General features: G+C 42.0%; 1 protein-coding gene, 9 long non-coding RNA genes and 1 pseudogene across 11 annotated transcripts; 3 read left to right on the top strand and 8 right to left on the bottom strand.

The window, feature by feature from the left end:
• Positions 1–39,438: 39,438 nt before the first annotated feature.
• Positions 39,439–41,590, top strand: LOC133392171 (uncharacterized). The gene is made up of 3 exons (XR_009765501.1): positions 39,439–39,849; positions 41,358–41,418; positions 41,501–41,590. It is a non-coding gene; the product is annotated as an uncharacterized LOC133392171 (long non-coding RNA).
• Positions 41,591–42,973: 1,383 nt separating this feature from the next.
• Positions 42,974–45,403, bottom strand: LOC133391026 (uncharacterized; annotated as a pseudogene).
• Positions 45,404–79,254: 33,851 nt separating this feature from the next.
• Positions 79,255–80,993, bottom strand: LOC133392187 (probable E3 ubiquitin-protein ligase bre1). Its single transcript, XM_061651449.1, has 3 exons — positions 80,091–80,993; positions 79,971–80,030; positions 79,255–79,907 (listed from the first exon to the last, which is right to left on the bottom strand). Exons 1-3 carry the CDS (start codon positions 80,488–80,490, stop codon positions 79,255–79,257), a joined length of 1,113 nt encoding a protein of 370 aa, XP_061507433.1. The 5' UTR covers positions 80,491–80,993.
• Positions 80,994–91,590: 10,597 nt separating this feature from the next.
• Positions 91,591–92,721, top strand: LOC133392170 (uncharacterized). The gene is made up of 3 exons (XR_009765500.1): positions 91,591–91,982; positions 92,077–92,142; positions 92,213–92,721. It is a non-coding gene; the product is annotated as an uncharacterized LOC133392170 (long non-coding RNA).
• Positions 92,722–106,153: 13,432 nt separating this feature from the next.
• LOC133392730 (uncharacterized) lies at positions 106,154–107,730 on the top strand. The gene is made up of 4 exons (XR_009765779.1): positions 106,154–106,599; positions 106,665–106,779; positions 106,864–106,933; positions 107,001–107,730. It is a non-coding gene; the product is annotated as an uncharacterized LOC133392730 (long non-coding RNA).
• Positions 107,731–107,815: 85 nt separating this feature from the next.
• LOC133392726 (uncharacterized) lies at positions 107,816–111,141 on the bottom strand. The gene is made up of 3 exons (XR_009765778.1): positions 110,295–111,141; positions 109,812–110,217; positions 107,816–108,924 (listed from the first exon to the last, which is right to left on the bottom strand). It is a non-coding gene; the product is annotated as an uncharacterized LOC133392726 (long non-coding RNA).
• A 3,840-nt stretch (positions 111,142–114,981) lies between these two features.
• On the bottom strand, positions 114,982–116,116 carry LOC133393764 (uncharacterized). The gene is made up of 2 exons (XR_009766370.1): positions 115,272–116,116; positions 114,982–115,194 (listed from the first exon to the last, which is right to left on the bottom strand). It is a non-coding gene; the product is annotated as an uncharacterized LOC133393764 (long non-coding RNA).
• Positions 116,117–119,331: 3,215 nt separating this feature from the next.
• LOC133393802 (uncharacterized) lies at positions 119,332–120,263 on the bottom strand. Its single transcript, XR_009766403.1, has 2 exons — positions 119,622–120,263; positions 119,332–119,544 (listed from the first exon to the last, which is right to left on the bottom strand). It is a non-coding gene; the product is annotated as an uncharacterized LOC133393802 (long non-coding RNA).
• A 4,027-nt stretch (positions 120,264–124,290) lies between these two features.
• LOC133393777 (uncharacterized) lies at positions 124,291–125,425 on the bottom strand. Its single transcript, XR_009766382.1, has 2 exons — positions 124,581–125,425; positions 124,291–124,503 (listed from the first exon to the last, which is right to left on the bottom strand). It is a non-coding gene; the product is annotated as an uncharacterized LOC133393777 (long non-coding RNA).
• A 3,212-nt stretch (positions 125,426–128,637) lies between these two features.
• On the bottom strand, positions 128,638–129,774 carry LOC133393791 (uncharacterized). Its single transcript, XR_009766397.1, has 2 exons — positions 128,928–129,774; positions 128,638–128,850 (listed from the first exon to the last, which is right to left on the bottom strand). It is a non-coding gene; the product is annotated as an uncharacterized LOC133393791 (long non-coding RNA).
• Positions 129,775–141,427: 11,653 nt separating this feature from the next.
• LOC133392916 (uncharacterized) lies at positions 141,428–142,374 on the bottom strand. 2 transcript variants are annotated; one of them, XR_009765884.1, is made up of 3 exons: positions 141,946–142,374; positions 141,782–141,885; positions 141,428–141,703 (listed from the first exon to the last, which is right to left on the bottom strand). It is a non-coding gene; the product is annotated as an uncharacterized LOC133392916 (long non-coding RNA). The 2 variants fall into 2 exon arrangements; XR_009765883.1 differs by having other exon boundaries at positions 141,782–141,879; positions 141,946–142,369.
• Positions 142,375–144,179: the final 1,805 nt, after the last annotated feature.

Here is a 144,179-nt window from a genome sequence, read left to right as displayed (position 1 = left end):
CTGAGACCTTTTACTTGGAATTTTCTTTTGTTAGCTCCCTCTACTGTTATGGGAACTATTCTACTTTCTGTCTCTTTTTGAATGCTTCCGTCCGTCCAGGAGAGAGTTAGCGGTCTTTTTGGTCCGTGAACGTTTAGTTCTTTTCGGACACTTTCCAAAATGAGGCTAGTTGAAGAGCCAGGATCCATGAATGCATAAGTTTCGAATTTTCTATCATTAAGGTGCAAAGTGATGGGCACGATCTGATAGAACAGATTATTCTTTTCCAGAGGGCAATTTATTTTGTTTGTAGGTTGCCTTTCTACCAGATTTCTTTTATGAAACATACTATGATGCCTTTTGCCGCAACCGTACACACTACATTGTGGTGGTAGGCGACAGTTTTGGGCGTTATGGTTGCTGTACTTGCAACAATTGGTGCAAACTCTATGCCGAATAAAAAAAGATAATTTTTCATCGGGCGTCTTACCGTTCAATTGTCGGCAACGAGTGGTTTCATGAGGAAATCCACAAATTAGACATATCGTTTCCTTTTCTGGCCCTTTATGACGATGCTGCATGTTTTGACGGTTCGACCTTTCTTGTTTGGCTACTCCTTCGTTCGCGGCCAGTATATAATAATAGCCAGTTCTTCAGAGGGTTTCAGCCATTCTGCTAGGTCTTCTAGCGTTCTTATTATCTTGTTTCCTACTTATTGTGTGTTTCAACCATTCGTTCCGAAGTTCGGTTGAAAATTTTGATGTCAAATCGTTTAGCAGCCTCTGGTCATTCAAAAAACCTTCTTGCTTCAACAACACCACGTTGTCAATGAGATTGCGCAAAGCGTTGGAAAATTCTAAAAATGCTGAGGGATTATCTATCGTTATGTGCTTTACTACTAGTAATTCTAACAGTAAAGACTTGTAAATGCTTTCAGCATTTCCAAACATTTTGTCGAGCCTGTTTAATACAAGCGGAACGTTTTCTGGGTTAAGCATTAACCCGCTAACCGCACGAAGTGCTTCGCCCTTCAGATGCTTTTGCAGCCTATTCATGTTTTCTAAATTTGAAAACTTACAAGCTCGGGAAGTTTCTTCGTAGGCTTGTTTAAATTGAGGCCAGCATTTATAGCTTCCATCGAAATCTGGAAGCTTTGAAAGTGTTACTTTCGAGTCCTTAGAACACAATGATTGAACCATTTTGTCTAAACTCTGAGTTAACAGTTTTACGTCTAAACTTGTCATTGGTTTTTCATTGACATCTTCTGATTTTTTGTTTTGTATCTCTTCTTGTAGCCGTTTTAGCTCTTTTTCTATTCTTACTTTTTCTTTTTCTTTTTCTTTTTCATTTGTCATTTTTTCTTTCAGCAGTTTTTGCGTTTGCATTAGTGCTGACCTATATTCCTGCCGTTCAACTTCTCTAACTTTACATTTTTTGCATAAAAAATCTTTAACAGGTGATTTTATATCTAAGCATGACAAGTGAAACCACCTGTCGCAATCAATACAAGTTATCAATTTCCCTATCTCATCTGGGTTCGTGCATAATTTGCAGTGCCCATTCGGATTCTTTTTTAAATCATATTCCATCTTGAACTCACCGTGGTTCAGATCCGCTTCAGCAGGGTCAACTCCTATTCGGCTGGTCAGGGACGGCTGGATCGGGAGTGATGTCTTCACTGCTGCTTGTTGGTCTTCTCAGGATCAAATACGACGTCTTCTGTATTACGTGCCGGTTGCCCTCAAACCGAGAACGATGGTTGCCTCAACCGGAACGATGTTTTCTTAGCAGTGGGTCGGCGGTCATACACACGACGGTCATACACACGATGGATACACTCGTCACAATTAATTTCATCAATTTGCTCTTCCTACGTTGCACTGCGTCGGATGCCTTATGCAATATTTAGCTCGCGGCGCACGTGTTTCGTTATGCAGACTTTTATAATCACGTTTCGTCGGAGTTAACGTCCGATACTTGCGACGCACGCATTTTACGATAACTGTTTTTTTATAACTGGCGCTAAACTGACGGTTTCATGTTGCGTTGCGAGAACGGATGCACCTTTCGAAGCTCGCGGCGTACACGTATTGGTCACCTTTTCACTAGTTCAGCATTTGCCTTATACGTTGGCAGTATCGAGTTCACTTTCGATTGCGTCACTTCACTAGCGGTAATGACCGCGTTCTATTCACTGTTGTGTCGTTGCACTTACAGTTCTTTTGCACTCACTCACCGCCGAGGCGCTTCTCGGGTTTTGCTTCGTCGGCAACTGGTGCGTGGCCCTTCTTCCTGGGCTGGCTGTCGTAGATCGGCTACGCCGGATCGTCGTCCGTCGCCGTTGTTTCACTATCACAACCCTGCTTGGGTTGCTGTGGGGTCTATTCACGCCTCTACGGGCTTGTTACTACTTCGGGTTTTTATTTCCCGATTTATTTGACTACTTTCCGAACCGTTGGTTGATGCGTCCTCTCTGGAGCCACCATTTGTCGCGCACACGAAAGTGTCTTTCGGAGCAGCAGCTTAAGACAGGCACAGTACACGCCGACTTAAGCACAATAATGAACGCACCAACTGGCTGTTGGCAAATAATGGCTTCATTAATTTATTCAATTGATTTTTCACTCTAAAAATGCTGACCGTCGTCGATCAGCATATTCTTCTTAGTCTATTCTTCTTAGCCTATTTTTTCATTTAATCGTTAAACCAGCGCGCATCGCTGGCGCGTTGCATAACGTAGCTAGTCAGCATTTATGGACCTAGCAACGCTTTTTTTTTTAAGCCTAAATTGTCGTCAGCGACATCCCTCCCCTCGTTAATCCTTGTAGGGGAGTTACAATTCTAGGTTTAAAGTGGGTGGCCTGCATGGAGGAGGACCAATATTTTGTTTTAGATATTTCTTGATTAACATCGCGGAAACCAAGATGACCGTAATAGAAACACTTAGTATGGTTATCGAGAAAAGTACATAGTTACTGGTTACCGATTCTACGTCGTTAGACTTATCTTCTTTTTTGATATTTGATATAACATGGGTTTAAAATATGCTCTAACTTGCTCAGATTTTATTTGCATCGTCGGTTGTATTTCGAACTTGCTCGTCAAAATGCTACAGTCTAGTGACAAGGTTATGATTCCAATTGAGCAGCTTGGGGTAGTGAGTGTTTTATTACATTTTAGTAGTATCTTATCAGGGTTGGTAGAGAAGAACAGAATACTGTTTGGATTTGTAAGTTGTATAAATTCAGTGACCTCTGACCCTATTTCCTTTGAACTACATCTGGTACCACTTTCTGTGTGTAGTAATGCTGATGCTATGCAGTCTGGTTCTCGTTGTATTATTTTCTCAGAAGATATGTAGTGCGATTCGTTAAGTTTAACAATTTCCTTCGGGTATAAGTAACTAGTTTCGTTGATGGCTATTGTATTTTCGTGTATGTCTAAAATCGTATGATTGGCAAAGTTTGGAATGGCTATGACTTTAAACATCTCGTAATTTTCTATCGATACAATTATGTTTTTGATAGAAAAGACTATTTCACCCTTTTCTATCCTCCTATTGGTTATTTCCGAGTATTCTAAAACGTTATAATGACTTGCCATCTTTCTTCGTGTAGTTTGTTTTAGCATCTCTTCGTCCTCTAAATATAATTGGTTTGAATCTATTTCGTGATACTTATTTATCATGTCTTGTACTAGAGCGGTTGTAAGCATGATCGTTTCTTGTATGTACTTTGTTAGAACTTCATTTTTGTTATGCTTAAATTCTTTGCTGAGAACATCTATACCATCATAGAGTTTGTCTATTCGGTGACGTAAATTTTCTGTTAACTCATTGTGTTTTTTATTTGTTTGGGTCAAACGTTCGGACACATGTGTAATTTTTGTATCCTTTGCTGCTCTGAAGGCTGCTAATTGCTCGTCTATGTCGTCTCCCCCGAACATGAAATCTTTTAATATACCAAATATTCCCCGGGAGCGTTTTGTCCTTTTGTGACTTATTCCTTGAATTAGTTGAATTGCATGGTTGCATTCGCGCTGGAGTGTAACTTTTAGATCTGAGAGTTCGGAGTCCGTACTATTAACGGAGTTCAATACTGTGGTTAAGTGTTTTTTCAACGTTTGTAACGTATCCGTATCATTTGCCGGACGTGTCCCCGTATGGAATGTCGTTTCCCATGCTCCTTTTTTCAATAGGAGTGTCCCAATATGATCAAAGTATATTCCTGGTTCAGGGATAGGTACGATCGATAAGCATTCGACTCTAAACACAGCGGCTATGTATATTGTTATTTTAAGGATGAGCTCCATGATACGGGCCTAATTTTGAGCTTTTTCCTTTTTGGTATTTCACTTGCTAGTTCTTCTGCTTTAGCTTTTATAACGTTAAGATTTGTTTCCTTCCTTTTTCCCCAATTTGGAAATGTTTGATCTCGTTTTACCTCAAGTACTGCTAGTTTTACAGTTGGCCTATTAACTACATTATTACCTACTTTGATTCGTGCTGAACGAGTTTGTCCGTCTACGCCAGTTACCAGCTCGCAGATTCGGCCTTTAAACCACTTTCCTTTCATTTGTTCATCGGGAAACGTGATGTAATATGTTTGATGACTGTTACGGTCGTCATGTGGTATGTTTTGAGATAGTCCCGGTATGTTCGATTTTGGGTCGATCGCAATGTAGTAACTTTGAACTCGCGTTGGTCAGGGTGGCCTTCGTCATCGTTTGCCGAATTTAGTAGAACTGAGGTGGATACCGTTCCGAAGCGGACTTTCGACACTTGATCGTCCAGGCGATCATAGAAACCTTTAGGAGGTTTCCCTTACTGGAAACGTTGGAGTTTAGAGGCCTTACCTTGGGTAGGGGGACATAACTAAACTCTTTAAATGAGAACTCGATAGATGTAGGATGGGCATAGTCCTATCCTGACAGTCCGAACGAATCTGACCTGCCATGATCGGAGTTGGTTTTATTTATACTCAAATGAAGTTAAGGGTTTCTCACATTTGGTTCCGGGTTGTATGTTGGAAAGTTATTGTTTTCACTAAGCTAGTTACGTTTGTCTTTTGTTGACAAGAACGATGGTTCTTGTCACTAAGTTCCTGTTTTGGGTTATAATGCATAAACTGTTCCTGCTTATGTTGTACGTTTCGGTTGGTTCTGTTAAGTGTGTCACAATTGTTTATGTTGTACGTTTCGGTTGGTTCTGTTAAGTGTGTCACAATTGTTTTTATATGAACGGTGTGGCCTGAGCTCTTCCGGGTGTGTATGGTATGATCTGATTTACTGAGTGTGTTATAATGAATGTGTTACAATGGTGTGATCTGGCTTTCCAATGTGTGTTACTATGTGTCTATGGCTGATAGTGTGTATTACAATATGTTCTGTATAGCAGATATGCTACACCTCCCCCCTTTAATAGAATAACGTAAATAATGAAATTGTTTGAAGTTATTCTTTTCATTTAATTAAACTGATTTTTTTTTGCTATGCTTTTTTTTTTTGGTTTAGTAATAAAATCATTTCTTATCTCTTAAGGTGGGTAATATTTTATGTAAATAGATCTATTGTTTAGAGATAAAGAATTGGGAATATTTAATTTTCCTATAAAATATTTAGATTTTCCTATAATTTGTTTGTTAGGTTCACATCTAGAGTTTTCTGATTTTATAGATATTATGACTTTTAGCATGGAGATAACATTATGAAATTTTACTAGGAGCTCTTTTAGATACTTTTCGTAAGCAATAGTTCTTCTTGGTTCTTTTACGTTTACTTCACATAATGTGGAATAATTCATTTTTTTAGCCTTTTTATCCTGGCAATATAATTCATTGTTTGATTCATTTATATAATTCTTCTTTGATTTGATGCTACGTTTTCTTCTCTTTAGATGATTTAGCTCAGTTGTATCATTTTTGTTGCAAGAAATCTCATCATTTATTTCCATTTTGTCTAGCAGTAATAAACTATCTGTCACTTGTTCTTCAACAATATTTTTCTCATTGTCATTACTTGTTGTAATCATTTGTATATGTTGTTTGTTTTCATGTTTATAATCATGTTTAGTATCATTTTCATATTCTTTTGTTAAGTTATTATTTTCTTTAATTATTCTTTCAGAGTCGTCTCTTGACTTATTCATATCATTAATTGTTTCATCATTCAATGCATTTCTTCTTGTTGATCTATCTTCAAGTTTTCTGTTTAAATAGTTCGTTTTGCTTTTAATATTTTTATAATCTTTTTGAGTTCGATCGTTCATTTGAATAGTATCTGTATAGTCTTCGTAATTTAGATTATTGAATTGTGTATGATTGTTTTGTTCTGTTCTTACATAACAGCATTGGATTTTATTGGAATTGTTCTGACTACTGTTTTTATAGTTGTATTCGCGATTATTGTATCCTTGGTTAATTTGACTCATACTACTACAATCGCTTAACTGATGGTGGCGTTTATAGAAACTGAAATTGTTATTATTTCTATAACTGAATTTGTTGGATGGTGTTTTAGTTGTTATTGATTGATTAAAATTTGGGTAAATTTGATAATTAACTTGGGTATCTTTGTGTTGAAAATCCCTATTGTTGTTTCTGTTGTTGTTCTGTGCATATCTTACGGGTGGGAACCTGGGTAGGTTTTGTGCCTGAAATCTATTATTATTTTGGAATTTGTTGAAATTATTCCTTCCTTGGTAGTTGTTTCCATACTCTCTATTGTTCCTGTTAGCGTTTGCATATAGGATCTTTATACGATCATTATTTCCCTTTTTCATTCTGTCTTCTAGCTCCAACTCTATTGCTCGCTCTATTGCTTCATGCAAGGTTTCGAATTTACTCGATCTCATTATAATTTTGGTCTCGAAATTTTTGAGTCCATAACTCAATGCACTGATTCCTGATTTAGTTGCCTTTTTTCTTGCTACTTCTGGCGCTATCTCTTCTGCAATGTATGCTTCTTCTAGTTGTTGCGTTAATTTTTCAATAACGCTTCCAAAATCTTCTATCCTTCCAATCTGTTTAGTATTGTCCATTTTCAATACTAAGATCTCTGGTGTTACCTTTATGCTGCACCTGTCTTGTAATTTGCTAATTATATCTTCGATTGAGGTTGGGTTTTCCCCTACGACAATTCGCGCTTTTCCTGTAAGACGTCCTAATACCAGTTCTATTATTGTTTCTTTATTTTCCGGATTTACTATTTTCTTTAGTACGTTTAAATTTGACACCATACTTTTCAAATCCTTCTCATTACCATCATACTTTGATATGAGAGAAGTGGTGATTTTAATTAATTCCATAATGTCAGCCATTTTGTCTGGTTTAGTTTCTATTGTTAGTCAAATTGCCTAAAGAGGCAGAGCCTACATTTGTTCAGCTGTTTCACCTGATCATAATTTATGTCTGATTCTTCTATTTTCTCTAACAATTTTTGCATCGTTCAATTTGTTATTGTTGGTATTGTCACAGTCTATAGACAATTTAAGTAAATTCCTAGCCTGTTTTTGCTACTTTATGCAGTCTGATCAGTAAAATTTCGTATTTACGGTACCTTTTTTTAAATACATAGCATGTATCTTTGTTGTTGTTGCTCATGATGATGTCTCGTTACCGGTGCTTGGTGTTTAATCGATGCTTGGTGTTTACTCGATGTCTGATAAGAATTTCTACGATGTCATCAGTCGTCACTCGACGTCTTGTCGAGGTTGGGACCCTTTGTCCATTCGCGCCTGCCAATCCATATTGGGCTGTGAGCTCGCCTTGTCTTTTCGTCTTCCACGTTGGGAACGGTTGTTCCATTCAATCACACTGGTTACATCTCGTGGACTGTATTCTCGCCATTCATTCTATCACCTTTCCGATGAACGTCACTTCTACATAGGTATTGCTTATGGTTTCACTGCACTGCTTTTCATTACTCATGACATCATTATTTCCGTTTACTTTAGTTTTGGGGTCGATGCGATGTTCCTCACTTCAAGGTAGCTCTAGTTTGCAAACTGATCGCTTAAGGGTTTATTCATAATGTTATTGCATTTTTGCACGTTGAGGAAGGTTGTCACAACACTTTTTTTTTGTATAATTGCTGTACATCACTTTTTTTTTCGCCCTTCAAACGGTTCACCACTTATATTTTCGCTGAGTTATCATTTTGTACACCACACTGTACTTGCTTTTGATCGCTCATTCATAGCTATTGTTTTTTTTATATATGGGTCACTTGTGCCAGCTGCGTTGTTCAATACAAATTTGCACATTTGACACTTTTTTCCGCCGTATACCGGTTATGGTCAAAACGCACTTTTTTTTTACACTATTTGATGCGTTAGCACGACACTGCTGTACGTTACCGTTGTACGTATCACAAATAATTTGTTTACACTTCTGCCCGTCGATTGCAGATTAAGGTCACGGTCGCCATGTAATATGTTTGATGACTGTTACGGTCGTCATGTGGTATGTTTTGAGATAGTCCCGGTATGTTCGATTTTGGGTCGATCGCAATGTAGTAACTTTGAACTCGCGTTGGTCAGGGTGGCCTTCGTCATCGTTTGCCGAATTTAGTAGAACTGAGGTGGATACCGTTCCGAAGCGGACTTTCGACACTTGATCGTCCAGGCGATCATAGAAACCTTTAGGAGGTTTCCCTTACTGGAAACGTTGGAGTTTAGAGGCCTTACCTTGGGTAGGGGGACATAACTAAACTCTTTAAATGAGAACTCGATAGATGTAGGATGGGCATAGTCCTATCCTGACAGTCCGAACGAATCTGACCTGCCATGATCGGAGTTGGTTTTATTTATACTCAAATGAAGTTAAGGGTTTCTCACATTTGGTTCCGGGTTGTATGTTGGAAAGTTATTGTTTTCACTAAGCTAGTTACGTTTGTCTTTTGTTGACAAGAACGATGGTTCTTGTCACTAAGTTCCTGTTTTGGGTTATAATGCATAAACTGTTCCTGCTTATGTTGTACGTTTCGGTTGGTTCTGTTAAGTGTGTCACAATTGTTTATGTTGTACGTTTCGGTTGGTTCTGTTAAGTGTGTCACAATTGTTTTTATATGAACGGTGTGGCCTGAGCTCTTCCGGGTGTGTATGGTATGATCTGATTTACTGAGTGTGTTATAATGAATGTGTTACAATGGTGTGATCTGGCTTTCCAATGTGTGTTACTATGTGTCTATGGCTGATAGTGTGTATTACAATATGTTCTGTATAGCAGATATGCTACAGTGACAATATCGCCTATTTGTAATGGTTTGGCCGGTTGAGTCCACTTTTCTCGTATAGAGAGCTTTGGGAGATACTCAGCTATCCACCGTCGCCAATATTGTTGTGTGATTGCCTGGGCCCTTTTCCAATCGGACTGTACCAATTCGACGGACTGTTTTGGTGATGTCTGAGAGATTCGGCTCTGCCTCGCAGGAACAACCTAGCAAGAAATGAGCTGGAGTTAGGGGCTCGTCATCTTCTTGTTCTAGTGTTAAGTGAGTCAATGGTCGATTATTTGTTAGGAACTCTATCTCAGTTAGTATTGATCTGAGAACGTGTTCTTTATAACTCTCAGCCATGGAAAGCAGACTCTTGATTTCTCCAACCATTCGCTCCCACGCACCTCCAAAATGAGGGGCGCCTGGTGGGTTAAAGATCCATTCTATGCCTTCTGAGGCACATCGATATCTTATTTGTTTCATCTCATTGTCGGCTCCGACAAAGTTGGTCCCATTATCGCTGTATAGGAAAGATACCTTTCCTCTTCTGTATTGCAAATTTTTTAAGAAAACAATAAAGGTGCTTGCCGTTAGATCAATGGCTATTTCTATATGGATTGCTCTTGTGGTTAAACACGTAAATATAACACCCCACCTTTTTTCTGACCGTCTGCCTATCGTAACGAATAGGGGGCCGAAGTAATCTACTCCACAATGCGTAAATGGTTTTTTAAACACTGCTGTTCTACATGTTGGCAGTGGTGCCATAATTGGTGGGATTGGTTTAGCTCGTGCGTTTTTGCAGTATTGACATTTGTTTATTACGTGCTTAAGACTGCTTATGAGATCTATCACCCAGAATTTTTGACGAACTGCAGCCATCACTGATTCGCTCTTCTGGTGGTAGTACCTTTCATGATAATGTTGCAAGATAAGGTTTGTAATGTGATGCCCTTTTGGTAGGACAATAGGGCTACGTGCGTTAAATTGAAGAAATTTAACGTGTTCAAGTCTTCCTCTAGAACGCATGATCCCATCTTGGTCCAACATAGGGCACAGGCACCTAACTTTACTGCTGCCATTAATCGGGTTATTCAATGAGAGCTGTATCATCTCCGTTTGAAAGCTTTCCCATTGAGCCTTTTTTATTAAGTGGCGCTCAGCTAAGTCAAGGGTAGCTTTATCGATTGCTGTCGAAAATGACAGGGATTCAGCCTTACTTTTTAACCAATCCAAGTACTTTAGTGCGTACGCTACCGATCGTTTTAGACGGTGCCAGTTGGAACACCATTAGACGGAAATGGCGTCATAATCTATTCTTTCCACTGTTCTCGAAGTGTTTACCCTTTTCCGGTCTTCAAATGTGTCCGGAATGTCTGGTGTTAGTGTTTTTATTTCTAAATTTTTGAGAAAGTCGGGACCATTTAACCATATTGACTTTTTCTTACAAGTTTTTGTAGCTTCGTCAGCAGGGTTTTCCGCAGATGCTACCCAGTTCCACTGCTTCGGAGAGTTGAACTCCAAAATTTCTCCGATTCTCAGGGCTACGAACTGATTATATGTTCTAGGCTCTGAGTTAAGCCAAGCTAGAACTGTTTTTGAATCGGTCCAAAAGAATTCTGTTTGAACCCTTAACCGCAATTCCCTCTTGATTGATTCGTTTAGGCGAGTGCCTAGCACTGCCCCTTGCAATTAAAGCCTAGGGATCGACAGTGGTTTGGTAGGAGCGACTCTTGATTTTGCGGCCACGATACTTATGTCGATGCCTAAGTCGTGGACTGTCCTAAGATACGTGACTGCGGCAAAGGCCTTTTCTGACGCGTCTACGAAAGTATGGAGCTCCCTGATCTTTACGTTATTTTCAATCGAAAAACATCTAGGTATGGATATGTTGATCGAGTTTTCGATTCGGCTTATCCAGTTTTCCCATTTTTCCTGTATGGACTGTGTGACTTCGTCATCCCAGTCTAGTTTAGTTTTCCAAAGATCTTGCATCAAAATTTTACCTTCAACAGTAATGTTGGCAAGATGGCCTAGAGGATCGTAGATTTTCATTATATTTGAGAACATCTGACGTTTCGTTATTGTTTTAATATCTGCCCTTTTAAACTTGTACGCAAAGACGTCGGACTCTTTGTCCCTAATCAATCCCAACACTTTATAGAAGTTTTGATTTTTCTCCTCTATGCCAAGTACACTTTTCTCGGATAACCTGTTGGTTGGAATGCTTTTCTCCACTTCTTTTGAGTTGGAAAGAAATTTCTCATAATGAATTTATTATCATCATGTATTTTACACACCTCCGAGATAGTATTCACGGCTGTATCAATATCTGGATAACTATCTAGGTAGTCATCTACGTAGTGATTTTCAATAATTGCTTTTACTGCCTGGGGATAAATATTTTTGTAACGCAGTGCGTTCTCGTTCTTCACAAACTGAGCACAAGTTGGTGAGCAAGTTGCCCCAAACGTCATCACTTGCATAACGTAAACTTGAGGAACGTCAGAAGGCGATTCTCGAAATAGAAATCTTTGAGCGTCTTGATCTTCCCGTCTCACCTTTACCTGGTGATACATTTCCTTGATATCTCCTGAACAGCCTATTTTGTGTTCCCTGAAGCGGACTAGCACTCCGAACAGGGACGCAGTAAGATCTGGGCCGGAAAGAAGTTGAGAATTAAGGGATATATTTTGATTTTTTGCAGCCGCGTCGAATACTAAACGTGGTTTGGGAATGGGTTTATTATGGTTTATCACGGAAAAGTGGGGAATATAGTTTATTTTCCCGTTCAATTGCAGCAGTTCCATTGGTGTCGCCTTACGTGCATATCCCTTTTCAACGTATGCGTTTATTTCTTTATGATACCATGATTTAAAGTTTGGATCCCTTTCCATTGCCTTCTCTTGACTTTTTAAGCGCGTAAGCGCTTGTCCGTAACTATCTGGCAATTTAGGATTGTCGGTTTTCCATACTAAACCAATTTCGTATCCGTCGCCAGTATTTTTAAGCGTGTCTTTCATAATCTTTAACGCTCTTTTGTCTTCTTCAGAGGCACAGGTTGGAGTAGGTTTAACTCCAAATTCCTCTGTAGAAAAGAAACCACGCAAGATTTGCATCATGTTCTTGTTTTCTTCTTCGTACGTCTCTGTCATCACAAATGAGTTCTCTGTGACATTTGGCGTATTCGTTCCCCCAAAAATGACTCAACCAAGCCTCGTTTCATGGGCAATTGGTTCGTTTGGTCTACCTTCTCGATATTTTGCACAATGGCAAAGATACGAATGAGGAAGGCCTAGTAGCACGGTAGGCCTCGCATCTGCATAGCTAGAGATACTAATGCCTTTCAAATGTTTAAAATTTCTTTGCAAGCACGGAGAATCTATGGTTTGAACGGGAAGGTTAAGTTCCCTTACACTTCTGAGACCTTTTACTTGGAATTTTCTTTTGTTAGCTCCCTCTACTGTTATGGGAACTATTCTACTTTCTGTCTCTTTTTGAATGCTTCCGTCCGTCCAGGAGAGAGTTAGCGGTCTTTTTGGTCCGTGAACGTTTAGTTCTTTTCGGACACTTTCCAAAATGAGGCTAGTTGAAGAGCCAGGATCCATGAATGCATAAGTTTCGAATTTTCTATCATTAAGGTGCAAAGTGATGGGCACGATCTGATAGAACAGATTATTCTTTTCCAGAGGGCAATTTATTTTGTTTGTAGGTTGCCTTTCTACCAGATTTCTTTTATGAAACATACTATGATGCCTTTTGCCGCAACCGTACACACTACATTGTGGTGGTAGGCGACAGTTTTGGGCGTTATGGTTGCTGTACTTGCAACAATTGGTGCAAACTCTATGCCGAATAAAAAAAGATAATTTTTCATCGGGCGTCTTACCGTTCAATTGTCGGCAACGAGTGGTTTCATGAGGAAATCCACAAATTAGACATATCGTTTCCTTTTCTGGCCCTTTATGACGATGCTGCATGTTTTGACGGTTCGACCTTTCTTGTTTGGCTACTCCTTCGTTCGCGGCCAGTATATAATAATAGCCAGTTCTTCAGAGGGTTTCAGCCATTCTGCTAGGTCTTCTAGCGTTCTTATTATCTTGTTTCCTACTTATTGTGTGTTTCAACCATTCGTTCCGAAGTTCGGTTGAAAATTTTGATGTCAAATCGTTTAGCAGCCTCTGGTCATTCAAAAAACCTTCTTGCTTCAACAACACCACGTTGTCAATGAGATTGCGCAAAGCGTTGGAAAATTCTAAAAATGCTGAGGGATTATATATCGTTATGTGCTTTACTACTAGTAATTCTAACAGTAAAGACTTGTAAATGCTTTCAGCATTTCCAAACATTTTGTCGAGCCTGTTTAATACAAGCGGAACGTTTTCTGGGTTAAGCATTAACCCGCTAACCGCACGAAGTGCTTCGCCCTTCAGATGCTTTTGCAGCCTATTCATGTTTTCTAAATTTGAAAACTTACAAGCTCGGGAAGTTTCTTCGTAGGCTTGTTTAAATTGAGGCCAGCATTTATAGCTTCCATCGAAATCTGGAAGCTTTGAAAGTGTTACTTTCGAGTCCTTAGAACACAATGATTGAACCATTTTGTCTAAACTCTGAGTTAACAGTTTTACGTCTAAACTTGTCATTGGTTTTTCATTGACATCTTCTGATTTTTTGTTTTGTATCTCTTCTTGTAGCCGTTTTAGCTCTTTTTCTATTCTTACTTTTTCTTTTTCTTTTTCTTTTTCATTTGTCATTTTTTCTTTCAGCAGTTTTTGCGTTTGCATTAGTGCTGACCTATATTCCTGCCGTTCAACTTCTCTAACTTTACATTTTTTGCATAAAAAATCTTTAACAGGTGATTTTATATCTAAGCATGACAAGTGAAACCACCTGTCGCAATCAATACAAGTTATCAATTTCCCTATCTCATCTGGGTTCGTGCATAATTTGCAGTGCCCATTCGGATTCTTTTTTAAATCATATTCCATCTTGAACTCACCGTGGTTCAGATCCGCTTCAGCAGGGTCAACTCCTATTCGGCTGGTCAGGGACGGCTGGATCGGGAGTGATGTCTTCACTGCTGCTTGTTGGTCTTCTCAGGATCAAATACGACGTCTTCTGTATTACGTGCCGGTTGCCCTCAAACCGAGAACGATGGTTGCCTCAACCGGAACGATGTTTTCTTAGCAGTGGGTCGGCGGTCATACACACGACGGTCATACACACGATGGATACACTCGTCACAATTAATTTCATCAATTTGCTCTTCCTACGTTGCACTGCGTCGGATGCCTTATGCAATATTTAGCTCGCGGCGCACGTGTTTCGTTATGCAGACTTTTATAATCACGTTTCGTCGGAGTTAACGTCCGATACTTGCGACGCACGCATTTTACGATAACTGTTTTTTTATAACTGGCGCTAAACTGACGGTTTCATGTTGCGTTGCGAGAACGGATGCACCTTTCGAAGCTCGCGGCGTACACGTATTGGTCACCTTTTCACTAGTTCAGCATTTGCCTTATACGTTGGCAGTATCGAGTTCACTTTCGATTGCGTCACTTCACTAGCGGTAATGACCGCGTTCTATTCACTGTTGTGTCGTTGCACTTACAGTTCTTTTGCACTCACTCACCGCCGAGGCGCTTCTCGGGTTTTGCTTCGTCGGCAACTGGTGCGTGGCCCTTCTTCCTGGGCTGGCTGTCGTAGATCGGCTACGCCGGATCGTCGTCCGTCGCCGTTGTTTCACTATCACAACCCTGCTTGGGTTGCTGTGGGGTCTATTCACGCCTCTACGGGCTTGTTACTACTTCGGGTTTTTATTTCCCGATTTATTTGACTACTTTCCGAACCGTTGGTTGATGCGTCCTCTCTGGAGCCACCATTTGTCGCGCACACGAAAGTGTCTTTCGGAGCAGCAGCTTAAGACAGGCACAGTACACGCCGACTTAAGCACAATAATGAACGCACCAACTGGCTGTTGGCAAATAATGGCTTCATTAATTTATTCAATTGATTTTTCACTCTAAAAATGCTGACCGTCGTCGATCAGCATATTCTTCTTAGTCTATTCTTCTTAGCCTATTTTTTCATTTAATCGTTAAACCAGCGCGCATCGCTGGCGCGTTGCATAACATAGCTAGTCAGCATTTATTGACCTAGCAACGCTTTGTTTTTTAAGCCTAAATTGTCGTCAGCGACAAACAAAAAGGATTCCAAAGCGACACAGAATTTCAGCAAAGCTGCAAATATATATTGCTACGACTAGACAAATTGCCTACACAAACCAATGAATTTCAACTACAAACTGTTAACGAAACTGAAGATGCAATAAGTGAGGATCTCATTACCGATAGTGTTTGGAAAGATTTTGATACCGAACAAAATGATTCCCAAGTTATTTTGCATACGCGAACTGAAACCCAGAAGGAACTAGACAATTACTAGGCCGAGCCATTGTCACATAGAGCGGACAACCCTCTTGAATGGTGGAAATTACACTAAAACAAGTATCCGAGATTATACCACCTAATGATTTGCACTCTTTGCATCCCAGCCTCTTCTGTGCCATGCGAAAGGGTTTTTTCAAAGGCAGGCGACATTGAATCTTGTAAACGAAATAGATTGTATTCAACTAAGATAAGCAAAATTTTGTTTATTAAACAAAACAAAATGTAAGAAAGAAGGAGAATGCGGAAGTTAGAGCCGGATATGAACTGAGATATAATTACTGTACAATGAATTATTTTCTATTACTATATTCAATTTCAATTATAATAAACATATACGCACTCATATAAACACTCATATAACACACTAAACATATTCAAAATAAATTTTATTAAAAATCCGGCCCGCAAAGGAATAGGTCAATTATATATGTATTACGTTATATAAACTTTTGTCACTCGACTCATAAGAAAATATTTTCTTTCAAACAGGTAAGTAAAAATAATTGGCGCATTCCGCTCACATTCCGCAAGAGCATTTTCGCTCCTGGCAGCGCATCGCACAATCGCTCCTGCGTGCAGCGCACAGTAAAGTGCGAAACTTCGCTCCTGGGAGCGCATCGCACAATCGCTCCCGTGTGCAGCGCTCCCTGAGGTGCGAAATTTCGCTCCTGGGAGCGCATCGAACAATCGCTCCTTGAGGTGCGAAATTTCGCTCCTGTGAGCGCATCGCACAATCGCTCCTGTGTGCAGCGCTCCTTGAGGTGCGAAATTTCGCTCCTGGGAGCGCATCGCACAATCGCTCCTGTGTGCAGCGCTCTGTGCGGAGATACTTCAAGCGCACCGCATACTTTAGAGAGCGAGAGCGGTGCGCTCCGCTCTTGCAAAAGAGCTACATGACCCAACACTAATCGTAGGTCTTCAAAATCCTTTGCAAACCACTCTGAACAATTTGGAAACGTGGTCAAGCAACCTAGGTATCGAGTTTTCCCCAGAAACAACTGAAATGCTTATTTTTGCTGTTGCGTGCGAAGTGCATGAAGAAAAAAAAATGAAAATCAAAAGACAGAAGATCGGTGCATTTCCACGAAACGCCAGCCGCACCCCCGATGAACGTCGCTACCAGCACGCGCAGCACCGGTACCGTGTACACAAAGCGTGATCGATGAGGAGTTTCTGGAATCGCCGGTGCGGACAGATGTCGCCGGGATTGACAATGGAAATCGGGAGCGCGATGGGAGTTGTGGACAAACGGGAATGGGAGTGGGAGGAAAGGCGTAGAATTTTGGGTTAGTATCGTGCAGAAAAAATGTGAATTTTTTCGTATATAAAGGCGGCTCAAGCTGGAGCCTGATCAGATTCGAACGATAAGGCAAAGCGTTAAGACCTTTATTTCAGAACATCCGAAACAATCCGAATCTCATCAAGGAACGATCCCCCTTTCTGTTGCATGGACTCCCGAGGCAGCGAGGAGCACTAGCTGAAAGGCTTGGAGAATTAATAAATCAAACGTCAAACGCACTGCTTAGACGCCTCCTATTTGCGCTCTGGATTATTGGTTATTTTTCATACGCCTTTGTGACTATTGTTATGTGAATTGGACCTGTGGACGGATAAATAACATAAGTGCATTGTTAAATTGTGTTATATGCACACTGACGGTCTCTTCTTGCGTTAATTTGGATTATCTTACTCGAGTGCTTTCCGTCTTTGCTGATTGTTGTCGCCTCGGCATAGTGCATCTGTGTTAGTACCACTTCGACGATGTCAATGTCCTGCCCAGCGTGTTTGCTACTGATCAACAACGCGGATGTGTATATGTGTGATGGACTCTGCAAGGCAACTTTTCATGTTTCCTGTATTGGGATCAATGACGGGGCGCTATCTGAACTTCTCCGCCCGAACTCCCAATCATTATGGATGTGCCGCCGCTGTACCGATTTGCGACGTAACGGGAGACTTGCAGTCAGACCGACCCGCTAGAAACCAGACTGCAAGCTGGCATTCCACACCGGCTACGAGCAGACGAAGATGTAACGCTACACCGGCCACGAGCGGACAACGGCGACATGCGCAAGTAATGCGACACGCAGACCGATCGTGAGAACGGATCAATGCAGCCAGCAACCAGCGGCCTCGTTAGAACATTAGCTCGTTAGGTTTAGTCAGTCGAAGTCGAAGTCTTGAGTCAGCCAGATATAGGTTATAGTTTAGCTTTAGTCAGGAGTAATCCAGTTTGTGTAAAATAAAAAATCTTTTTTTATGGCCAACCGGTCTAGATAAAGATTAACTTTATACTCATGGATGACATTTCTGCTGAATTGTCCAACTTAAAATCGGAATTGCTTTGCGAGTTTGATAGCCGCTTAACTCAAGCGTTAGATGCTGTTCGCAACGATGTGTTCGTGATACTTGACAGAGGCAGCGCTCTCACGCACACATCGAATCTGGATCGTCCACCTACCTCAAACATCGCGGCAGTTACACCTATTAGCTGTCGGCCATCTGATATGGATCATGCTTCGCAGAATGCACCGCAACGGAATGCGCCTAAACGTAGGCTTGACGACTTTACTCCTCCTGCTCTTGATTCTGCGGCTCCTCTACACATTAGTACAGCACCCATTTCACCTTCGTCTCGGACTGTGTTGACAATTCCTATGAATGCACCAAACTACGCCAGATTTTGGCTCTATATAACACAAATTGCTCCTTCGGTATCCGATCAGGAAGTTAAAGAGATGGTCATTGGACAACTGGGAACCGATGACGTGATTATAATAAAGCTGTTGCCAATTGGTCGTGAAGTAAGTACACTGACTTTTATATCGTTTAAAGTAGGTATGTCGCTTAACTTCAAAGAGAAAGCACTATCAGCATCCACCTGGCACCGAGGTATTGTGTTCCGCGAATTCATTGATAAACGAGCCACCAATACACAAAACTTTTGGAGGCCTGTCAATCACGATCCTCAATTTCCTACTGCTACTCTCGCACCGCAATGTTTACCACAAACACAGGCTCATCCACTGCACTACATTAGCGACCCGTTACAATGCCGATCATCAACCCAACATCTTCCATTGAACAACTCCAGCGATCCGATACACCTACACTCTCCTCACGCACCAGATTGTGTACCACTAACACAGCCACAGCACAACACCAACAACCTGTTACAACATACAATTGTTCCAGAGGAATTCCACATGGCGTAAACAACTATACTACAGTCTCAACTACACTCTCCAATAATTTGTTTATTTAGTATCAGAATGTGAGAGGACTTCGCACAAAAATCGCTGACATTCGCATGGCAATAGTTGAGTCCGAGTTCGATGTGTTTGTATTGACGGAAACCTGTTTGGACGACACGATACCTTCATCGTTAATCATCGACGAGACATACAACTTGTACCGCTGTGATCGTAATTCGTCTAATAGTTCGTGCTCTCGTGGTGGAGGAGTGCTTATTGCCTGCTCTGCAAAACTCTCTTCATCGATCATCCCGCACACCTTTACATCACTCGAGCTGTTATGGGTTCGCATTCGATTGCGTCACTCTTCTCTGTACGTCGGCGTAATCTACATACCCCCTAACCGGAGTGGCTCTGCAAGTGTATTCGAATCGCTTCATGAGAGTGTGTCGATCCTTTTGGAGAGTATGAATGCTGAGGATCTCATGCTCCTTCTCGGCGATTTTAACATTCCTTCTCTCTCGTGGAAAGCTGCACCGCCGCCCGATAAATTCTTTATCCCTTACAACGTGCTGTCTAATGGGGCTTGCCTTTTGGACGGGATGAATTGAAATGGGTTGTTTCAAATATCGGATGTAAACAATTTCCGTGGGCGTCAATTAGATCTCGCCTTCGCCAACGATGCTACGGTTCGTAGTTGCACCAGTATGCTTGAGTCTCCTTATGCGCTTCTCACAATTGATCGTTAGCACCCGGCAATGGAATTGTCCCTATCGATTCCCGATTCCCGATTCCCGAATGACGCTTCGCTTCTTCTAATTTTTCATTTCACCGTTTCAACTTTAAACGAATGGATTTCTTCAACTTCAGCCAAATCATTGAAAGCACGGACTGGGCATTTATCGAAGAAAATAGTGATATCGATGTAGTAGTAAATAAGTTTACCAATATTGTCAATTCCTCCTTCCCCCTATGTTGTCCTCTCCTTTCTCTCCCTCCCTATCCTGCGTGGTCTAATCGAACCTTAAGAGTCCTTAGAGCAGATAAAAATCGTAAACTACGTTTATATCGGCGACAACGTACTTCATATTGTTTGCGTATATACAAATATGCAGCTAGTGCGTATCGCTCTTATTACCGGTGGCGTCACAACGCTTTCTTAATTAGGCTCCAAGATCGCTTCTCGATGCATCCGAGAGCTGTTTGACGGTACTGTAATGCCAGGGTAAACCCTAATACTATTCCTTCCCTACTTTCCTTGGACGGCGAGTCTGCCAGTTCTCCCGATGACCAATGTAATTTATTTGCCAAACACTTCGCAAGCGTATTCGTTGACCCAACTACTTGTCCCTTGTCTTTGTCGGATGGCCTCACCCATACACCATCAAATATCATTCCTTCTTTTGATGTCGCAATAGATGAGGATGTTGTTGCTATGGCTATATCTAAGCTCAAGCTCTCTTTCTCTCCAGGTCCCGATGGTATTCCTTCATCTGTGATTAAAAACTGCGTATTGATTTTTGTCCCATTACTGTATCGTTTATTTAGAAAGTCGTTAAATTCCGGTTCCTTTCCAATGTTATGGAAATGTGCATGGCTAGTGCCTGTACATAAGAAAGGTAAAAGAACTAATGCCAAAAATTATCGCCGGGTGTCATTACTTTGTGCTTCGGCCATGATTTTCGAATATGTTATTCACTTCTCAGTCCTTAAGCGTGTAGTGCTTTATATTTCACCTCACCAGCATGGCTTCATGCCCAAACGATCGACCTCTTCTAATCTCATCGTACAATATCGAATATTGCAGGATATTGTTATCCACATCGTTGTCGACTTTTGGGTCTGGACTCGATAAAAACTCGCCACTCGCACTTGCAAGCTTGTTTCATTGCCAGCGTCATCCTTAATGAGCTTGATGTTCCTTATCTCTTATGTGCCATTTCCTTTTATGCCCCTTCCCGCCATCTTCGCAATAGGCCACCTCTCTATATTCCCACCCGGCTAACTCGGTATGGGCAAAATGACCCATTCCTTAAAGCTCAGATTGCATTTAATTCATACTATCATTTGTTCAATTTTAACACTCTGTTGGAATCTCGCGTTCCAACTACCTGTCATAAACGGGACGTTTTAAAACGAGCGACCAGTACACGAACAAGGCACGAAGCGTAACAGAAAAAAGCGTTAAAAAGGGCCGCAAGATAGGAACGAGCCCTTTTCATAACCAATCGCGGAAAAACGGACAAATTTTTTGGCGCGTAATATTACCATAATAAATCGTTTTGGCAAGAAATTTAATCCGCCTTGGTTTTAGTTCCCAACATTCCAAAAAATTTGGTTCGATAAATCCAAACACATTTTGGTTCGATAAATCCAAATTTATTTCTATTTGGAAATTCGTCAAACGATTTCGTGTACGGCATTCCTCGTTCGTCGTGTAGTTTCGCGAGTCGGAAAAATAAATCACGCGCGGTGTGTGTCGAAGTGCCTGTGACCAAAAAGTGCAATGGAGCAGCAGCAATTGCGTGGTATGCCAAGGGCAGAGCCGGCTACCGCAGGGACTGTCCAAGGGACAGAACGTGTCAACGTTTACACTAGCCCCCGCGGAGCATCGTCCACCCCAGGAGCATTGCGCGAGACTCTCTCCCCGTCGGAAGGTTCCACTGTGGAATATGTGTACGAGTGGGCAGCAAGTAAGGCGGAAAAATTGCAGCAGTACCAGCCAACCTCGTTCGAAGATGACGCCCGGAGGCGCGTTCCTCAAGAAGGAAGTAAGACCCCTCAACAAGGAGCGTCGAGTAAGACAGGTGAGGCAAGTGGTAACGGTCCGGCAAATCCAGATCGCGACGAGGAAGAGACGCTGTCAGCGTCTGAAAGTGCACGATGGGAAAGTGAGGAGCGGCACAGACGGCGTATTGTGCTTGAACGCGAGCTGCTAAAGCTCGATATTGCGGAAGCGCAAACTGGCGAGACCGCCATCGCGCAGCCCTCGAACACTCTGGGACGAAAAGATAAAGAATTTCAAGAGTGGGTCCGCGACATGGAGAGTTCCATGCGCCAGCCCATTCGCGACAAGGATGGCCGTTCGCGGGGTCAACATCCTGTGGTTCAACACCCCGACGCGAGAATCACACGCACACTAAATCCTCACACGATACAATATGGCCACGGCATGTACGCAACACAACAGGATGCAGAGTACGCGACACACATGCACCATGCAGGATACGCAACGCATCCGCGAGACGTTGCATCGTTTGGGTACGAGACACAACCGAACGTGACACAGTACGGGTACACTACGCATCAAGCGTACGCGAACCGCCAGGAAAATTCACAGCACTTTGGGAATACGGAGCACTTGGGACACACAACACTGCACAACACACGGCCGCAGATACACGGCACTTTCTTGAGCCAGAGCCAGATCGCAGCACGCCAACCTGTACCTCGAGATTTGCCAACCTTCTCTGGGAATGTGGATGATTGGGCGGTATTTATCACCGCGTATGAACGCACTACCGCTGCTTGTGGCTATACGGATGACGAGAACGTGACCCGGCTGCAACACGCGTTAAACGGGCCCGCGTTGGAGGCGGTTGGGCACCTCTTATCTTTCCCGGACGGGTTGAACGAAGCGATCGAGACCCTCAAGTCTCGCTATGGAAGGCCCGACTTGATAGTTGAGTCCGTTATACGGAAAATAAGGTGTATGGCCGCTCCTAAGATAAACGATTTGCCCAGCTTGGTGGAGTTTGGGTTCGCTGTGAAACGTTTGCTCGGAGCAGTTAAGGTGTCGGGGCTGCGTGCCTATATGTACGACGTCACGTTGCTGAAGGAACTTGTGAAGAAGCTGCCACCGGTCATCTGTATCGATTGGGCGAGGACCACAAGAAGGATGCGTGAGGTAACGTTGATGGAGTTTGGACGGTGGATTGGTGAGCTGGCGAGCGATTTGTGTCGTGTCATTGACATGACGCCCGTCCTTGGGGGACACGATGCGGCACCTCGACATCCTGACCCGCTCCCAAAACGACAGCAGTTCCAACCACAACCGTTCCAGAATCGTCGAACTCCGCCTGAGCGGTTCCAGTCCTCTCGACCGACCCAGATGGAATCGAACGGCACGGGGCGAGCACATCCGGCCTACTGCAACGCGACGGTCCTGCAAGAGAAGAAAGTTAGTGACCCGACGCCAGAGATCGACATACCTGTGTCGATGCCAGCCTGCGTCGTCTGCGGTGAGAGTTGCGGATCGCTGTCACAGTGCGAGAAATTCCTGGGAACTACCGTAGCCGCAAGGAGAGCATTTGTGAACGAGCGAAGGATGTGCAGGAAATGCCTCGGTTACCACGCTGGCAAATGCCGTGCTCCACCGTGTGGAATAGATGGATGCGGCGTTCAACACCATGAGCTGCTGCACGCTGAGGACACTACTTCACTCCACTCCAGCAGCTACGAGCGACAACGAAGTGGGCTGACAGGTAACGTCCAGGGGTCTAGTGCTAATATTCTAACCCACACAGGAATGGCTGACGGGGCGATCCTTAAGTACGTGCCAGTGTCCCTACATGGACCCGCTGGGCGCGTAGATACATACGCATTCCTGGGTCTACGTCCACGTTCATGGATCATGGGCTGCTGGCAGAACTAGGCGTATCCGGAACACCGCATCCGTTATGCCTTCAATGGACCGGAAACGTACAAAGAGAAGAGAAACATTCGATGAGGTTATCTGTTCGTATATCCGCCTACAACGAACCACACAAGATACACGAATTGTCGGAGGTACATACCGTCAACAATCTAGCGCTGCCTACACAATCCGTGGATGTGACCCGTCTAGCTGCAAAATATACTCACTTCAGGGGCCTTCCATTGGGCTCCTACGTAAACGCTATGCCTCGCGTTCTAATAGGAGTAAATAACTGCAGTCTGAGCAAATCATTGAAGTGCGTGGAAGGCAAATGTGACGAGCCCGTCGCGAGCAAGACCCGTTTGGGATGGGTCGTTTACGGTCCGTGTTCGAGCGTAATACCCGCTCTCGACCGTGGTTTATTCCACATTTGCGCCTGTGATGGTACACCGGATGATCAACTTTCCACTGTCGTGAAGGAGTTCTTCAACCTGGAGTCGATCGGCATTTGTAAACCCACCAACACCATGCAGTCGAAGGACAACGAGCGAGCTCTTGCTATACTGGAGCGAGAAACCAAGCTCAAGGGCGGCCGCTACGAAACTGGACTCTTATGGCGTTATGATGATCCCGACCTACCCTGTAACAAGGCTGCGGCGATGAAACGGTATGTATGCCTAAAACAAAAATTAAGTAAAGATCCCGTTCTAGCTGAAGCCGTGCAGGCCAAGATGGAGGAGTACTTAGCTAAAGGCTACATCAGAAAGCTCGCTGACACCGTTTCGATCGCGCGCCAGAAGAACGATTGGTACCTCCCCATATTTCCGGTAACCAACCCCAACAAGCCGGGAAAAATTCACATGGTCTTCGATGCAGCGGCTAAGGTAGGCGGGGTAAGCCTGAACTCTCGTCTGCTTCCCGGTCCGGATATGCTTGCCGGACTGTTAGCGGTGCTGCTGAAATTCAGAGAGAATCGTGTAGCTATTGCTGGAGATATACGAGAGATGTTCCATCAAGTGGCCATCAAAGAAACGGATCAACGGAGTCAGATGATCCTTTGGGACAGTGGACGTCCCGGCACCGGACCGGCAACTTACGTCGTGACCGTAATGACTTTCGGCGCAGCGTGCTCCCCCAGTAGCGCTCAATATGTTAAGAACTTGAACGCGGACAGGTTTTCAGATGCATTTCCAAGAGCAGCAGAATGCATTAAGCATGAACATTATGTCGACGATATGCTCGCAAGCGTCGAGACCCAGGAGGAAGCCAAGGAATTGGCCGATGCAGTCCGGTATATTCACGCCTGTGGCGGGTTTGAAATCAGGAACTGGATTTCGAACTCTCGCGAGGTAGTCCGACACCTGGAGGGAGATTTAGAAGAAGAAGAAAACGTCAATATGAGTCATAAGCTGCCAAATGAGAAGGTATTGGGAATGTGGTGGAACACATCAGCCGACACGTTCACCTTTCGGCTAACACCGAAACGTGACGAGGAGCTTCTGTCTGGGAGGAAGGTGGCGACCAAACGTGAAATGTTAAGAACGCTAATGAGCATCTACGACCCATTGGGATTGCTCGGTAACTTCCTAATGTATCTTAAGTCATTATTACAAGAAGTCTGGCGTGAGGGTATTGGTTGGGACCAAAAGCTGAGCGAGCGGACCACGGAAAAATGGGTGAGATGGTTGCGGGTGCTTCCAGAAGTCGAAAACGTGGCCGTTCCCCGTTGCTATCGACTTATAACTTCTGCAAGTGCCAATGTACAGCTTCACGTTTTCTGTGATGCAAGCGAGAACGGTATGGCCGCGCTCGGATACTTTCGGTTTGAAGAAGGAGAAAATATCGAGTGTACCCTGATAGCGTCGAAAACGCGCGTAGCGCCGCTTAAGTTTATATCTATCCCTAGGCTGGAGCTACAAGCCGCAGTCATTGGGGCAAGGCTGGCCAGTACTATCGCAAGAGATCATCGGCTGGAGATCAAACGAACTATCTTCTGGACTGACTCAAGGAATGTATTAAGCTGGCTCCAATCCGATCATAGACGATATAACCAATTTGTGGCATTTCGAGTAGGAGAACTCCTGGAGGCCACTAACGTAGAACAGTGGCGTTGGATACCGACCAAGCAGAACGTCGCCGATGAAGGCACAAAATGGTCGACGAGGCCAGATCTATCGGCGCAAGGACGGTGGTTTCGCGGACCCTCCTTTCTTTGAGGGCCGGAAAGTGCCTGGCCAGATCATGACGCCACACAGAAAGACACTACAGAGGAGCTTCGGAAAAGTATTCACCTCCATCAGGTGGTGGAGCCACTGGTACGGTTGGAACGGTTCTCTAGATGGAACCGAGTGCTCCGAGCCACGGCGTACGTGACGCGCTTTATATCAAATGCGCGTGGCTCGGTGAAAAAAGAACCGAAAGTGTTTGGCCCGCTAACACAAGATGAACTCAGGAGAGCGGAATGCATTCTCATCCGCATAATCCAACAAAACGCATTTCATCGCGAGATCAACAGTCTGCAGAAAGGAAGCATGGAGAAACATTCCTGGAAGAAAGGAATCGAGAAAAGTAGCAGCCCCTATTCTGGACCATGATGGGATCCTCAGAGTGGGGGGACGTTTGACGGAGTGTGTAGGGATCAATGTGCACTTACGCAACCCTATAATTTTGCCACGGAAGGAATACGGCACAGACCTCATCATGCAGGAGTACCATGCGAGGTACAAACACGTCCATCACGGTACAGCTCTGAGCGCGTTGAGAATGAGGTTTTACATTCCCAAGCTGCTAGGGGAATTTCGACGCATCAGGAGAAGTTGCCAAAAATGCAAGGTGGACAACGTGCTTCCGGAACCACCTCTGAAGGGTAATGTACCGTTTCAACGTGTTGCTATTGGTCAGCGTGCTTTTTCGTTCGCAGGAATTGATTACTTCGGCCCCTTTCTAGTAGCCATCGGACGGAGGGTAGAGAAGCGGTGGGGTGTTATATTTACCTGCCTTACAAGCCGAGCAGTCCAGTAGTCCTGGCAGTCCGGCGTTTCATCGCTAGACGTGGGACGCCGCTCGAGATGACCAGCGATAGAGGCACTAACTTCGTTGGTGCTGCGAGGGAGCTGGACGAAGCTATACAGAGGATTGACCACGACGCTCTTATGACAGCCTTTTGCGGACCGCAAATGAAGTGGACGTTCAACCCCCCCGGCGCTCCACACTTCGGCGGTTGCTGGGAGCGTTTAGTCCGCTCGGTGAAGACGGTGCTGAACCAGTTCGTTTTCCCTAGACGTCCGACGGATGAAATCCTGATGTCAACCTTCGCCGAGATCGAGTTTATCCTGAACTCGAGGCCTCTCACCTACGTACCCCTGGATGACGAGACGACGGAGCCGATAACGCCAAACCTCCTGCTGCTAGGGAGCCCGGATGGGAGTAAGCCCCCGGCCATACTTTGCGACAGTCATGCGGCGGTGAAATCGACCTGGAAGATGGCACAATACGCAGCAGATTTATTCTGGAAAAAGTGGGTTACAGAATATTTACCAACACTCACCCGGCGAACCAAGTGGTTTCAACCTGTACAGCCGCTAGAAGTGGGAGATTTAGTGATCATCGCAGACAATAACTTACCTAGGAACTGCTGGCCAAAGGGCCGCGTTGTATCGACGGTTTTAGCTAAAGACGGACAGGTTAGGCAAGCTACGGTGCAAACAGTTAACAGCACATACATACGACCAGCGCATAAATTGGCCAAGCTAGATGTAGGCATGAAAAATAACAACCAGAGGGAGCAAGGAATATGCACGGAAACCAATTGAAATTATATACCCAAGCACGAGGCCGCACTAGAGAGGAAACGAAATGTAAACAAATGCACGCGTTTTATGACAGGTCGAGCAAGGAAGTGAAGCCACAGCTAAAATGACGCGAGGTGATTAAAGGCAGATAAGCTGTGGTACACTTGGGGGGACAATGTTGGAACGCGTTCCAACTACCTGTCATAAACGGGACGTTTTAAAACGAGCGACCAGTACACGAACAAGGCACGAAGCGTAACAGAAAAAAAGCGTTAAAAAGGGCCGCAAGATAGGAACGAGCCCTTTTCATAACCAATCGCGGAAAAACGGACAAATTTTTTGGCGCGTAATATTACCATAATAAATCGTTTTGGCAAGAAATTTAATCCGCCTTGGTTTTAGTTCCCAACAACCTCCTTGAACACTATGAAACTAGCATAGTTCAAAAACATATTGAATTCACTGGCTTTCCAAAAACCGGTATCTTCAATACTACGCAATTTGCGGTGAAACTCTAAAGGAATTTCCACCTTGTCAAGAATGTTATTGATCCTATCAATTGTTTCTTTACTCCATTTCGGACCACTACCTAACTTGCCGGATTTCCAGCCGTTTATTGACGTTCGTGTAACTCCGAAGTCAATCAGATGCAACAGATCTGCAATAATAACATTCTTGATGATATCGAAATGGCGAAGCTTAATAAGTGGCGTTGTTTGCCTGTGATGTTGGCTGTAGTTACAGTTCCTAAAGTTTTCGTACGTTCTCGGCGGTGCGTCTATGTCGGGAAAACACATCACTCTTGCAGTTTTGTTGAATTTTCCTTCAACGGTACATTTCTGGCAACCATTTTTGTGGTTGAAGTATGCTACTTCTGAAAGTAAAAGACAAAAAGAAAGGTAATATTAGTTTTTTTTTTAATTTCTCGTAAGGACGGCCTGGTTGGCCGTATCATTATGGACTAGACTTAAATCTAACATTGTTGGTTCTATTGTATTTCTTGATATCTATGGGCTGGCCGGAGCACATTTCCTTGCTCGGCTTTGTGCACCTTATTCCGGGTGGGCTCGGATTCTGTTGTATGGCAGCCGTTCTCTTTCCATAATGTCTATGGGGAATTCCAGTATTCCCAACCAAGGGAGCAGGAATTTGGTGTATATGACGTCGACACCGTATTTTACAGGTGTTAGGTGAGCGTTGGTTTCCAGCATCCGGGTTGTCTAGTGCTCTGCGATGGCTTGGTTGTTCTAAATCACCACTCTGAGCTCGTCATGGTGGTGAGCTTCTGCCCCAACCGTCGGTTATGTGTTCAGACTGCCCGAGGATCACTAAACATAATTTAACATACAACGTAGACTATATACTACACACTAAAGTTACTACTAACAAATACGCTAATAGGTACAATCATACATAACCGGGTAAATATGTACGCGCGAGAACATTAATAAGTGGCCACATGTATATGCGTGTGTAGATGTGGATATAAAGAAAATCCACATGCACACACGCACACCCATGCAGACATCCACCCATGCACACGAACGCCCATACACCCTAAGCCATACATGATCATACCTATACATTTATTGGGTCTCTAAACATATAGGTTCGGTACGTGGTTACAAGGTGATGCCAACCTCTTTAGCATATTTGTGCAGCATTCTCGCGTATTCGTAGTCCCTTTGACCAAGGATGTCACGTATTGGGACCTCAGGGTTCCTCCCTATTGCTTGAACCGTCGATAGTAGTGCGGGTCTTGTTGTTTCAAACTCCACACATGACCATATGACGTGGTCGATGTCGTGGAATCCGTTACCACAGCTACATACATTTGTATCGACGATCCCTATGCGTTGTAGATGTGCATTCATCGCATAGTGGTTTGACATGAGTCTTGATGTCATGCGAATGAATCCACGATCTGCCTGTAGGCTTTGAAACCATGGACGTTGTGCCACCCTAGGAGAGATGGAGTAAAGAAATTTCCCGAGATCATCGGCATCCCACATGCTCTGCCAACGAGCCATGCATAATTGCTGTGGGAAGCGGAGGAATTCGTGAGGCTGAATCGATCGTTCAAAGGAATCGCCCTCAGAGGCGCCTGGTTTGGCCAAGAGATCTGCCCTCTCATTGCCAGGGATTCCGCAATGAGCAGGTAGCCAGACAAGCGATATTCGAAACGCTTTATTGAACAAAGAGCTTAGTGTTTCTAGAATTTTTTTTTAATAAAGTAATCAGAACTCTTTATCGCCTCCACGGATTTCAAAGTTTCGACAGCACTGAGACTGTCAGTGAATATATAATATTGATCCGGAGGGCTCGCGCTCTAGAAGCAACGCGTAAAATATGGCAGCCAACTCTGCGACAAATATTGAGCATGGCTGTCTCAATTTGAAGAAGGCTTGTTTGGATGTATTATATACACCAAAGCCCGTGCCCACGTCTGAAAAGGATCCGTCCGTAAAATATTGTTTTTCGTTGGGATGGCCATACTTGTTCACAAAAATGCTGGGAATTGTCCTCCAGCGAAGACCGTTTGGTATGTTCTTTGTTTCCTCTTGCAAAGAGGAATCAGTTACCAAAAGGGAATTGTAGGACTCCGGTAGATTGGCGCAGCTGATTGCTTGTGAAGCACTAGGGTTAGAATGTAAAGATACAAAATCCTGATATATCTTCATGATTTTGCAGTTAGAACCTGCCTCTTGTAGGGATTTGAAATTATCAATCACTAGTGGATTAGATACTGTGGAACGAAGTAAAAGGCGAAACGAAAATTGTTCAAAACGTAGTTTTAGCGGCATCACTCCAGACATCACTTCTAGGGACATATTATAGGTGGATTTCATACATCCCAGCGCAATTCTAAGACAACGATATTGTATGCGTTCTAGTTTTATTAAATGCGTCTTGGATGCCCAATGGAAGCATATGCAACCATATTCCAAGACGTATAAAATCGTTGTCTTATACAGTCTTAGGAGATCTAGTGGGTGTGCACCCCACCAGAATCCCGTGACTGTTCGGAGGAAGTTAATTCTTTTGGCACATTTTCTTGCCAGTTGTTCTATATATGACCTCCACACATTTTTGCTGTCAAACCAAACCCCTAGGTATCTAAAAGTTCGGGCAATCGTGATTTTTTCTCCATATAAATATATGTCAAACTTTGGTTTGTACACGTTCTCACGCCTATTTTTTGGTGTATTGTAGTGGAATGAAAATGTTGCGGCCGAGGGGCCCCGCGAGCGAAGGTTCCGGCTCCTACGGCTACAACGGGGAATTTATTTATTTATTTATTTATTTCTACAAATGTCCGCCTCGAGGGCTTAACAATGTTTTTTAATTACTAAGGAAAGGATAAGGATGAGGAAGAGTGAAGACGAGAACGGAAGAGGGATAAAGGAGTGTGTTGGGAACTAAAACCAAGGCGGATTAAATTTCTTGCCAAAACGATTTATTATGGTAATATTACGCGCCAAAAAATTTGTCCGTTTTTCCGCGATTGGTTATGAAAAGGGCTCGTTCCTATCTTGCGGCCCTTTTTAACGCTTTTTTTCTGTTACGCTTCGTGCCTTGTTCGTGTACTGGTCGCTCGTTTTAAAACGTCCCGTTTATGACAGGTAGTTGGAACGCGAGATTCCAACATTGTCCCCCCAAGTGTACCACAGCTTATCTGCCTTCAATCACCTCGCGTCATTTTAGCTGTGGCTTCACTTCCTTGCTCGACCTGTCATAAAACGCGTGCATTTGTTTACATTTCGTTTCCTCTCTAGTGCGGCCTCGTGCTTGGGTATATAATTTCAATTGGTTTCCGTGCATATTCCTTGCTCCCTCTGGTTGTTATTTTTCATGCCTACATCTAGCTTGGCCAATTTATGCGCTGGTCGTATGTATGTGCTGTTCACTGTTTGCACCGTAGCTTGCCTAACCTGTCCGTCTTTAGCTAAAACCGTCGATACAACGCGGCCCTTTGGCCAGCAGTTCCTAGGTAAGTTATTGTCTGCGATGATCACTAAATCTCCCACTTCTAGCGGCTGTACAGGTTGAAACCACTTGGTTCGCCGGGTGAGTGTTGGTAAATATTCTGTAACCCACTTTTTCCAGAATAAATCTGCTGCGTATTGTGCCATCTTCCAGGTCGATTTCACCGCCGCAGGATTGTCGCAAAGTATGGCCGGGGGCTTACTCCCATCCGGGCTCCCTAGCAGCAGGAGGTTTGGCGTTATCGGCTCCGTCGTCTCGTCATCCAGGGGTACGTAGGTGAGAGGCCTCGAGTTCAGGATAAACTCGATCTCGGCGAAGGTTGACATCAGGATTTCATCCGTCGGACGTCTAGGGAAAACGAACTGGTTCAGCACCGTCTTCACCGAGCGGACTAAACGCTCCCAGCAACCGCCGAAGTTTGGAGCGCCGGGGGGGTTGAACGTCCACTTCATTTGCGGTCCGCAAAAGGCTGTCATAAGAGCGTCGTGGTCAATCCTCTGTATAGCTTCGTCCAGCTCCCTCGCAGCACCAACGAAGTTAGTGCCTCTATCGCTGGTCATCTCGAGCGGCGTCCCACGTCTAGCGATGAAACGCCGGACTGCCAGGATGCATGACGCTGTGTTCAGCGATGCCGCTACCTCCAAATGGACTGCTTGGCTTGTAAGGCAGGTAAATATAACACCCCACCGCTTCTCTACCCTCCGTCCGATGGCTACTAGAAAGGGGCCGAAGTAATCAATTCCTGCGAACGAAAAAGCACGCTGACCAATAGCAACACGTTGAAACGGTACATTACCCTTCAGAGGTGGTTCCGGAAGCACGTTGTCCACCTTGCATTTTTGGCAACTTCTCCTGATGCGTCGAAATTCCCCTAGCAGCTTGGGAATGTAAAATCTCATTCTCAACGCGCTCAGAGCTGTACCGTGATGGACGTGTTTGTACCTCGCATGGTACTCCTGCATGATGAGGTCTGTGCCGTATTCCTTCCGTGGCAAAATTATAGGGTTGCGTAAGTGCACATTGATCCCTACACACTCCGTCAAACGTCCCCTCACTCTGAGGATCCCATCATGGTCCAGAATAGGGGATAGCTTATAAATGCTGCTACTTTTCTCGATTCCTTTCTTCCAGGAATGTTTCTCCATGCTTCCTTTCTGCAGACTGTTGATCTCGCGATGAAATGCGTTTTGTTGGATTATGCGGATGAGAATGCATTCCGCTCTCCTGAGTTCATCTTGTGTTAGCGGGCCAAACACTTTCGGTTCTTTTTTCACCGAGCCACGCGCATTTGATATAAAGCGCGTCACGTACGCCGTGGCTCGGAGCACTCGGTTCCATCTAGAGAACCGTTCCAACTGTACCAGTGGCTCCACCACCTGATGGAGGTGAATACTTTTCCGAAGCTCCTCTGTAGTGTCTTTCTGTGTGGCGTCATGATCTGGCCAGGCACTTTCCGGCCCCCAAAGAAAGGAGGGTCCGCGAAACCACCGTCCTTGCGCCGATAGATCTGGCTTCGTCGACCATTTTGTGCCTTCATCGGCGACGTTCTGCTTGGTCGGTATCCAACGCCACTGTTCTACGTTAGTGGCCTCCAGGAGTTCTCCTACTCGAAATGCCACAAATTGGTTATATCGTCTATGATCGGATTGGAGCCAGCTTAATACATTCCTTGAGTCAGTCCAGAAGATAGTTCGTTTGATCTCCAGCCGATGATCTCTTGCGATAGTACTGGCCAGCCTTGCCCCAATGACTGCGGCTTGTAGCTCCAGCCTAGGGATAGATATAAACTTAAGCGGCGCTACGCGCGTTTTCGACGCTATCAGGGTACACTCGATATTTTCTCCTTCTTCAAACCGAAAGTATCCGAGCGCGGCCATACCGTTCTCGCTTGCATCACAGAAAACGTGAAGCTGTACATTGGCACTTGCAGAAGTTATAAGTCGATAGCAACGGGGAACGGCCACGTTTTCGACTTCTGGAAGCACCCGCAACCATCTCACCCATTTTTCCGTGGTCCGCTCGCTCAGCTTTTGGTCCCAACCAATACCCTCACGCCAGACTTCTTGTAATAATGACTTAAGATACATTAGGAAGTTACCGAGCAATCCCAATGGGTCGTAGATGCTCATTAGCGTTCTTAACATTTCACGTTTGGTCGCCGCCTTCCTCCCAGACAGAAGCTCCTCGTCACGTTTCGGTGTTAGCCGAAAGGTGAACGTGTCGGCTGATGTGTTCCACCACATTCCCAATACCTTCTCATTTGGCAGCTTATGACTCATATTGACGTTTTCTTCTTCTTCTAAATCTCCCTCCAGGTGTCGGACTACCTCGCGAGAGTTCGAAATCCAGTTCCTGATTTCAAACCCGCCACAGGCGTGAATATACCGGACTGCATCGGCCAATTCCTTGGCTTCCTCCTGGGTCTCGACACTTGCGAGCATATCGTCGACATAATGTTCATGCTTAATGCATTCTGCTGCTCTTGGAAATGCATCTGAAAACCTGTCCGCGTTCAAGTTCTTAACATATTGAGCGCTACTGGGGGAGCACGCTGCGCCGAAAGTCATTACGGTCACGACGTAAGTTGCCGGTCCGGTGCCGAGACGTCCACTGTCCCAAAGGATCATCTGACTCCGTTGATCCGTTTCTTTGATGGCCACTTGATGGAACATCTCTCGTATATCTCCAGCAATAGCTACACGATTCTCTCTGAATTTCAGCAGCACCGCTAACAGTCCGGCAAGCATATCCGGACCGGGAAGCAGACGAGAGTTCAGGCTTACCCCGCCTACCTTAGCCGCTGCATCGAAGACCATGCGAATTTTTCCCGGCTTGTTGGGGTTGGTTACCGGAAATATGGGGAGGTACCAATCGTTCTTCTGGCGCGCGATCGAAACGGTGTCAGCGAGCTTTCTGATGTAGCCTTTAGCTAAGTACTCCTCCATCTTGGCCTGCACGGCTTCAGCTAGAACGGGATCTTTACTTAATTTTTGTTTTAGGCATACATACCGTTTCATCGCCGCAGCCTTGTTACAGGGTAGGTCGGGATCATCATAACGCCATAAGAGTCCAGTTTCGTAGCGGCCGCCCTTGAGCTTGGTTTCTCGCTCCAGTATAGCAAGAGCTCGCTCGTTGTCCTTCGACTGCATGGTGTTGGTGGGTTTACAAATGCCGATCGACTCCAGGTTGAAGAACTCCTTCACGACAGTGGAAAGTTGATCATCCGGTGTACCATCACAGGCGCAAATGTGGAATAAACCACGGTCGAGAGCGGGTATTACGCTCGAACACGGACCGTAAACGACCCATCCCAAACGGGTCTTGCTCGCGACGGGCTCGTCACATTTGCCTTCCACGCACTTCAATGATTTGCTCAGACTGCAGTTATTTACTCCTATTAGAACGCGAGGCATAGCGTTTACGTAGGAGCCCAATGGAAGGCCCCTGAAGTGAGTATATTTTGCAGCTAGACGGGTCACATCCACGGATTGTGTAGGCAGCGCTAGATTGTTGACGGTATGTACCTCCGACAATTCGTGTATCTTGTGTGGTTCGTTGTAGGCGGATATACGAACAGATAACCTCATCGAATGTTTCTCTTCTCTTTGTACGTTTCCGGTCCATTGAAGGCATAGCGGATGCGGTGTTCCGGATACGCCTAGTTCTGCCAGCAGCCCATGATCCATGAACGTGGACGTAGACCCATCGTCCAGGAATGCGTATGTATCTACGCGCCCAGCGGGTCCATGTAGGGACACTGGCACGTACTTAAGGATCGCCCCGTCAGCCATTCCTGTGTGGGTTAGAATATTAGCACTAGACCCCTGGACGTTACCTGTCAGCCCACTTCGTTGTCGCTCGTAGCTGCTGGAGTGGAGTGAAGTAGTGTCCTCAGCGTGCAGCAGCTCATGGTGTTGAACGCCGCATCCATCTATTCCACACGGTGGAGCACGGCATTTGCCAGCGTGGTAACCGAGGCATTTCCTGCACATCCTTCGCTCGTTCACAAATGCTCTCCTTGCGGCTACGGTAGTTCCCAGGAATTTCTCGCACTGTGACAGCGATCCGCAACTCTCACCGCAGACGACGCAGGCTGGCATCGACACAGGTATGTCGATCTCTGGCGTCGGGTCACTAACTTTCTTCTCTTGCAGGACCGTCGCGTTGCAGTAGGCCGGATGTGCTCGCCCCGTGCCGTTCGATTCCATCTGGGTCGGTCGAGAGGACTGGAACCGCTCAGGCGGAGTTCGACGATTCTGGAACGGTTGTGGTTGGAACTGCTGTCGTTTTGGGAGCGGGTCAGGATGTCGAGGTGCCGCATCGTGTCCCCCAAGGACGGGCGTCATGTCAATGACACGACACAAATCGCTCGCCAGCTCACCAATCCACCGTCCAAACTCCATCAACGTTACCTCACGCATCCTTCTTGTGGTCCTCGCCCAATCGATACAGATGACCGGTGGCAGCTTCTTCACAAGTTCCTTCAGCAACGTGACGTCGTACATATAGGCACGCAGCCCCGACACCTTAACTGCTCCGAGCAAACGTTTCACAGCGAACCCAAACTCCACCAAGCTGGGCAAATCGTTTATCTTAGGAGTGGCCATACACCTTATTTTCCGTATAACGGACTCAACTATCAAGCCGGGCCTTCCATAGCGAGACTTGAGGGTCTCGATCGCTTCGTTCAACCCGTCCGGGAAAGATAAGAGGTGCCCAACCGCCTCCAACGCGGGCCCGTTTAACGCGTGTTGCAGCCGGGTCACGTTCTCGTCATCCGTATAGCCACAAGCAGCGGTAGTGCGTTCATACGCGGTGATAAATACCGCCCAATCATCCACATTCCCAGAGAAGGTTGGCAAATCTTGAGGTACAGGTTGGCGTGCTGCGATCTGGCTCTGGCTCAAGAAAGTGCCGTGTATCTGCGGCCGTGTGTTGTGCAGTGTTGTGTGTCCCAAGTGCTCTGTATTCCCAAAGTGCTGTGAATTTTCCTGGCGGTTCGCGTACGCTTGATGCGTAGTGTACCCGTACTGTGTCACGTTCGGTTGTGTCTCGTACTCAAACGAGGCAACGTCTCGCGGATGCGTCGCGTATCCTGCATGGTGCATGTGTGTCGCGTACCCTGCATCCTGTTGTGTTGCGTACATGCCGTGGCCATATTGTATCGTGTGAGGATTTAGTGTGCGTGTGATTCTCGCGTCGGGGTGTTGAACCACAGGATGTTGACCCCGCGAACGGCCATCCTTGTCGCGAATGGGCTGGCGCATGGAACTCTCCATGTCGCGGACCCACTCTTGAAATTCTTTATCTTTTCGTCCCAGAGTGTTCGAGGGCTGCGCGATGGCGGTCTCGCCAGTTTGCGCTTCCGCAATATCGAGCTTTAGCAGCTCGCGTTCAAGCACAATACGCCGTCTGTGCCGCTCCTCACTTTCCCATCGTGCACTTTCAGACGCTGACAGCGTCTCTTCCTCGTCGCGATCTGGATTTGCCGGACCGTTACCACTTGCCTCACCTGTCTTACTCGACGCTCCTTGTTGAGGGGTCTTACTTCCTTCTTGAGGAACGCGCCTCCGGGCGTCATCTTCGAACGAGGTTGGCTGGTACTGCTGCAATTTTTCCGCCTTACTTGCTGCCCACTCGTACACATATTCCACAGTGGAACCTTCCGACGGGGAGAGAGTCTCGCGCAATGCTCCTGGGGTGGACGATGCTCCGCGGGGGCTAGTGTAAACGTTGACACGTTCTGTCCCTTGGACAGTCCCTGCGGTAGCCGGCTCTGCCCTTGGCATACCACGCAATTGCTGCTGCTCCATTGCACTTTTTGGTCACAGGCACTTCGACACACACCGCGCGTGATTTATTTTTCCGACTCGCGAAACTACACGACGAACGAGGAATGCCGTACACGAAATCGTTTGACGAATTTCCAAATAGAAATAAATTTGGATTTATCGAACCAAAATGTGTTTGGATTTATCGAACCAAATTTTTTGGAATGTTGGGAACTAAAACCAAGGCGGATTAAATTTCTTGCCAAAACGATTTATTATGGTAATATTACGCGCCAAAAAATTTGTCCGTTTTTCCGCGATTGGTTATGAAAAGGGCTCGTTCCTATCTTGCGGACCTTTTTAACGCTTTTTTTTTCTGTTACGCTTCGTGCCTTGTTCGTGTACTGGTCGCTCGTTTTAAAACGTCCCGTTTATGACAGGTAGTTGGAACGCGAGATTCCAACAGAGGTGTTAACAAAAGAACAGTATGAACATTTCATGTTATACTTTAGTGCGATAAGATTATTCTCTTCTGATTCTTACAAAGAGCATTGGCCAGCTGCACATATTATGCTTAAACAGTTTGTTGTACAGTATGGTACTTTTTTCGAGGAACATCGGATAATGTGCATAATTTATTGCATGTCTTCGAAGATGCGAACAAATTTGGACCACTTCCTAAATTTTCTTCGTATCGCTATGAAGCTAAATTACAGGATGTGGGTAAAACCCTACGAAATGGACATAAGGTTTTGGTGCAGACGGCGAACAGGATATCTGAACAGATTCCAACACGCTCGTCAAGCAGTGAACATTCGCCTTTTCCTTACATTGAATCTAAAAGTAATGGTGTAGTTGCACACGTTAATTCGATTATTACTCTTTATCCCAGTAAGCAATCCAATTGGTTTTTAACTCACGATGATTATACAGTTCAATATACCAGTGCAAAAATGAAAGAATCAGTTATGTAAATTAGCGGCAAGGCTTTTAGTGAAATAGATGAAAGTACCACATACCACTCCTCTAGGTGGATGATAGATATGTTTGAAGCGAATATGTGCCATCTTTCCACAAATGAAATGGTATTTTTACAATCAGATATAACATGTAAAATGGTAGCAATTAATATAAGTGATAATAGATTAATGTTTGTACCTATGCTCCATACTTTATTGTAAAAACATAAATAAATAACTATTTACAACTATTTATTGTTCAGCTAACCTTTGTTTTGATATTTAACTAGAAGGGAGATTTTTTCTGATCAGATGCCGCAATCTCAATGCCACTCTCATATACACCACCTAAAAAGACATAACCTTGTGGTATAGAGTAAATAGACAGAGCGTATGTGTATGTATATAAAATTAGAATTAGATTAGTTAAGTGCAGGACGAATGAGGAAGCAGCGATCGGATGCGCTGATCGCTCGGCCTCTTCTCTCGCAACTATTGGTCGGTTCGGATCAATAAAGCATAAAGCAATAATAAAGTAATAAAGTTAAGCTCGAACCCAAAAGCTTACACGCATTATGATATGAAAAATTAAACAGATTTTGGTTTGTTTGATAATTTTATTTCTATATGTTACCCGTATCCGTTGAATTCACTTATATAATAAAATAGTAATTCATTTAATCATAGCTCATAGCTTTTACAAATATCGCAGTTTCCATCATTAATATTCAGTCTTTCTACGGCTATTTAACTTTTCTTAGCCTATTGGAAAATAAATCATTATTGTTTAGAGAAATGTTAAATATACAGCCTTTTTTAAGATTTCGCTAACATAGTTCAAAGGCTAATATTTGTATATACATCACAGTTCGTTCAGTTAACTTCATCTTATTGTACTAATTCTCTATTGTCTTATATTTAGCTTAAATAGATTAAATGATAATATTTGTATATACATCACAGTTCGTTCAGTTGACTTCATCTTATTGTACTAATTCTCTATTGTCTAAAACTTAGCTTTAATGACCTAGAAGATAATATTTGTATGTACATTACCGTCCGTTAAGTCCGTTAAGTTGACTTCACCGTATTGTTAATTTCAGTAAATGGTTAATTTCGCTTGCGTTTCGTTGCAGTTGTTTTAAATTCATTTAAGTTCGTTCTTGCCTGTGCATGTTTCAATTTACCTTGAATGTAGGTCTCAACATAAGCATAATCGACCTCTTTGCCAAAGTGATTTGTTGCTATTGATTGAAAAAGCCGTAACACATTTTTAAATTCACTAAATTTGTGTTTCGGTTCTGGGTTACCTCTTTCCGACCAACTGCATGTAGCAAAACAATTTCTGTCGAAAAGTCTATCAAGAGCTTGATGTATCCTACTATTTGCATCTTCAGCATTTATATCAGCATCTATGCGCTGAGTTGTTGCATAGAAAAAATGCTTGTCATTTAATTTGCTATCCAACACAGTTAATTCATCAATACTTTTGATTTTTTCTATGTCAAGCGAAAGCGCGTTAAGCCGTGCATTTGCCATAGGTTTTAAGATATTGAACATATCACTAATCATTACAAACATTTGTGAATTTCTTGTTTCTGTTTTTTACGATTCGCACGACACAAGGAACAGCATGTGTGAACTCGTTCGCACTGCTTCTGATTTTCACCAACTGGTTCTGTTATGTTGCTGTGCTCCACTGTATCATCATATTCTATCGGTTCATCATTAGAATTTGTTCGATCAACCATATCAACGGAATCATGCTGGGTCGGCGAAACAATGGGCACTGTGGTTGTTTTTACCGTGGCTGTTTTCGACGAAGGAAACGCAGTTTTCAAGTCCGATGGCGACCCAGTAACACGAGGTAAGTTTACTGTGTTTTATTTGTGTTAATGAAATTTTTTTCACCGTAGACTCATCGGATGCAGCTCTGCTAGACGTCGCCAATGGCGGCATTAAATAATCCGGATAATTTAAAGCTGCAATGGTTTCTGGTGCCGCACCCTTCGAAGCCAATACCGGTGTTTCTTGTGTAGGCGCTGCTGGTGGTATGGTCCGAATCTCGGTTTCCGAAGAGATAATTTGTATAGAAGGTATGGCGGAAGAAAGAAATGAAACTTCTGCTGCGGGCGGCATTTGCTTGTTAGAAACTGCAGCGGTATAGTGAAAAGTGGCTGGCGTTGATGAAGTTGATCGAGGCAATAGCCCAACAGACACACTTTGCGCTGATACCGATGGTCCAATTTGCCCTATGATGGTTCCTGAAGGAAGCACACATGGTGTTTTTATATACACTGAAGGCTCAGACCCCACATAACTGGACGTGGATCGTGTTTCAGGCGCAGGCGTTACCGACGCACCATGCGTAGACACCGATTTTAAAAAGGGCTTAACCTCGGTTCAAGTAAGGAATGCATCCGTTGTAGCCACTTTCACTTGACCCCCAGCATATGATGGGACATATACTGTAGCAGCAGTTGTCGATGGCTGCATACGCCAAGCCGTTGTCGTTCCCGATTTAGCCACAGTGGATGCACTATGCGCAGACATCGACGGTGTCACGATCCGGACCATGGTTCCAGAAGGAAGCCTAGCTAAGGTCGGCATTCCTACTGTAGGCTCAGAGTATTATGTTACTGTTGTAGTAGTCGTCGATGGCTGCATATGCCATGCCGTACTTGTTCCCGACGTAGGCACTGCTGCTGAACCGAGCACAGATACCGTTGGTGCAGGGAAACGGATCATGTTTCCTGATGGAAACATAAATGCCCTAGGCATTCTAACCGAAGAGATACTTCAAGGTACAGCAGCATACGACGAAGGCTGCTAGTCATATATTCCTCCGCTATACGTGGCTGACGTTGGTGTGTTCATTCCCGTCGATGCTACTACGGATGTTACAGCACCGGCCGTGGATGGTGCAATTGTCCGGATCACGGTACTACAAGGAAGCAAAGCTGCCGTATTCAAATTAATCGAAGGAACAACGGATGAGGCAGTAGAATTCACATTGATTGCCGACGTCGATGGCTGCATTCCGTATATGTTACCGATAGAATGCGTAGTAACAGGAGACACAACTTCAGCAACACTTGTTACGGATGATTCTCGATTAGCTCGATTCACTTTGCATCTTGGTCGGCCAGTTGGTACGCTAGATAAGGGCATAACAGTTGGTCCATGCACTATAACTGGCACAGCAGGTTCCAGCGGTTCATTTTGCGATTTCACCATATTTTGGTCACAAAACAAATGCTTTGCGGGTGTCGACATCTGTAGTAAATGAATGTTTAATTAACATATTTAACTCATTTCCTTCCTTCTAATAGTAACAAATAAAATTACTCACTTTTACTTCTTCTTACTTTCCAGGACAATATCACTGTTTTGCAAACACACAAACGATGCACGGCTGTAAAATACTACATTAGAGGTTAGTCAACATTCTTCCATGTAAACCATTAAACTAATTGTAATTTGTAATGTTTTTCACTAACTTTTGTTTCCGTTTCCAGTTCCACTATTCAAATAACTCCGACGCGTTCAACTATTTGGCCGATATGAAATTGTAAACAGAGTTTGATTTGACAGCTTTGAATAAACGCAGCAAGCTACGACACGCACACCATTGCAAGATCCGCGATGTTTCACTCACACAATGAAAGAAAACAACCTCGCGAATTCGAGAGAGCGTACCGTGTATTTTGAATGCAAACGAGAGAGCGCACTCCTCTCCCAGGGAGCGCTCCATCCGCCATTTTTAATTTCGAGCCCAAAACAACGGACTTTGGATCCGATCTAGGGCCGGGCTCCCACCGCGTGTTTCTACCTACCCCTCGCCTGAAAATTTCGTTCTCTTTGTCTGTCTGTCTTTGATTGCCAACCGAAAAAAAAGAAAAAATATTTTGCTTCTTGGGGGAATTGTACATGTGTACGTTAGGAGCCAAGTGATGTGTGTCATCTAAGGAGTTGTTTATCAGGAAAGTAAGAATTGCGCAGTCAGAGAGAAGAATTTTTGGAAATGAAAAATAGCCACAACGGTATTTTAGAAAGTTTATCGAAGCAATCGAAAAAAATTACGCATGTTCAAGTTTTTGTTGAACAAATTAGCAACGTGGTATGTGTAGGGAAAGGTGTAGGAGCTCAATCAACAACCCCAGAAGGGTTTCAAAAACTAAAAACAAAAGACGATATGGATAATTTTAACCAAAGTTTAGGAACAGAAGATAATTTCAAGGATAATGTACACTGGATGGTAAGGGTAATTTACAAATGGCTGGATGAAAGCATAAAGAAAGCGGAAGTAAAAGACTGGATGCACGAGGCACGCGCTTTGATTTTTTGATCCAGAACTGTTTGCAGGTTGCATCTGGAAAGGTGGTCCGTCTTATAACCCAAAAATTCCTTTAATCACATATTCAAACATATTAGAACTGTTTAAAGCCATAGGTAGCAATTCATTCCAACAGGCCACTGAAAAAGACGTGGAAGATTTTTTAAACTAAAGCTTCGATATGGCAAAGATCGCCTGAATTTAAAAAAATCTAGCTTTAATCCTTCTAAAATGAATTGAGTATGGGGCTAAGGAAATGGTGGGAAGATGACGAATCTTCATTCTGGCTACAATCCGCAAAGAGATTTACGATAAGCAATCAAATCACTTGACTCGTGTATCCTGTTTTTGGCTATAATGATAAAATCATTGGCTTTTTAAACATGATGAAAAAGAACAGAAATAGAGCTGTACGAAATTGATGTTTTATAATAGTAATGTATTATGTACAAAGTTAAAACATTACTATTTTAAAGAAGTAATTAAGCTACCTCAACTTGTTGATATAATGTTTTTTGTATTAAAAATGTAATCACAATTAATAAAAATGTTAACTATGAACTCTGTATAAATAATCGTAATATATACAGGATTCTTCTCAGAATATTTAAAACTTTTTTTTCCAATTCACATAAACAATTTTTTTATTGAGCATACATCTTACATTTTTCAATATTATTTGTAAATTTACAATATTCTTAAGGCAACTTTGAGACAGAGTATTTAGTTCTGTCTCTGGATTAAGTCCGATCTTATATCAAGTCTACTCGGTTGCTTAATATCTATAACATAACCTACTTAGCCTACTTAACCTACTTAACCTACTTAACCTACTTAACCTAGTTATCCTATTTAGCCTATTTAACCTACTTACACCTCATTCTGTTAAAGTGTGTGATAATGGAGTAAAATGTAGTTTAGAACTAGTTCGTATTGTCTTAATAGCTACCATTTTACATTTAATGTCACTTATAGATATGTTTCAAAGCGTTGGTGAAGTGTCGTTTTCATATCCGATATAATTATAAATTTTATCGGATGCGCAAGGAGTTGCGAATGCCTGAAAACGCCTTACTAAAGGATAACCATATATAATTACAGATCCTGACTCCTCGATGGCTTTATCGTACTTGAATAAAATATTCTTTTAAGTTAAAAAACAATAATTCCTTAACTGTTTCCTTAACAAAAACCCCTGCCTTACTTGTAAAATTGTTTCATCCTTTTTTACTTTAAGTGTAGGATACGTTATGCTTTCCTGGTTACTAGCAGTTTCTATATCTCGCAATAATATAATTTTTCCTAAAGCTTGATAGAAACTTCTATAACCAGATGTTACGTAGCTATATTTGATTATCTGTAGCATATTTTCACAAGCATGCGTCGAAAAAGTTATCAAAGGGCCTAATCTGTCTACCTCTTCGTATACATGAAGCAAAAGATGAACGTTACTAACAAGATGTACACGGTCATAAACAACACTGTAATCCTCTACAAATTGCTTCAATAATGTTCCTGTATATTCCCACTGATCCTTAAATGCCCGAGACGATAACATAGCTAAAGCGCAATACAATAATTTAATATGTTCATATGCTAGTTTTCCAATTCTATCTTGCAAAACAAGTATACCTACGTGTAGTGTAGCAACCTTTGGGGGATATCTTAGTTAAGCAACCTTGGTATGTCAGTTGGGAATGATGGACTAGAGAAGAATAAAGAGTCAGTTGTGTGGAGACCGAGGAAGGATCCAGACGTGCTAAACCACGACACTACACTGCGTAATGCAAAAAAACTACCAAATTCTGTACCTTTCCAAAAGTGCAAATAATTAAGGGACCTAAACTTCCTATGGATTTCTGAGGGCAATAATATGCTGACAAGCTCTTCTGATATTTCAATAATATCTTCTTTGCGCCATTTTTTAAAAGGGGAAAGAGCTCCTTCGGCCCAACCTAGCAGAAGTTTGAAAACTATACCTAATTGTATTAAATGTAGCAAATCACTAGTAGCTATACCTTTTATCATGTCGAATCGTTTTAAATCCGTAAGAGGTGTTTTACCTCTCCGATGGCTTGTAGAACTGGGTTTTTCTCCTCTAAGTTCCTTATCTGTTCTTCGTGGAGCTGTTGTATCCTCGAAAATAACTTTTTTTGGTGTTTTTAGGGAAGTACCACAGCATTTACATTTCAAACACCCATGTACTCCGTTGTAGTAGCAAACTTCTGCAATAAAATTGTACAACGAAATTCATACACATTATTAAAATTAAAATAAAAGAGCGATTCCAATTACTAACGTTTAATAAATGCGCGTGCAGGCGAGTCAGTGATTATGACTATAACCGAAACAGTTATTTTTGCCGTTTAGGTTCATTTTGTGATCATGTAGCCTATTTAGTTCCCCCACCAAAGGTCTCAGGAATGGCTCAACATCGGATGGTTTTGAAGTGCTGCAAAATATTCCAACCACCATAACAGGAACATTCGGCATATTGTGCAACTGCATCAGTATAGGCCACATCTGTATTGCGCAGCGGTTATCAATGAGTATTCCATCCACTGAAAGATTCAACTCAAATTCATCTTCTGATACGTCCACACCACTGAATAAAAATAAAAGAAAATGATAGTATCGTTAGAAAGGCATTACTCAATTACTTTAACAATAAATAGTTTACCGGAAATAATGCTGAAAACAACATTCAACGCCTTGGTACCACATTTCACCTCCACCTTAGTTATCTGCTGGCTGACGTTCACCGGAGCTTTCAGTAATGTCCTAACATACTGAGGAAGAGATGAAAAAGCAGAAAGAGAAGACGCTTTTCGCAGTATTGCAAGTAAACTATTGCTTCCGCTACGAGCAACTTTATTGCGAATCAACCAAGTTCGCAAAGAGTCTCGTAGCTTCGCGCTTTCTGGATCAGTTTCCAGGCTCAACTCTTCCAAAAACTCTGCCTCCAAAAACTCTTCTCCAAATACTCTTCGCCGTCGGTATCTTCGTTGTGGATGGATCCTTCATCGCTGATACGGTCGTCATCGTCACCGTTTTCGTTCAAATACTCCTCTTCCATAGACGCCATTGGCTCTTCATAGGGGTCACTCATAGCAACATTTACAACAAAGAATTAGGGAAGATATTAGTTGTTTTTTTTAATTTAAGATATTATATAGATTATATCTTCTTCTTCTTTGGCTCAACAACCGTTGTCGGTCAAGGCCTGCCTGTACCACTTGTGGGCTTGGCTTTCAGTGACTAATTGATTTCCCCCCATAGCAGGATAGTCAATCCTACGTATGGCGGCACGGTTTATTTGGGGATTGAACCCATGACGGGCATGTTGTTAAGTCGTACGAGTTGACGACTGTACTACGAGACCGGCTCAAAGACGAGCATAGATTATATATAAACATAAATATTTAGTAGTCACCTTCAGCAGATTGCACAACCGGTGACTGGTTGCTCGGTCCGGCGTGATCATCCTGCAGTACCCACTTTTTCTCAAGCAGTTCTTCCAGCTTTGCGGCTTTCTTATAAAGCATTCCACTTTGCTTTTATTTTTTCGGGGACATTTTTAATTATACCTGAAAAAGAAGAACAAAAAGAAAAAAAACCAACACCCCTCGGAACTTTTAATGTTCTAAACAATAGGATTTAGTTGAACGATTTTTCGAAGAGCAAAACAAATTTAAATAGCTTTGGCGCAACGTTAAATCGTTCAGCAATTGTTTTACACTATATCAGTCCTAAAAATGTTTAATGATCTTACAGGGTGGCATCGTAGAAGTGATACACCTATTCGAGTACCCCTTTTTTGTGTTTTCGGTCACTGTGTGTCAAACTCGTGGGCATATTTTGACAGCTTAATTTGTTTACTATTTATCGTGAAAAACGTACACTTAGTGCTCACTTCAGTTTTCTCATATATTATAATGGATTCAAGTCGAGAACAAATAAAAAATATTTCCGAAAAGGTGACCAAATCTCGCTTGTTGCTGAATATGCACGCAGGCCAAAACATCATCTTTTCGGACGTAAAACTGTTCACTCTGGAGGAAACCTTGAATAAGCAGAATGATCGTATTTATGGGGCATGTATTCGGGATATAACAGCCGATAAAAGAACAGTCGAACGGTATCCAAATACGTCAGTCGTGATGGTTTGGGGAGCTATCTCGGCCAAAGGGAAGTTTCCGTTATTTTTTATCGACAAAGGCGTGAAGATCAACAAGGAGTACTATATAGAATACGTTTTTCAAGGCCACTTGAAACCATACGTTAAGAGGCTGTTTGGCAACGACAACTTTTGCTTCCAACAAGCTTCAGCTCCAGTCCATAAGGCTTCGATCGTTCAGAAGTGGTGCCATGTTTGCCATTTGCCATGTTTTAACAGTGCATCGGAATGGCCTGCGTCGTCTCCAGATTTGAACCCGTTGGACTTCAGCATATGGGGATACATGCTTGGAAAGTTGGGCGACGTCAAACATTTCCATTTGGACGGATTCAAGAAACGGTTGTTAAAGATATGGGATGAAATGCCGGATGAAGTTGTGCGTGCGGCCTGCAACGATTTCCAAAAGCGCCTACGGGCGGTTATCAAGTGTAAAGGTGAAAGATTTGAAATAAATTTAGTGAAATGCAGGTTTAATACCAATAGAAGCTATTTAAATCGATTCTTAAGAGAAATCAAACCTGGTGTCAATTTTATTACAAAAACAAAGTGTATCACTTCTACGATGCCACCCTGTAGATATTCTGAGTGAAACGTAAATTAATTCGCCGAGCGACAAATGCAGTGTTGTGAACAAATAGTGTTTTGGCGCTTTAATCTACCGCGGCTCATTCCCCCAGGACAATCGCATGGCAATCGGATTGAACGCGCAACATTTTCCATATAATCCGCAGTGTTGCGTTTTCTTCGCGCCAACTTTGCGTGTATTTTCAATGAGCCAAGCGATTCCAAGAGGAGGGGGTAATCCTACACGCATTGTATCCTACAGCACGCTTGTCGCGGCAACGTTCACCACATACACACACACACACATCTCCACACTCAGGGTACGACATCTTCCCTGCTGCTGGTCTGGACTCAGACAAAATTTGTGTTTCTACACTTATTGTTCCAAAAAGATTTAGCTCCTAGGATCTAAATTTACAAACAAATATCAAAATGTTATGTTCTGCTAATGATATTGCACTGAATTTAATTGCACTATATAAAGTTTTGACATATCTTTCGTAAAAGTTCATCAGAATATGAAAATGTCGATACAATTTGTCATGAATAACTTCAATTTCAAGATTTTCGCGCATACAATTATGACGCACGCTGTGTGTGTGCGGCGGCGTAATTCGCTTCTCGTATAGCCGTCTCGCTTCTTCTTGTGTGTGCTTTACCGTTGCTCATCGCTTCAAGAACATTGCTGCTCACACACACGTCAGTCTGCGGCAAACAATTGGAGGGGGAGGATGTGTTGGTTTACTCCAGAAATCGTGTTCTGGATTTAGTTCCATGCCTGTTTGTTTTGGTGAATTTGAAAAGGTAAGAATCATCAACCGATGTAAAAGTGTGAGAGTTACCCGGCGCTCTAGCAGCAATCGAACACGACATCGAACATGAAAAATATATGGGATTTGACATGTTCGATTTGATAACCAACAAATCGAACATGTCAAATTCCATACATTTTTCATGTTCGATGTCGTGTTCGATTGCTGCTAGAGCGCCGGGTAAGATGATGCTGATGGTGACTGATGCTTTTCTTTGTTTCTTTTCCTGCTTTCATCCACTGATGGCGTCGAGCATCGCCGAGGATGTGATCGAATGCGGAATATTCTAAACGAGGAGCTTCATTCCGGATTTTGTTTGCAATAAGGTAAGTTATGATAACACACAAAGCATACAAAAAAAGAGTGAGTAATCTTATTCTTAACTTTAATTTCTTCAACAGCGCTGAACTCCTCCTCCAGCTTACAACGAACGGTCAACGGATGAGGAAGGAGAGGAGGGACGGCAAAGGTACACGCACAAACGTGCACATCTCAGCCTTGTCGGAGAACGAGAACACGGGAGGGGGAGACCGGCAACGTATAGAACCTCTTCATTTACGCTCCCTCGTGCGTTCGTGCGTGCATGCGCGCGCGCGTCTTTGTGTGTGTATGTGTGTGCATGCCTGCGTGCGTGGCTGTGTGTGTTTTTGCCGCTTCGCTTAACGAGATCCTACGGGATCACCTTGCGAAAAACACCAAGAGAGGGGGAGGGGTAGGTGTATGTGTCTGTGTGTGTGTATGTGTGCTTGCGTGGTTGTGTGTGTGTTTTTTGCTGTTTCGTGATCTCCTACGGAATCACCTTGCGAAAACACGAGGGGGGTGGGGGGGAGGAGTGGGGTGTGTGTTTGTGTGCTTGCCTGCGTGCGTGCGTGGCTTTGTGTGTGTGTTTTTGCGTTCGCGTTCTGCTACGGAATCACCTTGTGAAAAACACCATGGGATGGAGGAGATGTGTGTGTGTGTGTGTGTGTTTTTTTTCTTTGTCGTTTCGCACTCTCCCGCGGTTGCATAAAAAGTAAGTGAAAAAAAAAAAATTAACACAACGGACTCGTAAGTGTGTCTGAACTCATTGCAATCCGAAAGAAAGCGAAGGGGGTCATAAAATGTAGTACACATGCATGCAACATGTATCGCGCCGCCGCGACGTTTCTCACTTTCAGCCCGATAGGAGCTTCTAAGGGATTATTTTAATGGGCGCCCAGATAGAGCCCGATGAGACCGAAATCGCATGGATAATGGTACCGGGGTTGTCTCACCTCCATCGGGTATCCACATACACCACACAACCACATACGTCACCATGCAGCACGTAGTTCAACTCACATGAGCAAGATCGGCAGCCGATCCAAAATCCGACCTCACTATCATGTGGTAAGGCATCTCATCGAATCGTTGAAGCGCGCCAGATCGTCTCATGAGAAAATTTAACGCTAGCCCAAGGACCGTAAAGATATCAGGTCAAGTTATACGCCCGTTTTGACAGCTAGGTGGAAGAAGAATCGACGAAGAAAACTGACAGTTAGTTTTCCGCGTTTGGCGAACGCTTCAAGTTCTCGAAGGAAAATTTCCATTTTAAATCACGGACTGTGTTCTAATAAACTTAAATATTCACCCAAATTGATCTCAACCAAATATTGACCATGCAAAACGTAAACAATCCATCAATACATATACAAGCGGAAAACCATCTGTCAAAATAGGAGCCCAGGGGGGGGGGGGGGATCGCCAAAAGCGCTATAACTACACCTCATTATACATTCCACCTTGCGCTAGCCAGAATGCTCACCATGCAATCCTCTGCAGCTCACCATGGCGATGAGAAAGACAATGCTCGCTCAGTATGGGGGAGGCCCAGGCCCCTCCCTGGGCTCCGATTTTGACAGATGGTTTTCCGCTTGTATATGTATTGATGGATTGTTTACGTTTTGCATGGTCAATATTTGGTGGAGATCAATTTGGGTGAATATTTCAGTTTATTAGAACACAGTCCGTGATTTAAAATAGAAATTTTCCTTCAAGAACTTGAAGCGTTCGCCAAACGCGGAAAACTAACTGTCAGTTTTCTTCGTCGATTCTTCTTCCACCTAGCTGTCAAAACGGGCGTATAACTTGACCTGATATCTTTACGGTCCTTGGGTAGCGTCTCAGTATGGAAACGTCAAGCTGTCATCGGGCTCGCTATCAAGGTGGATTTAAAAATATCAGGTGGTGGACTCTAGTGCATTTTGACAATTCGGCACTTGACGTAAGGTCGCCAGGATTCAAACTTTGTTTACATTTATTAAATTTGTTCGTATAATTTATCTACCCAATTTTTTCGATTAAATATTCTTTAAAAATATATTTTGGACTTCGCGAGTTCTTATTTAACATTAAAACATGGATTAAAGTGTGTTATTTTGTGTTATTCCGTGAATTTATTATATAATTCACTGTGTTTTCGACATTTTTGATGATATAAATAAAGAAATCATTATTTTTTTCAATTTTCACATTGATTCCTCATTATCTACGAGCCGCATGGATAATTTACGTGAGATTAGAACTCATACTCACATGATTTGAAATTTCGTGCATAAACAAATCATCAAATACTTTGTTAATAAATCTAATTTTTTCGATAAAATCAACAGACACACAAAAATGCACATAATAGGCCCGATTATTAAACACAAACGGAAATGACACAAGACAAGTGCGTCAAGACAAACGGAAAATAGGTATACATTTTGAAACCGTTCTTGTGACAGACAAGTTTCGTTAAATTTTTTCTTTCGTTAAAGCTGTGTCGATGTGTCAAAATGTTCAAAATCAAAACAAAAAAAAAACGTAAACAAGTTTATTTAAGACACGATCGTTTATCAAGCTAACAATCCTTGTTGATGATGATGATACGAAATGATTTTATCCCACTTCGTAAGTGACGATAGCGGCAGTGAAGAAGAAACAACGGTAGATCTGGCAAAACAGCGCCGACTGCTTCGAAGTGTTTTCGACCCGTTACAGCTTTATAACCAAGCGTTAGTTAAGCATACAGATCATTTGTGCAAATCGTGTTATACAGTATCGGACATTAAGATAGGACCCTTTTTTTTCAATGCACCGTGCACTTGTTTTGCCACGTTACTTGTGTTTGTGTGTGTGTATGTGTGTATGTGTGTGTGTGTGTATGTGTGTGTGTGAGTGTGTGTGTATGTGTGTGTGTGTGTGCATGTGTGTGTGTGTGTGTGTAGTAGTAGAAAGAGAGTGTGCTTTTTATTGTGTATTTGCAAGTGCGCGGGTTTGTGTCTGAAAAACATAGCTTGCCATGATGTCATATTGCGTTGAAATTATTCTTATTAGGGTAAATGTACCAATAGTGGTGCAATTTGTGGTGGTACCGATGTGTTTTAATGGATTTAAAGTGTCAGGAAGGACATTTGCTGAATATTTTAACACATAGCAATTGTAATATGTTTTATCTTCGCAATCACAACCATTTTTACCATAAAATACATCAAATTTACGAAAAAATACATATTTTTGTGACTGCTTCGTTGTACCTATAATGGTGGTATGGTTCCTATAGTCGTCTTATTGTGTTCCTATAGTGGTGGTAAACAAAGATGCATTAAAAACGGTGTATAATATCAATGAAACTTAGTTTCGAAGCTGTTTTCGTATGAATAGCAAGGATTACTGCCATAATATAGGTATCTTGCGTAATTTTATCGTAAAAAAATGTATAAATTTGACCAATGAAACTATTGACAAAAGTACTGCATCACACCTGTCGTTAACCTACACCCGGAAGAGCGTGCTTGATTTGAAGTCAATTTTTCATTCAGCCATATAAGCGAATATTGGCCTGTTTTTGGTAAATTACCTACATAAAACTCATTTCTATTGCTTATTTTAGTGAAAAGAGTACGACATGTCAAAAATATCCTCGAAAAAATCTAAAACGACCTGTTTTCATTGATTTTATAACTATAACCACTATAGGAACATGCCTGTTTTGTGTACCTATAATGGCACTATGGTAAAAAAACACTTAAAAATGCATAAATATGATCAAAAGGCAAATAATTTTAGTAAAACAATAATATTTCATAACAGTTATGTTGAAAAACTAGTCATTGCGTGGTTATGTGGTCATTTAGAACGTTAACAGAAATATGAGTTTCGTTATGAAATCCTAAGGATTTTGGAAAAATGTTGACACATTTCACAAAATAATGAATTTTTCGGTCACTAAGTAAAGGAATGGCCCCATTTAACTTTTAAACCCTTTGTAAAAGGCTAAAGAACATTTCACACTAACGTAAATAACTTAATTACTTTTAATTTGCCGTATGAACCGCATTTTAGTGCATTACCACCACTATTGGTACTACCACCACTATAGGTACATTTACCCTATGTGTGTTATCATGTGAAACATTGTGCGTTTGCACTTGGATAAAAACTAAAGTTTGCATCGACAGCAGCGCTTGTTCCTCGGACGAAAACGCAGGTGTGCTGTTTCATGAATGTGAATGCGACACCGGTGCGAAATGGACACGCGCACAATAGCAATGAACTCGGCATTCCCTCACAGGTGTTTCTCCAGTGCACGCCATTGAAAGGCCTTCGTGCATCTCTGCGTTGCACGTTGTGTGCGAATGGTAAACTTTGTGCGTGCATTGAGCAGGCGCGCAGTTATTCTTTTCAATGGGCGTTTTGTTTCATGAGCGCGGCAGTATTCTTTTCTCGATTTTGAAGGGAAGACGCTTACTCGCGTACTCGTTGATAGTTTTTATCCATGCGATGTTTTCGCTGCTCCAAAACGATGTAATTCATCGCGTATAGAAGTAGAACGCAGGCAGAGCACGGGATCAGCCGTGTCCAACTTTTTAACCAGCGCGTTCTTGACGGTCCAAGCAAGCAATGTTAGTAACAATGGGTCGAGGTAAACGTTGTACCGATCATCAGCGCCATATGTAAAAGCGAATGGCTGCTGCTGGCATTAAGCGCAAAAGGATCGAGTTCGTAATGGAACGATCGCTCACTTTTGTGGCAAACGCGCTTCGGACAACCGAAACGTGCTTAGACAACTGAAACGCGCTTGGACAACCGAAACGCGCAAGTCAACCGGACGTCCTCAGAAGACCACGGCGAAAGAAGACCGTAACATTGTTAATATATCGAAAACAAACTAATCGCGAGGGCGGTGGTCCTGCTTATCACACCAAAAACCTAACCCAAAACACAAAAAAACTACTCCACTCACACACACACACACACAAACACACACACACACACACACACACACACACACACACACACACACACACACACACACACACACACACACACACACACACACACACACACACACACACACACACACACACACACACACACACACACACACACACACACACACACACACACACACACACACACACACACACACACACACACACACACACACACACACACACAAACACACACAAACACACACATACATACACACACACACACAAACACACAAACACATACAAACCACACATAAACTTGGCCCAACGGGTGCACGGTGCGTTAAAAAACCAATGCCCTATCTTTCTGTTCGATACTGTACATGTTTCATTTCGTGGTTGTTAATTTCAGATTTAAGAAAAAAAATCGTGTGTCGAAGGAAATTTTCCTTGACATTCTGGTGGAGATCGAGCCCTCCGAGTATTTGTTATTACTAAAAGTGTATGCAATATTAGATGTGATAATTTCATGTGCGTATGCTGTTGGTTGTTGAAGCAGCCACTCACTGAAGAAGTTGCTGGAATCCAATGCTGTTGAACGCAAACCAGGTGCGTGAGCCCTTCATCTTTCGACTACCATCGAAGAACAACAGAGGAAAGAAATAACAACAGCTTTGTAACCCAAAACAGCAGCACGTTTTGCCAGCATATCGCCAGTTGAATATGGCAGTACACATATTTTTGTTTAAAATGATAAAATGTGATTATTTCTGAAATAAAATACTTCTATTTTGTCGTGAAAGCAACAGCAACAACTCTGTTGTTGTGTTTTGTCGGTCAAACAATCTGAGATTGGCGCCTTTCCGTGACAAAAAGCTGACGGAAAGCAGTTTGACAATTTTGGATTTCCGTTTGTGTTTCATAATACATATCTTGGCAGTATGCTTGTGAGTTTGTGTTTCGTCAAAAAAAAAAATTTTCCAACACACAACACAAACGGATGTCATAATACAAATCTTCCGATTCCGAGTCTTTACAATTTGTGTTTAATAATCGGGCCTAATAACAAAGAAATCTGTTCTATTTGCTAAGCTTTGTGTGCGAAAACCAATGGTTAACGGTTCTAAATTTACGTAAAGTCCCTCAACTATGGCGACCCCCCAAAGGCCCTAATCCACCACCTGATATTTTTAATCCATCTTGCTCGCTATAGTGAGATGCTGTCCGATTGTCATTTGGCTAAAATTAGGCTATAAAAAACATGCTATGAGACCACCTGGACTACATACACTTTGATTCTAGATTCCAATACGTGATCTCTTTAATGCATTGGGGTAAATGTAAACAACGCCCTGCTGCGCAAATTCGAGCAGTTTCCTGTGCAGGAAATGTACCAAAATCTGCGCTAGCCAGCGCACATTTTGGCCCGATTCCTGCGCAGGTCTGCGCAGGTTTGACGCTCTCTGTTGGCGAAAAGGACGAACTATTTAAGGCGACGGAGCAAAACAAACGGTCGAAAAATTTAAAATTATTGGCGCCAATTTTTTCGTCCGCTTCTTCTCCCTCCCTCATCCTGCCCTTCCTTACTTGCGCTTCAGTCCGTGCCTTTCGCCGCCAGCTGATTGGTTGTTGTGGTGTATGCGTTGATTCATATATGTGCATTGCGCTTGTGTATTATCGGTGTATTGGTGGTTTATTTTATTTCGTGCCGCTGCTGATGAGAACATTCGATACCCGTGCCAATCGAGGGGGAAGCAGCCTATTTAAAACAAGCGTAGCAGAACATCTAACACTTATCTAATATTTTTTAATTTGAACATGTTTGACGCTTCAACGACCTTCTAAGCATCATGTAGCACAATCTATAGTGGCAATAAAATATATTTTTTAAATGTGCCGAAATCTGTCTCGAGTTTTCGGGTCTCGACACACACACGCACACACACAGCGCTGGGAAAGTGACCGTTCACTCTATCATGCCACGATCCCCCACCCCGCTTGGCGCTTTGAATGAGGATGCGCTACAAGATAGCTGAACCAGCCGTTCTACCGATAAGGTAGCCGTGCTCGCTCGTGCGTGTGCGTGGGTTCGTAGGTGCGTTCTTGCGTGCGTGCGTTCGTAGGTGCGTGCTCGCGTGCGCGCTTTCGTGGGTACGTGCTCGTGTGCGCGCGTACAGTATCGGACATTAAGATAGGACCCTGGTTTTTTCAACGCACCGTGCACTTGTTTTGCCAAGTTACTTGTGTTTGGGTGTGTGTGTGTTTTTTTTTTTGTTTTACAAGGAGGGGGAATCTTCGAAAGACTCCCGTTGTCGCACGGGATTCTTACCCAGTAAACCCCCTCCTTGGGCCATATACCCTTCCCCGTGGGTTCACCTTTCGGTATGCTTCTTGGGGAAGGGCTTATGCATTAGCATTTCATCCTCGCTACTGCACGATGAGCCAAAGTTCGCGAGACAGATTTGACAGTTATCACGCGAACACAAGACGGTCATGACGACGACGCAAAACACTAGACATTAAACGACACTTTTTCCGCCGCGCACTCACGCGTTCACTAACACATACACTCACGACGAATTTAAATATCACCGAGCTGCTGGTCTTGCTTCCATTTTTGGTGCAGCTTGGTCAGGATCAGACGCATTGTTGTTGCCGCTGCCTCCCATGAGTCGGTGTGCTGCAGCATGACTTGTACCAGGTTAGAACGGCCCACCTCTACTCTGCAACTCTCGTTCAACTGCAGGCGTTCCTCGGCGAATCGAGGGCAGTGGAACATGACGTGGTCCACCGTCTCATCTTCATCCTTGCACGCAGGGCACCGAGATGAAGAGGCGCGATTGAACCTGTGCAGATAGCTTCTAAAACAGCCATGGCCGGAAAGAACCTGGGTGACAAAGTAGTCCACATCACCATGTTTCCTGTCTAGCCATGCTGCAACGTCGGGGATCAGCAAGTAGGTCCATCTTCCGTTCAACGAGTTACTCCACTCGTTCTGCCATTGCCGCATCGATGCTTGCCTTGAGGCTTTCTTGGCAGTCTCTGTGAAAGATTCCCCCGCACGCGATTTCCGGAAGTTCTTCGAGTCCTCCTCGAGGGTGATGCAAAGAGGCATCATGCTCGCAATAACGCATACCGCTTCGTACGAAATGGTACGGTACGCGCTAGTAACACGCATGGCCAACTTCCTGTGCACCTTATTCACGGTGTTCTGGTGCTGCTTCTCCTTTAGTATATGCGCCCAAACCGGCGCTCCGTACCTCAACACCGAGATGGCGCAGTTAGCATGAAGGCGCCTAATGCTGCTACTCGGTCCGCCAATGATTGGAGTGAATGCCGCTAGTGCATTTATTGCTTTCATGGCCTTCTTGCAGGCTTCCTCGAGGTGGCTCTTAAATTTCAGTCGGTCATCAATGACTACCCCAAGATACTTCAGCGATCTGGTAGACTCGACTTGTACAGTTCCTGCCATTATTGATGCTTTTTGGTGCACCTTGTGACTGCTGATGACGATGAACTCAGTCTTCGCATGCGCAATCACTAGCTTTGCGTCCCGCATCCACCGGTCAATCCGACCGACTGCGTCGGGGGCGAGCATCTCTACCTCCTCAATAGACACAGCTGAGACAGTGATAGCGATGTCGTCTGCAAAACCAGTGATTTCGACACCAGGAGGGAGGGCGAGGGTCAGTACTCCATCATACATGACGTTCCACAGGGTGGGACCAAGCACTGATCCCTGGGGTACGCCTGCGGTGATGGCATTGGTTTTCACTCCTTCCGCCGTATCATACTGCAGCACGCGACCGTCAAGATAATTCCTCAACAGCCTGCAAAAGTGCGGGGGAATCTTCATGCACTCTACCGCTGCCGCAATTGCCTCCCAACTAGCACTGTTGAAGGCATTCTTCACGTCGATGGTGATGAGCGCACAGTATCGAGCTCCACATCGCTTCCGTTGAAACGCCGCATTACCTTTTTCCAGCACCGCCAGTATCGCGTCCACTGTAGATTGTTTTTTCCGGAAGCCGAATTGACGATCAGACAGACCGTGTGGTCCCTCAGTGTATTTTGTTAGGTGGTCCAAAATCACCATCTCTTGCACTTTGGCCAGGTTATCCACAAGTCCCAAGGGCCTCAAAGCTGACGGGTGGCCTGGCGGCTTACCTGGCTTCGGTATCAAGACTAATTTATGTCTTTCCCACATTGACGGAAACTGGCCGGTAGTCAGGGTGTTCATTAGCACGTTTTTGAACACATCAGGGTATGCCAACATAGCAGCCTTGATCGCCATATTGGGGATGCCATCTATCCCAGGAGCTTTGCCACATTTTAAACGATTGGCCAGGTTAATAATCTCCTGTCTCGTTATAGGCACAGGGTCAGTCTCTGGCGTGTTGATCGTAGGACTGAGGTTCGGTGGTGCATGTGTTGGAAACAGGGTTTCAATAATGCTCTTCAGTTTTACAGGACACTGTTCTACAGGTTCCGAAGACTTTACCTTATTCATGAGTGTATTGAAGGCAAGTCCCCAGGGCTTCCGAGCGATTTCGTCGCATAGCTTGAGGAAGTGTTGCCTTTTACTGGCTTTAATCGCTCTTTTAAGTTCTGACCTAGCCGCAATGTATACGATCCTGAGTTGTTGTTTTACTTCAGGGCATCTTTCTCGCTGCATTTTGCGCCGTGCTGCTACGCATTCAGCCCGTTGTCTTTTAATCGACGCGTTCCACCAGTACACAGGTGGTCGTCGCCCGTTAGGAGGTTTTCTTCTTGGCATAGCGCCATCACGGGCTTTGGTAAGGGCTATCACGATTTGAGAGGCGCTCACGGCTTCGCCGAAATCTCCGAAAGCTAAAAGCTCCTTAAAGAAATCCTAAGTTATGTACACTTGCGCTACGCGCTATGATACAGGTGCTGAGTAAGAAAACGGTCGCAAGCGAGCCATCGATGTTACTCCACGCGCGGAGTCAGGTTCCAACGGGAACTCCACTGGAAGCAGGTTCCCACGACCAGGTGTGGTGTCGTATGCTCAGACGGACCGAGGCAACATGATCATCATAAACGTGGACGACAACGTGACCGGCAAACCTGGCAGCACCGAAAACACCAGCCTAGCTAAATAGTACCGAATCCAGAAGTTAGCTTTAGTCTTAGTTTAGCAGTTCGCAAATAAAGATCCCCAGTAATATTTTTTAAAACTTACTCCGGGCTATCGTAAACATAATTGGCGCAGTCGGCTAGGCCCAATTCACGTTCAGTGACAAGTGTTCAAGTACAGTGCAGTGAAATAACGGAAATAAATCTGTGTATCGCCCGGACTTTGCTCCATCGCCCGATCCGTGGTTGACTCGTGACGATCGCGTGAATTTCATTATTTCATAAAGTGTAAGAACAAGTGCACGAACGGTTGGTTTCAACTATTTAGAATTGGAAGAGAACATTCGAACAAAAGCTAGCGGCAAGACTCCCCAGCCAGCGTTACTGGGTAAACTAATCAACGCAGGACAATCGCTGACCCAACCCGTGGACAACGAGTGACCAAAGAAGAAAAGGAAGGACAATCGCTGACCCAACCCGTGGACAACGAGCGACCGAAGAAGAAAAGGAAGGACAAAGCAAAGGACAGGTAACGGAAAACCCTAATTTCCCGACACGTGGATTAAAAAGGTGAGTTACATCCTAAAGCATAAGTTCCCCCACTCTTATAATAAAAAGGCGGTAGGCAATAAACAATTTTTATCATTGAATGCCAAAATATACCCCTTTCCCAAAAGTTCGTTCTTTGAACTTCACTAAGGACAAGAAAATACCAGTGAAAATGGAACAAAATATACACGCATTGATTGAATCTATGCGCTTGTTAGAGGAACGCGTTAACACACTCCAAGCGGAAAACGATAGTTTACAACGCTTCCAACAACAACAACAGCCAACGACCTCGAGTCGCAGTGCTGACTATTTTCGTATCTCGGATCCAATTAGGGTCATTCCTGGATTCGACGGAAACAAAAAACAGTTAATCGGTTGGTTAACAACAGTTAAAAAAACACTAGACCTCTTCAGAAACAATATGGCACCAGAAATATTCAGTGTCTACGAACAGACCGTAATTAATAAGATAGAGGGCAAAGCACGAGACACTATTTGTGTGAACGGAAACCCTACTACTTTTGATGAAGTCGCAGATATTTTGCAGAACGTTTATGGCGATCGAAACAACATCGCAACGTATCAAACACAACTGTGGAACCTAAAACAAAACGAATCTTTGAGTCTTCACTATAGAAAAACAAAAGAAATTTTGATCAATATGAAATCAGTAGCAAGACAAAATACGGTATACGCTTCATATTAGGATGCAATTAACCTGTTTTTAGAACAAGAATGCCTCGCTGCGTTCATAAATGGTCTAAGCAAAACATATTTTGGATATGCACAAACCGCACAACCAGATGACTTGGAATCAGCTTATGCCTTTCTATGCAGATTCCAAAACGCCGAAAGAACTAAATCAAACACCAATAATGGGTTCGAAAAACATCCTAATGTCGATAAAAATGTAAAAAGGGATAATAAATTTTCACAACCTAAACACCTTGAAAATAGACCATTCAATAACATGAAACCATCTTCAGATCGTACAAAAATTGTTCCCATGGACGTCGATCAATCCTTACGGTTCATTATGAGAAACAAAATTTTCTCGCATACAGCCGAAGAAGATGACGGAAAAACAATATCAGAAGAATCCGATTCAGACGAAGAAACCGATAGTGAAGAAGATGTTAATTTTCAAATTACTGCAAACTTAAAACCACCGAATTAAACGCAATTAACGGACTACCCTTTTACACAACAAAATTAAATGGCTCAAACATCAAACCTTTAGTAGACAGCGGAGCGAACAAAAACTTTTTAAATCCAGAATTAGTTCCACTAACTTAAAGAGTGAAATGCGAAACAATCACCATAAAAAATAAAAATGGTAAGTTCAAATTACAAGAATGCACATTCATAACCATTCTAGATAAAAAATTAAAATTTTACCTTTTCAAATGTCACAATTATTTTGACGGAATACTCGGATACGAATCACTCTCCGATATGGAAACACTAATTGATACAAAAAATCATAAACTTATTCTACCCGATCGTACAATCGACTTAGAAATAAGAACATTAGAACCCCCTTCAATTACATTAAATGCTAATAATTCTCAAATTATAAAGCTTCCTGTTTCTCAAACAAAAGGAAACATTTTTCTTCCAAAAGACATTCAAATAAAAGATGCAATAATTCCTTCAGGCGTTTATAAAGCAAAACAAGGATATGCTAAAGTTCTTGCCAGGAATTACGGCGACACATTAACATTTCATTGGACTAAACCAGCAAAAACATATGAATTAGACAAAATGATCGAAATAAATCACATGAGCACACACCCATATAATGATCATCCGCAAAATTACATAGCAAATCTCGAAAATTTAATTCGCACCGATCATTTAAACAAAGAAGAAAAACATAAACTTTTCGAAATTCTTAAACAAAATCTAGGCATCATCCATCAAGAAAAAGAAAAACTTTCATGCACCACCGCTATTAGACATCGAATAAAAACTAAAGACGATATACCCATTCACACAAAAACTTATAGATACTCCAATATTCATAAAGCAGAAGTGAATAGGCAAATCGAAGAAATGATTGCTGACGGTATTATCCAACATTCTATATCCCCATGGACATCCCCAATCTGGATAGTCCCTAAAAAATCAGATGCAAGTGGAAAGGAGAAATGGCGCATCGTGGTTGACTATAGAAAATTGAATGAAAAAACGATCGATGATCGATACCCTATTCCCAATATAGAAGAAATTTTGGACAAGTTAGGTAGAAGCATGTACTTCACTACACTTGATTAAAAATCCGGCTTTCATCAAATTGAAGTTGATAAAAAGGATAGACCAAAAACAGCTTTTAGCACAGAAAAAGGACACTTCGAGTTTATACGAATGCCCTTTGGCTTGAAAAACGCACCTGCTTCTTTTCAACGAGCCATGAATAATATTTTAGGTGACCTTGTAGGAAGAAACTGTCTCGTATATCTAGATTACTTTTCGGATATTATTATTTTAAATAATTAAGTATTAAATTATTAATTATTTTATTAATTATCTAATTATAAATTATTTTAAATAATCGGATATTATTATTTTTGGTAAATCACTCCAACAACATTTGTACAATTTGAATAAAGTGTAGCGACCTTGGCCGCTACGATATAGACCGTCGATGACAGCTGATAACGGCGGCCGTATACGTACAGGCGGCTAAAGAACACGAACCGTGAAATAGGAGAGGAGTTGAGAGAAAGATCATCGTGAGAATGGAGAGAGGACAAGGTTGACGATCGAAGGAGCCAACGGGCGATGGCGGTAAAAAGATGAAGGAGATTCTGGTGTCGGTGCTTGGCTTGATCGGAAGTGTAGTAATTGAAATAAAAGTTCTGGTGTTGGGGAGCATAAAATTAAGCATTTTATTTATAATAAATAGTTCTAACCGTTTCATCTGGTGACAGCGGTAAAGCGCAAAATTTAGCGCATATAAAGTCATTTCTGGCTGGTGTTCTTAACCCGGGTAATTTGGTAACGGTAAATATTTTAGTGATAAGTGGTGTAGGGAAAACGCAGCGTCATAGTGGTAATTATAGCTAGTGAATTAATTTTAATATACATATAGTTAGTGGCCTAATAGTAAAGTGCATAGTTATTAAAATATTTTGAAAAAGTTATAGTGTCCAAAAAAAAAAAACAAAAAAACCTTTATTTAGTGATTTTTTTTTATTAATCATAGTCACATATTTTTTCGTACATATAACATATAAGGTAATGAACAACAAAATTCTGTCTCTTAAGAACAGAACTGTTCAAATTAACACCGAAAATATAACAAATATTCGTATCACCCAGACTGCAAATCATTTAAATTCAACAACAATTAGTGAAGCGTGTTTAACTAAAAATTATAGCTTCAAAGAACGCCTTCAAATACTTAAAGCAGAGCTTCTTAATCAAAGCGCGGAACTTGATAGAGCAATAAACGAATCGCATAATAGCATGGCTTACGAGTTTCCCATTAAACAGGCAATGCTTTGCATTCCTGAATTTAACGGAGATGCAAGAGATCTGGATGGTTTTTTGTATCAGATCGAATATTTTGCAAATCAGATTCCGGAGGGAGAGGCTGAAGAGGATTTGATTCGTACAGTTATGTTTAAGTTAAAAGGAAAAGCAGCTGGTTTTTTTAATCGTATTTTGGACGATACGTGGGAAAAGGTGAAGATGAAATTGATTAGACAATTTGGAGAAAAATTTGACATCGAAGCCATTTTTCAACAAGTTGAGACGCTTCATCAAGGGGTCAATGAACCTTTCTCGGAATACAAAGAAAGGGTGTTAACACTAAAAGAGCAAATCATCAACAATGACATAAATAACACGGAAGATTCATACGCGATGAAAAATTTAAAAATTCACTTTTTGGCCGGTTTAAGGAAGCCAGAATTGCAAACACTCGCGAGAACAAACAAACATTTACATTTTAACGAACTGTTAGAATATCTCCAGGAAGAGGTAGTTCAAATAGAACACATCCGAAGAACGATTAAATCGTACAATGATTTCCGAAACAAACGACACCATTGTAGTGACCGTTACGGCGTTAGACCAGTTCTAACCGTTCGATTCGCGTTAGACCAGTTCTAGCGATCTTCGCCTAGCAGGCAACAAATTATAGCAGGTACGCCACCTGTCGCTGTGCACCTCAACCTTCCACTGAATCAAGTTAGGCCATGGTTGCCAACTGCGTTGGCAACCGGAGTTAGAAAAGGGGAACTAAGGACATGCGGCCCTTAGCTCGTTCTCTTTGCTCGCTGACCGTTATTGAGACAGGACGCAATAAAAGTTAATTGATAACTCACACACGAGAGTTATAAGTGGTGACCCCGACGAGTGAAATAAAGTAGCTTGTGTTTGTGCAGTGAAGTGAAAAAGCAGTTATTTTTTGTCTTCTCTACGCCAACTGAGTAGACATACGGCAAACGCTAATCGCCGCGCAAAAAAATCCTAATACTCGGTAGAGTGGATACATTGCGATAGCGGTGACGCCACGTGTAAAAGCCGTGCTCACGATATACACGAGCACACGCTGATACAGCTAGGACGGCAGGTTAACGGCCGCGCTCACGTCACACGGGCACACGCTGCTTCAGCTGAACGGCTCTGCATTAACGCGAAATTCTCCGGCAGCAGCAAAGAAAGAACGTACGTTAGTACGTATTCAGCGTATGCTACACACACGCTGACAAAAAGGTACATCCAGCGCACGGATTCTGCACAGCAACGCAGATTCCCACGGCAACGGTATTTACGAGGTAAGGTACGTAATAAGTGCACGCTACGCACACTTACACACCTCGCAACCTCATGCGCACGGATACGGTACCTCATCGGAAATCCGTCGACGAGCGGCGACCACGAGGTGACTTACGTATTACGTACTAAGTGCACGCTACGCACACCTACACACCAGTGGCGCACGAGGAGAGCTATCATCATCGCATCCTCCGTCGGCGACACCAAGTACCACGAGGCAATTTCATTGTCGTCGCACACACATATCGACACACCTCGGTACATGCGCCGCAGTACGTCCAGTGCATCGCAGTTGAACGAGAGCAAAACGTTTAAGCCCACTTTGGAAGTGGCCGCGACAAGGAAGTGATCTACAGTTCGGCACGAAATTCTACAAGTTCGACGGCGCGGGTGAGCGGTAAGCAGCAGCTAACAACGGCAGGAATCGTCACATCATCATCGGAACGGCGGTGTTACCGCTGAAGACCATCTCATCACCATCGGACCGGCGGTGTTACCGCTAAGATCGTCACATCATCATCGGAACGGCAGTGTTACCGCTGCGAACCATCTCATCACCATCGGACCGGCGGTGTTACCGCTGAAGACCGTCGCATCATCATCGGAACGGCGGTGTGACCACTGAAGACCATCACAGCATCTTCCAGGAGCGGAACAACCGCTGAACACCATCGCTGCATCCCCCTGCAGCAGGGTAACCGTTGAAGCATACGGTTAAGGGAAACATCTACTCGGTGATTCAATAATTGGCGGTGAGCACGTTCCTTTTTATCCTGTTTATATTTTTTTTTCCTCACGCACTTTTCGATTTCGAGCAACCAATCATCTTATTATTATATTATAAGAATATTAAGATTAAGATAGTGCTAGGATTAGCAGTTAGATTTTTTTTTATCTTATTTTTATTGTTCAATTTCATTTTCTGGTATATTTTTTTCCATTAGCGTATTTCCTTTATATTTTTATTACTCGCCTAAATTTTCATTATATTTTTTTTTGCGTTAAATTTTTATCTTAATTCACATACACATAAAATTTGAATTGTATAACATGACATTAGAACGGGAGGTTGAGAGGCCTAGTGCCAGCACGGCGCAGAACCCCACATCAGTGCCACAGGTAGAGCGCATCGCCACCAAGCTACCCCCATTCTGGGATGATATGCCTGAAATTTGGTTTGCTCAGGCGGAGGCTGAGTTTGAGGTATCTCAAATTACAAGGGAGCGCACCCGATACTCGTATCTTATAGGCGCTCTTCCTAAGCAAACCTTAGCGAAAGTGTTGGATGTTATCAAGGCTCCACATGAAAAAACACCATACACTCATTTGAAGGAACAGGTTTTGAGTCGCCTTTCAACCAGTGAGGAGGCCCGACTTTCGAAACTTTTATATCACGTGGAGATGGGTGACAGGTCACCATCCGAGCTTTATCGGCACATGGTGCAGCTCGCGGGTGGTTCGGCTGATATCTCTGCTACACTTATACAAAAGTTGTGAAAATCGAGATTACCAAAATCCATTGAGGTAGCACTCATTGCAGTCGATTCTAAGGACCACGATGAGCAAATGAAAATCGCTGACAGACTCTGGGAATGCACCAATTCAGGTAGCGTTTCTGCAATTGAATCTAAGCCAAATCATTTTTCGCACAATTATGCGACTGACGATATTCGTCAAGAAATATCGGAGCTGCGAAACATGATTCGCCAAATGGCTGTCAATTCTAATCATCAGCGGAGGGGACGACAGAGAAATCGCTCAAAATCGCGAAATAGGAACAACACACGCTCACAACAGGCACAACGTCCACTATGTTGGTACCACCACAAATATGGACGGAACGCGAAAAAGTGTATCAATCCTTGCAATTTTCATTCAACGCAGGGAGGGAACAACTTATCTCTTCAAAAAAAACTAATTTGCTCTGAAGCGTTGACGGATAGCCCACGAGCAATTTTAAGCTCCTCACGTCGTCTCTTCATCAATGATGAGATTACTTTATTCACATTTCTTATAGATACCGGAGCTGACGTATCCGTCATTCCACAAAATTTGGTAGGCACTGTAGCCAAACCAACTGACCACATATTAGCTGCAGCCAACGGTAGTACCATTGCTACATATGGCACCAAGTTAATACAGGTATCTCTTGGATTGAGGCGGTCTTTCACTCATACTTTCGTTATTGCAGCGGTGAATCGTCCTATAATAGGAGCTGACTTTATTCACAAACACGGTTTGTTAGTTGATCTTAAGGAACGGCGCCTAATTGATCCAACCACAAATCTTATGTCAAAAGCTACTATAGCGACAGTGGACACTCCCACACCAAAACATTTTTCTGTGGAAGCAAATGAGTTCGGTGAAGTCTTACGACAATACCCTTCGTTGATCGAGCCCCCTGACTACAACACACCAGTCAGTCATTCTGTTTCACACTACATTGAAACAAAAGGCTCTCTACCATTTGCTAAGCCTCGTCGTCTGGAACCGAAGAAACTTAAGATTGCCCAGGCAGAGTTCCAGCATATGCTGAACTTAGGTATTTGCCGGCCGTCTTCTTCTCCAGCTTCTTCGCCACTGCACATGGTTCCCAAAGCAGATCACGACTGGCGACCATGTGGGGATTATCGACGACTGAACGCCATAACCACACCCGACCGATATCCCATACCACACGTGCAAGATTTCACCACGAACTTGCATGGGTGCAAATTTTTCTCAAAATTGGACATTGTACGGGCGTACCACCTTATTCCTATTGCCGAGGAAGATGTCCACAAAACTGCTATTACCACTCGATTCGGATTGTTTGAGTTCCTAAGAATGCCATTTGGTCTTAGGAACGCGAGCCAAACTTTCCAAAGATTCATGAATAGCATTTTTAGAGATCTGGAATTTGTGTTTGTCTATATTGACGACATCCTCATAGCTAGTCCGACGAAAGAAATGCATATTGAACATTTACATAAAGTGTTCCATCGGCTGGCTAGTCATGACATAAAAATAAAGTCATCTAAATGTGTTCTTGGCGTACCATCGTTGGATTTCCTTAGCCACAACATTTCTGAAAAAGGAATAACTCCTTCTTCTTCTAAGGTAGAGGTCATTACAAAATTTCCCTCTCCGTCATCCGTTAAAAAACTTCAGCGATTGGTAGGAATGATAAATTACTACCATCGATTCATTCCACAGGTTTCCGACAAGTTGAGACCCTTGTATCAACTCATCGCTGAGCACAACGGCAAAAAGAGTAAACAAAATTTTGAATGGTCAGAAGAATGTGAACATGCAGTACTTCAAGTAAAACATGACCTATCAAATGCAACTATGTTAGCTCATCCACAGAGTAATGCCAACTATTCTCTCACTACCGACGCTTCTAACTATGCAGTTGGTGCAGTACTACAACAACATCTTAATGGTGAAAGTCAACCATTGGCGTTTTTCTCAAAAACACTAACACCAACCGAACAGAGATACTCAACCTTTGATAGAGAACTACTTGCCATTTTCCTAGGAATCAAACATTTTCGGCATTTTCTCGAAGGGAGAGACTTTACGGTATTAACAGACCACAAACCCCTAACAATGGCGTTAAAATCCAAGGCTGAAAAGTCTCCGCGACAAAGTCGACATCTCGACTTCATCTCCCAGTACACATCTGATATACAGTACATTCGGGGAGAGAGCAATGTAGTAGCGGACGCCTTATCTAGGATTGGGGGCATGGAGTCCATAACGGTGTTAACGGATCAAACTTTCTCAAAAGAGCAAAAGAAAGATTCACATTTAAAAATATTGCTGGAAAAACAGAACATAAAAACTAAATATAAACTGACACAGATATCTTCAAACAATGTTAAGCTATTTATTGAGTCTTCGACAGGAAGACAACGCTTGTATGTTCCCTTGTCTCTGCGCAAGCTTACATTCCAAGGGATCCACAATAACTCACATCCTGGCATTCGGGCTACTAGAAAGCTTATAACCGATCGTTATTTTTGGCCTTCCATGAACAAGGACGTGGGAGATTGGACACGTGCCTGTATTGGATGCCAAAAGGCCAAAATAACACGCCATACTCACTCGCCATTGGAAACTTTTGACATTCCGAAAGGCAGGTTTGACCACATCCACATGGACATCGTTGGTCCTCTACCTCCTTCGGAAGACATGTGTTACCTACTCACAATAGTAGATAGATTTACAAGATGGCCAGAGTGCTATCCAATGGCAGATATGTCAGCAGCTACCATCGCAAAAACATTTGTCGACAATTATGTCTCGCGTTTTGGATGCCCTGAAACCATCACAACTGACCGTGGAAGACAATTTATCTCTAAACTGTTTCAGGAGCTAACCAAGCTCCTTGGGGCCCATCACATTAAGACCACAGCATACCACCCACAATCAAATGGGATGGTCGAAAGATTTCACCGACAACTAAAAGGTGCTATCATGGCAAGTGAAGACTCCATGCGATGGATGAGACGATTACCATTGGTCTTGTTAGGTATTAGGCTGTCTTTTAAAGACGACATTAAGGGATCACCAGCAGAGATGGTGTACGGCCAGAGCCTTAGGCTCCCAGCTGAAGTATCTGTACCATCCTCTAAAAACAACTCAGAAGATCTCCCTGACTTCATCGTCAATCTGAAAAAGGCATTTCAAACTTTGAAGTCTACAGCCACTACACAAAAAACGTCGATCACTCCCTATGTTCCTAAAAATCTAAATGATTGCGAACAAGTTTTTGCACGAGTGGACAAAGTTAAAACTGGACTGCAAGCTCCTTACGAAGGACCATTCGACGTAGTTCGGCGTTTCAGAAAATTTTTTATAATCAATAGGAAAGGAAAAAACGAGTCTATCTCAATAGATCGCCTGAAACCAGCATACCACTCGTCAAGCATACCAAAGATCAGGCAGAGTGGAGCGGTGGTTGGAGAGGTGCGATTCCGCCTTTAACGCTCATATCAATTTCATCTCGTGACTCCGTCACTGGTGGGGGGTTCTGTAGTGACCGTTACGGCGTTAGACCAGTTCTAACCGTTCGATTCGCGTTAGACCAGTTCTAGCGATCTTCGCCTAGCAGGCAACAAATTATAGCAGGTACGCCACCTGTCGCTGTGCACCTCAACCTTCCACTGAATCAAGTTAGGCCATGGTTGCCAACTGCGTTGGCAACCGGAGTTAGAATAGGGGAACTAAGGACATGCGGCCCTTAGCTCGTTCTCTTTGCTCGCTGACCGTTATTGAGACAGGACGCAATAAAAGTTAATTGATAACTCACACACGAGAGTTATACCATAAACAATGCTCTTTTCACCAATTCAATCCACAATAGTGTTGATAACGGAAGCTCATCCAGCCCACATGTCCAAAATCGCGGTATTACTAGAAACCAGCAGTATGTAGATTTTCGGAATAATAGTAGAACACGCTGCGATAATTATATTAACAGCACTCAATTGTCAGACCCGAATCATTTTGGGCTACCACAACATAACAGCACTACATACAATCCTAACATTACTAACAACACCAACAATTTTTCACGGCCAAAAAGATTTCCAACGCCGTATAGAAGCTATGGTGCACAACATATTCCAACACAAAACAATCATCCACAAGGGCCTTCTCAATACAACCATTTTAGAAATACATATAATCAACCCCAATCACATAACAGTACAAATCAAAAAAACTACAACACGGAACACTAGTCGGTCTAAATAAAAATTCTAGTGTTCCCATCGTTAAAACTGATTTGTTCTGCCTTAGGGCAGAAGAAGCACAAACAATCGAGAGGGATCCGATAACAAATAGTGAATACATACACAATTATGAATCACTAGATATAGCATTCACTAAGGAAGGTAAACTGATGGTTCAAATTTTATCAGAGAGTGAAAAGAAAAAAAAGATTAATTATCTAATTGATTCGGGAGCATGTTCGAATGCATTGAGTTGGGAATTAGCAAAAGAGCTTGGGTGTTCTATAATAGATTATCAGGATAAAGTAACGTTTTCAAGTTTTAACGGAACATTATCCGACACTGTGGGTTCAATTTTTATAAATTTATACGTTGGGAAATCGTTATATCGAACAAAATTCTATGTTATAAGAACACTTGGTGTTCCTGGAATAATTGGGGCAGAATTTTTAATAAAATATACTGTTAATGTTGGGGAAAACTTTCGAACAATAAATTTAAAGAAACCATCAGGTGAAAATATAGAGGAAACAGAAAAAAAAATGGGAACAGAATACAAATACTGTTATCGAAGATAATAATACTATACCACAAGATAATTTTGAACTTCTCCCAAATATTGAGAAGCAACTTACAGATTGTGATTTAATTGAAACAAGCAAAAGCACTCCATTGGTGGGCTTAGAACGATTTGGGGAATTAATGAAACAAATCAATATCGATCATTTGGACAGTTCAATGGCAACGGATATGAAAAAAATTCTCATTGAGTTTAAGGATATATTTTACTTGCCGGGAGATAAACTTACATATACCCAAGCGGCAACGCATGAAATTGAAACAAGCTCTAACGTCCCCATTTACAAAAGGCAGTACAGATTCCCTGCATTACTAAATAATATCATGGAAGAGCATGTAGAGGAAATGCTGAAACAAAAAATTATAACCCCAAGCAAAAGCCCATGGAATGCACCCGTGATGTGCATACCAAAGAAATCTGATAGTGAAGGGGCACGAAAATATCGTATTGTTGTTGACTTTCGTGCGTTAAATTTAATAACAAAACCATTTATATACCCTATTCCGAGGATAGATGATATTATGGACAATATTGGAAACAGTAAATTGTTTTCAACAATTGATTTGAAATCGGGTTTTTTTCAAATTCCCATAGCACGCAAAGACGCTGCAAAGACTGCATTTTCAACGTCTAAGGGACACTATGAATTTTTACGAATGCCAATGAGTCTCAAAAATAGCCCATCAACATTCCAAAAACTAATGAACACAGTCCTATACTCAATTCAGCCTGTCAAAGCGTTTGTCTATCTAGATGATATTGTGGTGTTTGGCGAAACGGCAGAGGAGCATAATTTTAATTTAATTAAAGTTCTTAAAGCGCTAATGCAATACAATCTTAAAATTGAACCATTAAAATGCAAACTTCTTCAAACAGAAATTAATTATTTGGGCCATACTATAAATGAACAAGGAATTAAGCCAACACAAGGAAATGTGAAAGTTATATTGGATATGCCAACACCAAAAAGTATAAAAGAATTACGATCGTTTTTGGGAACAATTAACTTTTATGGTAAATTTATCCCTAACGTGTCTGAAATCAGGAAACCATTACACGAGCTACTGAAGAAAAATAAAAATTTCGTTTGGGATGAGCACTGTGAAAAGGCATTTGAAAAATTAAAACAATTTCTAGTTTCAGAGCCTTTGCTGGTACGACCAAATTATAAGGATACCTTTGTCATTACAACCGATGCTAGTGATTATGCTCTTGGGGCAGAATTATCCAATGAAACAACGAAAGACAGACCAATTGCATACGCTAGTAAATCCCTTGTAGGAGCGGAAAAACGGTACCATCCTATTGAAAAGGAACTTTTGGCTATTGTATGGGCCGTTGAATATTTTAAACATTACATTTATGGGCAAAAATTCCTAGTTTATTCTGATCATCGACCGTTAGTATCGATTTGGAGGCTCAAAGAAAACTCTCCGATACTATCAAGGTTAAGATTACGACTCCAAGGGGTGGAATGCGAAATTCGCTACAAAAAGGGAAAGGAAAATGTAGTCGCTGATTTTTTATCAAGGCTACCAGAACTTAATCGGAACGAAATACAAGAAAAACAAGCAAACAAGACAGTAGCCGTAGTTACACGTCAACAAAGTAAACAAATATTAGAGTCACTAAATAACAAAAAAGAGAATAATGTACAAGAAGATGTTGTGAAAGACGAACAAGAAGATCACTGGGGAAATTTGTTAAAAATACATTGGGATGGGGATCTAAATGGCAAGGAAATGCAGAGAAAAGAACAGCTAGATAAGATTAAACAAACAGTTAAAACCAAATTTAAAAATTACAGCTCAGATCTAGACAGGATTGAAATTGAAAGAAGCGAAGTCAATACCGTGCTTCAAGAATTTCACGATGCCCCATTAGGAGGACATGTAGGGGTAAGAAGAATGAAGAAAAGAATCAAGGAATTGTTCTTTTGGAGAGGAATGGATAGTGACAGTGAAGGGTATGTCAGATGTTGCAAGTCATGTCAACTCAATAAGATTGGAAAATTTAACAAAATCCCTATGCAGATTACCACTACTTCGAAATACGCATTTGAAAAATTATATATGGATATCGTTGTCCTACCAGAATCAGAGGGGGGTAACAAGTATGGGCTTGTCATTCAAGATGATCTTACAAGATATCTTATAGTTATTCCCTTAGAAAACCAAGAGGCAACAACGGTTGCAAAAGCGTTTGTTGAAGGGGTAATCTGTCTTGTAGGTACCCCATCCGAACTAGTAACAGATCAGGGCACAAACTTCATGAGCCAAGTCATGAAAGACACTTGTAGGTTATTGAAAATTAAAAAAAAATAATACTTCGGCATACCATCCACAAGCGAACGTAGTAGACAGAGCAAACAGAGAGCTAAAAATTTATCTGAGACAATTTGTGGGAAAAAATTATCAGACGTGGGACAGAGTATTGCCATATTTTGCGATGGAGTACAATACTAGTGTAAACTCCTCTACTGGGTTTACGCCTTACGAATTGGTATTCGGTAAGAAAGCTAGATTGCCAACATCAATATTCCATAAAACAGATCGTAAAAAGTCATATACGGATTTTTGTGAGGAGTTAAGAACAAAACTAAGGGAAATACACGCTATTGCTAGAGAAAATTTAATTAATTCAAAAACAAAGAGGAAAGCAAAGTATGACCAAAGTGCAAATGAATGGCAGCCCATGTGGGGAGAAATGGTTTTGGTGAGGAATAACCAAACAGGTGTAGGGCAAAAACTACAAGGCATTTGGAGAGGGCCATATGAGGTAGTGGAGATACCCAGCAATCAAACTTGCGTGGTAAGAAACGGAAAAAAGTTGGAAAAAATTCACAACAATAGGTTAAAAAAATTTTATGATTAAAAAAAAAATATCAATAATAATAATAATAAGGTTGATACCAATACGACAATAGATTAGGCATAGATTTAGAGATAGGGAATAACGGAAGTATGGGATATAGATAGCCAGATAGATAGGAGTTATCATATATAGGATATAGATAGTTAGGTAAATAGGATTAGTAGTAGGATTAGGATTAGGATAGGTAAATAGGATATGAAAGATTTAATTGTGAATAGATATATATAAACACAAGTATAATAATGCATTAAAAGAAGAATCGAATTATGAAATCGCGCAGAACTTTGGCAATTATACGGTTTTTATATAAATCTATGGAAAAAGTTGTAAATTAGGAATAAGGATTATTAAAAAAAAAAAAAAACTAGAAGAACTAGCACCTCATAACTTTTACGCGACACTTTTAGCCTACACACACGCACACATCAGCAAAATTGTATACGGTACACTATACACACATGGAACAGCAGCGAGTGGAACAATAGAAACACGGGTTCAGGGAGGTCGGCACAACGCCAAATGTAACACCAACAATGTTACGAGTTGCTTTCGTCTTCACACATGACGGCACCGATGAAGACGAATTTTATGATAGAGGTTGAGCTGGTGAGGTTGAGCTGTAGATTGAGCGGCGCAATTGAATGATGAGGCATCGAACTAATATGCAAATAGCTCCCCCAGCATGTGTTCGACTCACGGTTAGCAGCATTCAATTTATAACGAGCGGTCAGAACAATATACCCTATCAAATAAGAGAGAAAGCAATTACACAAAACCGAAGCATTATCAAATTAAATAGATATACTTATTTAGCGAGGTACACCAGCACCAGCACACGTCTATTGAAAGCACGAGGAAGGTTTGCCGGATGCGATAAAAAAAGGGCAAAGTTCGGCAATATCGATATGCATGAAAAAACAATCCACGTCGGAATTTTCTTGCTAAAGCTTCGTTAAAAAAAAAAGTGTAATGACATGTAGCGACCTTGGCCGCTACGATATAGACCGTCGATGACAGCTGATAACGGCGGCCGTATACGTACAGGCGGCTAAAGAACACGAACCGTGAAATAGGAGAGGAGGTGAAAGAAAGATCATCGTGAGAATGGAGAGAGGACAAGGTTGACGATCGAAGGAGCCAACGGGCGATGGCGGTAAAAAGATGAAGGAGATTCTGGTGTCGGTGCTTGGCTTGATCGGAAGTGTAGTAATTGAAATAAAAGTTCTGGTGTTGGGGAGCATAAAATTAAGCATTTTATTTATAATAAATAGTTCTAACCGTTTCAAAAGTGTTGAAAAAATTAATTGAATCAAATTTAAAGGTCCAATTAGACAAATGTGAATTTTTAAGAAAAGAGTGTGAATTCTTAGGACACATCGTAACTTAAGATGGCTTCAAACCCAATCCAAACAAAATAGAAAAAATATTGCATTGGCCCATACCAAAAACAACAACCCACATTAAAGGCTTCTTAGGAATCCTTGGTTATTACAGAAAATTCATAAAAGATTTTTCAAAACTGACCAAACCTCTCACAAAATGTCTTAAGAAAGGTTCTAATATAACACATAATGACGAATTTATAAATTGTTTCAACGATTGTAAACAAATGCTCACTACTGATCCAATTTTAAAATATCCTGATTTTAGCAGAAAATTCATTTTAGAAACAGACGCAAGTGATTTCGCCCTTGGCGCTGTACTTTCACAAAAATTCGAAGATGGTAAGGAACACCCAATCGCTTACGCTTCTAGAACGCTTAACGAAACAGAGTGCAACTAGGGTAAATGTACCAATAGTGGTGCAATTTGTGGTGGTACAGATGTATTTTAATGGATTTAAAGTGTCAGAAACGACAATTTCTGAATATGTCAACACATAACAATTGGAATATGTTTTATCTTCGCAATCACAACCATTTTTACCATAAAACACATCGAATTTACGAAAAAATACATATTTTTGTGATTGCTTCCTTGTACCTATAATGGTGGTATGGTTCCTATAGTCGTCGTATTGTGTTCCTATAGTGGTGGCAAACAAAGATGCATCAAAAACGGTGTATAATATCAATGAAACTTAGTTTAGAAGCTGTTTTCGTATGAATAGCATGGATTATTGCCATAATAATGATATCTTTCGTAATTTGATCGTAAAAAATGTGTGAATTTGGTTGATGAAAATATTGACTGAAGTACTGAATAACACCTGTCGTCAATCCATACTCAGAAGAGTTTGCTTGATTTGAAGTCGATTTTTCACTCAGCCAGATAAGCGAATTTTGGCCTTTGTTTCATAAATTACTTACAGAAAACTAATTTTTGTTGCTTATTTTAATGAAAACAGTACGACATGTCAAAAATGTCGTCGAAAAAAATCTAAAATTAGCTGTTTTAATTGATTTTAGAACTAGGACCACTATAGGAACATGCCTGTTTGGTGTACCTATAATGGCACTATCGTAAATAACACCTAAAAATACGTAAATATGGTCAAAAGCCAATGAATGTGAATAAAACAATATAATTTGATAACAATTATGTTAAAAAACTAATAATTGCATTGTTATGTGGTCATTTAGAACGTTAACAAGAATATGAGTATTGTTATGAAATCCTAAGGATTTTGGAAAAATGTTGATACCTTTCACAAAATAATGGATTTTTCGGTCACTAAGAAACGGAATGGCCAAATTTCATTTTTAAATCCTTTGTAAAAGGCTAGAGAACATTTCACACTATCATAAAAAAACTTAACTACTGTTAATTTATCGTATGAGACGCATTTTAGTGCAATACCACCACTATTGGTACTAGCACCACTATAGGTACGTTTACCCTATCCAGCTACCGAAAAAGAGCTACTCGCCATTGTTTGGGCAACCAAGCATTTCCGACCGTACATTTTCGGAACAGTTTTTGAAATAAGAACTGACCACAAACCCCTTGTTTGGCTAAGACAGAAAAATGATTTAAATAGAAGACTTCTTCATTGGAAACTTGCCTTGGAAGAATTCGAATTTGAAATTAAGTATAAAAAAGGTACTCTTAATGGAAATGCAGATGTACTATCCCGCATAACGGAAAATCCTGCTTTAACATCCGAATTAAATGCAAATAGTGCCTCTAACAATACTGACACTATGACGCAACACTCAGCAGATACTAATGATGACGAATTCATCCCAGCAACTGAAAAACCACTAAATGAATTTAGAAATCAAATAATACTAGAAGAAAATAATAATGATTCTCGAGAAGCAATTACACTTTTCGGAAATTATCATAGAATAACAATAAAAACACCCCTTTTTGGACCAGCTATGTTGGACTAGCTATGAAAATCGATCAAACTATTTTGGACAAAAACAATTTTAGAAGATGTAACTGATGAAATTGACCAAGATTTGATTATTGAACGACAACATAATGCAAACCATAGAGGAATTATTGAGACCAAACTACATATTGCTAGAAAATATTATTTTCCAAACATGAAAACTAAAATTACTAAATTTATTAACATTTGCAAAATATGTCAAAAAGCTAAATATGAAAGACGCCCATATAAACAAAAATATCAAATTACTGCCACTCCTAAAAAACCTTTGGAAATCGTTCATATGGACATCTTTATAATTAGTGATAAACATTTTCTAACCCTTTGCGATAAGTTCTCAAGACTAACCATGGCGATTCCTTTACAATCAAGAAACGCTATACATATACTAAAAGCACTAACCCAATTCTTTGCTAACGTTGGAAGACCTTGTTTGCTTGTAATGGACCAAGAATGTTCGTTTAAATCCACCACAATCAAACAATTTCTTGAAGAAAATAATGTAGAATTCCATTATACAAGTGTTGGTCAATCCTCTTCAAATGGAACAATTGAAATTGTCCATAGAACAATAAGAGAATTGCACAACATAATCTCACTAAGAGATTCTACAAAAAAATTATCAACTACTTCAAAAATTAATTTGGCAGTCTCAATTTACAATGATTCTATACACTCTCAAACAAACATATCCCCTAAAGAACTATTTTTCGGCTTCAAAAACGAAGATCCTATCCCTGAGGACCTTCAAGAAAGAATTAAACAAAAAGAGGAACTTTATAGAGTGTATGCCACAAAACAAAAAGAAAAAAAATCCAAATACATAGAAAAATTAAACAAAACACGAGAAGAACCAGAATTATTCAAAGACAATGACACGATCTTCGAAAGGAAAAGAAATAATTTAAAACACGAAGAAAGGTATCGTGAAACGAAAGTTTTCGATAACCTAGCTACAAATATTTTAGACCGAAATGGAAGAAAAATTCATAAATCAAAATTGAAAAGGAAACGAAAAACCTAACATACCATTTAAATTCTTTCTCATCCTTACAGAAATCACAGCTGAATATTATAAAAACTAAAAATGAAATTTGGAATGATTCTTTTCCTCATAATAGTTTTGACTAATTCAAAACTTATAACAGCAACAATTTACAGAGAAATTCCTAGAGAAGATAGAATAGTCGCAATAAAAATAGGAACGGCCAAAATAAAAATTGAATATCATAGAGTAATACATACAATAAATCTGGAAAAAATAGAAACTAACCTTAACTATATTCAGAATTTAGCCAATAATATTAGCCTAACCAACCATCTTAAGGACACCTTAGACTATAAAATCCTATCAGCTTATAAGAAATTAGGAAATATAAGACCTAGAAAACAAAAGAAAGGCATAATAAATGGTTTAGGAACAATTATAAAAATAATCGCAGGAAATCCAGATCAAGAAGATTTGAACATAATTAACAGCAACCTAGAACATTAAGAACATTCAGAAAACAAAATCATATCCAACATTAACGCTCAAGTTAGAATTAATTCCGAAATAGAAAAATCAGTGAACAAAATTACACAAACTCTTAAAAAAATCGAAAATCAAATGAATAATCAGATAAAAGTCGTAAAAACTGAAATAGAACAAGTAAATCTTATCCTGAACATTGATAACATTGTACAACTGCTAGAAGACATAGAAAAACAGATTAGCTTTGCTCGTTCTAACATAATAAACAAAAATATTCTATCGTCAAACGAAACGGAATATATATGGCAAACATTAAAAGATCAGAAAATATTTCTAAACTTTAAAGAGGAAATTTCACAATATGTTTCATGCATAGTTACAGCAATAGGTAAAAAAATATTTCTAGTAGTAAAAATACCGATAGTAGAGCGAAAAGATTATGACCTCTTACGAATAGAAACTCTAAACGTAAACAACACCCGAGTAGAGACGGATGTAAAATTTGTAGCCAAACATAAAAACACCATTTTCAATGTTAACGAGGAGTGCACGATTTGCAACAACCCACAACCACTAAACGACAAGTGTATCTCAAATATCATCAGAAATCATCCATCTAAATGTACCACCACCACGAGCTCCGAGCATACGATAATACGAGAAATGAAACCAGGAGTCATTCTAATCGATACCACCCTTGGAGTGCCAGTCATTGATTCATGTTCAAACAGCCAAATAATAGCAGTACCCACACTAATTGAAACCGGCAATTGCACCGTAAAAATCTTAAATAGCACATTTACTGCGCATATTGATGTGTTAGACCAAGAAGACTACTTCCTACCCTTAACTGGCAGCAAAACAGAAATAACTCTTAACAAGCCAAGTATACAAGATCTGCACACAATGCATATTAGTTACATACATCAACTCCATACAATAACACTCCGCTTACGCACGCATACAATTGCAGGAGGGATATTAATTGTTGTTCTAACAAGCTTTCTTATAACTGCATTTTGCATCTACAAACACAAAACCAAGCATGCAGATAAGAAAAAAACTACCGAAGCTATTCACAACATCATCCCACTGCAAACGTCGGTAAGTCGATCGAGGACGCTCGACGTTTAAGGAGGGAGGAGTTATGTACACATGCGCTACGCGCTATGATACAGGTGCTGAGTAAGAAAACGGTCGCAAGCGTGCCATCGATGTTACTCCACGCGCGGAGTCAAGTTCCAACGGGAACTCCACTGGAAGCAGGTTCCCACGACCAGGTGTGATGTCGTATGCTCAGACGGACCGAGGCAACATGATCATCATAAACGTGGACGACAACGTGACCGGCAAACCTGGCAGCACCGAAAACACCAGCCTAGCTAAATACCACCGAATCCAGAAGTTAGCTTTAGTCTTAGTTTAGCAGTTCGCAAATAAAGATCCCCAGTAATATTTTTTAAAACTTACTCCGGGCTATCGTAAACATAATTAAACATATTCATAAAGAGCAATCCTGACAGTTCATTTATTTAATAATAGTTCACATTGCTTAGAATTTTAAATTCTTTTAATTTTAATTCATTTCATAAATTCAAACTTTGTTTCATTATATACTTAACATATGTTATCACAAGTATAAGATCATGTGTAAGCATATCGAACATAATTAACATAATATAATGTAATATATAAAGGAACATGCTTTGTTATTAATTCTTTTTTCTCTAGCATTACCTTATTTAGTGTTTAGGCTTAAAATTATGAGAAGTAGAAGCACGAGCTCCGGACAAATTAAGTCTAGAGCTGGCATGTCGTAATTTCTGTCCTATATAATCAAAAACAAATCTTTCCGCCGGTTTCACAAATTTTGTCTCCGCAATTTCCAAGAATATTTTTTTTATGTTAGTGTAGGACGAGAAAGGAATCTTTTGCTCTGTTTTACTGCGTCCGGACCAAGTCATTTTAGCTAAAAATTGCCGGGAAAATAGTAAGTCCAATGCTTGGTGTATTTGGTATTTAGAGTTCCCTAACTTTAATGAACTTCGCAGTTCCGTTAAAATTTTTTGTTTAAAAATACCATTTGATTCTCCTAGCTGGCTTTCAAAATCCTCTAATTGTTTTTGGTCCTGTATTGCTTCGAAATCAAATTCACTCACTGGCTCACTATGTCCTGATTTTTCGTGTAATACATCTATTATGTAATCTAATTTGGTATTTAAAAGGTCCAATTTGCGCTCTAATGATGAAATTTTTTTTTTGCTTTTCTGCTTGGCTGATGTAGTTGCAGTCGTAGTTGAGGTTGTTGTAGGTATTGCCTTACTATTGTCATTTGGTGCGGGTGTCGATATCGGTATGGATAGGGTTTCATCGAATGAATGGTTGTGAAGATAATCTGTAACAAAGCAAATTAATAAACTTATTCAAGTACATTTAATTTTATTATCATCACACTCACCATCTAATGAATTGCATCTAGAACGTGGCAAATACTGAAGATGTGACCCTGTCATGGAGACTGCAAATAGATTAATATTTAAAAATGGGATATTTTCAAGATTGTTAAGGCACTTCATACCATTTGATGTGGAAACATTTGTTGATGGATCTCGTTGGTATTGTTCTTCAAATTGTGTTTCTACCAATACTGTTTGAAATTGTTCATGGCTATTTTTTTGGAGATCTTGTTGTTGTTGTGCCTCTTTCTGTTGTTGTTGTCGTTTCTCTTTCTGTTGTTGTTGTTGTTTCTCTTTCTGTTGTTGTTGTTGCTCATTTTCTTGTTGTGGTTCTAGTTGATTTTGTTTGTGTGTTGAACAAACTGGAGTTTCTTGTTCTTGTTTAGGGTTCATTGATGATCGCCAGGGACACTTCGTTAAGTACGACATTATTGCTTGCACGTCTGCGGTTGGGGGAGCTAATAAAACTGGAAATTTGTTTGATATTAGTGTGTTAAAATTTTGATGGTGAGTGACGAACATGTTTGCAATGATTATATGCTAGTGGTGAGTCATACGTTTCATTTCACAATCCGTGGATGTGATCCAAACGGAATCGATTCCAACCCGTGAAGTGCAGCGGGTTCGCTTATATTGAGTTGGAATCAAATCTGACCCGTGGATGTATCGAGTTGGTGTCGACCCTAATCATTGTTGTCGGGTTACAATCATGTTCGTCATAGTTTGTTCTATATACGGTGCCGATAACAACTATTCGTTGCATTTCGGTCCTCCGCCAACAATTTCCTCAGATTTATTTCCTTGTTCCTTACCATTTTCATTAGTGGGTGCCTTTTTTTTGTTTTCCGTTTTCGGATATGACGATGACGAGGTGCTTGCTGCTTGGATCGTATCCTTCGTTTTGCTGTTATCGGAAACTGCTATTGCTTTCACTGAAAATGCTACACGTGAATTGATGAAATCACTCCTACAAATATTGTCTTACCAATGGTTTCCGTTTTTGTCTTTAACGGTTTGATGACGGTTTTAAAATCTGCAATTTGTCGGCTTGACTTCGGTTGGACTATATTGCACGCTGAAAATAATTGCATACATTTAACAATCGCACATGTAAACAATGCAATGCAATCTTACCTTTTTTTTTAGTTCCAGGTTCTTCATCTTCCTTCTCCAAAATACTGCGGGATCTTTTTCCAGATGCATGAAACTTCTTACTACTACCGACTGCGGCACGTTGTTTTGGTTCATTTTCGGAATCTATATCCAACGCAAAAACATATCAGCCAAATTGTTGAGAACAAACTAAACAAAGCGGACATTGTTACTCTTACCGTATCTAATATATTTCTGTTGTTTGAATTTAGAAACACATCAACTACTAGATCCACTTCAACACTTTGTTTGCATTACAAACTGACAGCTCGCGTACGTTCCGTGTACGGGTCGGGGGTTGTGGTTGTGTGAGTGAGCGAATTTTCGTTCTCATCGCAACCACCGCATGAATTCACAAATACAGACGCATGCACGGTGAAAAGACATCGCATGATACATATCACACGTTGCTGCAACACGACTATGTCGCGTCATTCAAACTATCCGTTAAGCCTGAAAAGTGCTTCTATCGGATCGTCTAATCGGGCGCCATTTAATCAATCCGTTAGAGAAAAGTCGCATGGATTTTGGTACCGGGGTTACTATCCATAACGTTTGATGAGGTAATCGCTGAGTACTTTTGTTATCCTTCTAGTCAGTGCAATCACCGTTGCATGATTTTCTTTAAGTGTTTCGATTATTTCTAGCCCTTCAGGAGTTTGTTTTAATACCAAGTCAATGTCGCAATCCTAGAAGAAAAATTAAATAATATTATAAACGAATAATGCATAATTGTGTACAAATATTACCTTTTCCAGTGATGGTGATGCTGCTTCCTCATACTGATTGCATGTATATTCTTCATATATTTCCAGATCAGCTGATGATAAATTTGTTTTCTGGGCTTGACTTTCTCGTTGTTGTTTTTGATTTTTTTTTCTCTGTCCAGTATTTAGCTTCAGCCGATTGAAATCTGTTTCATCTAACATCATAAATGTCTCCATGTCTAAAATACCTTTGGCATCTATTTTTATTAATTTAAAAAACATCATTGTACATTTTGCGAGAAATATACTTGGCATTATCATTATATATTTTCCAGAAATAGTAGGTTGTGTGACAATGTATATCTGATAATTCGACCAAAAATTGATCATTTTCATTCTCGACCAAGTATGCTTGAAGTATGTCATTGAATTCAATTGTTTCCAATGATGCAATCAATAATTTTACTGTCTCGTTTATCAACATTATCTCCTTGATTTCCCCATTACGGGGAATTCCATTACGTACTATTGTTCTAATTGATACGACACATATCTGGCGAAACCGGATTCCGTTATAGATAATTTCCTTTGAACAAAAACATGTATCTTCCAGTTGATGATTTAATAGTTGAGCACTTAATGTATCCTTAACCATTTTTATTCTACCTGATCGATAATTGTTATTGTCTTTAAAAGGTTTCTCTGCGATAGTAAGTGCTTGTGCAAATATTTGTCTTTTCGCCAAACTGCAGCACACGTTTTTGTAGTTTCGTGACGCATTCATTTGGGTTTTTAATATATTTGTTTTTTTTTTTGTTCAAAAACCCGACAGTCATTCTGTTCCATAGGACCTATTTCTTTAATGCATTCCTGATAATGATATATGTGATGCAGTTTATTTGGATGACAATTGAATAATTTAATGAACATAGTGTGAAATATTTTGATGTTCATTTCCAATGCCGCTAAATGGTAATCTGAAACTGTCGTTGAAAAAGATATCCAAATAACGTTGATCAGCACGCTTATGAGATCCAAATATTCACACCCACGGGGCATTTTGTGCATGAAGAGAAAAGGAAATGCTCGTAATAAAAGAAGATACTGCGAAGCTGTTTGTCTCATACGGTGTTTGTGACGGTACTAGCAGCATAGGAGCAGTAATATTTGCTGATGGCTTGTTTTTGCTGTCATGGTATCCATAATTGAACGATTTTAATCGATGATTTATGAAATCAACACAAAAACCAAGATGTTTATCTCTGTAGTAATGTGCCAAAACTAGTTGCAGAGTGACTGGAATCACACCCTCAACCAAATCATGCATAACATCAAAGCAGTGGTTGTTTGTCAAATGGTAGTGCTGAAGATCATTCAAGATACAACCAGTAGTTTACAGGCCACTATCTTTTGATAAAATATTCTTCTTCTGCACTTGTTCGAGATTGTTTTCATACCATGCACGGTCACATAAATGAAATTGACAATCAAAAGGATCATTTAGGAAATTATTACGAGTAATCGTGCACTTGCGACAAAATAATCTTGCAGACGGTCCTACCAATCCAAATGATTCGTATATGGCTTACGTATCTCCAGCCACGACGATAACAGCCCCACGAATAGTAATGTTTTGATTGTTTATATAAATTGTAACGCCTTTTTCAATTTCTTGAGGTCTTCAAAGGCAAAAGGCGAGGGGCAAAAGGATTTTGTTATAGCCATGTTTTTGGTGTCTATGGATTTTGCATAAATAAGTGAAAATACAGATTTTGTTGATGCATTGAACCTTCGTGGTAGATTTTGAATTTAAAAGTACATGGCTGATATTTTGTTGTTTCCCGCTCTTGAGCTCAATGCGTTACATGGTTCTACATCATCTTCGTAAATTATAATTCTGAGAGCATTTGGGTGTGCTTTGAAGTAGTCACTATTTTTGTACTGTTTGCCATCAATGAATGATTGGTACATTCCTGACCGTTCGTTAAATGATTCTTTTTCTGTTAAAGTCAATCTATTATCTGGGTTTTTTAGAATCATTTTTAATGATTCTTCTATTGGTTTACATTGAAAAGTATCATACGCCTGCAAAACAAGCAATTTTCGTTTCGGTTAAGTGTAGTGATCATATGAGAAACTGATTCAATATTACCTTTTTACACTTTTCCTTTCCATCGATGAATCGTTTTACTTCTTTTCTATTAAGCATAATAGATCGGGGCTTCATAATTGCACCTATAAGCGAATTTAGAAACGATTCTTGCTTGGAAGATGTTTTGACGTGTTTGAAAATGTTATCTAACCATATGCTGTTTTGTAATGCGACAGATTTTTCTGGCGGAATATGCGATACAATTTTTTCAAGGAATGCAGACACTTTTTGACGAACATATTCATTTATTTGACCAACAAGTAACTCGCCGAAGTTCATCACTTCGAAACATCAGCTTTTAGTTGACAAATACAAACAGCAGCAAATTCTCTTATGGATTCCAGGTTATAGGTAAGCTTTTCTTGGTTATTTGAATGGTTATCTGAATTTTCTGGTGGGGTTTTATAATTTTCAGATGGCTGGAGAGTATCATCCGTCAGTTTATGGCTTGAGACTGGATCCAACATGACATTGTTTTCAGTTTGAAATAGTGACAACGGGTGTTTTGTTGTTATATGGAGCTTTAAGTTGCCAAAAGTCCGGTAGCTCGTACAGTAACCTCTTTTCATACAAGTGTAGTGGACGAGATTCTTTTCGAACTCCTTTTTCACAAAATGAATGTTTAGATGCCGTCGTAAGCCATCAACATATCCCTCAACCAGTTGCTTGCAACAGAAACACTGCAACACATCTGCCATTTCTCTTCTGAAACAATCAAACATTCTGGTTAAAATCACTTATACTTACGGAAAAGCTCTTCCAAATAAAGATTTTCGTTTGTTTGGAGGGAGGTTATCACTTGCTGTAACTCAACTTCCATAATTTCTACCTTTTTATTGTGTATTTATTCTGATTTTCCAAACGTTTTGCACTTTTCACGCATCGAGCCCAAGTGGATTATGAGTAATGGTTTGACATCTGATTGACAGACGAAGGCTGCGAGCAAAACAGGTCAGCTAATTTAATTCGATTTGACATTTGATTACAAACAAATAAAAATGTGATGAAATATCGTTGTTAACAATAGCCGAATCATTTTCTTTTATTGCTCTCTTACTTTGTGATGATGAAGGAAAATAAATTAATTTAGAAACATCACTTTTTCCTTTATTTTTCCCAACGCGTCGAATGGTATGAATGCATTTATAAATCCCTTCTGTTAAACAGGTCCGCTTCATTCAGTCTATGGGGCTACCTGGTATTTATGTTCCTTAAATTGACAGATCTGAGGGAATAGATTGCTGCATTTTCAGTAATTTTCTTTACTGATATTCAGTGACATTCCAAATTTGACACTGATTTTACTGATTTTCAGTCAAAATTTCATTACTGAAATGTATTCAGTAAATTCTTTTACTGAAAATCAGTAAAAACATGATATTTATGCTGAAAACCAGTAAAATATTCGATTACTGAACCGTTTCAGTAAAAAACTTTACTGAAGCCGGATTTGAAAATTTGCTGTGTATACCCGCTGTTTTGGACAGGCTGAAACAAATAGTTTTTAATTTCTCTTTTGTAATTTTCTGAAATTTGAATTGGTTTCCTGTAGCATCATTACCAAACAAAGAATCAGGCGCTCTGGCATCAGCAAAGTTTTGATTTATATCTAAAACACTAATCTAAACCAAATTGAATTTCTGGCATATTGTTGAATCTTCCGATTCTACCAACCCATTAAATTTTACAACATAAACGCGTGATTCCTCTGGCCTTAGTAAAGTTTTAAGCACTTTCCACAACTCCTTGCTATTTCCTTTATGCTTAGATATCTCAAAAATAAAGTAATTTCTACCAGTAGTTTTGAGATTGCTGCTATATGTATTCATTAGACTAGTGTATTCAGTCCAATTGTAGCCTGAGTTTGATCTAATAAAATGTTGGTATGCTTCGTCTCTTTTCCGTTTCGCACGGCTAAGTTCCAAAGTCTCTCAACCTACTAGTCTCTCTTGACAAGATTGTCTTCTCTTCAACCAAGGTGCCCATAGCTTTTTTCAATGTGTTCCAAGTCTGCAGCTTCGTAGAAGCTCGGTGCTTCTTGCCTTAAACCTTGTGACACATGATTGCAAAGAGCAAATTTCGAGTACCTATTCCAGCATTTAAATTTTCGTTGAATCGTTTCACCACGTTTCACGTTTATATTCAAAACAAGTGTTTCATGATCCGATATTTTTAATAACGGATCTGTAGTGACCTTGATTGAGTCTGTGCTACTGTAAACCTGATTGATCAATGTTCTGCTCTGCCCAGCAATTCGTGTGAATTCATTATCTTTTTGTTCTGTTCATTATCTTTTACTGAATCCATTAAGCTTTTCAATTTCGCAGATTTTTCAATATTCGTCCAGTCAATATTGAAATCATCGACGATAATGTTAAGTTTGCTAAAATTCAAGAACCGATCTAACCATTCTTCCAAAATGTCTACAATCCTTGAGTCACTCGCACTTGGCGAATGATACAATATTCCGTAATTGGCTGCTGTCATTCCCTTCGAAACTGCAACACCAAGTGTTGGGAACTAAAACCAAAGCGGATGAAATCTCTTGCCAAAAACGATTTATTATGGTAATATTACGCGCCAAAAAATTTGTCCGTTTTTCCGCGATTGGTTTAGAAAAGGGGACGTTCCTATCTTGCGGCCCTTTTTAACGCTTTTTTCCTGTTACGCTTCGTGCCTTGTTCGTGTACTGGTCGCTCGTTTTAAAACGTCCCGTTTATGACAGGTAGTTGGAACGCGAGATTCCAACATTGTCCCTCCAAGTGTACCACAGCTTATCTGCCTTTAATCACCTTGCGTCATTTTAGCTGTGGCTTCACTTCCTTGTGTGACCTGTCATAAAAACGCGTGCATTTGTTTACATTCTGTCTCCTTATTGCAAACTACCTCGTGGTATGCCGTGATCCCGTGCTGTTTTCCGAACAATTATTTTCCTGTGCCTAAAATCATTGCGTAAGTTATTACAAGCCTGTAACTTGTGCACCGGACATATGTGCACACGATTGCCGAGACGGTGGATCGTTTTACGGCCCTTCCTAACCGAGTGTTTGGCAGTTTCCTCGCAGTTGCTATGCGGTGGTCCCCCCAACGGATAGAAGCTACACTTATATGCTGGTTTTCTAAATCGCCCCACGGCCGCCTCGTCTTGCGGTTTCTCGTGTATCACGGAAGGATCGGACCATTTTGTCACCGGATAGAACCGACGATCGGTCGAAGCATTGTTGCCCACTCTTCCGCCGCGTTCTTCAGCTAAGTGTGCCTTTACCTTTCCGTAAGCTCGGTCGTCTACAACGGGATTAAATACGTTATTTCCTTTTAGATATACATACCGCTGCGGCACCGCAGCCTTGCAAGGCGGTCCCGGGTCGACGGAAAGATCGATTTTCGGTCGAGTGCTTTGTCGCTCGGTGTCCCACTGTTGTCCAGCTCGGCGTGGTCCGTTGCCTACTGCAGGAGGATGTCTTCATGGAGGTGGCATGTTGATCGTCTCGATCATCGCAAGGACCGTAAATGACCCAACCCAAGCTGGTGTTCCAAGCGACCGGTTCACCGTGTTTGCCCTTCACAGTCTTCAACGGTTGTCCCAAATGGCAGTTATCTGCTCCGATGAGTATGCGAGGCACAGCCCGCGAATATGGCCTCACAGGTAGTCCCCTCAGGTGCGGGTACTTGGCGGCCAGTTGAACTACGTCGACTGACTGTGCAGGTAGCGCAAGTTGCTTCACGGTGTGCACGTGTGTCAGTTCATCTGTCGGTGACTCGTCGTAGCCGCACATACGTATTTGCAGCCTCTCCGAATTATCCTCTTCTCTGGTCACTCCTCCCGTCCATTTTAGACTCAGCGGATGAGGTGTGCCAGTTAAACCAAGTTCGTCCCTTAGTCCTTCATCCATGAGTGTCGATGTAGACCCATCAGCAAGAAAGGCGTACGTATCTACACGACCAGCTGGTCCATGAAGAGACACCGGCACGTATTTGAGGATCGCCCCATCATTTGTTCCTGCGTGGGTTAGAACGTTAGCAAAAGACCCCGGATTGTTACCTGTTGGCCCAGTTTGTTGACCCTGGCGGCGGCTGATACCGGATGATGTGTCCTCCGCGTGCAACAGCTAGTAATGTTGAACGCCGTATCCATCTACTCCACACGGTGGAGCACGGCATTTGCCAGCGTGGTAACCGAGGCATTTCCTGCACATCCTTCGCTCGTTCACAAATGCTCTCCTTGCAGCTACGGTAGTTCCCATGAACTTCTCGCACTGTGACAGCGATCCGCAGCTCTCACCGCAGACGACGCAGGCTGGCATCGATTCAGGTATGTCGATCTGTGGAGTCGGGTCACTAACGTTCTTCTCTTGCAGGACTGTCACGTTGCAGTAGGCTGGATATGCTCGCCCCGTGCCGTTCGATTCCATCTGAATTGGTCGAGAGGGCTGGAATCGATCAGGCGGACTTCGACGATTCTGGAACGGTTGGTGTTGGAACTGCTGTCGTTTTGGAAGCGGGTCAGGATGTCGAGGTGCCGTATCGTGTCCCCCCAGGACGGGCGTCATATCAATGACACGGCACAAATCACTCGCCAGCTCACCAATCCACCGTCCAAACTCCATCAACGTTACCTCACGCATCCTTCTTGTGGTCCACGCCCAATCGATACAGATGACTGGTGGCAGCTTCTTCACAAGTTCCTTCAACAACGTTACGTCGTACATATAGGCATGCAGCCCCGACGCCCTAACTGCTCCGAGCAAACGTTTCACAGCGAACCCAAACTCCACCAAGCTGGGCAAATCGTTCATCTTGGGAGCAGCCATACACCTTATTTTCCGTATGACGGACTCAACAATCAAGTCGGGCCTTCCATAGCGAGACTTGAGGGTCTCGATCGCTTCGTTCAACCCGTCCGGGAAAGATAAGAGGTGTCCAACCGCCTCCAACGCGGGCCCGTTTAACGCGTGTTGCAGCCGGGTCACGTTCTCGTCATCCGTATAGCCACAAGCAGCGGTAGTGCGTTCATACGCGGTGATAAATACCGCCCAATCATCCACATTCCCAGAGAAGGTTGGCAAATCTTGAGGTACAGGTTGGCGTGCTGCGATCTGGCTCTGGCTCAAGAAAGTGCCGTGTATCTGCGGCCGTGTGTTGTGCAGTGTTGTGTGTCCCAAGTGCTCCGTATTCCCAAAGTGCTGTGAATTTTCCGGGCGGTTCGCGTACGCTTGATGTGTAGTGTACCCGTACTGTGTCGCGTTCGGTTGTGTCTCGTACCCAAACGATGCAATCCCCCAGGACAATCGCATGGCAATCGGATTGAACGCGCAACATTTTCCATACAATCCGCAGTGTTGCGTTTTCTTCGCGCCAACTTTGCCTGTATTTTCAATGAGCCAAACGATTTTACCCCCTCCTACACGCGATGTATCCTAAAGCACGCTTGTCGCGGCAACGTTCACCACATACACACACATCTCCACACTCAGGGTACGACATCTTCCCTGTTGCTGTTCTGGACTCAGACAAAATTTGTGTTTCTACACTCATTGTTCAAAAAAGTAGTAGCTCTTAGGATCTGAATTTACAAACAAATATCAAAATGTTATGTTCTGCTAATGATATTGCTCTAAATTTAAATGCACTACATTAAGTTTTTACATATCTTTCGTAAAAGTTCGTCAGAGTATGAAAATGTCGATACAATTTGTCATGAATAACTTCAATTTCAAGATTTTCGCGCATAAAATTATGACGCGCGCTGTGTGTGCGGCGGCGTAAGTCGCTACTCGTATAGCCGTCTCGCTTCTTCTTGTGTGTGCTTTACCGTTGCTCACCGCATCAAGAACATTGCTGCTCACACACACGTCGGTCTGCGGCAAACAATTGGAGGGGGAGGATGTGTCGGTTTGCTCCAGAAATCGTGTGTGATTTTGGTGTTCTGGATTTGGTTCCATCGCTGTTTTTTTGGTGAAATTGAAAAGGTAAGAATCATCAACCGATGGTAAAGTGTGATAGTAAGATGATGGTGACTGATGCTTTTTTTTGTTTCTTTTCCTGCTTTCATCCACTGATGGCGTCGAGCATTGCCGAGGATGTGATCGAATGCGGAATATTCTAAACGAGGAGCTTCATTCCGGATTTTGTTTGCAATAAGGTAAGTTATGATAACACACAAAGCATACAAAAAAAGAGTGAGTAATCTTATTCTTAACTTTAATTTCTTCAACAGCGCTGAACTCCTCCTCCAGCTTACAACGAACGGTCAACGGATGAGGAAGGAGAGGAGGGACGGCAAAGGTACACGCACAAACGGGCACACATCAGCCTTGTCGGAGAACGAGAACACGGGAGGGGGAGATCGGCAACGTATAGAGCATCTTCATTTACGCTCCCTCGTGCGTTCGTGCGTGCGTGCGCTCGTGCGTCTATGTGTGTGTATGTGTGTTCATGCCCGCGTGCGTGGCTGTGTGTGTTTTTGCCGCCTAGCATAACGAGATCCTACGGGATCACCTTGCGAAAAACACCAAGAGAGGGGTAGGTGTGTGTGTGTGTGTGTGTGTGTGTGTGTATGTGTGTGTGTGTGTGTGTGTGTGTGTGTGTGTGAGTGTGTGCTTGCATGCGTGCGTGATTGTGTGTGTGGTTTTTGCTGTTTCGCGATCTCCTACGGAATCACCTTGCGAAAACACACGAGGGGGAGGGGTTGGGTGTGAATGTGTGCTTGCCTGGGTGCGTGCGTGGCTGTGTGTGTGTGTTTTTGCGTTCGCGTTCTCCTACGGGATCACCTTGCGAAAAACACCATGGGGAGGAGGAGATTTGTGTGTTGTTTTTTTTTCTTTGCCGTTTTGCACTCTCCCGCGGGTCTCATGTGATCGATTGTTTTTTTTTTTTTTGGTTTTTCAATAAGAAAAAAATCTTTAAAAAATACCAGAGGGGAGGGTGTGTGTGTGAAAAATAATATAAAATATGTAAAACGAAGTTAAAACTGAGTCTGAACTCATTGCAATCCGAAACAAAGTGAGGGGGGTCATAAAATGTAGTACACATGCATGCAACATGTATCGCGCCGCCGCGACGTTTCTCGCTTTCAGCCCGATAGGAGCTTCTAAGGGATTATTTTAATGGGCGCCCAGATAGAGCCCAATGAGACCGAAATCGCATGGATAATGGTACCGCCCAACCAGCATTATCGTGCGATTTTTATGTGTATCTATCATTTTTCTCATTCTAACATTCACACAATTTTTCATTCTGCCTCGCTCTTCTGGGTGTTGGTCTGTATTTGCTTGCGACTTGGCTGTGTCGCATCAACGATTCGCATGTTTCATTTAGCTCATCCCTTTCCATCGTTGGAGCGAAACTCTTGCGTCTCGCTTTTCTGGGACTTGTCCAAATTCGCTTGCTACACCAATCGTTCACGCAAGCGTTCTCCTCTCGCCCGCTCTTTGTATCATTGTACAGGTACTCCCCGATATACGCTATCAATGCGGACCGGAGGCAATAGCGTATCTCGAATATTCAATAGCGAAAGTCGAATTTCGAGGTTTTCAGTCAAATTATAACTAATATCCGTATAACTTTGCATGAAGTGGTAGGTTTTAGCCACTAAACCTACCACTACCGAATGGTTAAAAACCATTTCAAATGGTATAAAATTGAAAAATTCAGTTGAAATTAGATCAAATAACTAAATCAACTAACTAACCAAATAGTTGGAAACCATTTGAAATGGTTTTTAATATTCAACCAAAAGGGAATTTATTTTGCATTTGACATTCGATTTCTAAAATTAGTACTACTTGTTCAAAGAACCGTCAAATTTAGAAAAAAAGCGTATAGCGAAATCGTGTATATCGAGTATGGCGTATATCGGGGAATACCTGTATAGCCACACGAGGAAGGCGCTGCTTCGCGTTCACATGAAAATGTGGTAGTGTGAAATCAAGTTTGCAAGCGGTAGGACGCGTCGGTGTGTGTCCGTTTTTTCTCTCGTGAAACCAGTACGGAAAAACTATTTGGTAAGTACAGTTTTTAATAAAGGGTTATATCAATCTTTATCAAACTGAATTGTATTGATAATTGTGATATAAAATCAATTTCGTTTTTTTAAAGAAATCGTAACACACGCACGAACGGAAGTGAGCACGGACCACAACAGAAGCAATATTCAATTGGTTGGTAAGTATTGTGCTTGACGTTAAATTGAACAGCTGTTGGCAAAATAGTTAATATTTCCTTCTATCCCTAGGAGTGCCGAAAACAGAACAGGAGAGGAAAGAAGGCAGGAACGATTCGATCCTCCAACGTGCTAGCGCCTGGTAGAGGAGAAGCGGCAGGAAGGTAGAGACGAACATCCACCTCGCTAGTGCAGCACGTGGGAGCAGCAAGAGGGAAGCAAGCAGGACGCGTACACACCATTCGACGAAGGCAAAGCTGGAGGAAAGGAAGAACGAGGAGAGAAGGCAGGCAAGACGGGTACGTGTGTATCCCGCACCGGTTTTAGGCAGTGTGAATTGTGTGAGTATGTAAATATGTATGTGCGAGTAAGAAGGTAAAATAAAGAGTGTAAGCATGTGCAGAATGGACAAAAGAGAGTAAGAGTCTTTGTAGGGAGAATGGAGAGAATGAAAGAAATTGAACAATAATGTAGTATACAGAAACTAGATGTATGATACACGCTGTCGCACCGTTGCAGAGACGTGCTCTTTAGTGCTGCTAATGAGCACGATTTGAGAACGTTTTGAGCCCGTTGTTTCTCATACAAAATTTTAAAATGTCGCGCGATAATGTCGGTTGGGCGGGGATGTCTCGCGGATGCGTCGCGTATCCTGCATGGTGCATGTGTGTCGCGTACCCTGCATCCTGTTGTGTTGCGTACATGCCGTGGCCATATTGTATCGTGTGAGGATTTAGTGTGCGTGTGATTCTCGCGTCGGGGTGTTGAACCACAGGATGTTGACCCCGCGAACGGCCATCCTTGTCGCGAATGGGCTGGCGCATGGAATTCTCCATGTCGCGGACCCACCCTTGAAATTCTTTCTCTTTTCGTCCCAAAGTGTTCGGGGGCTGCGCGATGGCGGTCTCGCCAGTTTGCGCTTCCGCAATATCGAGCTTTAGCTGCTCGCGTTCATGCACAATACGCCGTCTGTGCCGCTCCTCACTTTCCCATCGTGCACTTTCAGACGCTGACAGCGTCTCTTCCTCGTCGCGATCTGGATTTGCCGGACCGTTACCACTCGCCTCACCTGTCTTACTCGACGCTCCTTGTTGAGGGGTCTTACTTCCTTCTCGAGGAACGCGCCTCCGGGCGTCATCTTCGAACGAGGTTGGCTGGTACTGCTGCAATTTTTCCGCCTTACTTGCTGCCCACTCGTACACATATTCCACAGTGGAACCTTCCGACGGGGAGAGAGTCTCGCGCAATGCTCCTGGGGTGGACGATGCTCCGCGGGGGCTAGTGTAAACGTTGACACGTTCTGTCCGTGGGACACTCCCTGCGGTAGCCGGCTCTGCACTTAGCATACCTCGCGATTGCTGCTGCTCCATTGCACTTTTTGGTCACAGGCACTTCGACACACACCGCGCGTGATTTATTTTTCCGACTCGCGAAACTACACGACGAACGAGGAATGCCGTACACGAAATCGTTTATTTTGGATTTATCGAACCAAATGTGTTTGGATTTATCGAACCAAATTTTTTGGAATGTTGGGAACTAAAACCAAAGCGGATGAAATCTCTTGCCAAAACGATTTATTATGGTAATATTACGCGCCAAAAAATTTGTCCGTTTTTCCGCGATTGGTTATGAAAAGGGGACGTTCTTATCTTGCGGCCCTTTTTAACGCTTTTTTCCTGTTACGCTTCGTGCCTTGTTCGTGTACTGGTCGCTCGTTTTAAAACGTCCCGTTTATGACAGGTAGTTGGAACGCGAGATTCCAACACCAAGAAAACAATAACCCTACAATGCTTTATTAAAAATCACCTTTTGTACAATTTCGCTCCTGGCATAAACAGCTACACCTCCTGTATGACGTGAGTGGGACAAACAGGACACAACCTTATAACCATTAATATGAAACTGCTGAAATGCTTCTTCCTCAATGACATGAGTTTCAGAGATTAAGACCAGCAACGGTTGAACTTTCTCTACTGTCTCGTCCAACTACGCCATGTTTCGTGAAAGACTGGCTACATTGAAATATAAAATCTCTCTGAACCGTCCTAACTCCTCCCCTACCTGCTATTGAGAAAGTTGCATACGCCTTTCTATCTGTTTTTTAAACATCGGACAATTATAATCATTGGCCGCATGTCTTACATCTAGTTTAAGGTTTCTAGCAGAGTTTGCTAACACGCAATTCACACATTTCAAAGAAGATGAAGTACATTCAAACGTTTTGTGTTCATCACCACATTTTGAACAAGCTTGTTTATTCTTGCACTCGGTGCTCTTGTGATTAATTTGACCACAACCATAACACCTCATAACATGCACGGATTTCGAAATTTTACAATCAAATCCCACATTCAGCAACACGGCCAAAGCCGTTCCTTCTGTATAAAAAAATCCCACATTTATTTTTCCTAATTTTGCCAGACATAGGGCAGACTCATAATCAATTTCCAAGACCGCATTATATTTTTGGTACTTGAAAATTTTATTTTCAAACATTCCTATGACCTTGACCTGTTTCCAGGGTATTCCCTCATTTTGAGATTTTAAAAGATCTACTAAATGTGAGTCAGTGTATTTTTCGCTCATCCCAATTATCTTTACACGTGACAATGGTAAATCCGTTGCATACTCATCTCCCAAAATGTGTTCTACTTCTTTCCTGAGTTCATCTAATTTAACCTGAGCAGAACATTGAACAAACACCTGACCGTCCTTGCCGTTACGGAATTCCCACACCTGCTGCTTCCTTGGATCCAGCTTAGCGCGAAGGTCAGCTCTTGTCTTATCACAAGATTGACCCACCTTTGGTACAATAACCAGAGTCTTACTATTCTTATTTTTGTTTGCTAAAATGGGTCCAGTAACCTTGTCAGAAATCTTGGGCGTCGAATTAACATTCCCCGTGTCAAAACGATTAATAATGGTTTGAACATTACTGTTCCCACTATTCGTCCTTTTTCTTTTCTTAGTCACTGTAGCCCAACTTTCATCCTCTACTGTTTCTCTGGCCTTAGTATCGTCAAAGGTTGCACGCAAGGCTTCCTTTGCCGGCTAAAGAGTAGAGAAGGCCCCGGGAATGTTGTACGATAGCCAGGTGAGGGCATTGCGTAGCACATACGCAAACCCCGATATCGTGTATGCGGATTGCATAAGATTTGGCGTATAACGATTGAAATGTAAATTTAAATTTTCGTTGGCGGTTATTTGCTTGAAATGTTTCGATTTTAATTGAAATTTATACTTTGACTACCATTTCTAGTGATTAGGATTATAATAAAAAAATAAAAAGAGAACAGCAAAGCCATTTTGCTCCAGTACCTATTATTTTTTCATAATCTCTTTACTTAAACTCTAGTGAAGTTTGACGCTGAGTTACTTTCCTGTGGCTGTAAGATTGCTTTTTGCGTAGGATGTATGCAGTAAGATGACTAAGTTTTAAGTTCTTTGAGCAGAAAGGAAAGATTAATTTTTATTTCGTTACTTTCCGATGCTTCTGGGAAAATTTCAATATATACCGCTATAACAATGTCACGACATTTTCTCGCTCAGAATTGTTCAGCTTAAATAAAAATAAAAATTTAATTTGGTTTTTTGCTATAAAATTAATTCTTTTTTAAAAGCGTTCCGTTAATATTCGTGTATCAAAAAAGTTATTTTTGAAATAAAGATTTTTGGACTAAACAGACTCACACATCACGCAGTCTTAGTATCACATAGCCCAGGAGTCTCCTAACTTTTCAATTCGCGGGCCGCATTGCTTCGCAAATAACGTTGTTGAGGGCCATTTTGACGTTACTTTTGGTAATGAGAATGTTTATCAACGATGTTACCCTCGCTTTACCTCCCGACAGTATCAGTCTGTTTGCCGACGACGCAAAAATTGTTGCGCCTATTCACAACACAAGTGATTGTACATTCCTGCAAGACTGCATCGAAATTTTCTGTTCGTGGTGCAAGCGTAATGGACTGACTATCTGCATCGAGAAATGCTACTGTGTGTCTTTTAGTCGATGCAGGAGCCCAGTCACTGGTACCTACTTCATAGACGGCACTGCAATTAATCGACAAAATCATGCCAAAGACCTGGGCGTTCTGCTTGACTCTAGTTTGAACTTTAAACAGCATATTGATGACGTTGTAGCCAGAGGAAATCAATTACTTGGCGTGGTTATCCGGATAACTAATGAATTCCGCAACCCCATGTGCATCAAAGCTGTGTACACCTGTATCGTTCGTTCGATTCTGGAATATTCGTGCGTAGTCTGGAGCCCAACTACCGCTTCTTCAATTGCTCGACTTGAGGCGATTCAACGTAAGCTCACGAGATATGCCCTACGCCTACTTCCCTGGCAGGATCGCAATAATCTTTCTCCGTATGCTGCGCGGTGCCGTCTTCTAGGCCTTGAACTTCTTTCGGTCAGAAGACGCAATGCACAGTGCTCTTTCATCGCTGGATTGCTAAATGGCTCTATCGACTCATCGCCTTTGTTGCATCTATGCACCATCCCGAACACTTAGGTCTAGAGAAACTCTACGGCTCGCTCAACCCCGTTCCAGCGCTGGTCGGTCTGACCCTATGTTCCGCATGTCGGATGTCTTCAATACTGTCTCGGATTGCTTCGACTTCGACATCTCGACTCAGTGCTTCAAGGAACGTCTCCGGCTTTTGCCGTGGCCGCAGTGAATTGTGATGCAAATCTTGTTTTTGCTATGTATTTTTTTTTTTATTGAACTGTTACATCTTAATTAGGCCATATGGCCCGTTGAAGATTAAATAAATAAATAATAACAATAATAATAATAATAATGAGAACGTTTAAATCTCGTTTTCATGTGAATATACTTAATGAATATTTAAAAAAACTGCATTTTCTTTTATAGTACCTTGATTTTTGGCATGGTTTAGCAAAAATTAAAAATTTGATGAAAATTGTGAAATTAATCAGATATTTACATTATCCTTTGCAACATCACCGCGGGCCGCATTATAGGCTCTCGAGGGCCGCATGCGTCCCGCGAGCCGTAGTTTGGAGACCCCTGACATAGCATGATGGTCAGTAAGTATCGCAAGATCCACCGATGTTGCATCAACAGATAAACAAAAAGGAAAACCACTGCACTTGTTAGCTCCATGTCTGGTCACAACCCATTATGGTGTCAGGATCAGTTTCAGTTCTGATATATAATTGGAATCAGTTCCAGGGCCACTATGGGTTAGTCAGTTCTAGAAACGATAGAAAAAGCTTCCAGGATAAATATTGGGCCAGGATCATTTCCAGGACCGATATGTATTCAGTGTAAGTTTATGGAATGAGTTCGGGATCAACTAATCGACTTTGGTAGTACGATCGGTATGGGGTTAGTTCCAAAACCGGTACAGGTTTGGTAGCATTTCTAGGACCGGTATGAGACCAAAATCTGTACCGGGACAGGTGTCGGATCTGATAAAATTAAAAAAACTGTTTTAGCGTCATAATCAGCATCAGTAAGTGGGCCTCATGAGTATTTTGTATTTTAGAGGCACATGGGAAATGCGTTGTTTAAAATGTGCACACCCTAATACCTTTTATAATTACTCTATTAATTATATTACGTAGCTCAGTGACTAGTGCAGTTGAAAAAAGAAAATGAATAAAAAACTAATTTATGGTATCCTTATGAAATAGTCAATAAATCGCTGTTATAATTTAAATGATATAACAAAACGAAAATGTTTAACACAAAGGTTTATTCTTCTACATACAGTCATGTTGATATTTCTTATTGTGATCTGTTTTGAATAGTGTTAAATTCTGTATCTCACTCCCTTTGTTACCAGTTTTGATTTGAATTTTCTGTTAATGAAAATGACTGTCAATGTTTCAGTAAATTTTGTTTGTTTATGGAATGTATGTGTCAGCCATGGTTAGTTAAACAAAAATTAAGACTAACATAAAAAAAAAACAGACTGGTCTTAAGAAATAGAAACAAAAGGTGATTCGATGTGAAGTATGTGAGTTCAAGGAGGCATGGAAGTCAAAAAGATGGAAGAGCTTATTGAAACGTCGAAGATAGACAAAAAACGGATCAAAAGACTCGCCATTCGTTTTAGCACAGCTGCCACATTGTTTAAAATATTAATTCATTCCTAGTTTTTCAATAAAAACATAAAAATCATTTTTGAGCTCCATTGCTAACTGGAGCATGATTTAAATTGAATAAAGCATCGAGTGACCCGGTAAATTGAGCAATTCTTAACCGACGAAAGATCGATGCCTAGCGCTTAGTTTGTGTAGTGCTAGATATTTGATTTAGATTTGAAAACAACATCTCACTTTCGAATGAAAAATCAATGCTCTAAAGTGAGACAAACGAATGTGAGTTTGTTTTTTTTAAGCAGTCATGTTATTTTTTTTTTGTAGTCATTTATTTACACTATTACAGTATTTCCTACGGTTTATCGAATCTTCCTCTTCTTCTTTGGAACAACAACCGTTGTCGGCGAAGGCTTGCCTGTACCACTCATAGATTTGGCTTTCTGTGACACATTGATTACCATCACAGGTTACTCAGTCTTATGTTTGGGGACACGGTCCATTCAGGGCTTGAACCAATGACGGACATGTTGTTAAGTCGTACGAGTTGACGACTGTATCACCCGACCGGCCCCGGTTTATTTGTTGGTTCCCATAATTTTTTGGGCTCGTCTCACGATTTATTCGTCATATCTTTTATATGTTTGGTTTGTTCCCACAATTTGTTGGTATCGTCCGATTTATTTTTTAAATTATTTGTTTAATTGTTACGGCCCGGCCGATACGGCCTATGTCCGATTAGACATCAATACAATTGAACCATGCAAAGGGTGCAAACGCTCTGGGCGTGTTTGAGCGACACATCCTCCGGACCGTCTTTGGCGGTGTGTTCGAGCATGGAGTGTAGAGGAGAAGGATGAACCACGAGCTTGCTGAGCTGTACGGCGAACCGAGCATCCTGACGGTGGCGAAAGCTGGCAGGATACGATGGCTGGGGCATGTCATGAGGATGCCCTACTCATGCCCCACCAAGAAGGTGTTCGACAGCGATCCCTAGTTCGGCATAAGGCGCAGGGGAGCACAGCGAACTCGATGGCTGGACCAGGTGAAGCGAGATCTGACGGAGATCGGGTGTCTGCATGGATGGGAGGCTGCAGCCAGGGACCGAGCATCCTGGAGAATTGTTGATCCTGGAGAATCATGGTCGCTTCGGGCTGTGCTTTTGTTCCCCGTTTCGATTATTTATCGCGTAGGGAGAGGGGGATGGAAATAATACAATGATTTTGACACATATCTCTCATCATCTTTTGTGTAAAGCAACGGTTTGCATAATGGTCCAAAATTATTTTCTTTTGTAAACTTTTTGCCATCACTTCATTATGGGTTTGCGCAATTTTTAAAATTTTTGAGACTGTCAAAGGATTAAACATATCATTCTTTATCTTCTTCTGTTTGGTGTATTGACCTAAAAGGTAATACTTGCTTAAAAGAGCTTTGGAGATATGTTAAGTATTACGCAGCCGGATACTTTGTCCTTAATAGAGCGCCTACCACAACTATATGAACAGTCGTATTGCGCGATTTGCGGAAAATCCGTAAGAGATAAATAAAAACAATTAATGTATGAGATTTGCTGAATACTATTTCACATATTTGTAGATTTTTTTATTTTTAAAACATTTTTACACGACTTATTACGAAAAAAACAAATGTATGGTCGTACCATAACTATAAAGATACTTCAAAAAACATGTTTTTTGTGCTAACTAACGCATTTAAAAATCGTTCAAAAATATAAATAACATAAGTGTCGATTATCTGATTCAAACGGAAAAGTATCAAACAAAACCGCGCTACACGAACTGAAACAAAATCGGTATTGCACAAGCTTGTTAGAGACTTCTTTCGTTGACTCGAAACATTGCTACCAAATAGATCTGAAATGGATTTGTTTGCCAAAACAAATTGCAACGCGTAACGCAGGAAGTATCGTACCAATTTAAAATTATTTCTACGTGTGGCATATTGTTTAAATGTGTTTGGCAATGTCATGAAAAGTAGCGCTTGTGGTATGATTCTCCAATCTCTGTGTGTTTTGTTATTCCAAAAAAAATCCCTTCTGAATGTAATTACATGCAATACGTTTGATTTAAGAATATGTATTTAATAGTTAAACCATAAAACTGAACGATTTCCTTAGCATTAACCTGACGGAAAGCTGTTGGACAAAAAACGGTCTCCGTTTGAGTCAGGTAATGCAAATGACCTTCGTTCACTTAGATATATCAAACCAAAGACAAATCGAGTTCTCTAACATGGATCATAATAGAAAATGAGCATTTTTGATACTTTTGAGTCACATAATTGGCCCTATACTCTCGACAGGTTTAACAGAAAAATATATTTTAACGATTTTAAGAAGTTTTTATTATAATTTTTAACGTAGGTTTTACGAGTTTTATAAGAATAATTATCAAAATTATTTTTCGAATAAATAAAAAAAAAATTCTTTACGTGTATTGTACTGAAACAATCAAAATATGTAAACATTTTTTTTAATATTTTTTAAATGGCCATGAGAACCATCAATCAATTAGTGAAGTATTTAGCGTTCAATCAAATTAGTGAATAACGGTTCTAAACTGATTCGATCAAACAAAAGCAAAACAAAAACCTCAGCAGCGATTTTTTGGCAGAATCTAATAATTTCCCTTTGTCACATACATATTTAAGGAATGTAATCCTAGCCCGATATTTTTTCCCCATTTATCTACGATTGGTTAAACGTAGTAATTTCTAACACTCTTTTAATATTTCGCGCTACGTTCGAGGGGCAGCAACAACGACTACACAACAAGGTGTTTGTTGCTCGGGTTACCCCAACTCGAGAACCGAATACGAAATGCTAGGCTGGCTTTTATCGTTGGGCTTCTCAACGGTAGCATTGATTGTCCGGCTTTGCTTTCGTCGATACAGCTATACGTGCCTGCAAGAACCCTCCGCCCTCGGGCGATGCTGGCCATCCCAGAGACAAGGACCGCCTTCGCCTCTCGAGACCCGTTTTTGCGTATATGTCTTGCTCTGAATGCGGCATCTGATGCGTATGAGCCCAGCATGACGATAGCAAATGTGTTGAGTCGCATTAATTTGCTTCGCGCATCTCGCCAGAATCTTTAGCGCCCTTGTTATTGTTGTGTAAAGTGTGTGACTATATATGTTTTATTGTACTCTTATCTATATCGAGTGGGCTTATGAGGTCCGTCGATCATTGTAAAAAATAACCAAAAAACAAATATATTTATAAAAAGGACGATGATTGTTTTAAAAAAACATGAGTCCGCTGTTAGTTGGTTATGCTAATCTCGTAACGAAGAAGAGTCAATAAATAGGATTTTTTATGTACAGTTCGACAACAAAAAACCATTTTGTTCTTTTTTACTTACAGTGTATAACAACTGTAGTGGAAATCATTTTTAATTTTTAAGTAAATTTAAAAAAACGACGACATTGCTTTAGCCTGGAAACCATTTCACTTGTATCCCGTTCAATTAAATAGAAACATAAAAAATAGAAACAAATGAAGTAAGAAGGATAAAGGAGAAGCAGATCACAAAATTGCTTCTCTGTGATTGGCTACACTGGACCCCCTCTATCTTGTGATGAGCTTTATAAAATATAGTTTTTTTTTTAAACTTTAAAACCACTAACGCTTGTGCAGCAGCGCGATGGTCATATATACGAAGAAACGATGAACGATGGAAAAGGATCGATGTAACAAAATAAAAAAAAATATATAAAAAAACGATGAGCGCGCTTGACGCAATACTAGCCTGTGCCGTATTACTTGCACAGAAAGAAAATGTGCATCAATCAGCAGGAGGATCCAGCTACTAAAATTATATTTGGGAATGAAGCCATAATCACGGTACGAATAAATGCATTTATGTGATCTTGGAAATGTTATGTTTTATATTTAATATTTCTTTTGTTATTTACAAAATGTGCAAAGTACGTTGAAAATTACAACGTTATTATTAAAATAAAATACGTCAATTAATGAATAAATACATATATAAATCCATCACTCAATCCAAAACTCGAACTGCCTGAGAGCGAGAGAACAGTACGATGTGTAGTTCGTGTATAATTCGCCAATAAAAAGTAAAACGTTTTATGTTCTATTATTTAATCTGTTTTTTTTTTTTTACAAAGTTATTATCTATTAAGTTACACATTACATTCAGTTCGGATTGTTGATCTCGTTGTTGTATTGTGGACTCGAATGACCTTCTAATTGTTTTCCTCTACAGCCGGGATTCCTCTCCCTACCTACCGGTACCGAGACGGCGGGCACTCATGCTCGTCAGCCGATGAGAGATTTCTCTCTCGGAAAGCGCACCAAAGCGGAACAGCGGAATAACGCATCCAACACAACTGTAGCAGGTGGAAATCTTAAGGACGAATTTCGGATTAAAAAAAAAATAAAAATTACCACGCAGTGTCTGCAGACATTTTTTTCAAATCACGTCACGTTCGAACCATCGATCGCACTTTTATTATCTAATAGTAATATCACGGTCGTGGGGTTGAGGCAGATTCTGTTTCCGAGTTGCGCGATTGGGCGCCCATCGGCGTCAGCAGATTGGTCGGTGGAGGGCGGATCATTCGACGGGCATGGCGTTGGGTGACCGATCGTGTCGTTGACGGTGCCGTGCTGTTAGCTCAACGCGAGCCCCAGATGTTGAACCTTACGCTGTGCTGTAACTGTGCTGATCGTGCAATCGGGCTGTGAGTTCACAGCTTTGTTCTTCGGGCAGCATACCACCGATGATTCGTACGACGCGTGCTGACATTTGTCGCAACAATAGAAATAGGTCGCTGGGGCCTGGTAGAAGAAATAATATGGCACGTTAATGGTTAGAATTACTAATCATGTGCTATGAAGGACTCACAATATTTACGATGTTACGATTCCGATACCGCAGTAGAGGAAGAAAACGATGAGCAGCTTAGATGAAGTATCTGTAAGCAATATAAAAGAAAATGTGTCATATATTGTGACTACAAGAGCAATTGTTTTTCTTATTTTTAGTATTAACCACGTACCGTTTGCCACTCACTCCGCACGCCGCATACATCATATAAAACCGTCCTTGGTGAGAGTGTCGACAGGACATGGTTCTGAGATGGATTGGTGGTTCGATGTCGCACATAAAAGTTACTGAAAAAAATAGTTACAATAATTAGTTTGTTACAAAATGGAACGTAAGTATTATTGTAACCTACCTTTGTTTTGCTGCAAGCAAAACTATAAATGTATCCGTTGATCGACAGCAAAACGGTGATCTGAAACGACAAACAAAAAACACAACACCCCCGCCCCAGTTGGTATACAATTGTTGCACATTTTGTGCAACAGTTGTAATCCAGCCAGCACCACGTGGAGGTTGGGGTCGGAGTTCTGAAAATGTGTGAGCATGATTATTTTAATCGTGCTTAAAACACTTCTCAGCATTTGCTAGCCACCTTGAATGATAAAATGTGATTAAAATAGTCGTAAAAAAATAAATGGATCTTGGTCCCTATGCTGGTCCTAAGCTGGGCCTACTCAGCTTTTAAGGCGAGCAGAATGCTTTCAAAAACATTCGTACTACACCGTTTGAACTCGTACTCTCTGATGTACGAGATCAACGTCTTCTTGTTTGTTCCCTTGCTCCTCAAAAATGGCTTAATTTTACCCCATAAATTTTCTATAGTCTGTGTATGAATTTCCCTATCTTCTGGATTTAAAAAGCTAACTGAATGATTTACCTTTTTATGCACGTATCCATAATCCTCGAGAGTGTCGTATGCTCTCCAACAATCGGTCATGATTGTGGTGCCCCAATCAACACTCTCGAGGATTAGGTCGTGCAAATTTTCCCTAGTTCTCCTACCGACTATCTCTAAGAAAATTTCCTTATTTTCCCTACAAATACCCCCTACCAACCATAGCTCCCCAGTCCTTGGCAATCGGCCTCGGTTGTACTTACGTTTTACGATGAGGGACTCGTCGATCTCCACCGTTAGTCCTGGGCCTCCTATCAGCCGCCTATTCTCCTCAACATACGCACTACATTTTTCCCTAAGCAGCTTAAACCATTCGTTAACCGTTTTGCGGCTAACACCTGACTCGGCCCTAGTACGCTTCACGTGCGAGTTTTGCGACCACTCGAAGGTAATGCGGAGAAGTTGTGCAAGCGACAATCTCGAGTTTTGGAACACACTACCCTTTCGGATAGAGCATTCCGAACCTTCACAATTGTCGTTTGCACAAATCCATTTGTACGCATTTCTTCTTTGCGTACCTCGCAAAACCATCGAGTGGTGGCACTTCTCACATTCCTGTTCTGTCCTTAACAATCCTGCATCCTGCATCAGTCGCACTACCTGTTGCCTATCCTGCGTTAAAACCGCTAACTGCCCTATCGACTTAACCTGGCTAAGCTCGCTCATTTCTTTGTCTAAATTTCTTTGCTCTTCACTTTTATAAAATCAAATTTTTGATAACTGCTGAATAAATCACCGCTATGATTTTCAAATTTCCTAAACAATAAAAAAAATCGCACAAAACACCAAAAACACAGTTTAACACCAATCCAAAAACCACCTTTGCTCGCGATGCTTTGGCTGTGATTTATTGGTGAAGCACAACCGATTGTTTACATTGTGGTTTAACGGTTTAGCTGTCAAAACATGCAAATGACCCTATTGCCCCAACTTTAACCCCCGGGGAATTAACTGATAAAGCACATACCACCCACACGAACAAATAATTTATTATTTGCGTTAAAGTTAAAGTTCCACGTTTAAAATTTAAATGCATTGGAAAAAATATGTTCTATTCAAATTACCGTATAAAATAAAATTACGATCGTAATTTTATCAGTTTATCAGTTAATTTATCAGTTAATTACCCGGGGGTTAAAGTTGGGGCAATAGGGTCATTTGCATGTTTTGACAGCTAAACCGTTAAACCACAATGTAAACAATCGGTTGTGCTTCACCAATAAATCACAGCCAAAGCATCGCGAGCAAAGGTGGTTTTTGGATTGGTGTTAAACTGTGTTTTTGGTGTTTTGTGCGATTTTTTTTATTGTTTAGGAAATTTGAAAATCATAGCGGTGATTTATTCAGCAGTTATCAAAAATTTGATTTTATAAAAGTGAAGAGCAAAGAAATTTAGACAAAGAAATGAGCGAGCTTAGCCAGGTTAAGTCGATAGGGCAGTTAGCGGTTTTAACGCAGGATAGGCAACAGGTAGTGCGACTGATGCAGGATGCAGGATTGTTAAGGACAGAACAGGAATGTGAGAAGTGCCACCACTCGATGGTTTTGCGAGGTACGCAAAGAAGAAATGCGTACAAATGGATTTGTGCAAACGACAATTGTGAAGGTTCGGAATGCTCTATCCGAAAGGGTAGTGTGTTCCAAAACTCGAGATTGTCGCTTGCACAACTTCTCCGCATTACCTTCGAGTGGTCGCAAAACTCGCACGTGAAGCGTACTAGGGCCGAGTCAGGTGTTAGCCGCAAAACGGTTAACGAATGGTTTAAGCTGCTTAGGGAAAAATGTAGTGCGTATGTTGAGGAGAATAGGCGGCTGATAGGAGGCCCAGGACTAACGGTGGAGATCGACGAGTCCCTCATCGTAAAACGTAAGTACAACCGAGGCCGATTGCCAAGGACTGGGGAGCTATGGTTGGTAGGGGGTATTTGTAGGGAAAATAAGGAAATTTTCTTAGAGATAGTCGGTAGGAGAACTAGGGAAAATTTGCACGACCTAATCCTCGAGAGTGTTGATTGGGGCACCACAATCATGACCGATTGTTGGAGAGCATACGACACTCTCGAGGATTATGGATACGTGCATAAAAAGGTAAATCATTCAGTTAGCTTTTTAAATCCAGAAGATAGGGAAATTCATACACAGACGATAGAAAATTTATGGGGTAAAATTAAGCCATTTTTGAGGAGCAAGGGAACAAACAAGAAGACGTTGATCTCGTACATCAGAGAGTACGAGTTCAAACGGTGTAGTACGAATGTTTTTGAAAGCATTCTGCTCGCCTTAAAAGCTGAGTAGGCCCAGCTTAGGACCAGCATAGGGACCAAGATCCATTTATTTTTTTACGACTATTTTAATCACATTTTATCATTCAAGGTGGCTAGCAAATGCTGAGAAGTGTTTTAAGCACGATTAAAATAATCATGCTCACACATTTTCAGAACTCCGACCCCAACCTCCACGTGGTGCTGGCTGGATTACAACTGTTGCACAAAATGTGCAACAATTGTATACCAACTGGGGCGGGGGTGTTGTGTTTTTTGTTTGTCGTTTCAGATCACCGTTTTGCTGTCGATCAACGGATACATTTATAGTTTTGCTTGCAGCAAAACAAAGGTAGGTTACAATAATACTTACGTTCCATTTTGTAACAAACTAATTATTGTAACTATTTTTTTCAGTAACTTTTATGTGCGACATCGAACCACCAATCCATCTCAGAACCATGTCCTGTCGACACTCTCACCAAGGACGGTTTTATATGATGTATGCGGCGTGCGGAGTGAGTGGCAAACGGTACGTGGTTAATACTAAAAATAAGAAAAACAATTGCTCTTGTAGTCACAATATATGACACATTTTCTTTTATATTGCTTACAGATACTTCATCTAAGCTGCTCATCGTTTTCTTCCTCTACTGCGGTATCGGAATCGTAACATCGTAAATATGGTGAGTCCTTCATAGCACATGATTAGTAATTCTAACCATTAACGTGCCATATTATTTCTTCTACCAGGCCCCAGCGACCTATTTCTATTGTTGCGACAAATGTCAGCACGCGTCGTACGAATCATCGGTGGTATGCTGCCCGAAGAACAAAGCTGTGAACCCACAGCCCGATTGCACGATCAGCACAGTTACAGCACAGCGTAAGGTTCAACATCTGGGGCTCGCGTTGAGCTAACAGCACGGCACCGTCAACGACACGATCGGTCACCCAACGCCATGCCCGTCGAATGATCCACCCTCCACCGACCAATCTGCTGACGCCGATGGGCGCCCAATCGCGCAACTCGGAAACAGAATCTGCCTCAACCCCACGACCGTGACATTACTATTAGATAATAAAAGTGCGATCGATGGTTCGAACGTGACGTGATTTGAAAAAAATGTCTGCAGACACTGCGTGGTAATTTTTATTTTTTTTTTAATCCGAAATTCGTCCTTAAGATTTCCACCTGCTACAGTTGTGTTGGATGCGTTATTCCGCTGTTCCGCTTTGGTGCGCTTTCCGAGAGAGAAATCTCTCATCGGCTGACGAGCATGAGTGCCCGCCGTCTCGGTACCGGTAGGTAGGGAGAGGAATCCCGGCTTTAGAGGAAAACAATTAGAAGGTCATTCGAGTCCACAATACAACAACGAGATCAACAATCCGAACTGAATGTAATGTGTAACTTAATAGATAATAACTTTGTAAAAAAAAAAAAAACAGATTAAATAATAGAACATAAAACGTTTTACTTTTTATTGGCGAATTATACACGAACTACACATCGTACTGTTCTCTCGCTCTCAGGCAGTTCGAGTTTTGGATTGAGTGATGGATTTATATATGTATTTATTCATTAATTGACGTATTTTATTTTAATAATAACGTTGTAATTTTCAACGTACTTTGCACATTTTGTAAACAATAAAAGTTTTCTACGAATATGTACATACATGCTGTTTTGATCGTCATTTGCTAATCATAAAATATTTAAAAAAAATAAGCATAAAATATAAAACATTACATTTTTAAGAAAATATACATTAATTCATTCTTTTCATTATTGTGACAACATTCGTAAATATAATTTTAGCATCTCGAGCCTCCTGAGTAGTACTGCACAGGACAGTGAAACGTCTCTCGCGAGCGCCTTGGACGATACATTCGCAGTTAAATTATTTTTTTATGTCATGCGTAGAGACTTCGAAATGTTCGGACATCTAGCTATCGAGGAAAAACATACGCAAATTTCACATGATGGGTCACCGGAATCGCACCCACGGCTCGGAATCGCTTCCGAGCATTGCTACTCCGGCTCCGATTTCGAATAATTCAAACCGTCGATTCCGCCCGGAGCCGTCGGAGCCGTCTGGAGCCACTAGTCGACAGCTGGAGCATTCGGAGCCGTCCGGAGCTGTCGGAGCCGTCGGCGCCGTCCGGAGCCGTCCGGAGCCTTCGGAGCCGTTGGAGCCGTTGCAGCCGACGGAGCCGTCGGAATTGTCCGGAGCCGTCGGAGCCGTCGGAAGCGTTGGATTTATGCATATGATTATCCTCGATGGAAAGAAGCGACGCAATTTCTTTTGCGCTAACAAATCAAAGGTGGTTCTAAAGAACATACGTAACACCTTTTAGAAAACACAATGGATCAGTTTTTGACCCCAATTTGAAAACAGCATCAAGCAGTCTTCTGAGTTGCACTCCTTACACAAGAAAGGATTACGTTATGTGGAGAAAACATTCGTTTCAATTAGGTCTAACGCCGTTCAACGCTGGGTGATGTGATCTATGTGATATGATTTGGATAACGTATGAGTTGGAGTGATGAGTTCTTTCTTTCTGAGTGATGAGGCAATTTCTTTGACCTGTACATAAATGCTCGCCTCACGAGTTAACGAGCAGTACGAGATGTTACAAGCCGTAGGTTATCCAGCCTCAGCTACAGCTGTATTACCTATTTTAGCGGAACTTGGGGCAAGTGTGCCACCTTAATCATGTCAAGTTATAACTCACTAAAACGTGTTTTTCAAAAGCCGATTTAAATCTCATAACCATTTTACATCTATTTCCTCACTTATAAATGAGTTTCGCTTGAAAAACGTGGAAACAAAATTGTTTTTGAAGCGTTTTAAAAAGGGTCCAAAAAGACGTTGTTTTTTGGGCTATGGGGCAAGAGTGCCACTCGTATGGGGCAAGAAGGCCACCTGGTTAAAATAACCGTATTTCTTAGATAATTGGAAATTATTACGTTTGTACCACTAGTGTATGTATTCCTACATGTATTTAGTCAACAATGAACCCTTTTGACCATCAACTGTACCACAATATGGTTTTTTTACTGTTCTGTTTTTCTGGCGTGGAATCCGCTCACAATAGCGCACCATTCCGCAGCACGCTACAACAATGTTTACATTTTTGACAGCTCGCGCCTATGAAAGATGGTGGCACACTTGCCCCAAACAGAGATGGCACACTTGCCCCAAAAGTTGTAACTTTTTTGAAATTGAATTTTTCAGTGACAAAAAGAAAGTTTTTTTCAACTAACCCCACAAAAAATTTCACGTCTTCTCAGCTATACGGTGGTGTAAATATTTTCTCGGTTGATTGTTCGCATGATTTTTGAGAGCTTATTTGGTTGGATTAAAAAATTATAATATTCTGCTCAATTTTGAAACTCAATATAAATCAGTTCAAAACAATGGGAAATATCGATTGATCTATATGAAATTCGGCTCAGTATACCTAGTCATTGGAAAGGAACCAACTGTATACACAATTGATCATTAAACTAAAGTTTTTAAGGAAAAATGCTAGGTGGCACTCTTGCCCCGTATGGCACACTTGCCCCAAATTCCGCTATATCGGTTATGCGGATTAAGTGATCGAACGCTACGTATTCGGCGTTTGTAAAAACTGCTTTGAGACCAAACGCTCCATTGGATCACCATCTTAATCTACCGGGCAGTTAAAATAAGGATGACGAATCTTTATAATCAGCTGCTGTGAGCCAAGATAAGAAAAACTGTGACATATTCATATAGCGCTATTTGTTATATATAGCCTTTATGACCAATTTGATTCGTAAGTATCCACCCATCCAGTTTGCATTATGGACCATGTATAAATATTTTCGTGTTTGGCCTGTTTCCATGTTTTTTTGAAAAGAGTTTTGCTTTACCAATACAATCGTCCAAGTTAAAAAAAAAAAACCACTTGTCACACAGCAATGTATATTCACACCTACATCCTAAAAAGAACAAAGGTAAATTATTGCTTGATAGCGAAAAATTAACCACGGTACTTATCGTCACTCAAGTGTCTCACTTTGTGTGGCGTGTAAGGTTTGTTGTAGAAAATGTTGTAGCCGCAAGCGTTTTTATGCGATTATTAAGAGGAATGACTATTTGTCACCATAAAGTTGAATGAAGGTATCACGAATTGTGATTACATTGATACATTGATACAGTCATTTTCGGGATTAGTTCAACCGCTTCAGTTCTGAACAAACTTGATTTAGATGATCAGCCTCAACTTTTATAATAAATTGACGATCGGGTGTTTAATTTGGGAGTACGTAATTATCTGCAAGTAAACGAGGAATATTTTACCAGATGCAATCAAATAGGGCATTATATAACTTAGTTTATAATGTATAAAGCGCTTCTGAATTTGATAATTTGCAATGTTTACACAGCAAACGATTTTATAAACAACAATGGTGCTATGCTGTCAATTCGCACAGTGGTATCACAGATCAACCAATTCAGTTGGCGCGATTATCCGGGCCCGTACCCGAACGTTCGTTTTTAAACATAATAAATAAATACCGCTTAAGCGAAGAAAAAGATATTCCTATCTATTTTCAGTTATTTTCTCTAATATCTAACTCTCAGTAGGAAAGACAAAAGCATCAACACATTGGGAAAGTCTGCAACCGAATACGATTTAAACGCCATAATGATGATTTTTTTTCAAATGTGAAAAATTTCATGAAAATTTATGCGAAATATTTCAACCGCTTCAAACCCTTAGGCGCCGATGGCTATGCTATGCGCATAGCACAAAAATCATGCCCGAACAAAAAAAAAGATGGCCGACACCTGCCGTACTTTTTGCTCACTTGCATCCAAGTTGTGTGCAAGCAAAACTTGTAGGGCCTTCTCTACTCTTTAGCCCCTTTGCCTTATTTGAGCATTCTACCGCACTCAAGCTTTCACGCAATGTTTGCTCCAATTTGCGTTCCACTTGTGCGCAGAGCTCAGTTTTTAGAGTCTCGATTCCCTTTTCCAAGGCACTCGATATCCATACACTCATATTCAACTCCAAATTTTTTATGGATTGTGTAAGTAAATCGTTCGATCCACTCACATCTACATCCATACCCGCTGTAATGAGTTAGGCAATAGCTACGGTCGCCATAATAATAATAATAACATTAATAATAATAATATTAACAATAACAATAACAATAATAATTATAATAATAATAGTAATGATAATAATACTAATATTAATAATAACAATAATAATAATATTATTAATAATAACAATAATAATATTATTAATAATAACAATAATAATAATAATAATAATAATAATAAAAATAATAATAATAATAATAATAATAATAATAATAATAATAATAATAATAATAATAATAATAATAATAATAATAATAATAATAATAATAATAATAATAATAATAATAATAATAATAATAATAATAATAATAGTAATAATTATAATAATGATAATAATAATAATAATAATAATAATAATAATAATAATAATAATAATAATAATAATAATAATAATAATAATAATAATAATAATAATAATAATAATAATAATAATAATAATAATATTAATAATAATAATAATAATAATAATAATAATAATAATAATAATAATAATAATAATAATAATGATAATAATAATAATAATAATAATAATAATAATAATAATAATAATAATAATAATAATAACCCAGGATTCAAAAGGCGGTGATTCTTCGAACATGTAGTACTGTAAAGGCCGGGCTACATTGATCGTACTCCTGAGTGTAATTTTTGTGAACGCGTACGCCATCTAGCGGCGGCGGGTCGAAGCTACAGGCTTTTTTTTAACAATCGGGTTAGTTTATTTCAGTAAATTTATAATATTTAAAAATTCCCTAACCCTCTTCCTGCCTCTACGCCCCGCGAGGGGTCTAGGGGGAGGGGATGTTATAGCTCTTAGGAGCGCATCCTTTATCCTCCTTGGTCTCGCTGGTAATTTCCACTCTCTGCCCTTGTGTGGGGCAATTTCGCACCAATTTTGGCATTCCTTCGCGTGCTTTCGTGTGATTTTTTGGCTGACTAGCTGGAGGCCACGTCCGCCTCCACCGCCGCCGTCTTCTCTGCCGAGGTCAAACCGCCTTGCCGGTTGTAGGGAGAGCTGGCCAGCTCAGGATAGACAGACTCCCCTCTCTCTATATCACCTCCTTCAACTCCTCGTCGCTCATCCTGTTGATGCTGGCGATGTCGCTGCCGAAGTCTTGCCATCCGAGCGCGGATATTCGCCCGGCGCTCCGACGTTCGTGGTGACGATGAAGGCATCGACGGCCGTTCGCCACGCTGCTCCTCCCTTTGACGCACAGTCTGCGTCCTTCTCGCTACATTTCGAAGGTCATTCCGGGTACACCGGACTGCTTCTGGATCGAGCCGATTGGCGGGTTCCTCCAGCATGGCCTGTGCGGCGAGAATGGCGCGTTCCTCGTCCCAGCAGCGTTGGAGTTTTGAGGTTATGCGCTTGGCGGCCTCGCACACGTTGCTCCAGTTGGTGGGTGATTGAAGCATGTGCGCCTCCAACGTTTCTGGCAAAACTCCATCCAATAGCTCACTCCTCACCTCAGTAAAGCGAGGGCATTCGAACATTACATGTTCTACTCCCTGGACTACACCAGGGCAACGAGGGCAGGCCGGAGACGAGGTGAATCTCATTTTGTTCAGGTATTCGCGGAAAAATCCGTGTCCTGACAACACCTGAGACAAATGAAACGTCACCTCTCCGTGATTCCGCAACTGCCAGGCTCCCACGTCCGGAATTCCGCGGTGAGCCCACATATCTGCTGGCGTTGTCTGCTGCGGCATCTGCATCCCAAGTCGTCTGCCACTCTTCAATAGTCCGCTCTCGCTCCTCTTTTCGGAGCTCGCTGCTACTTACACCGGTCCCGCGTCTGCTGTGAACTCGGGTGTCCTCCGCTACGGCTCTGCAGATTGGCACCAGTCCCGCGAGCAGCACGGCGGTCTCATACCTTACCGTCCGGAACGTTCGAGCCACGCGGATCGCTGCCTTTCGCTGCACGCGCTTTAGCAGACTTCGGCACTCTCGGTTAGTCAAGGCTCCGTGCCAGACGGGTGCAGCGTATCGCATTGTCGAGTCGGCGACCGCTGCAAGCAAGCGGCATCGTGACGTCTTTGGTCCTCGGTGGTTCGGCATCAATCGTGTGACCGCCTGTACTATCTGCGTTGCCTTCTGAATAACCGCCTTCACATGAGGAACCCACGACAGGTTGTAGTGTAAGCGTACCCCGAGGTATTTGAGGTTACGCGAGAACGGCACCACTGTACCTCCTACGGTGATGATGATGTCCTCCGGAGGCTGCTGCAGGCTGGAGATCACCGTCATCTCCGTTTTCGCATGTGCGAAGAAAGGATTACGTTATGTGGAGAAAACATTCGTTTCAATTAGGTCTAACGCCGTTCAACGCTGGGTGATGTGATCTATGTGATATGATTTGGATAACGTATGAGTTGGAGTGATGAGTTCTTTCTTTCTGAGTGATGAGGCAATTTCTTTGACCTGTACATAAATGCTCGCCTCACGAGTTAACGAGCAGTACGAGATGTTACAAGCCGTAGGTTATCCAGCCTCAGCTACAGCTGTATTACCTACTTTAGCGGAACTTGGGGCAAGTGTGCCACCTTAATCATGTCAAGTTATAACTCACTAAAACGTGTTTTTCAAAAGCCGATTTAAATCTCATAACCATTTTACATCTATTTCCTCACTTATAAATGAGTTTCGCTTGAAAAACGTGGAAACAAAATTGTTTTTGAAGCGTTTTAAAAAGGGTCCAAAAAGACGTTGTTTTTTGGGCTATGGGGCAAGAGTGCCACTCGTATGGGGCAAGACGGCCACCTGGTTAAAATAACCGTATTTCTTAGATAATTGGAAATTATTACGTTTGTACCACTAGTGTATGTATTCCTACATGTATTTAGTCAACAATGAACCCTTTTTGACCACCAACTGTACCACAATATGGTTTTTTTACTGTTCTGTTTTTCTGGCGTGGAATCCGCTCACAATAGCGCACCATTCCGCAGCACGCTACAACAATGTTTACATTTTTGACAGCTCGCGCCTATGAAAGATGGTGGCACACTTGCCCCAAACAGAGATGGCACACTTGCCCCAAAAGTTGTAACTTTTTTGAAATTGAATTTTTCAGTGACAAAAAGAAAGTTTTTTTCAACTAACCCCACAAAAAATTTCACGTCTTCTCAGCTATACGGTGGTGTAAATATTTTCTCGGTTGATTGTTCGCATGATTTTTGAGAGCTTATTTGGTTGGATTAAAAAATTATAATATTCTGCTCAATTTTGAAACTCCATATAAATCAGTTCAAAACAATGGGAAATATCGATTGATCTATATGAAATTCGGCTCAGTATACCTAGTCATTGGAAAGGAACCAACTGTATACACAATTGATCATTAAACTAAAGTTTTTAAGGAAAAATGCTAGGTGGCACTCTTGCCCCGTATGGCACACTTGCCCCAAATTCCGCTATATCGGTTATGCGGATTAAGTGATCGAACGCTACGTATTCGGCGTTTGTAAAAACTGCTTTGAGACCAAACGCTCCATTGGATCACCATCTTAATCTACCGGGCAGTTAAAATAAGGATGACGAATCTTTATAATCAGCTGCTGTGAGCCAAGATAAGAAAAACTGTGACATATTCATATAGCGCTATTTGTTATATATAGCCTTTATGACCAATTTGATTCGTAAGTATCCACCCATCCAGTTTGCATTATGGACCATGTATAAATATTTTCGTGTTTGGCCTGTTTCCATGTTTTTTTGAAAAGAGTTTTGCTTTACCAATACAATCGTCCAAGTTAAAAAAAAAACCACTTGTCACACAGCAATGTATATTCACACCTACATCCTAAAAAGAACAAAGGTAAATTATTGCTTGATAGCGAAAAATTAACCACGGTACTTATCGTCACTCAAGTGTCTCACTTTGTGTGGCGTGTAAGGTTTGTTGTAGAAAATGTTGTAGCCGCAAGCGTTTTTATGCGATTATTAAGAGGAATGACTATTTGTCACCATAAAGTTGAATGAAGGTATCACGAATTGTGATTACATTGATACATTGATACAGTCATTTTCGGGATTAGTTCAACCGCTTCAGTTCTGAACAAACTTGATTTAGATGATCAGCCTCAACTTTTATAATAAATTGACGATCGGGTGTTTAATTTGGGAGTACGTAATTATCTGCAAGTAAACGAGGAATATTTTACCAGATGCAATCAAATAGGGCATTATATAACTTAGTTTATAATGTATAAAGCGCTTCTGAATTTGATAATTTGCAATGTTTACACAGCAAACGATTTTATAAACAACAATGGTGCTATGCTGTCAATTCGCACAGTGGTATCACAGATCAACCAATTCAGTTGGCGCGATTATCCGGGCCCGTACCCGAACGTTCGTTTTTAAACATAATAAATAAATACCGCTTAAGCGAAGAAAAAGATATTCCTATCTATTTTCAGTTATTTTCTCTAATATCTAACTCTCAGTAGGAAAGACAAAAGCATCAACACATTGGGAAAGTCTGCAACCGAATACGATTTAAACGCCATAATGATGATTTTTTTTCAAATGTGAAAAATTTCATGAAAATTTATGCGAAATATTTCAACCGCTTCAAACCCTTAGGCGCCGATGGCTATGCTATGCGCATAGCACAAAAATCATGCCCGAACAAAAAAAAAGATGGCCGACACCTGCCGTACTTTTTGCTCACTTGCATCCAAGTTGTGTGCAAGCAAAACTTGTAGGGCCTTCTCTACTCTTTAGCCTAATAATAATAATAATAATAATAATAATAATAATAATAATAATAATAATATTAATAATAATAATAATAATAATAATAATAATAATAATAATAATAATAATAATAATAATAATAATAATAATAATAATGATAATAATAATAATAATAATAATAATAATAATAATAATAATAATAATAATAATAACCCAGGATTCAAAAGGCGGTGATTCTTCGAACATGTAGTACTGTAAAGGCCGGGCTACATTGATCGTACTCCTGAGTGTAATTTTTGTGAACGCGTACGCCATCTAGCGGCGGCGGGTCGAAGCTACAGGCTTTTTTTTAACAATCGGGTTAGTTTATTTCAGTAAATTTATAATATTTAAAAATTCCCTAACCCTCTTCCTGCCTCTACGCCCCGCGAGGGGTCTAGGGGGAGGGGATGTTATAGCTCTTAGGAGCGCATCCTTTATCCTCCTTGGTCTCGCTGGTAATTTCCACTCTCTGCCCTTGTGTGGGGCAATTTCGCACCAATTTTGGCATTCCTTCGCGTGCTTTCGTGTGATTTTTTGGCTGACTAGCTGGAGGCCACGTCCGCCTCCACCGCCGCCGTCTTCTCTGCCGAGGTCAAACCGCCTTGCCGGTTGTAGGGAGAGCTGGCCAGCTCAGGATAGACAGACTCCCCTCTCTCTATATCACCTCCTTCAACTCCTCGTCGCTCATCCTGTTGATGCTGGCGATGTCGCTGCCGAAGTCTTGCCATCCGAGCGCGGATATTCGCCCGGCGCTCCGACGTTCGTGGTGACGATGAAGGCATCGACGGCCGTTCGCCACGCTGCTCCTCCCTTTGACGCACAGTCTGCGTCCTTCTCGCTACATTTCGAAGGTCATTCCGGGTACACCGGACTGCTTCTGGATCGAGCCGATTGGCGGGTTCCTCCAGCATGGCCTGTGCGGCGAGAATGGCGCGTTCCTCGTCCCAGCAGCGTTGGAGTTTTGAGGTTATGCGCTTGGCGGCCTCGCACACGTTGCTCCAGTTGGTGGGTGATTGAAGCATGTGCGCCTCCAACGTTTCTGGCAAAACTCCATCCAATAGCTCACTCCTCACCTCAGTAAAGCGAGGGCATTCGAACATTACATGTTCTACTCCCTGGACTACACCAGGGCAACGAGGGCAGGCCGGAGACGAGGTGAATCTCATTTTGTTCAGGTATTCGCGGAAAAATCCGTGTCCTGACAACACCTGAGACAAATGAAACGTCACCTCTCCGTGATTCCGCAACTGCCAGGCTCCCACGTCCGGAATTCCGCGGTGAGCCCACATATCTGCTGGCGTTGTCTGCTGCGGCATCTGCATCCCAAGTCGTCTGCCACTCTTCAATAGTCCGCTCTCGCTCCTCTTTTCGGAGCTCGCTGCTACTTACACCGGTCCCGCGTCTGCTGTGAACTCGGGTGTCCTCCGCTACGGCTCTGCAGATTGGCACCAGTCCCGCGAGCAGCACGGCGGTCTCATACCTTACCGTCCGGAACGTTCGAGCCACGCGGATCGCTGCCTTTCGCTGCACGCGCTTTAGCAGACTTCGGCACTCTCGGTTAGTCAAGGCTCCGTGCCAGACGGGTGCAGCGTATCGCATTGTCGAGTCGGCGACCGCTGCAAGCAAGCGGCATCGTGACGTCTTTGGTCCTCGGTGGTTCGGCATCAATCGTGTGACCGCCTGTACTATCTGCGTTGCCTTCTGAATAACCGCCTTCACATGAGGAACCCACGACAGGTTGTAGTGTAAGCGTACCCCGAGGTATTTGAGGTTACGCGAGAACGGCACCACTGTACCTCCTACGGTGATGATGATGTCCTCCGGAGGCTGCTGCAGGCTGGAGATCACCGTCATCTCCGTTTTCGCATGTGCGAAGAAAGGATTACGTTATGTGGAGAAAACATTCGTTTCAATTAGGTCTAACGCCGTTCAACGCTGGGTGATGTGATCTATGTGATATGATTTGGATAACGTATGAGTTGGAGTGATGAGTTCTTTCTTTCTGAGTGATGAGGCAATTTCTTTGACCTGTACATAAATGCTCGCCTCACGAGTTAACGAGCAGTACGAGATGTTACAAGCCGTAGGTTATCCAGCCTCAGCTACAGCTGTATTACCTACTTTAGCGGAACTTGGGGCAAGTGTGCCACCTTAATCATGTCAAGTTATAACTCACTAAAACGTGTTTTTCAAAAGCCGATTTAAATCTCATAACCATTTTACATCTATTTCCTCACTTATAAATGAGTTTCGCTTGAAAAACGTGGAAACAAAATTGTTTTTGAAGCGTTTTAAAAAGGGTCCAAAAAGACGTTGTTTTTTGGGCTATGGGGCAAGAGTGCCACTCGTATGGGGCAAGACGGCCACCTGGTTAAAATAACCGTATTTCTTAGATAATTGGAAATTATTACGTTTGTACCACTAGTGTATGTATTCCTACATGTATTTAGTCAACAATGAACCCTTTTTGACCACCAACTGTACCACAATATGGTTTTTTTACTGTTCTGTTTTTCTGGCGTGGAATCCGCTCACAATAGCGCACCATTCCGCAGCACGCTACAACAATGTTTACATTTTTGACAGCTCGCGCCTATGAAAGATGGTGGCACACTTGCCCCAAACAGAGATGGCACACTTGCCCCAAAAGTTGTAACTTTTTTGAAATTGAATTTTTCAGTGACAAAAAGAAAGTTTTTTTCAACTAACCCCACAAAAAATTTCACGTCTTCTCAGCTATACGGTGGTGTAAATATTTTCTCGGTTGATTGTTCGCATGATTTTTGAGAGCTTATTTGGTTGGATTAAAAAATTATAATATTCTGCTCAATTTTGAAACTCCATATAAATCAGTTCAAAACAATGGGAAATATCGATTGATCTATATGAAATTCGGCTCAGTATACCTAGTCATTGGAAAGGAACCAACTGTATACACAATTGATCATTAAACTAAAGTTTTTAAGGAAAAATGCTAGGTGGCACTCTTGCCCCGTATGGCACACTTGCCCCAAATTCCGCTATATCGGTTATGCGGATTAAGTGATCGAACGCTACGTATTCGGCGTTTGTAAAAACTGCTTTGAGACCAAACGCTCCATTGGATCACCATCTTAATCTACCGGGCAGTTAAAATAAGGATGACGAATCTTTATAATCAGCTGCTGTGAGCCAAGATAAGAAAAACTGTGACATATTCATATAGCGCTATTTGTTATATATAGCCTTTATGACCAATTTGATTCGTAAGTATCCACCCATCCAGTTTGCATTATGGACCATGTATAAATATTTTCGTGTTTGGCCTGTTTCCATGTTTTTTTGAAAAGAGTTTTGCTTTACCAATACAATCGTCCAAGTTAAAAAAAAAACCACTTGTCACACAGCAATGTATATTCACACCTACATCCTAAAAAGAACAAAGGTAAATTATTGCTTGATAGCGAAAAATTAACCACGGTACTTATCGTCACTCAAGTGTCTCACTTTGTGTGGCGTGTAAGGTTTGTTGTAGAAAATGTTGTAGCCGCAAGCGTTTTTATGCGATTATTAAGAGGAATGACTATTTGTCACCATAAAGTTGAATGAAGGTATCACGAATTGTGATTACATTGATACATTGATACAGTCATTTTCGGGATTAGTTCAACCGCTTCAGTTCTGAACAAACTTGATTTAGATGATCAGCCTCAACTTTTATAATAAATTGACGATCGGGTGTTTAATTTGGGAGTACGTAATTATCTGCAAGTAAACGAGGAATATTTTACCAGATGCAATCAAATAGGGCATTATATAACTTAGTTTATAATGTATAAAGCGCTTCTGAATTTGATAATTTGCAATGTTTACACAGCAAACGATTTTATAAACAACAATGGTGCTATGCTGTCAATTCGCACAGTGGTATCACAGATCAACCAATTCAGTTGGCGCGATTATCCGGGCCCGTACCCGAACGTTCGTTTTTAAACATAATAAATAAATACCGCTTAAGCGAAGAAAAAGATATTCCTATCTATTTTCAGTTATTTTCTCTAATATCTAACTCTCAGTAGGAAAGACAAAAGCATCAACACATTGGGAAAGTCTGCAACCGAATACGATTTAAACGCCATAATGATGATTTTTTTTCAAATGTGAAAAAATTCATGAAAATTTATGCGAAATATTTCAACCGCTTCAAACCCTTAGGCGCCGATGGCTATGCTATGCGCATAGCACAAAAATCATGCCCGAACAAAAAAAAAGATGGCCGACACCTGCCGTACTTTTTGCTCACTTGCATCCAAGTTGTGTGCAAGCAAAACTTGTAGGGCCTTCTCTACTCTTTAGCCCCTTTGCCTTATTTGAGCATTCTACCGCACTCAAGCTTTCACGCAATGTTTGCTCCAATTTGCGTTCCACTTGTGCGCAGAGCTCAGTTTTTAGAGTCTCGATTCCCTTTTCCAAGGCACTCGATATCCATACACTCATATTCAACTCCAAATTTTTTATGGATTGTGTAAGTAAATCGTTCGATCCACTCACATCTACATCCATACCCGCTGTAATGAGTTAGGCAATAGCTACGGTCGCCATAATAATAATAATAACATTAATAATAATAATATTAACAATAACAATAACAATAATAATTATAATAATAATAGTAATGATAATAATACTTATATTAATAATAACAATAATAATAATATTATTAATAATAACAATAAAAATATTATTAATAATAACAATAATAATAATAATAATAATAATAATAAAAATAATAATAATAATAATAATAATAATAATAATAATAATAATAATAATAATAATAATAATAATAATAATAATAATAATAATAATAATAATAATAATAATAATAATAATAATAATAATAATAATAATAGTAATAATTATAATAATGATAATAATAATAATAATAATAATAATAATAATAATAATAATAATAATAATAATAATAATAATAATAATAATAATAATAATAATAATAATAATATTAATAATAATAATAATAATAATAATAATAATAATAATAATAATAATAATAATAATAATAATAATAATAATAATGATAATAATAATAATAATAATAATAATAATAATAATAATAATAATAATAATAACCCAGGATTCAAAAGGCGGTGATTCTTCGAACATGTAGTACTGTAAAGGCCGGGCTACATTGATCGTACTCCTGAGTGTAATTTTTGTGAACGCGTACGCCATCTAGCGGCGGCGGGTCGAAGCTACAGGCTTTTTTTTAACAATCGGGTTAGTTTATTTCAGTAAATTTATAATATTTAAAAATTCCCTAACCCTCTTCCTGCCTCTACGCCCCGCGAGGGGTCTAGGGGGAGGGGATGTTATAGCTCTTAGGAGCGCATCCTTTATCCTCCTTGGTCTCGCTGGTAATTTCCACTCTCTGCCCTTGTGTGGGGCAATTTCGCACCAATTTTGGCATTCCTTCGCGTGCTTTCGTGTGATTTTTTGGCTGACTAGCTGGAGGCCACGTCCGCCTCCACCGCCGCCGTCTTCTCTGCCGAGGTCAAACCGCCTTGCCGGTTGTAGGGAGAGCTGGCCAGCTCAGGATAGACAGACTCCCCTCTCTCTATATCACCTCCTTCAACTCCTCGTCGCTCATCCTGTTGATGCTGGCGATGTCGCTGCCGAAGTCTTGCCATCCGAGCGCGGATATTCGCCCGGCGCTCCGACGTTCGTGGTGACGATGAAGGCATCGACGGCCGTTCGCCACGCTGCTCCTCCCTTTGACGCACAGTCTGCGTCCTTCTCGCTACATTTCGAAGGTCATTCCGGGTACACCGGACTGCTTCTGGATCGAGCCGATTGGCGGGTTCCTCCAGCATGGCCTGTGCGGCGAGAATGGCGCGTTCCTCGTCCCAGCAGCGTTGGAGTTTTGAGGTTATGCGCTTGGCGGCCTCGCACACGTTGCTCCAGTTGGTGGGTGATTGAAGCATGTGCGCCTCCAACGTTTCTGGCAAAACTCCATCCAATAGCTCACTCCTCACCTCAGTAAAGCGAGGGCATTCGAACATTACATGTTCTACTCCCTGGACTACACCAGGGCAACGAGGGCAGGCCGGAGACGAGGTGAATCTCATTTTGTTCAGGTATTCGCGGAAAAATCCGTGTCCTGACAACACCTGAGACAAATGAAACGTCACCTCTCCGTGATTCCGCAACTGCCAGGCTCCCACGTCCGGAATTCCGCGGTGAGCCCACATATCTGCTGGCGTTGTCTGCTGCGGCATCTGCATCCCAAGTCGTCTGCCACTCTTCAATAGTCCGCTCTCGCTCCTCTTTTCGGAGCTCGCTGCTACTTACACCGGTCCCGCGTCTGCTGTGAACTCGGGTGTCCTCCGCTACGGCTCTGCAGATTGGCACCAGTCCCGCGAGCAGCACGGCGGTCTCATACCTTACCGTCCGGAACGTTCGAGCCACGCGGATCGCTGCCTTTCGCTGCACGCGCTTTAGCAGACTTCGGCACTCTCGGTTAGTCAAGGCTCCGTGCCAGACGGGTGCAGCGTATCGCATTGTCGAGTCGGCGACCGCTGCAAGCAAGCGGCATCGTGACGTCTTTGGTCCTCGGTGGTTCGGCATCAATCGTGTGACCGCCTGTACTATCTGCGTTGCCTTCTGAATAACCGCCTTCACATGAGGAACCCACGACAGGTTGTAATGTAAGCGTACCCCGAGGTATTTGAGGTTACGCGAGAACGGCACCACTGTACCTCCTACGGTGATGATGATGTCCTCCGGAGGCTGCTGCAGGCTGGAGATCACCGTCATCTCCGTTTTCGCATGTGCGAAGAAAGGATTACGTTATGTGGAGAAAACATTCGTTTCAATTAGGTCTAACGCCGTTCAACGCTGGGTGATGTGATCTATGTGATATGATTTGGATAACGTATGAGTTGGAGTGATGAGTTCTTTCTTTCTGAGTGATGAGGCAATTTCTTTGACCTGTACATAAATGCTCGCCTCACGAGTTAACGAGCAGTACGAGATGTTACAAGCCGTAGGTTATCCAGCCTCAGCTACAGCTGTATTACCTACTTTAGCGGAACTTGGGGCAAGTGTGCCACCTTAATCATGTCAAGTTATAACTCACTAAAACGTGTTTTTCAAAAGCCGATTTAAATCTCATAACCATTTTACATCTATTTCCTCACTTATAAATGAGTTTCGCTTGAAAAACGTGGAAACAAAATTGTTTTTGAAGCGTTTTAAAAAGGGTCCAAAAAGACGTTGTTTTTTGGGCTATGGGGCAAGAGTGCCACTCGTATGGGGCAAGACGGCCACCTGGTTAAAATAACCGTATTTCTTAGATAATTGGAAATTATTACGTTTGTACCACTAGTGTATGTATTCCTACATGTATTTAGTCAACAATGAACCCTTTTTGACCACCAACTGTACCACAATATGGTTTTTTTACTGTTCTGTTTTTCTGGCGTGGAATCCGCTCACAATAGCGCACCATTCCGCAGCACGCTACAACAATGTTTACATTTTTGACAGCTCGCGCCTATGAAAGATGGTGGCACACTTGCCCCAAACAGAGATGGCACACTTGCCCCAAAAGTTGTAACTTTTTTGAAATTGAATTTTTCAGTGACAAAAAGAAAGTTTTTTTCAACTAACCCCACAAAAAATTTCACGTCTTCTCAGCTATACGGTGGTGTAAATATTTTCTCGGTTGATTGTTCGCATGATTTTTGAGAGCTTATTTGGTTGGATTAAAAAATTATAATATTCTGCTCAATTTTGAAACTCCATATAAATCAGTTCAAAACAATGGGAAATATCGATTGATCTATATGAAATTCGGCTCAGTATACCTAGTCATTGGAAAGGAACCAACTGTATACACAATTGATCATTAAACTAAAGTTTTTAAGGAAAAATGCTAGGTGGCACTCTTGCCCCGTATGGCACACTTGCCCCAAATTCCGCTATATCGGTTATGCGGATTAAGTGATCGAACGCTACGTATTCGGCGTTTGTAAAAACTGCTTTGAGACCAAACGCTCCATTGGATCACCATCTTAATCTACCGGGCAGTTAAAATAAGGATGACGAATCTTTATAATCAGCTGCTGTGAGCCAAGATAAGAAAAACTGTGACATATTCATATAGCGCTATTTGTTATATATAGCCTTTATGACCAATTTGATTCGTAAGTATCCACCCATCCAGTTTGCATTATGGACCATGTATAAATATTTTCGTGTTTGGCCTGTTTCCATGTTTTTTTGAAAAGAGTTTTGCTTTACCAATACAATCGTCCAAGTTAAAAAAAAAACCACTTGTCACACAGCAATGTATATTCACACCTACATCCTAAAAAGAACAAAGGTAAATTATTGCTTGATAGCGAAAAATTAACCACGGTACTTATCGTCACTCAAGTGTCTCACTTTGTGTGGCGTGTAAGGTTTGTTGTAGAAAATGTTGTAGCCGCAAGCGTTTTTATGCGATTATTAAGAGGAATGACTATTTGTCACCATAAAGTTGAATGAAGGTATCACGAATTGTGATTACATTGATACATTGATACAGTCATTTTCGGGATTAGTTCAACCGCTTCAGTTCTGAACAAACTTGATTTAGATGATCAGCCTCAACTTTTATAATAAATTGACGATCGGGTGTTTAATTTGGGAGTACGTAATTATCTGCAAGTAAACGAGGAATATTTTACCAGATGCAATCAAATAGGGCATTATATAACTTAGTTTATAATGTATAAAGCGCTTCTGAATTTGATAATTTGCAATGTTTACACAGCAAACGATTTTATAAACAACAATGGTGCTATGCTGTCAATTCGCACAGTGGTATCACAGATCAACCAATTCAGTTGGCGCGATTATCCGGGCCCGTACCCGAACGTTCGTTTTTAAACATAATAAATAAATACCGCTTAAGCGAAGAAAAAGATATTCCTATCTATTTTCAGTTATTTTCTCTAATATCTAACTCTCAGTAGGAAAGACAAAAGCATCAACACATTGGGAAAGTCTGCAACCGAATACGATTTAAACGCCATAATGATGATTTTTTTTCAAATGTGAAAAATTTCATGAAAATTTATGCGAAATATTTCAACCGCTTCAAACCCTTAGGCGCCGATGGCTATGCTATGCGCATAGCACAAAAATCATGCCCGAACAAAAAAAAAGATGGCCGACACCTGCCGTACTTTTTGCTCACTTGCATCCAAGTTGTGTGCAAGCAAAACTTGTAGGGCCTTCTCTACTCTTTAGCCTAATAATAATAATAATAATAATAATAATAATAATAATAATAATAATAATATTAATAATAATAATAATAATAATAATAATAATAATAATAATAATAATAATAATAATAATAATAATAATAATAATAATAATAATAATAATAATAATAATAATAATAATAATAATAATAATAATAATAATAACCCAGGATTCAAAAGGCGGTGATTCTTCGAACATGTAGTACTGTAAAGGCCGGGCTACATTGATCGTACTCCTGAGTGTAATTTTTGTGAACGCGTACGCCATCTAGCGGCGGCGGGTCGAAGCTACAGGCTTTTTTTTAACAATCGGGTTAGTTTATTTCAGTAAATTTATAATATTTAAAAATTCCCTAACCCTCTTCCTGCCTCTACGCCCCGCGAGGGGTCTAGGGGGAGGGGATGTTATAGCTCTTAGGAGCGCATCCTTTATCCTCCTTGGTCTCGCTGGTAATTTCCACTCTCTGCCCTTGTGTGGGGCAATTTCGCACCAATTTTGGCATTCCTTCGCGTGCTTTCGTGTGATTTTTTGGCTGACTAGCTGGAGGCCACGTCCGCCTCCACCGCCGCCGTCTTCTCTGCCGAGGTCAAACCGCCTTGCCGGTTGTAGGGAGAGCTGGCCAGCTCAGGATAGACAGACTCCCCTCTCTCTATATCACCTCCTTCAACTCCTCGTCGCTCATCCTGTTGATGCTGGCGATGTCGCTGCCGAAGTCTTGCCATCCGAGCGCGGATATTCGCCCGGCGCTCCGACGTTCGTGGTGACGATGAAGGCATCGACGGCCGTTCGCCACGCTGCTCCTCCCTTTGACGCACAGTCTGCGTCCTTCTCGCTACATTTCGAAGGTCATTCCGGGTACACCGGACTGCTTCTGGATCGAGCCGATTGGCGGGTTCCTCCAGCATGGCCTGTGCGGCGAGAATGGCGCGTTCCTCGTCCCAGCAGCGTTGGAGTTTTGAGGTTATGCGCTTGGCGGCCTCGCACACGTTGCTCCAGTTGGTGGGTGATTGAAGCATGTGCGCCTCCAACGTTTCTGGCAAAACTCCATCCAATAGCTCACTCCTCACCTCAGTAAAGCGAGGGCATTCGAACATTACATGTTCTACTCCCTGGACTACACCAGGGCAACGAGGGCAGGCCGGAGACGAGGTGAATCTCATTTTGTTCAGGTATTCGCGGAAAAATCCGTGTCCTGACAACACCTGAGACAAATGAAACGTCACCTCTCCGTGATTCCGCAACTGCCAGGCTCCCACGTCCGGAATTCCGCGGTGAGCCCACATATCTGCTGGCGTTGTCTGCTGCGGCATCTGCATCCCAAGTCGTCTGCCACTCTTCAATAGTCCGCTCTCGCTCCTCTTTTCGGAGCTCGCTGCTACTTACACCGGTCCCGCGTCTGCTGTGAACTCGGGTGTCCTCCGCTACGGCTCTGCAGATTGGCACCAGTCCCGCGAGCAGCACGGCGGTCTCATACCTTACCGTCCGGAACGTTCGAGCCACGCGGATCGCTGCCTTTCGCTGCACGCGCTTTAGCAGACTTCGGCACTCTCGGTTAGTCAAGGCTCCGTGCCAGACGGGTGCAGCGTATCGCATTGTCGAGTCGGCGACCGCTGCAAGCAAGCGGCATCGTGACGTCTTTGGTCCTCGGTGGTTCGGCATCAATCGTGTGACCGCCTGTACTATCTGCGTTGCCTTCTGAATAACCGCCTTCACATGAGGAACCCACGACAGGTTGTAGTGTAAGCGTACCCCGAGGTATTTGAGGTTACGCGAGAACGGCACCACTGTACCTCCTACGGTGATGATGATGTCCTCCGGAGGCTGCTGCAGGCTGGAGATCACCGTCATCTCCGTTTTCGCATGTGCGAAGAAAGGATTACGTTATGTGGAGAAAACATTCGTTTCAATTAGGTCTAACGCCGTTCAACGCTGGGTGATGTGATCTATGTGATATGATTTGGATAACGTATGAGTTGGAGTGATGAGTTCTTTCTTTCTGAGTGATGAGGCAATTTCTTTGACCTGTACATAAATGCTCGCCTCACGAGTTAACGAGCAGTACGAGATGTTACAAGCCGTAGGTTATCCAGCCTCAGCTACAGCTGTATTACCTACTTTAGCGGAACTTGGGGCAAGTGTGCCACCTTAATCATGTCAAGTTATAACTCACTAAAACGTGTTTTTCAAAAGCCGATTTAAATCTCATAACCATTTTACATCTATTTCCTCACTTATAAATGAGTTTCGCTTGAAAAACGTGGAAACAAAATTGTTTTTGAAGCGTTTTAAAAAGGGTCCAAAAAGACGTTGTTTTTTGGGCTATGGGGCAAGAGTGCCACTCGTATGGGGCAAGACGGCCACCTGGTTAAAATAACCGTATTTCTTAGATAATTGGAAATTATTACGTTTGTACCACTAGTGTATGTATTCCTACATGTATTTAGTCAACAATGAACCCTTTTTGACCACCAACTGTACCACAATATGGTTTTTTTACTGTTCTGTTTTTCTGGCGTGGAATCCGCTCACAATAGCGCACCATTCCGCAGCACGCTACAACAATGTTTACATTTTTGACAGCTCGCGCCTATGAAAGATGGTGGCACACTTGCCCCAAACAGAGATGGCACACTTGCCCCAAAAGTTGTAACTTTTTTGAAATTGAATTTTTCAGTGACAAAAAGAAAGTTTTTTTCAACTAACCCCACAAAAAATTTCACGTCTTCTCAGCTATACGGTGGTGTAAATATTTTCTCGGTTGATTGTTCGCATGATTTTTGAGAGCTTATTTGGTTGGATTAAAAAATTATAATATTCTGCTCAATTTTGAAACTCCATATAAATCAGTTCAAAACAATGGGAAATATCGATTGATCTATATGAAATTCGGCTCAGTATACCTAGTCATTGGAAAGGAACCAACTGTATACACAATTGATCATTAAACTAAAGTTTTTAAGGAAAAATGCTAGGTGGCACTCTTGCCCCGTATGGCACACTTGCCCCAAATTCCGCTATATCGGTTATGCGGATTAAGTGATCGAACGCTACGTATTCGGCGTTTGTAAAAACTGCTTTGAGACCAAACGCTCCATTGGATCACCATCTTAATCTACCGGGCAGTTAAAATAAGGATGACGAATCTTTATAATCAGCTGCTGTGAGCCAAGATAAGAAAAACTGTGACATATTCATATAGCGCTATTTGTTATATATAGCCTTTATGACCAATTTGATTCGTAAGTATCCACCCATCCAGTTTGCATTATGGACCATGTATAAATATTTTCGTGTTTGGCCTGTTTCCATGTTTTTTTGAAAAGAGTTTTGCTTTACCAATACAATCGTCCAAGTTAAAAAAAAAACCACTTGTCACACAGCAATGTATATTCACACCTACATCCTAAAAAGAACAAAGGTAAATTATTGCTTGATAGCGAAAAATTAACCACGGTACTTATCGTCACTCAAGTGTCTCACTTTGTGTGGCGTGTAAGGTTTGTTGTAGAAAATGTTGTAGCCGCAAGCGTTTTTATGCGATTATTAAGAGGAATGACTATTTGTCACCATAAAGTTGAATGAAGGTATCACGAATTGTGATTACATTGATACATTGATACAGTCATTTTCGGGATTAGTTCAACCGCTTCAGTTCTGAACAAACTTGATTTAGATGATCAGCCTCAACTTTTATAATAAATTGACGATCGGGTGTTTAATTTGGGAGTACGTAATTATCTGCAAGTAAACGAGGAATATTTTACCAGATGCAATCAAATAGGGCATTATATAACTTAGTTTATAATGTATAAAGCGCTTCTGAATTTGATAATTTGCAATGTTTACACAGCAAACGATTTTATAAACAACAATGGTGCTATGCTGTCAATTCGCACAGTGGTATCACAGATCAACCAATTCAGTTGGCGCGATTATCCGGGCCCGTACCCGAACGTTCGTTTTTAAACATAATAAATAAATACCGCTTAAGCGAAGAAAAAGATATTCCTATCTATTTTCAGTTATTTTCTCTAATATCTAACTCTCAGTAGGAAAGACAAAAGCATCAACACATTGGGAAAGTCTGCAACCGAATACGATTTAAACGCCATAATGATGATTTTTTTTCAAATGTGAAAAATTTCATGAAAATTTATGCGAAATATTTCAACCGCTTCAAACCCTTAGGCGCCGATGGCTATGCTATGCGCATAGCACAAAAATCATGCCCGAACAAAAAAAAAGATGGCCGACACCTGCCGTACTTTTTGCTCACTTGCATCCAAGTTGTGTGCAAGCAAAACTTGTAGGGCCTTCTCTACTCTTTAGCCCCTTTGCCTTATTTGAGCATTCTACCGCACTCAAGCTTTCACGCAATGTTTGCTCCAATTTGCGTTCCACTTGTGCGCAGAGCTCAGTTTTTAGAGTCTCGATTCCCTTTTCCAAGGCACTCGATATCCATACACTCATATTCAACTCCAAATTTTTTATGGATTGTGTAAGTAAATCGTTCGATCCACTCACATCTACATCCATACCCGCTGTAATGAGTTAGGCAATAGCTACGGTCGCCATAATAATAATAATAACATTAATAATAATAATATTAACAATAACAATAACAATAATAATTATAATAATAATAGTAATGATAATAATACTTATATTAATAATAACAATAATAATAATATTATTAATAATAACAATAATAATATTATTAATAATAACAATAATAATAATAATAATAATAATAATAATAATAATAATAATAATAATAATAATAATAATAATAATAATAATAATAATAATAATAATAATAATAATAATAATAATAATAATAATAATAGTAATAATTATAATAATGATAATAATAATAATAATAATAATAATAATAATAGTAATAATTATAATAATGATAATAATAATAATAATAATAATAATAATAATAATAATAATAATAATAATAATAATAATAATAATAATAATAATAATAATAATAATAATAATAATAATAATAATAATAATAATAATAATAATAATAATAATATTAACAATAATAATAATAATAATAATAATAATAATAATAATAATAATAATAATAATAATAATAATAATAATAATGATAATAATAATAATAATAATAATAATAATAATAATAATAATAATAATAATAATAATAACCCAGGATTCAAAAGGCGGTGATTCTTCGAACATGTAGTACTGTAAAGGCCGGGCTACATTGATCGTACTCCTGAGTGTAATTTTTGTGAACGCGTACGCCATCTAGCGGCGGCTGGTCGAAGCTACAGGCTTTTTTTTAACAATCGGGTTAGTTTATTTCAGTAAATTTATAATATTTAAAAATTCCCTAACCCTCTTCCTGCCTCTACGCCCCGCGAGGGGTCTAGGGGGAGGGGATGTTATAGCTCTTAGGAGCGCATCCTTTATCCTCCTTGGTCTCGCTGGTAATTTCCACTCTCTGCCCTTGTGTGGGGCAATTTCGCACCAATTTTGGCATTCCTTCGCGTGCTTTCGTGTGATTTTTTGGCTGACTAGCTGGAGGCCACGTCCGCCTCCACCGCCGCCGTCTTCTCTGCCGAGGTCAAACCGCCTTGCCGGTTGTAGGGAGAGCTGGCCAGCTCAGGATAGACAGACTCCCCTCTCTCTATATCACCTCCTTCAACTCCTCGTCGCTCATCCTGTTGATGCTGGCGATGTCGCTGCCGAAGTCTTGCCATCCGAGCGCGGATATTCGCCCGGCGCTCCGACGTTCGTGGTGACGATGAAGGCATCGACGGCCGTTCGCCACGCTGCTCCTCCCTTTGACGCACAGTCTGCGTCCTTCTCGCTACATTTCGAAGGTCATTCCGGGTACACCGGACTGCTTCTGGATCGAGCCGATTGGCGGGTTCCTCCAGCATGGCCTGTGCGGCGAGAATGGCGCGTTCCTCGTCCCAGCAGCGTTGGAGTTTTGAGGTTATGCGCTTGGCGGCCTCGCACACGTTGCTCCAGTTGGTGGGTGATTGAAGCATGTGCGCCTCCAACGTTTCTGGCAAAACTCCATCCAATAGCTCACTCCTCACCTCAGTAAAGCGAGGGCATTCGAACATTACATGTTCTACTCCCTGGACTACACCAGGGCAACGAGGGCAGGCCGGAGACGAGGTGAATCTCATTTTGTTCAGGTATTCGCGGAAAAATCCGTGTCCTGACAACACCTGAGACAAATGAAACGTCACCTCTCCGTGATTCCGCAACTGCCAGGCTCCCACGTCCGGAATTCCGCGGTGAGCCCACATATCTGCTGGCGTTGTCTGCTGCGGCATCTGCATCCCAAGTCGTCTGCCACTCTTCAATAGTCCGCTCTCGCTCCTCTTTTCGGAGCTCGCTGCTACTTACACCGGTCCCGCGTCTGCTGTGAACTCGGGTGTCCTCCGCTACGGCTCTGCAGATTGGCACCAGTCCCGCGAGCAGCACGGCGGTCTCATACCTTACCGTCCGGAACGTTCGAGCCACGCGGATCGCTGCCTTTCGCTGCACGCGCTTTAGCAGACTTCGGCACTCTCGGTTAGTCAAGGCTCCGTGCCAGACGGGTGCAGCGTATCGCATTGTCGAGTCGGCGACCGCTGCAAGCAAGCGGCATCGTGACGTCTTTGGTCCTCGGTGGTTCGGCATCAATCGTGTGACCGCCTGTACTATCTGCGTTGCCTTCTGAATAACCGCCTTCACATGAGGAACCCACGACAGGTTGTAGTGTAAGCGTACCCCGAGGTATTTGAGGTTACGCGAGAACGGCACCACTGTACCTCCTACGGTGATGATGATGTCCTCCGGAGGCTGCTGCAGGCTGGAGATCACCGTCATCTCCGTTTTCGCATGTGCGACCTCCAAGTGATGCTCGCGCAGCCACCGGTCTACCGCTGACACAGCTTCCTCAGCTACTACTGCGGCTGCTGCTTCCTAATATATTTAGAAGCGCTGATGGGACCCCCTTATTCCGCAACGCATCAGCTATAGACTGCCAACTAGCGGTGTTAAACGCGTTGCAAATATCCAATGCGACCACCATCAGACAGCGCTTGTCGCGATTGTTGGTACGACGGAACGACTTAGCCCTTCTCCCTGCGTCTACAACACGCTGGATCGCACTGATGGTGGAGCGTCCTCGGCGGAAACCGTATTGGGCATCGGACAACCGCGGTGAATCCGGGTCCTCGAGATGCTTGTTGAGGCGGTTCAGGATTAGTTGCTCCAATACCTTGCCGAGTGCGTTGAGCATGCACAGCGGCCGATATGAGCTGCTTTCCCCGGGTGGTTTGCCCGTCTTGGGAAGCAGTACCAGGCGCTGGTGCTTCCACTCGGACGGGAACGTGCCACGAGTTAAGCAGTCCTGGTACATTCTGCAAAAAACATCCGGGTACATCCCGATCGCCGCCTTCACCGCGGCGTTGGGAATTCCATCCAGTCCTGGTGCCTTCCTTGTTGCCATCTGGTGGGCTATATCCTGCAGCTCCCTGGGAGTCACGTCGTCGACGGATGCCTCTCCCTGGTTGACATCACTTACATACGGCCATGGGACCGGCGAGTGGTTGGGAAACAGGTCAGACACGATCCGCCCCAGCTCGATTGGGTCTTTCTCCTGCGGCACTCGACTGCCGCGCAGCGTGGACATCACCACCCTGTACCCGCCACCAAAACCATTATCCTCGGCTGTATCGATCAGTGCGTCAATCTGCTGACGTTTGCTGGCACGAATCGCCTTCTCCAGGTTGCGTTTCGCCGTGCGATGGTCTGCTGCAACAAAACTCCCCTCTTGTAGATCGGTGATGAGTCTAAGCCGCTCGCGCGCGGCTAGACATATTCCACGTAGCCGCTCCAGCTCAGGAGACCACCAGTAAAGGTCACGATAAGGGTTGCTGGACAAGTGGTTGGCTCGTTGCATCACTTCATCACATGCCCTCGTCATCATCTCGACTATATCCGCATCAGTCACAGCTTGCTCGGCGAAGTTCACGTCTCTGAGTGCTAGGAGGAAAGAATTTTCGCTGAATTGTTTAGTTTTCCACCTCCTACCGGCACATGGAGTGTGCTGCCGGTTGATTGGTGAATCACGGCGGGGAGACCGTTGCTGCGACCGATTCCGCTGGGAAAGCTGAACTCTCCTTGCGGCCAGTGCAGGGCTGTTGGTCTCGAACCGGATCAGCTGGTGGTCAGATCTGGCGAAATCTAGTACCTCCCAGGTGTCATGCAGTACTAGCGATGGAGTTGCGAAGATCACGTCAATGACACTTGGCCTTGCTGCTCCTCTGCCGATGAACGTCGGTGCGCTGCCATTATTGAGAATGGAGAGTCCCAGCACCTCCACCATCTGCAGTAATTCCTCGCCACGCAGGTTATTGCGTCTGCTACCCCATTCCGTGTGCCAAGCATTGAAATTACCAGCGATCACGACGTGGGAGTGGGATGAGGCCTCCAGCTCAACGGCCTCAAGAAGCCGCTCGTATTCCTGTGGAGATAGGCTCGGAGGAGCGTAGACGCTGATAAAGACGATCCCGGCCACTTTAGCAGCCACCAGTCCCGGCACTGTACTGCCCCATACCCGTTGTATTGGGTACGAGCCGGTGGCTACTATAGCTACTTTCCTCGATGCGTCGAATGCCCATCGCCCGTTATTGTTGGGAGGCGTAAACATGTCCGACAAGATCAGGACATCAGCACGATGTTCCCGCGCGGATTGCAGTGCTAGGCCCTGTCCTTCCCGACAATGATCCACATTGAGTTGAAGTACCCTTAGTGAGGACATCGCAGCATGGGGCGTACACAATCACTGTGACCGACGCGATGAGGACCACTGCACACGGCGCACTTCACCTCGGCGTTGCAGTCTTTAGCCAAGTGGCCTTCTGCTCCACACCGAATGCATGCTTTCTGTCGGTCGACCGGAGAACGACATTCGCGAGCAATATGGCCACGCTCCAGGCAGCGGTAACAGCGGGCCGGGGCTTCCTTGATATTGCTTATACAGCAACTTACCGTCAACTTTTGCCCCACGAGTTGTTTGGCTGCCTTTGCCGGTAGTCTAACGCGGGCTCGTTTTGTGCCATCAGACAGTTGCCACATGCTGACCTTAGTAACGCCGGCACTAGCTTGCAACTTTCTGTCTATGGCCTCCTTTAATTCTTCTTCGCTTGCGAGAGGATCGATGTGAGTGATGAGAATCTCGCCCATCTCTGTTATCACTCGCGCAATACCAGCATTTCCAATAATTTGTTGCACTTCCTGTAGCACCAGCGTTGAGTCTGCCGTGCAACTGAGCTGTATCCGAAGACGGGCAGCATGAGTGCGGCGGCCGATTACTACGTGATCCGCCAGATCCTTATGCGCCGGGTCGAACTTAATGGCATCCTTAACCTTTTGGTAAACAGTTTCCCAGGTCTGGTTCTCGCTTGGGATGACTTCTACCTTATCGACATTATGCCGACGCACCGTATGCTGTTGCTGACGTTGATGTTGTTGTTCCGGTTGCAGGCACTCCTGCTGCGTGCCGATAACCACCTGTCGGTGAGACTGGCTTTGCTGCTGCTGGTGGCCGCGCGGTTTGCCGGTATTCCGCCCCCATTTGCGCCTCACCACCTCAGCGAAACTGCCTTGACCATCGTTCCCCTCCGGGTCGAACGATGCTCCCGACACTAGGAGTTGAGGCGGTGCAGCCGAGGTAGATGGGCCTATTTGCTGGTGCTGCTGCTGTGGCGGCTGCCGCTGTTTCTCCTGATGCTGCTGCATTCGGCGTGGCTGAGGTGTTGGTGTTGTTGGTGTTGCTGCTGCCCGATGGCTGCTAGTACCGGCCCCCTGCATAAGCAACTTGTTGAGCGCAGTACGGTCGCGCTCATGTGCTGCACGCATCTTCTCCATTTCTTCCCGGGCAATCAATTCCCGGCGCCCCGCATACTCCTGCTGTTTAGTCATGAGGATGCGCATCTGTGTTAGCTCCTCATTGATGCGTTCGTTTCTTGCATTCGTCTCGGCCAACGAGTTAGTGAGCTGCCTGATTGCCTCTCTCATCTCCGTAAGCACTGGCGAAGCTGCTTGCTTCTGCGTAGCTCCTCTGCTTAGCCGCTGTCCTGCAGCCACGGGACCGGTGCCAAGCTTCGGCACTGTTGCGTTGCTGGCATTCGAACGTAACGCCCTCCCGAAGGTCGACATCACGCTACTTCAATTTACACACCTTGCTATTTGTCCGCCTCTTGGTCTTATCCGAGCGTTATCCGACTCTTGTCTGACACTTTTACTAGTAGCTCCCCCTTTAGATGTAGTTTTGTCCTTTGGGATTGTTTTTTTTTTTCAGTTGGGCGTGACGTCTTTCCAATGTCACCCGGTTTACGCCATATTGTTGTATTGTTGTTCCAGACTTGGGCCCTCGCACTTTTATCTTTTTAATGAAAAATACTCCACTTTCCACTCGGTACTCGTGCTGCGCACATGCTATATCACTGCACACATCTACCAATGTTTCTTTTTAGGACTATACTGGTGTTTTTAACTATAATTTCCTAGTTTAACACGGAGCGCACTTTTGGACGTCAGCACTGTTTTGACAGCTCAAACCCTACCCTCGAAGCTAGAGGCTGGTATAATTTATCTGTCAAAAAGCGTTTTGGGTCGAGGAGCCTATAATTTTGATCACAAACCAGTGAACAAATAGCTTGGTGGGTATGTTCGATATTTTGTTGTGTATGTTTTTTTGAAAATATGTGGTAATTTAACATACATATTGTATTTCTAGCCATGGAACAAGCAGGAAGCAGTCGACGCAATGAAAAAATAGTAAGTACAACTGTTTTTAACGAAAATTGTGTGTGTGTGTGTGTGTGAACTGTAGTCTGTGAGTCGCCGGCTCGGCTCGGGGCCGCAATTGTGCTGAACATTTTATTGAAAAATGTAGTGTTTGTAGGTTTCACAAGTGCTTAAATAATTTGGTGTAGGGTTTGTCCATCTATTTCATCATTTAAACTTCATTGCAGAGTGTGTGAAACTGGTTGTTCGTTTTGGTATTGTAGCGGTTTTTAGTATAGAGCGTGTTTTTTTATTCATGAGGAACGGCTTTGTCGTATTGCTTGGTAGAACGTTTTTTTATCAAATGGTAAGCAAAATTTACCGGCCTATTTGTATACATTTAATATAAAAATAGCACATGTTATTTTTATCGCTCTGGTTTCGGTGTGACGGCTAGCATGACCGAATTATCACGCGATCACCTTTCTGTTGTTTTAATTTAAATTAAAAAAGGGAAGTATTAAACTGATTTTTTTTTTTCATTCCAGGATCATGAAAAAGCCTCCGCTTCATTGCCGAGGTGCAAAAGCACCGTGTTTTGTGGGAGAAAAAAAAATAAAAACTACAAAAATGTAGTTTTGAAGGGCGACGCATGGGCAGCGATAGCGGCCAAGGAGGAGGTTTCGCCACAAGATGCGAAACATCTGTGGTCCCGACTCCTTGGCATTTATCGGACCAACAAGGCCAAGGTTAAGAAGACGACGCAAACCGGTGCAAGTACATGTAGAAAAATATATATACAGTTAATTTATTATTTCTCACCCCAATTGATTATTGTTTTTTTTTTAGGCAATGACGACGTGTTCCGGCCACGGTGGTTCGCCTACCATGCGATGTCTTTTGTAGACGAGGCCACCCAAGATGCGGTGCATGTAGACACGGTGAGTATGTTTATACTTATTTTAAATAACTAGTGGTGTGGGTCAACTAGTTTGTTTAATCTTTGGCGTGGAAGCTAATGTCAGCTTTCAAATCAATTTTACATAAATGCCTAGTATTGAGCATCAATACATTTGGGTATCCATGATTGATAAATGTTCTCCGACGAACTAATTGACCTTACTCACATTCTATTTAACTAACTTAATGCGAAGCTCGTTTGTTATATTCATAAAAAAGCTCTCTTTTGCACTTATATACAGTGGAGCGCCGTTTATCCGGGCTTCTCGGGACTTGACCTCACACGGATAAGCGAATAACACGGATAATGAGTCAAATGATATATTTTATCACCGATTCCTGATTGATTTTTGGAAAATTATCTTAGTTTTTGATAAAAATAACCCAGTTTTTATTAACTTCATGCTTTTTCCACAAGAATATTTGAGATTTGCCTTGAATTATCGGGTCTTTTGTTATGACAATATGCTCTTTTAACCGCTTTTTCAAATATCCTCCTCATAACGAAATGTCACCATTGTATTGAACTGTCATTTCTCAACAGCACGGATAAACGGACAGCCGGATAAAAGGTACCCGGATAAACGGCGCTCCACTGTAATTAACATTTTGACGAACAAAGTATATCATGGTGGTTTTCCCCATAACACCACAGTAGTATGTGCTTCGTTCGTCAAAGTTTTAATGCAAATGAATCATTTCACACACGAAGTGTTCCTATGATCCTTAAAATGTATACATATACGGACGATCACGACAAGCAGGAAATGCTGACCAGCGCACCACGTCAACAGCACGAGACCAATATGTATAGCCGTCCGGAATCATAGTGCTGACATGACGATGGATTCTTTCTTCGCTCGTTGTGCAATTGCAATCGGCAATAACAATTGGCAATCGATCGTTGCGCTGGAAGCAGGTGCGTAGTTGATAGACGAGCGTACCCTGCTTGTTACGATCGTCCGTGATACTCCGCTATTTCATCGGGTCGATGGCCAATGTGTTTGGGCGAGTCGCTATCGTGTACGTAGTTATAGTTAAGTTTCTCCATGATCAATCTTGAAGAGAATTGATTTTAGAAAGATTTTACTGTACATAGTTACGTGCGTATGATTATCGCCACGTTCGTCCACTCGATCCACCAGCAGCAACCAAACACAACAGGCATGTGGCCACGTTTATTCGGTGAGTGAGCTAGTAAGCCAGCCAGCAGTTTATCCAGCCGCTAATAGAGCAGGCGAGTAATGCTTAAAAAAATCCGTAGTTGTTGCACTCGCGTACTTAAATGTATATTATAAATAACCATGCTGGTAGTAATGTACAGAATAGTCGGTGTAGTTGTGTTTGTGATTTCATAATTTATTATTAATTTTAATATCCATGGTATTGGTTGGATGGATTTACGTAGAACGATTATGTTTTAAATGGTTTGCAATGTGGTTCCTTATGTCAGCAAGATTTTCTGAAGGTCGGGAAGCAATGTTTTGGAGATCGGTCAAGCCCCCTTCACTTCTCCAATCTCCATCGACTCGTCGCCCGCGAACAACCCTATCAAATGCAGACGGGGGTGTGTATGTGTCCCACGAAGCATGCTTGGGCAAAAAATTGTGCAAGTAAACTGTTGTCAAAACAATGTTTTTGGCAACATCCGGCTGCAGTTGTATGCCTTTGAGCAATCTCCATCGATTCGCTAATATTCCAAGCGAATTTTCAACTGGCATACGACAAGTAGAGTGCATTTTGTTGAATGTACGCTCCATTGAATCAGAAGGATGCACCCCGCTGTACGGTCTAAAGTAGTAATTGGAAAAGGCAAATGCCTTGTCACCGAGAATAAAGTATGGGACTGGGGTTTGGTACGGGACCTGCAATGGCGTTGCTGGTGGAATGTTTAGTTGGTCGTTTTCTAGCTTGTGATACAGCCGTGTGTTTTTAAATATTCCACCGTCCGATATTCCTCCCTTACCACCAGCATCTGCCCATAAAAAGTTATAATCAGCATCGACCACAACCATTAATACAATACTAAAAATTTTTTGATAGTTGTGATATTCGGATCCGCTATTACGAGGGCAAATAATTTCAACGTGCTTCCCATCGATTGCACCTATTGCGTGAGGAAATCTCCAGCGCTGCTCAAATCGTCTTGAGATTGCAAGCCATTCTTCTTCGGTAGAGGGTAGCTAAAAGAAAATAAAATAGAGGAATGATTTCAATGCATGTTTTAGTTACTGTATATTTTACAGCTTATGAGAAACATAGAATATGATTTTAATGTTCATTTTCTTTTTTTTTCAGCTTGGCTACGACGATGAGGGCCTCACTCCCCGTTCCCTCGTGGAGGCAGCCTACGCGGTTCCACAATCGTTGGACGACATCGATTGGGATGCCGCGGTTGCCTTCGACCCCGAGCCATTCTCTCCCACTCCTTCTTCATACCCTTCTGCTCTATCCGTCACTCCTGGCACGATCCGCAAGGGAAACGGTGTGAGTGGGGCCCTCAACAACCGGCTGCAACAACCGGTTTCGGGCGCAACAGGCGCACCGGAAACCGCAGATCCGGACGATTTCGGCCGGTACGTGGCAGATGAGCTTCGGCTTATTCCGTCTCTAAAAAGGAGACGCATTATGAGTATTCAGCGGGAGTTATTAGAATCATTAAAAAAAATCTTTAAAAACATAACTTTGAATACTTTTTGAGTTTTGTATATCACATTAGTTACTTGATTGAAGAGCTACGTTCGAGGAAAAAAAAAAAGTTTCCGTTTTCATATTACATGAACCTTTTAGTAATGGGCGGGTAGACCCGAACCTATCGGGTCGGAGCCATCCGAAAGCGACACGGAGTCGTTCGGGTCAACCCAAAAGGTATAAGTAGTTTCAGTGGGTGCAAATACTCCGGTAGGTGCGAGAAAGCATAAACGACTCCGACCCGTTGGTGCTGCGAGTTTGGGTCGGGACGGGCCACGGTAGGTTCGGTTGCAACGAGTTCGGGTCGACCCGAAAGATCAGTAGGTGCGAGAAAGCATAAGCAACTCTGACCCGTTGGTGCAGCGAGTTCGGGTCGGGTATTGAACCTACCGTAGCCCGACCCGACCCGAACTCGTTGCACCAACGGGTCGGATTCGCTTATGCTTTCTCGCACCTACTGATCTTTCGGGTCGACCCGAACTCGTTGCACCCGCGGGTCGGATTTGATTCCAACTCCGACTCTTTTCATACGAGGAGTCAAACACCGGCCGGCAAACGATTCAAACGATAAACAATGCACACTGCTGCGATCAAGGTGATAACATAGACTACAATTATATGTGGAAGATTTGGCTGTGGAAGCCATGATGGATGGAGTTTGGCAGATGGGAAGGAATATTGTCGTGCGCTTTGTATGAAGCTTAGGCACCCAACTGTCAAATGACGATTTGCCCAGCAGTACTCGGCGTCCTTACCTGTAGCAAAATATTGATTTTGATCAACATGTCAAACGGCATACAGACAGCCTGGTCGAAAATTGATGAGACACCAAGCATGAATAATTTTGGCACTTAAATTATACCCACATCTAGCTTGCACTGGTCGCCGCCAGATGCGCTAGTGAATATAAAAATTACATTACGGAGTACGATCAATGTAGCCCGGCCTTAAGAAGGTTCCTGAATCACCATAACTAACATCCGGTGCAAACTCATTAACATTAAGAAAACTGGTGAATGAGATCCACAAAGCCTAGCCCCCTTTGGCATTTGAATAGCCCGAGGTAGGTGAAAAGTTCCCAGCATTGCTGAGAAGTGACAAAATTCGGATAATAATAATAACCCACCGGTCACCAGCACTCAGAGATCCGCTGAGATTAAAGCTGGCTTTGAAGCTGCCCAAGTAGCAGAGCCGAAGTTTTTCAGAGATTTTTCTGTGTGCCAAAGCGAGATGCCCTGTCTTCTCTCTCTAGACTTTGGACAGCAAACCGCCGCGCGTGTAGAGGTGTGTGCGTGTGACGAAAAACGATGGATGAAAAACGCGAGGAGCGGCCCAAGGACGCAAAAACCGAAGGCGGCCTGTGTAATCTAAGCTCTCTACAAAGCTCTCAGCGAAGCTCTCGTCTGCAGTCTTGTCGAGAGCTTCACCACATGCGCCCGAATCATCCGTCACGCACACATCTAAACGTTCTGGTTTCTTCAGCCGCTCACGCATACCAATGTGTTTGCTCCACCCCCTTTTTCGGATTGCTTATAGAAATGATGAGGCTGTTCACATTTGCTTCATGCACACATTCGCATGCTGTTTATTGAATAATATCTCTCTCCCTTCCTACATGTGTTTTGGCATACTCCCGCTGTGTAGACGGCAGAACGCTTTCCCCCTTCCAAATTTACCGTTCTTCCTCCTCTCGTTCTTCCTTTCTCCTGCCGCGCTCGGGGTACCATCCGTGCTGCGCGTGCTCAGCTGGCTTCATTTTAGTGATGACGTCATGAACAGGAGCTGCGCGTGTTGAACCGGCTTCTGTTAAGTAATGACGTCCTCACCGGGGGCTGAGTGAAGCAATAATGAATGTAAGTAGTATGTATTACTATGAAGAGTTTAGCGCAGAGGATTAGATAAAAACTTACCTTAATATTTTAAAACTGGAAAACGTTTTCTTTCCGTCGCTCACTTTGAAGATTGATGACGAGGCTATCAGGTAGTCGTTGATAAATAGCGCACACACCTGTAACTTTTTAAACGCCAAGGGTTAGTTGAATGTACCTGCACAAGCACACAGCAAGAATCTTACCTCAAAAATTTGCTAGGATAAATCATTCTATTACTGAGGAAGAAGAACACGGCACAAAACGTAAATGAGCAAAGTACGTCGCACAAGAAATCGCACCTCTCTTCAGTACATCCTTCCACAGGGAAAGTTCTGGACAGACTGAGGATGCCTAACACCCGGATGAGCGCGATAGCAGAAAAATCATGGTGTATCGAGAGAGATGGGTAGACTCGGTCCAGCGATATCCGCTGGTAAAGGCATGTGTGTGTGACGAACGAAAGACTTCAAACCCCGCTTCTCCCGTATTTCATCCATAATTTTTCGTCACACGCACACACCTCTGCACGGGCGGCGGTTTGCCGTCCAAAATCTAGAGAGAGAAGACAGGGCCTCTCGCTTTGGCACACAGAAAAACCTCTCAACAACTTCGGCTCTGCTACTTGGGGGGGTCCGAAGTCTTTCGTTGGTCACACACACATGCATCTACCGTTGGATTGCGTTGAACCGAGTCTACCCATCTCTCTCGTTCTACCATGATTGTTCTGCTATCGCGCTCATCTGGGACTTGCAAAATTCTCTCACCGCACAAATCGATCACGCCAGCGCTGTGCGTTCTCTCAATACATTTTTTTCTCCTCAAATCTGATCAAGTGCTGTCAAAATCGTGAAGCCATTTCTAAAGCGCAAACTCAAGTGAAAAGTAAAGGTGGTTTTATCAAGTGAAGCAAGGTAAATTTGTTTTGTGTCAGTAATGTAATATTACAAAATTAACTTAATTTCATTTGTTTAATACAGCAAAACATCAATAACATGGAAAACATTGAAGACATGGACTACATGGATGCGTCTCTGGAGGCATCTAAGCAATCCGGGCAATTTTATCGCCAGATGCAAATGCGCTCTGCTCAATTAGAGTTAGAAGAAGAAGCAGAAACCAGCCGGTGTAATGTGCAGATTGGTAAGTAGTATTTAATGAAACACTTGTTTGTGGTGATGTCCGGTTGTGCAAGTGATAGTTGATGTGGATATTTATTCAATATTGTGTTAGCATCAAACGATAGTTGTGTTTACGTTGTGTATATGTTTATCAATTTAAAATCAGAGTGAAATGTCCGGGTATGTATGGTGTTTTTTTTTTTGCAAATTAAAATAAATAGTTAAGCATTCTGAAATAAAAATAAGTGCATCTTTAATTGCACAACAGTTCAAAACAGTGTAGTGTTTAAAACATTTTTTTTTATTCGGGAGGAACGGAAGAAAAAAGCGGTAACGTAGTGCAGTCGTTATCTCCTTCCAGTCAAGAACATGCCCGTCATGGGTTCAAGGCTGGAATGGACCGTCATACCGAGGCAAAGACAGATTATAACAATATTTTATTTTAACTAAAATGCATTTTGCGTACTGAGATAGTGTTGGCAAAGAACAAGGAGAAAGGGTTCAAGCATCGCATGAACCTTCACCTTTAGCATGGACTGACTATCCCGCTGAGCATAACCGCGTAGATTGTAAAGCCAATAAGAGGAGGAAGAAAAATATGTTTCAGTTAATAATCCATGCTAATTGAACGGTTTTTAAGTGGCATGCTTTTTAGATGATCGCTCAATAGTTAGCTGACAGTTGCGTTTGTATTCGTTTAACAAATTTCACAAAAACCTCATGGCCTGCCGAGAAAAAACTCATTTTTTTATGTTATGGAAAAACGTGCTAACTAAAAAGCTCATTTTCAATAGTAGGTAGAGAATCCAACTTCAATCAGAGACTGCATACTGTAGTATGTTTTAGCATACTAAAAAGATAAAAATTAATTACTAAGTGAGTTTTTTTGTAACAATACATTCAAATATCGTCACGCAGTTAAAGTGAATAAGTAAAAGAAAAACAATGCTTAACATTTTATTCTCGATGTGTATGTATGTGTAAGTGTTATGTAAAATTATGTGCTTATAAAACTAAAGGTGTGCCGATACCTTTTCGCAGAATTGACTAATCTGCGAAAAAAAAAACAACTCATAGATTTCAAATCTACGAAAAGGTACATCAGGCGTAACCAACGGCTGAAATCGTGATTAGTAAAAAAAGGATTTATAAACATTTTAGCTACTGAACCACAACCGCAAGCTGTTGTGGAGGATCCATGCGAAGTGTCGAACATTTTCGAAGCTGTTGTAGAGGGCGACACATTGGATAATTCTAGTGACGAGAATGATGACGAGGATGGTCACGAGGAAGGTGAAGGTGCAGGCAAAACATCAAAA

Source organism: Anopheles gambiae, chromosome X (genome assembly GCF_943734735.2).
Source record: "Anopheles gambiae chromosome X, idAnoGambNW_F1_1, whole genome shotgun sequence".
NCBI lineage: Eukaryota > Metazoa > Arthropoda > Insecta > Diptera > Culicidae > Anopheles > Anopheles gambiae.
This window is presented reverse-complemented; position numbering and strand designations above follow the sequence as displayed.

Coding starts and splice junctions, on each gene's coding strand:
- LOC133392187 (XM_061651449.1), bottom strand. CDS start 80,490: ATGTTCGTCACTCACCATCAAAATTTTAACACACTAATATCAAACAAA. Junction 80,031..80,090: donor AAATGTTTCCACATCAAATG/GTATGAAGTGCC, acceptor ATCTATTTGCAG/TCTCCATGACAGGGTCACAT. Junction 79,908..79,970: donor TAGATGCAATTCATTAGATG/GTGAGTGTGATG, acceptor GCTTTGTTACAG/ATTATCTTCACAACCATTCA.